At 43.5% G+C, this 144,179-nt stretch overlaps 2 protein-coding genes and 1 pseudogene across 4 annotated transcripts in view; 1 reads left to right on the forward strand and 2 right to left on the reverse strand.

The window, feature by feature from the left end:
• The window catches only part of armc1l (armadillo repeat containing 1, like), a gene marked incomplete at both ends in the record, with an annotated part of 5,983 nt that extends 2,661 nt beyond the window's left edge, over window positions 1-3,322 (forward strand). Inside the window, 4 exons of the mRNA XM_080744677.1 lie at window positions 1-221; window positions 1,177-1,293; window positions 2,395-2,469; window positions 3,125-3,322. The exon at window positions 1-221 is cut by the window's left edge and continues 38 nt beyond it. Of these exons, the coding sequence (XP_080600803.1) occupies window positions 1-221; window positions 1,177-1,293; window positions 2,395-2,469; window positions 3,125-3,322 (611 nt within the window). The remainder of the gene's footprint in view (window positions 222-1,176; window positions 1,294-2,394; window positions 2,470-3,124) is intronic.
• An 8,169-nt stretch (window positions 3,323-11,491) lies between these two features.
• On the reverse strand, window positions 11,492-115,373 carry map7b (microtubule-associated protein 7b). Of its 2 annotated transcripts, none has more exons than XM_080743919.1 (18): window positions 115,303-115,373; window positions 85,515-85,667; window positions 70,371-70,448; window positions 68,867-69,030; window positions 63,266-63,383; window positions 55,036-55,158; window positions 49,860-49,979; window positions 47,099-47,253; window positions 42,907-43,028; window positions 41,798-42,099; window positions 41,080-41,233; window positions 39,191-39,362; window positions 37,873-37,977; window positions 29,572-29,628; window positions 19,360-19,393; window positions 16,373-16,496; window positions 13,261-13,436; window positions 11,492-11,935 (listed from the first exon to the last, which is right to left on the reverse strand). In XM_080743919.1, exons 1-18 carry the CDS (start codon window positions 115,358-115,360, stop codon window positions 11,925-11,927), a joined length of 2,226 nt encoding a protein of 741 aa, XP_080600045.1. In that variant the 5' UTR covers window positions 115,361-115,373; the 3' UTR covers window positions 11,492-11,924. The 2 variants fall into 2 exon arrangements, with proteins under 2 accessions (XP_080600045.1, XP_080600044.1); XM_080743918.1 differs by having other exon boundaries at window positions 42,907-43,031.
• On the reverse strand, window positions 75,096-76,328 carry LOC308300280 (E3 ubiquitin-protein ligase TRIM39-like; annotated as a pseudogene). Its single transcript has one exon. The product of its transcript is annotated as an E3 ubiquitin-protein ligase TRIM39-like (transcript).
• Window positions 115,374-144,179: the final 28,806 nt, after the last annotated feature.

Here is a 144,179-nt window from a genome sequence, read left to right on the forward strand (position 1 = left end):
AGGTGTTGGCTCTGCTGAATGCACCCGCACACCCTGTGCCACCCTGTGCCAACGCGGTGCCACACACACCACTACCACCCTCTGCCACCTCAGTGCCACCCTCTGCCACCGTGCCACGCACCCCAGAGAGGCAGAGGAAGAAGAAGCCTCAGTTCTTCATCAACTCCACCAACAAGAAGGCAAAGTCTGTCACCCTGCACATAGAGGGCCTAGACAGTACTGTGAGTGCACACACGCATGCACGCACGCACGGTCGCACGCACGCACACACACACACACACACACACACACACACACACACACACACACACACACATCCAGGGCCTGGACACTGCACCGTGAGTGTGCACGTGCTTCCAATATCCAATCGATAACTGCAGAGCGACAGTCACTTTAAAAGAACAGAATGGTGCAACTGCTAGTTGTAAAAGTAGCCTAAGGGTCCATTTGGTTCCATGTGTACAGTCTCAGAGGGAATGGTTAAAGGATACCGTTAAGGAATTGGAATCGCAAAAGTCCTAAATGATCCCAACCCTAATTACTAACATTGTTATTTGTTACATAGTATACGATACAGTACAGTTGACAGACTGGTCAGACACAGCAGACAGCAATCATGGATAAAGGAAACGTCGTCTCCATCCTTTGACAACTGATACAGAGCAGTACCTTGCTGACTGTTTGATAGTACAGAGCAGTACCTTGCTGACTGTTTGATACAGAGCAGTACCTTGCTGACTGTTTGGCCCTCCTTTTGGAGAGGACGGACATTTGAACTCCCCTCACAACCAACTTCTGCACGTGTCCTAGGCCAGTGGTTCTCAGCCTTTTCAGGCCACAACCCCCAAAAGAAACATATTTGATATTGAACTGAAGACCCCCAAAATAAGTAATTTGAACTGGGGACCCCCCCTTCCTGACAAGCACTTAGAATGAGACAAATATGGGTAAATTGTCCTTCTACAACACTGCCACCCAGGTGTGGATTTCCTTGACTACCTCCCTTAAAACATGTAGCTCGCTGGCATCCTTCAAAACTGCCCCCCCCCCCTCCTCTTACCTTACCCCCACCCTGAACAAATGTGTTTTATAAACGCGTGTGTTTAACTGTCCTTGTACTGCATTTTTTGTATTGACTATAATTGTACTGTTTCTTCACTTTTGACCTGTGTGCAGGTCCAGAGAGGTGTGTGTGAGGAGGCTCTCCTAAAGGTCAAAGGGGTCATCAGCTTCACCTTCCAGATGACCTCCAAGAGATGTACGGTCCGTATGACCTCTGACCTGCCGACCGAGGTACATGCACACGCACACACTAGAGCATTCACCAAACATTCGAATATGAAAGTCACTATTCGACATGGTTCACAGATGTCGAATATTCGCTTATTTTTCTTTTTTTATTGTTTTCTCTTTAAAAAATATATAGTTTATAAAGGCGAGATAGGAAGTCATAAGAATAAGTTGTCAATGCCCCTGTTGGATGAATTTGTTAATGCTCTATACCAGGGGTTCTCAAACCTTTTAGGCAGTGACCCCCAAAATAAACATATTTGAACTGGGGAACCCCACCCTGACAAGCACTTGGAATTGTAGGTATTACATTTAATGTGACTCGGTTGGGCAGATAAATATTGTGAAAATAGCAGATCTACATGTTGCGAGGCGTTGTGAGCATGTAGATCGGCTATTTTCACAATGTTTCGTCTCTTGCTTACTTAATATTTGACAGTTTGGACAGTCCTGTCGAATATTCGACTATTCGAATACTAGCGCGCGCACACACACACACACACACACACAGACACACACACACACACACACACCACTCTAACCTGTTCACTGAAGTAACAAGGACTCAATAGTCATCAATAGCGTCACAGTTCATTAGATACTGTCATTCTACTGTAAAGGGAAACACACACCGGCCCACGGAGGCGACGTGCCGCATCAAAACATACAGCCCGATTATATTATATATATATTTTTTCTTTTTAAAGCGAACATTTGTAACTCAACTATTCGCTTCTGGGTGGTCCCTGGAACAACATATTTTGAGATTTGGGTCCGTAGCCAAATACATGTAATTTTGGGGGTCCTTGACATGAAAAAGTTTGAGAACCACTGATTTAGAAGGAGCATTTAGAAGACATTTATAGAATCGGGTCAAAATTATTCAAAGATTAAAGATTTTTCAAAAATAGCAGATCTACATGCTCGCAGTGTGAGCTTGTAGATCTGCTATTTTTCAATAGCTAAAGTGTAACATATTGGTTAAAGTGGTTCGAATCTAAAGTGACACAGATTTGCGTTCAGGCCTAAATGGGTTAAGTGAATGGGGAGTCCAAGCCGCTTCTTATCACCTGTTCAGCTTGTTTTTGTTGTTATTTCCCACAGAAGGTGGCGTCGGCCATCGCTGCCACCAAGGTGATGTCAGCACAGCAGGTGGTCCACAACGAAGAGGGACAAGAGGTCAGAGGTCACACACACACACACACACACACACCCACACACACACACACACACACACACTCTATGTAAAGCAGGGGTCTTCAATGTTTTCAGGCCATGGACCCCTTAGTTGAGACTGAGAGAGATGAAGCATGGACCCCCACAACCTGTTCATAGATTCCATATAGTTTCATTGTTTGACAGCACAATCATCAGTGTATTTTGGATTCATGTCAATGTGTGTTTTCAGATATGTAACCACTTGAACCGTCAATACTTAATAAACTTGACCTTTCACTCTGTACTTAGTCTGCTCTTTTTCCCCTCTACACCAAACACCACAAATAGCCGATCTACAAGCTCACTAGATCTTCAATTTTTGGCTAAAGTTCTCAGAATAATATGGACGCTAGGGTTCAAGTGGTTAATATAAAAAAGGAGAAAAATCTATCACACAAAGATTTGGAGGACCCCCTGTAGTAACTCTCAGGACCCGGACCCCCTGTCAAAGACCCCTGATGTAAATGAGTTCACTGTAATGATTCAATCCGTGTCTGCAGTTTCGCAGCTGAGGTCATGCCTTGTGAAGCTTGTAGGAGCTTGTAATTAAGTTAGTTCAGTTTATGTCACTTAAGTTGAGAACCAGCGTTCTAACCGGTCGCGTTGTGTTCTTCAGGTCCTGGTGTCGCTCAACCCTCTGTGTCCAGACGAGGAGATCCAACAGAACGCCTCTCTACCAGACTACCTGCCAGAGGAGGAGGAGAAGGAGCCGGTAGACCAGAGGGCTGTCCAACGCACCGGCGCCAAGGACCAGGGCCAAGGCAGCTGGATCAACACCGCTGCCACGTTTCTGTCCAGAAACTTCTACTGGTGATACCATAGCCATAGATATAAAAAGCTAGATTCCTCATTTGCTGCTGCAGTTCATTTGAGCGTTCTGTACAAAAATAGAGGCAAGGCGGATGTGCAGAAAGGCACGTTGCCACTCAAAGTGTGACTACTGGTCCATCGCCCAGAGCTGGAGGAGGCGTCTACCTTTCTATGTCTATGACCACAGCTCTGTTTGGAAGCTCTCCCTCCGCTGTAGAGCTCAGTGCAAACGGTGGACAATATTGTTGATTATTACCTTTTTTTTCCCCAGTGTTGTAAATATTTTTATACTTAAGTAAAAGTATCAATACAGCAATGTAGAAATACTCTGTTACAAATACCTCAAAACTGTACAGTACTTAAAGGGGCACTCCACCACTTTTCAACCTATCTTATTAGGCCTGGGGCCAATTCTGATATCTTCACAAATTGGTACCACCCAAGGTGACCGTACATTTTTTACATTTTTGACTTCCTACATGTCTCTAGTTTACATTTTGGTATGATAACCCTTTCTGAGACCCAGCTTAATTGATGTTATCAGCCGCTAGAGTCGGTCTCCCATCGACTTTCTATACAGGAGGAAAATACCCAGAAAAGTTTTTTTTTCTGGGTATTTAAGTGGGATGTGAGGGGTCTAACTAGGGGTTTGTCATGATGCTGAATCCATTGCAGGCATTTGTTTTGCACAAAAAACATTCAGTGGGCTAGAAATGGCCTCAGAAAACAATACACGTATGGGTGAGTATTCATGTTAGTCGGAGGCCTTAGGGTTTTTTTTTCTCGTGCTAATCAGTCTAAAAGTGCAAATTTTGCACAGATGTAGCTCATGGCATGCTCTAATGATTTAGCTAGGGCGCCCGAGTCTGCGACATTCGGGGTCGCCACAGCGGCCAAATCAAGTTGGGCTCCCATTGACTTTAGTGATGAAAAGTGATGAGTCATCACTTTTCAGAGTTTTGTGGGTGCTGTGGTGACCCCGAAGGTCGCCGACTCGGGCGCCCTAGCTAAATCATTAGAGCATGCCCTGAGCTACATCTGTGCAAAATTTTGCACTTTTAGACTGATTAGCACGAGAAAAAAAAAACCCTAAGGCCTCCAACTAACATGAATACTCACCCATACGTGTATTGTTTTCTGAGGTCATTTCTAGCCCACGGAATGTTTTTCGTGCAAAAAAAAATGCCTGCAATGGATTCAGCATCATGACAAACCCCTAGTTAGACCCCTCACATCCTACTTAAATACCCAGAAAAAAAAAGTTTTCAGGTTATTTTGTATAGAAAAGAAAGTCGATGGGAGACCGACTCTAGCGGGTGATAACATCAATTAAGCTGGGTCTCAGAAAGGGTTATCATACCAAAATGTAAACTAGAGACATGTAGGAAGTCAAAAATGTAAAAAATGTACGGTCACCTTGGGTGGTACCAATTTGTGAAGATATCAGAATTGGCCCCAGGCCTATAATAGGTCCTCACTAATGTTCATGATAAAATATTTAAAAAAGAAAATCTATTCAGTTTGGGTCTCATAGGAGAGCTGTGGGTGGGTCAAATCCTTCCTACCGGTGACATCATCAAAAATATTATTATTATTTTTTTTGTCAAATGATGATGTCACCGGTAGGAAGGATTTGACAGCTCTCCTATGAGACCCAGACTGAATAGAAAAAAAATGGTGCTATTTTATTATGAACATTAGTGAGGACCTATTATATGAAGACAGGTTGAAAAGTGGTGAACTACTCCTTTAAGTAAAAGTGCTTAGTTACCTTACACCACCGGTCGTCTCACTGTGCTCTCAGATGATTCACATGTCAGCGGTCGAGGAGAAGCGTTTTTTTTTTGTTTTTTTTTTGCAACAAAGCAACCTTTAACGGGAGCAGTGCTGTGCATGCGGGCCGCGGCTTGACTGGCTAGCCTGACAAAAAAGTTCAAGTTTCAACCCACCTGTGAAATGTCCTTGACTGTTAAACTGTAAAATATCTGAAAGCAGGGGGAGGGACTACCTTCACGTTTTGGATACGATGTGAAGAAAAAGGTAAGAATCAACAATATTGGCCACCGCTCGCCGGTGTCGGTCGCTATATGTCGGAGGGAGTGGTTCCCATTGGATCGGACAGTTATGTGTTACTTTTTCAGGAAATAGGGAAACAAAAATGGTGATCTGGCCATTTTTCTATCCATTGTCAGAGTTGTAAATGTACATACTAGAGTCGTTCAGCTGAACAGTCCTTGTAAATGTTTCTTTGTTTTTATGTATGTTTCCCGTGTTTTTTTCCCATTTAGGTCTGAACACAAATCTTGTCACTTTAGATTTGAACCACTTTAACCATTATTTTATGCTTTAACTATTGAAAAATAGCAGATATACAAGCTTGTAGATCTGCTATTTTTGAAAAATCTTGAACACTTTTCTATAAATGTCGTCTAAATCAGTGGTTCTCAAACTTTTTCATGTCAAGGACCCCCGCAATTAACTGTATTTGGGGTACAGATACATATTTTGACCCCCATCTCAAAATATGTTGTTCCAGGGGTCCCCCCCCCCCCCCCCCAGAAGCAAATATTTGAGTTATAAATGTTAGCTTTTAAAAATATATATTCAAAGACTAGCAAAAAAAAAAATCAAGATTTTTTTCCATAAATAGCAGATCTACAAGCGGATATTTTTCAATAGTTAACGCATTCTAGGCCTAAATTGTTGTTATCCATCTTTAAGTGTGTTTGTCTACATTAGAAGTTCTTCTCTAAATAGCAGCACCTCCTTCTGAAATGTCTTCCGTTTTGTCATTTTGTGTCGTTTCTCAGCAAATAAAACAAAGGTAAAAGATGTTTTCAGTCGTCTTTGTGAGAACGGAAACACAGTTTGGAACAGGAATCCAGACACATTTGGAGATGTTTATTTGTGTTTTTGACATACAGTACAGAACAACCTCCTTGTTGTCTGGTTCACAAATCAGTAAAGCAGTTTTTACAAAGCTTTGGACTCAAAGTCTTTAGTAAAATATATATACTTTTATATCATCTGTAGAATATGTTATAACTTATTTACTTTGCATTGAAATAACATCCCAAAATACCCCCCTCCCCCCAAAAAAGGGTAAAACAAGAAAACAACCGAATGAACCTCAACACTTACTTTTCATGATTCAAATTAGATCTACAAGCTGCTACTTTTGATGCATTTGTGTAACGCAGGGGTCTTCAACGTTCTCAGGCCAAGGACCCCTTAGTTGAGAGAGATGAAGCAGGGACCCCCACAACCTGTTCATAGATTACATAATAGTTTAATTGTTTGACAGCAGAATCAGTGTATTTTGGATTCATGTCAATTTGTGTTTTCAGAAATTTAACCACTTGAACTATCAATACTTGACCTTTCACTCTGTACTTAGTCTGCTCTTTTTCCCCTCTACACCAAACCTTGTTGCCGAAAATAGCCGATCTACAAGCTCACAATGCCTCGCAGCGCGAGGCGTTGTAAGCTTGTAAATCGGCTATTCTGCTCTTTTTCCCCTCTACACCAAACCTTGTTGCCGAAACGTTGTGAGCTTGTAAATCGTCTATTTTTGGCAAAAGTTCTCAGAATATGGACCCTAAAGTTCAAGTGGTTAATATAATAAAGGGGAAGAAAGGATCTATCACTCAGACTTTGAATCAAAATATCCCCAACAATATTCTGGGGTGGAACATTTGCCAAAAAAAAAAAAAAAAGCTGATCTACAAGCTCACAATGCAACTCGTGAGTTGTGAGCTAGATAGAGGGTTTACTTTAAATATGGACGTGTGAACTTGAACCTATGGGAGAACATACTGTTAAGTGTTAACTAGACTGAGACTAATAAAGCTTTGAGAACCAAACCAACATCAGCAGCAATGGAGAGTTTACTGTAAATGATTACTGTAAATACCTAAACTGTTTATCGAACTTAAAAAGAGCATTTTCAACCTCATCTTCATATCATTTAACTGGACCTCGATACATCACTGATTAATTGAAGGATTGATTACCTTATTAGTCAGAAATGTAATACAGCAGGAGGTACAGTCAGACTTTAAAATAAACACTTAATTTTCTATATCAGTTACTCACTCCATGAAGCATTGAAATCTCCTTTTGACCGATTATTGGCTTATAAGGGAATGTAAAAAAGAAAAGAAAAATGATTTCAAGACTTCATGGGCTGCGTAATGCACTGGGTCACGGGCACATTTTAAATGCGTCTACATTTTTTGTTTCCTACATTTTGTCAAAAACATTTTCATAAAACATATTTCCCCCGCAAAGATTTTGTCACAAAAAAAAGGATCATGATTTGTTCTAAGTAATTTAAGTAAATGAATAAAAGAAAAATAACTTAATTCAAGAATAATCTAATAAATCCCATAAATTAGAAAACAAACGTTTCAGAAGTAGTGAAAATAGCCGATCTAGTACAAAGCTCACAACGCAGCGCGAAGCAACTCGTGAGCTAAATCTCTCTTTTGGGCCTCGACCCGAAAAGTTTGAGAACCTCTTTTGGAATTGATATAGAACAGTGGTTCTCAACCTGTGGATCGGGACCCCCAGGGGGTCCCCAAATAATTTGTGGGGGTCCCCAGATCATTAACTTAATGTGCAGCATTGTTTTCTCGCTCAACAGTAAACAAACCACCATAAGGTTTTAAGTGTATAGAGGGTATCTGCACATTTCTAAAGTGACAATTTAAGGACTTTTTAATACCTCTAAAATGACAAATTAAACATTGGACAAATTGTCAAATATAGTAGAACTGTGTGTGTTATACAAAATGTAATGCCTCAACTCTAATGCTAGTCAGAGTGGGGGGGGGGGGGGGGTCCCCAGTTAAAACATGATTATTTTGGGGGTCCCCAGTTAAAATATGATTATTTTGGGGGTCGCGGCCTGAACAGGTTGAGAACCTCTGATATAGAAAATAAGTGATTCTTTGGGGGTGAACTCTTCTTTTAAGGCTAAAAGGATAACACAAAAAGAGGTCCCGCGGACTTGTTTACATTGTGGTCCCATATTCAATGCATCATTATATGATGCCCCCATCTCTGTCTCTCTCATGGGAGGGCGGTGGACAGTTCAGAAACCTGCCTATACCAATGACATCATTGGTAGGCAGGTTTGGTCGTTTCAAAGATTTCAATCAGGGACGTGCAGAGAATGTTAGATGAGGCAGGGGCTGGAATTTCAAAAAGGGCATTTTTGTGGAAGCGCAGAAAACAGCCGACCTCCAAGCTCACAACGCGTCGCGCTGTGACGCGTTGTGAGCTTGGAGGTCGGCTATTCTCGGTGTGTGATACCACACTGAACTAAGCATAACCAAGTCAATACTGGAGATGTGGCGTAACGGCACAGAGAGGGTAATTCTTTCAACATAAGACGCTGCATTCAAGTTCAGGAGAGTTTTGACAAGGCAGTTCTACTGAATGCTGCCTTCAGGCATGGCATGGAAAGAGGACATTTGCATTTCTTTCACCATAGTAAAAATGTAATTTATGGTCTGGAAAGGGCAGTTTTTACAGACATATAAAAGGGCAGGGGCTCAAGCCCCATTTGATTTCTATGTGTGCACGTGTCTGATTTCAATCTCTCCTCTCATGCACTGCAAACGGCCTGTATTAAATAATAATATATTAGGATGATTTACAGTAAAACCATTTCCAGTAGAGGGCAGCATTACGCTTTTCACAACACAGCCTGTGTCCAAATAAAATAAAGAAACCAATGACTCAATAAGATCTGCTGAATCAATCAACAGGATTGTTTTACAGTTTTTTACAATCAAATTATGCCGGAAATTAAATGTCATGGCAGCCTGGCCAATATAATAACTTTTTTCTCAATCATTGAAGCATAAAACAGGGCATTCATTGATGAAAACATACTGTGGATACAGGGTATCTGGTGGTTATCAAAGATCAGATCTTTACGTGTTTTTAATCCACCGACAGGAATCAAATGGATGAGAAAACAATCGATTTCATCAAAACAGGAGGATCGGAAAGTTAAGCAAAACAAGAAAAAAATAAAGATAAATCAAATATCTTTTCTTTACAGCAATTATATAAAACTAAACAAGGAAATCAGTGAATTACATAATGCTATTTCTGTCTTTAGCGATAAGAACAGTCACTTTGTTTTCTTTCAAACGTTTAACTTAAAGAGTTCAACCCCCTCCCCCACCTAATACAAACCTCTACAGTTTAAGGTTTCAGATTTTGTGGACGCAGTAAGAATTGTTGGCCTCATGTCAGAGGAGACTTTAGAGCACCCCCTGTAGGCCTGTCAGCGTCACTATAATTATCTCCCCAGCCTGCCAACAACGAAGGCCCCGACTCCATAGGAAGCGCCAGACACGCGCGGCAAAGATGGCGTGAATCAAAACAGCAACATGGGTACGCCAAGACCCGTCCGCGGAAGCTTGTGATTGGCTGAACCGGCGTGACATTTAGTTTTGCCAGGCATCGCGATCATGTGCTGTAGATCGGTGGTTCTCAACCTGTGGGTCGGGACAACCAGGGGGGGGTCCCCAAATTATTTGGTGAGGTCCCCAGAACATTAACTTAATATGAAACATTGTTTTCTCTCTCAACAGTAAACAAACCAACATAAAGTTTAAGTGCATAGAGCACATGCACATTTCTTAAGTGTCAATTTAAGGAGTTTTTAATAAATCTAATTAAATAAATTGTCAAATATTAGAGGCAGAAATTGTGAAAATGGCAAATCTAGATGTGCTATTTTCACAATATAACCGTGTCATACAAAATGTAATGCCTCAACTCTTAGTGCTCGTCAGTTGAAATATTATTTTGGGGGTCACGGCCTGAAAAGGTTGAGAACCACTGCTGCAGATCTGCAGCTGAATTCTGCCGTTGTTCAACCGAGGGAATATAAATTCCTGTGGTCTTCGTGGCGAACAAAGACGCACGTCGCCGACACGTTTTCCTCTCGGTCAGGACCTTTACCGTGGATGACTGAGCATCGATGACGGCACGTGTACAAGTCCACTGACCAGCCGCGCGAAGAAAGTACTTTGATGGGTTAATCTATTTCACTGCAGATTAGGTTATCATTCTAACCCTTAAATTCAACAAATTCTGTCAATGGACCAAAATCTTGTTTTATTTGAAGGCCTTCCTGCCCAGGTATTTGGCATTTGTGCCCTCAAAGAATGGACAACACCAAAGACCAGGTGGCCACGGCCCTAAAATGATGACATTCCAGGCCTGGTTGGAAGAGCCTTTTTTTGTTTGTTTCTCTGAAAGTTTCTTTGGAGGTGTGTTGGAGGCTGTGTTGTTGTGGCTTCAGGCCATCAGGGAACCGGAACGTCCTTCTGTCCAGTCAGCTCTCTCTGTCTGTCTGTCTTGTCTCCAGGGGCGTCACAAGGGGGGGAGGAGTGGGACTGAGTTACTAGGGCCCCCCAAGGTGGAGGGGCCTTAATTATTTAATACTTTAGCTATTGAAAAATAGCAGATATACAAGCTCGCAGCGTGGCACTCTGCTATTTGAAAAAAGTCGTGAAAATGGGTGGAAATCTTGATGAATATATGTATTTTTTTTTAACTCTTTGAGCGCCAGCGCCCTCTAGGGGCCAAAGAATGCCAGCGCATCTCTCATAGGCGAGCGCTTTAGCTTCCAGGACTTCAGCTTCTAGGACCTGACGTGCTCACGTTCATGCACAGCATGGAAATGTCCCGGATGAAGATGCAAACACAATGGCTATTCCCATTTTGTCATCTAAAAGATCATTTTTCGGCGATTTAGCCGTAAATAAACCTCGCGCCGCTTTCCTATAACACAAAAAGGAGCTATAAGCCTTTAAAGATGCTGCCTTTCATTGGATTAGGCGGAGATTGGCGATTACGTTCGCAAATTACGGCCGGCCGGGACGTTGTTAGCTTTCGGCTAGTAGCTACAAAAATCAAGCCAGGCTTCAGAAGGCCTCTTATCATTTTATTCATTTAATTAAATAAAGCCGGACTACTCCGGGATCGGAATACTCGTGTACTCATCGGAAGCGGCGCCGAACATCGGGTGAACATTGGGGAGCTCAAAAATGTATTTTAAACCATTTTTAATGGAATATATCGTCGGACAGAGTAGAACGGCTAGCTGGCTAGCGGCTAGCGAGCCAGGACCACCCACGACTCTACAAGCAGCTCAGGGTAAGTGAATTAATAAAAAAAAGATTGTATTGGATTGAAATAAAGCCGAACTAGTCCGGGATCTGCACCAGATGAGTTAAGAGAACATTTGTAACTCGAATTTTGCAAACCTCGGAAGGATTTGACTTTTTCACGATTCAAAAACAGCAGATATACAAGTGCGCAGCACGGCCACTCAGTGCTGCACTGTGAGCGTGTATATCTGCTATCTTTCAATAGTTAAAGCACAAAATAATGCGTTCCCAGTCAAAATGGGTTAAACCACCTCCGGCTATGAAGAACAGTCATGGGGGGCCCGGCCCGCAGTGAATCCTTGTACCCAGGGCCCAGGATTTGGTGTGACACCCCTGCTGTCTGTCTGTCTATCTGTAGGAGCCATCTCTCCTGGTGTGGTGGTGGTCCCTCAGTTCCTCCGGGGGTCCTCAGACTCCATCTAGACGGTTGGAGGAGAAGCAACAAAACATCAGTTTACAGTTTAGGCATTTAGCAGCCGCTCTTTAATCCAAATCGACTTACACTAAGCAGGTAATAGGGCATTCACCAAATATTGGAATATTCGAATATCAAAGTCACTATTCGACGTTGTTCACGGAAGTCGAATATTTGCTTATTTTTTATTTCTTTATTGTTTTCTCTTTAAAAAATATATAGTTTATAAAGCTTGGCTAGATAGGAAGTCATAAGAATGAGTTGTCAATGCCCCTGGTGGATGAAATTGTTAATGCTCTATACCAGGGGTTCTCAAACCTTTTTAGGCCATGACCCCCAAAATAAACATATTTGAACTGGGGACCCCCACCCTGACAAGCACTTGGAATTGTAGGTATTACATTTAATCTGACTCGGTTCCGCAGATAAATATTGTGAAAATAGCAGATCTACATGCTCACAACGCCTCGCGCTGCGAGGCGTTGTGAGCATGTAGATCGATTTTAATTAAAAACTATAAAATAAAGACGAATATGGGTTTCTAAGTGCCGGTCTGGACCGGAAGTGTTTCCTGTCCAGACAGGAAATAACCGATTTTGGGATTCATGATCCTGTTTCCGATTGCTTACTCTGGCAGCCATCTCATCAACGCCTGAATGGATTTTCATGTTTTTGTTTCAAAGCTGCGAACGGCGTGCCAAGAGAATTCACAGATCGCAAATAAAAGCTGCATTAAAGGAGTAGATCACCCCCAAAATGACTTTTTTTTCCTATTGATTAGCCACGCCATGGAGAGTAGAGTTCAATAATATTTTTTGGGTTTTTGTCACAAGACAACAAATTTATTCGAGTAAATTTACCCCCATTGATTCCGGATGGGGACCCGTTTCGAAACGGGTCCCCATCCGGAACGAATGGGGGTAAATTTATTGTTATCACATCTTTGTCTTAGGAATGCGACAAAAAACTAAAAATATTATTGAACTCTAGTCTCCATGGCGTGACTAATCAATAGAAAAAAAGTCATTTTGGGGGTGATCTACTCCTTTAATGCAGCTTTTATTTGCGATTTGTGAATTCTCTTATGGTGGCTGCTATGTTTATTTTCAAAATGTGAAAGGTGCAGCAGCAGCTCGCCCAATCAGGAGCGACGTGAGGCGGGTCGCTCCAAATGCAGCCATTCGATTGGAAATTAGAAAATAATAATCACTCGTAATGAGACTCTATGAGAGGGACCCCAGGCCGAGAAAAGAAGCACATTTGCGATGACATAGCTCATGCCATGCCAGGCTAGTACTAACTATGGGGGCTACATGAGCACAGGTTTACCTGCTCCTGGGTGGGTGGACCGCTGGGTGGACAGCTCCTCCGGTCCTCCCACAGGTGTGAGGGTGAGGAGGCCGTTCTCCCTGAAAGCCACGGCGGGAGCTCTGTCTCCCTCCGGTGGTGGCGCCGTGTCACTGCAGTCCGACAGCTGGATCACCTCCTCGAAGTCTCCGTTCTCACTGCGAGATGAAAAGTAGTCACGGGTTTTACTTGAGTAAAAGTACCAGTAAGACTCGCTAATTGGGAGATAAGCGACCGCTAGGTTGCATTTATACACAAATTGACCTGTTAAAGCTATACTATGGAAGTTGCTCAACTACTGGTCAGTAGCGGTATTGCTTTTTTCACCCGGGGTCGCCGCAGACCACCGGAGCGGGGCCGCACAACCACCGTGACTGCCTGCAGCTTGCCGATACGCATCCGTAGAGGGGTCTCGCGTTCCTAAGCGACCAGGCATTGGGGAGTAACAGGCTAGACTCCTACACCAGCGCAAACACTGCTGTTGAAGCAAGCTACTTCCTGAAGAGACAGCAAGACGCGCTGTGATTGGCCGGTAGTGTATGATCCGCACTGTGATTGGCATGTAGTGTATGATCTGGAGACAACGTATACAGATGACGTAATTTTGCCGCGAAATGCAGCCCCTGTCAAAGCTCACTGGCTCAGTAAAAAACATATAAAGAAAAGGCTTTCGAGGCTGAAATTAACGGAGTGGGTGGTCTAAAACTTTAGCGATTTAATAGTTGGGACAATTTTAAGATTAGTTTTATTGGAAAAGTTACATGGTATAGCTTTAAACTGCACCATTTTCAATTATACATTATAGACATAAATAACTAAACTGGGCCAACATGAGTTTAGTGATACTATGTAGCGCTTTGCGTGATTTGTGTGCAAAGTCAGTAGGGAATTTTGACCCGATTCTATAAGTGTCTTTTGAATCCGTCTAAGGTTTTTTTGGAAAAACCTATGTTTCTATGTCAGCAATCTGGCCAGCCATCGTCAAAGAAAAGGTCCTTTTCACTCAACTGGAGCTCAGTTAGCTCAGTTAGTCTGTTCTTGAGAGACTACTATGTCAGTGGTTCTCAAACATTTTCATGTGAAGGACCCCCAAAATGATATTTATTTGGCCACGGACCCGCATCTCAAAATATCTAGTTCCAGGGACCACCCAGAAGCAGAATTTGAGTTACAACCGTTCGCTTTGAAAATACATATATTCAAAGATTTGCACACATTTTCATGACTTTTTCAAAAATAGCAGATCTACAAGCTCGCAGCGGTGCCGCGCTGTGAGCTTGTATATCTGCTATTTTTCACTGGTTAAAGCAGTCAATAATTCTAGGCCTAAATGGGTTAAGTGGCATGTACTGTATGCTGGCAAGGACAGGGGCAACGGTGCCAGAGATCTGCTATTAGGGGCAAAAAAGGTACAGGAGATAGGAGTAGGGGCAAAGAAGGGAGCAATCCAGCAAACCTTAGAAGGCAATCGTAGCCTATGAGGAGGGAATTATGGGAAATGGGACAGATGCATGTTGATGACATGAGTTGCGAGATACTGTGTCCCGCTGAGCGTGATTTTTAGGCAACATCTGCAGGAACAGTGTCCATTAATGCAGGGGTCTTCAATAGGGGGTCCGGGACCCCTAGGGGGTCCTCAAGAGTTACTACAGGGGGTCCTCTAAATCTTTGTGTCATAGAAAGCTTTTTTTCTCCTTTTTTATATTAACCACTTGAACCCTAGTTTAAATATTCTGAGAACCTTAGCCAAAATTAGCAAATCTACAAGCTCACGCCTCGCAGCGCAAGGCGTTGTGAGCTTGTAGATCAGCTATTTTCGGCAAAGAGGTTTGGTGTAGAGGGGAAAAAGAGCACACTAAGTACAGAGTGAAAGGTCAAGTTTATTAAGTATTGACTGTTCAAGTGGTTAAATATCTGAAAACAAATTGACATGAATCCAAAATACACTGATGATTGTGCTGTCAAACAATGAAACTATATGGAATCTATGAACAGGTTGTGGGGGTCCCTGCTTCATCTCGCTCTCAACTAAGGGGTCCTTGGCCTGAAAACGTTGAATGTGCAAAAAGAAACCTCTTGGTGGCGCCAGAAGAGGAGCATGTGAGAAAGAGGTTGTGGTTTGCCAGCCAAGGAGTGTGTGTGCAAAGTTTGGCATGGATAGGGGCAACAGTGGCGGAGATATGAGCAGGGCCGTGCTGTGCCAGGGCCCCGTTATCTCATCCACAGACGAGTTAAAGGACAACTTTAGTTTTTTACAACAAGGGGTCATATTTTAGATATAAGAATATAAAAGATGAGTGTTAAAATGATTTCATTTACTTCTTTCTATTGTTTTAAAGATTCTTATTTCAGTGGTTGGGGCATGCGTACAAGTGGCTAAATATGTCATTTTACACAGAATAAGCCCATTCCCAAGATACAACGCAACCTTTCATGGTTGGATGTAACTTAAGTGTTACTGTAAATAGCAATAAAGAAACTGCTGGCTTATTGTGTCTAAAAAGACATATTTAGCCACTTGTACGCATGCCCCCATGCGTACGCATGCCCCACATTTTAGCACGGTAAACGCGATAAAACAATAGAATGAAGCAAATGAAAACATTTTAACACTCACTTTTTCTTTTCTCTAATTATAATCTAAAATATGAACCCTTGTTGTAAAAAAAAACAAAGTTGTCCTTTAACTGTTGCCATGGTTACAAGCTAAATTGATGCCGTGGTAGCGGCTGGTGAGCGAAAACACTACATATCCCATCATGCCACTCGGCTTTATGTCGGAATCTACTTCCACGAACGCAGAGAAGGCCGAGAGCCGCTCTTTTTCACCGCGACACTGGGCCGTGGTTAGGATTTTTGTTTCGCGACTGATAGTAAACAAACTGACGTCCATTTAAAAATCGTGAAATTTCCACAACATGGACACGATCGTGGTTTCCGGGGCTCTTCAAAATAAAGCAGAAGTCAATGGTGGCACACTATAGCCAAATAATTATCAAAACAATGGCATCCCATGTCTTAATCTGTGTTTCTCTCATATCCTAACTGATCGGTCCAGGGTGAACTGGTCAAAGCACTAGTGCTGTTGTCCCACCTCCGGCCAGCAGGGGTCAGTGTAGCGGCGCTGGGGTCTGCACCGGGAACAGGATGTGACGCTTGGTGCCCGTTGGCGTTTCTCTGTTGCCGTGGCGACGACGCGGGCGCAGCGGCGCTCCCTGCTGGTACACGCACGCACGCACGCACGCACGCACGCACGCACGCACGCACGCACGCACGCACGCACGCACGCACGCACGCACGCACGCACGCACGCACGCACGCACGCACGCACGCACGCACGCACGCACGCACGCACGCACGCACGCACGCACGCACGCACGCACGCACGCACGCACGCACGCACGCACGCACGCACGCACACACACACACACACACACACACACACACACACACACACACACACACACACACACACACACACACACACACACACACACACACACACACACACACACACACACACACACACACACACACACACACACACACACACACACACACACACACACACATTACATAAAACTACAAGGAGGTAAACTCGTAGTTTTATTCAGTAGTGTATTCAGGAATGAGATTCAGGGTAGGCGAAATGCGTGTATCAAAACAACATCGCCGCTTCCAGCAGTGGAAGCTTGTGATTGGCTGAGCCAGGGGGGAGCACTCCGTTGTGTTCGCCTAGACCGCGCGGAGGTGCAGAGAGCTCACTCGTGTATAGGTTATAGGTAATATAATAGGCCTACGTGCAATGTTTCATAACAACACAAGAAAACACATTATAAACATTCTATATTTATAAGGTCAAGTATTCTACTTAATAATTGGGACTTACAAGAACCATTATCAGTTAGTTAGTTATAACAGACCTACATTTACAGTAGTTTAGGCATTTTGGTTTGATAAGGTTGTTGGCAGAACAATTTGTCCTTGTTATTTGATTATTTTTTACTTTATTAATTATAATTAAAGACAATTCATAGTGAATTAGTGAATTAGTGAATTAGTGATTATTGCGACCGTCAGGGAGCAGTTTACTATGAAAACCTCCACCGGCCGTCCGTCCGTCCGTCAGTCACACGTCACACCTTTGCCCTGCTCATATCTCCGCATCAGTATGACATCACACCACATGTGTACACAAACCTTTGTGTACGTTGCTGTGGCAACAGTCTATTGTTGCTGGTCTGTTAGTGTACGTTAGCAACCACCTTAGCAACCATGGTTTTACCCTAGCAACCAACTGTTTACCCTAGCAACCAACTGTTTACCATAGCAACCATGTTTTTTTACCCTAGCAACCAACTGTTTACCATAGCAACCAGATACGCAGAGCAGGGATCTCCATATATGGGCATAAACAGGTGACATCACACTGATGTCAGATACTCAGAGCAGGGATTTCTCCATAATATATGGGCATGAAAGGGATTCTGTTAGGGATCTCCATATATGGGCATAAAAGGGATTCTGTTAGGGATCTCCATATATGGGCATACAAGGGATTCTGTTAGGGATCTCCATATATGGGCATAAAAGGGATTCTGTTAGGGATCTCCATATATGGGCATAAAAGGGATTCTGTTAGGGATCTCCATATATGGGCATAAAAGGGATTCTGTTAGGGATCTCCATATATGGGCATAAAAGGGATTCTGTTAGCTGTTAGTGATCTCCATATATGGGCATAAAAGGGATGCTGTTAGGGATCTCCATATATGGGCATAAAAGGGATTCTGTTAGGGATCTCCATATATGGGCATGAAAGGGATTCTGTTAGGGATCTCCATATATGGGCATGAAAGGGATTCTGTTAGGGATCTCCATATATGGGCATAAAAGGGATTGTATCCCAGATGATGCCCTGTTAGGAGATCCACACTAACAGAATCCATATATGGTCCTACCGACAGCTGCTATAAGCCAACCCTGGCGATAAGGTCTGAGTCGAAGAAATGCTTCTTTCCTGGCAATAATTGCCCCTTTATACTGTAGGGCTCGTTTGTGTATTGTATGACATCACGCCACATCATCGGCTGAGGACTGTGTGATGTCATCATATCTCCATATATGGAGACATAAGTTGCTCATGCCCAAATATGGGCTGGTGAGGTCAGACTTAGTGTGATGCGTAGGTTATCTCCATATATGGAGATTCAACTTCAATGAGTACCTGTAACCATGGCAAACTGTCAACTGCCCGTATGTCTTGATAATTGGTAAAACAAACTTTTGGCCTATTTGTGGAGATAAGCGACCAACGGTCGATTATCTCCCGATTAGGGAGTCTTACTGGTAAAAAATAGCTTATGTCATGATTGCTATTATAGCCAGATCAGATTGTGTTTATAATATAGCGCCAGCGCGCCTCCGTCATCTCCACCGAAAACAAGCGCTCCGCCCTTGGATGTTGTTTTGATACCCGCAGGCGAAATGCCATCCCCCCCGAAATCTAGAGTAACTGGCAGGTACAGCCAGGTGAGGGCCCAACCCCCCCCCCCCCCCCCCCCCTGCCCTGTCACCCCATGAAAACAATAGCAAGAGTCTAATTTGCATCCCTATGAGCGAGTTGATTAATTGGCCCCCTACCAGTGACTGGACAAGGAACTGGCTGAGCAATTCTTTCAGGAGCTGGGCTATTGGGGGAAATCTCTTCAGTTTTGTTAGGCCTATTATTTTTTTAGATCAGGCTGTAAAAAGGCGGTGGCCTTTCTGCCTTAACGTTGGCTATGTGCCTGGTTTTATTAAAGGGATAGTTCACCCCCCAAATGTTTTTTTTTTCTCGCATTCCTAAGCCAATAATAAGAGAAATGATTGGCTTAGTCTCCATGCAGTGACTGATCGAGAGAAAAATGTTAGTTTTGGGTGAACTTATTATGAAATGAGAAAAAGTTGGGATGCATCGCAACTTTAAAGAAACATCCATGTTTTCTATGTATTCTATTTCAACCAATGGGCAGTGAGGACATATTTCAACCAATGGGCAGTGAGGACAGATTTCAACCAATGAGCAGCGAGGACACTTACCTGCGTCTTCTCCATTTCTTTGAGGAGACACCTTCTGGAGAGAAAAAACAACAAGGTTTTAGTCAAACATCCACACATGCCAGGGAATTACATTGAGTAAAGTTCGAAATGGGTTGCCCCCAACCTAGTCTCGCAATATATATATATATATATATATATATATATATATATATATATATATATATATATATCTTTTTTTTAGAGAGAACAAATCTCATTGCGATATTTCGGACAGATATTGCGATTGTGATTTTTTTCGCGATATTTTTCAAAGTAGGGTAAGTGATAGTTTTTGGGTTAAAACAAACATTCTTTTTGTTAAAAGGTTGAAGCACTATTTTCTTATAATAAATTATTTTAACCAAAGAAAATCACTTAACCTACCATAAGTCAAGCTTCAGTTTAATATTGTGTAATCTTACAATAAATGCGCCAAATCTCTGTGAGCGTGCGTGCGTGCGTATATGCGTAGATGCAATCCACGTATCTCGAGAACTGTTCGTCCCACCGGCTTCAGATTCGGCACACGCGTTCTCCGCCGTGGCGCGGAGTGCCATGCCCGGACTCGACCCGACACAACGTGCGGTTTTCCCGTACCGGCGAAAAACGTTCGTAATCACCGTATGCGGAGCTGATTGTTGACATCAGGCTGTTTCAGAGGAAACCGGCGCAAGCGCTGACTCATTGTGACATCACTTCATAAAAGACTCTGACATCACGTACGCCACATGAGTCAACAAAAAATGCCATGGTTACATATTGAATGTCATCAGTATGACGTGTTCTGATGTCACAGATCTACAACAGGTAGAATGGAGTTTGCATTAAAGGGTGGGGCATTCATTCCCTATTTACATCATTCCCGAATAGGCCGGTCCCCGACTAGACACTCGGCCACCCGACAGACAGATCCATATATGGGCATACCTAGCTGCTGAAATCTGCGTATTCTTCTTAAAGAAGAAACAAACAAAAAGCGACAGATATTCATATATGGGCATAAAAGGACACATACAGACAGATACAGAGATCTCCATGTATGGGCATAAAAGGGAAACAGACAGATACAGAGATCTCCATATATGGGCATAAAATGGACGCATTTAGAGAAAAAGTAACGCACATCCTCCTGTCTTTGGTGCTGAGCTAAAAACTGACAGTGCAGTAGTACTAGAAACAAACAAAATAGCTCGCACTCACTTTCTCTGTAGCTCCAATTATTTTATTTAGCAAACAGCAAAAAATATACGTTTCGACCCCTGAGGTCTTCTTCAGTATGACAGGAAACAGGAAACCAATGTCTTTAAATACATTTGTGTCACTGATAGTCATTAGCCCCACCTGGTGTGTGGGCGCATAACAGTGACAAGTTAGACATGATTTCAAAATAGAACAAAGATTCACAGCAGTTGTATCATTCCAAATTACTGTACATGATTTTCTAGTAATATTTTTTGTTTTTTTCTTTTTTATAAAAATAAACATTTCCATAATTAAAAACTTTTCAAAGGAGATCAGATCCTGACTTGATTCAACCCTTGTTTATCAAAGCACAAAAATACAAATAGACTCACAGAAATAAACCACCTGTTATTTTCTTTTACAAAAAGGTCTTTTACAAAAAAGGTCTAATGTCAAAGTCCTCGTTTAGACCTATAGGCGCCATTGTTTTCAGATATTCAATCCACCACACTTCTCTCTTAAGAAGGAGATTGTCTATATCCCCTCCCCGTCTTGGAAACTGTACTTTCTCTATTCCTAGATACCTTAGTGATGAGACATTATGGTGTGCTAGTTTAAAATGTGCCGCTACTGGGCTTTTCTCGTCCCCATTCCGAATAGTACTTCTGTGTTCTGCAATGCGGGTCTTTAAGGCCCGTGTAGTTTTTCTAACGTATGCTTTCCCACAGGGACACTTAAGCATATAGATGACATGAGTAGTTGAACAAGTTATTTTACCTCTTATTTTTACCTGTTGACCTGTAGTAGGATGACAGAAGAAGTTACATTTTTCAGTGAAGTGACATTGGGCGCAAGACCCACAACGTCTGTTCCCGTCAGGTAAATCATCTAAAAAGGTTTGTTTTTTCTTGGGAGGCAAGTCAGATTTCACTACCATGTCTCTAATATTCGGTGCCCTTCTATATACAAGACGGGGGGGAATTTGAAACGATTTATCTAGCTTTGGATCTGAACTCAGCAGATGCCAATGTTTTTTTATAATTTTTTTAAAAACCTTTTTAGATGATTTACCTGACGGGAACAGACGTTGTGGGTCTTGCGCCCAATGTCACTTCACTGAAAAATGTAACTTCTTCTGTCATCCTACTACAGGTCAACAGGTAAAAATAAGAGGTAAAATAACTTGTTCAACTACTCATGTCATCTATATGCTTAAGTGTCCCTGTGGGAAAGCATACGTTGGAAAAACTACACGGGCCTTAAAGACCCGCATTGCAGAACACAGAAGTACTATTCGGAATGGGGACGAGAAAAGCCCAGTAGCGGCACATTTTAAACTAGCACACCATAATGTCTCATCACTAAGGTATCTAGGAATAGAGAAAGTACAGTTTCCAAGACGGGGAGGGGATATAGACAATCTCCTTCTTAAGAGAGAAGTGTGGTGGATTGAATATCTGAAAACAATGGCGCCTATAGGTCTAAACGAGGACTTTGACATTAGACCTTTTTTGTAAAAGACCTTTTTGTAAAAGAAAATAACAGGTGGTTTATTTCTGTGAGTCTATTTGTATTTTTGTGCTTTGATAAACAAGGGTTGAATCAAGTCAGGATCTGATCTCCTTTGAAAAGTTTTTAATTATGGAAATGTTTATTTTTATAAAAAAAGAAAAAAAGAAAAAATATTACTAGAAAATCATGTACAGTAATTTGGAATGATACAACTGCTGTGAATCTTTGTTCTATTTTGAAATCATGTCCAACTTGTCACTGTTATGCGCCCACACACCAGGTGGGGCTAATGACTATCAGTGACACAAATGTATTTAAAGACATTGGTTTCCTGTTTCCTGTCATACTGAAGAAGACCTCAGGGGTCGAAACGTATATTTTTTGCTGTTTGCTAAATAAAATAATTGGAGCTACAGAGAAAGTGAGTGCGAGCTATTTTGTTTGTTCCCATAAAATGGACGCAGACAGACAGATACAGATATCTCCATATATGGGCATAAATGGACAAAGGCAAACATATGGTCAAAACAGGTCTTATGACAACTGGTATAAATCTCCATATATGGGCATAAATGGACACAGGCAAACAGATGGTCAAAACGGTATAATGGGATTTGTGTTAATGGGTGGGACATTCATTCCATATTTACATCGTTCCTGAGTAGGCCAGGCCCCGACTAGACGCTCGGCCGCCCGACAGACAGATACAGAGATCTCCATATATGGGATGCAGACCGACAGATAACTCCATATATGGGCATAAATGGACACAGCAAACAGATGGTCAAAACGGGTCCTACAGAGATCTCCATATATGGGCATAAAATGGACACAGACAGACAGATAGCTCCATATATGGGCATAAATGGACACAGGCAAACAGATGGTCAAAACGGATCCTCTGAGTCCTATGGGTTTGCCTTAAAGGGCGGGGCATTAATTCCCTATTTACATCGTTCCCAAGTTGGCCTGGTTAGTTAGGTAAAAAATGACAGTTCCGTGACCACGAGAGCAAAGGTCCGTTCTCAATGGATTTGTCATCTAGGAGGGTTATTAAACAAATTTGGCAGGGGTGTCTTTTTTTAAAATGGCTGGGAAAATGTTTGACAGCTAGGGTAATTTTAAGTGTCATTCACTTACTATAAGCTATACTATAAAGGAACAAATGACTCCCAAAAAATCTGCTTTAAGTGGGATGTGAGGGGTCAAACTAGGGGTTTGTAATTATTCTGAATCCATTGCAAGCATTTGTTTTGCATGAAAAACATTCCTTGGGCAAAAAAAAACGGCCAACAAAACTATGGTTTAGTGATGAGTCATCAATTTTCACAGTCTTTTGGGGTCCGTTTTTAGCCCAAGGAATGGTTTTCATGCAAAACAAATGCTTGCAATGGATTCAGATCAGAATAATTAAAAACCCCTCGTTTGACCCCTCACATCCCACTTAAAACAGTTTTTTTGGGAGTCATTTTTTCCTTTATTGCGACCGTTAGGGAGCAGTTTACTACCAAAACCTCCACCGTCCGTCCGTCCGTCCGTCCGTCCGTCCGTCCGTTGGTCACACGTCACACCTTTGTTTGTGTACGGTGTGATGTCATATATCTTCAGTATGACATCACACCACATGTGTACACAAACCTTTGTGTACGTTGCTGTGGCAACAGTCTGTTGTTGCTGGTCTGTTAGTGTACGTTAGCAACCACCTTAGCAACCATGGTTTTAACATAGCAACCAACTGTTTACCCTAGCAACCAACTGTTTACCATAGCAACCATGTTTTTTTTACCCTAGCAACCAACTGGGCATAAAAGGGATTCTGTTAGGGATCTCCATATATGGGCATAAAAGGGATTCTGTTAGGGATCTCCATATATGGGCATAAAAGGGATTCTGTTAGCTGTTAGTGATCTCCATATATGGGCATAAAAGGGATGCTGTTAGGGATCTCCATATATGGGCATAAAAGGGATTCTGTTAGGGATCTCCATATACTGTATGGGCATGAAAGGGATTATGTTAGGGATCTCCATATATGGGCATAAAAGGGATTGTATCCCAGATGATGCCCTGTTAGGAGATCCACACTAACAGAATCCATATATGGTCCTACCGACAGCTGCTATAAGCCAACCCTGGCGATAAGGTCTGAGTCGAAGAAATGCTTCTTTCCTGGCAAGAATTGCCCTTTTATACTGTAGGGCTCGTTTGTGTATTGTATGACATCACGCCACATCATCGGCTGAGGACTGTGTGATGTAATCATATCTCCATATATGGACAACTGTCGACAACGATGAGACTCTGGCCTCTGGCTGACACTCTTTATACTCATCACGGTGATGTCACCGTGACATCACTCCTCATACTCTATGCTCTGATGACCTTGTCACAGTGATGTCACCATGACTCACCCATGTCCATAAATGGAGTTCCAGGAAAGCCAAGCCCACATATGGAGTCCATGATGTTCCTCAGCTGACTGGAATCTGACATCATCAAAAATTATGTCAGTCCACACGGCTCCACACTGACCAATCCGAGCTCTCCTTTTTAAGAAACGAGAGGTTCAGGCACAATCTTACTGATATGTCCATATATGGAGACCCCTGTATCTGTCAGTAGTTGTTTATATGCCCATATACGGAGATCCCTGATGTCATCAGTAAGTAAGTAAGTAAGTAAGTACATTTTATTTATATAGCACCTTTTACAGAGAGATCTCACAAAGTGCTTTACAGGCATTAAAAGAGAAAACAATAAAAACAAGGCAAAAGGCTATACAGTTAGTTACTAGGAAATACAAAATTAAAATCAAATACCAACAACAAAAGCCTGTTCAAATAGTAGCGTTTTGAGGTTGCTTTGAGGTTACCAACAGAGGCTGCGAATCTTAAGGTTTGTGGAAGAGCATTCCAAAGTTTGGGTGCTACAGCTTGAAAAGCCTTGTCACCTTTGGTTTTTAAGTGAGTCTTTGGAACCTTTAACAGACCCTGCTCAGCGGACCTTAGGACCCTTTCAGGCTCATAGCGTTCAACCAGATCTTTTATATAGCTCGGAGCCTGTCCATGCAGAGCCCTATCCTGTTGATGGACTCTCTGGCCACTCCTAGATCCCACCTAGTCTTCCCTTTAACCTGAACCTCCTAGTAAAACCTTCCTGAGGAGAAGCTTTGTTTTCCTAAGACACAGAGACATGTAGCAGCCGGGGAGCCACTGGGCCAAAATGAGAGAGGACCTGTGATGTCATGACATACTCCAAATTTTTGCTTATCCTATTAATTTGGTCAATAAGGTACACAGAATGAGAGGCCTGCTCTGCCGGAAATCCTGCGAAAAAAAAGTTTCCCATTGACTTCACTATACTGGAAAAAAACACACCAAAAAAAAGTAGCATGTGAGGGGTCAAACTAAGGGTTCTTCATGATTCTGAATCCATTGCAAGCATTTGTTTTGCTTGAAAAACATTCCTTGGGCTAGATTTCAGCCTCTCAAACCTGTGAAAAGTGATGAGTCATCACTTTTCACCGTTATTTGGTCCGGTTTTCTAGCCCAAGGAATGTTTTTCATGCAAAACAAATGCTTGCAATGGATTCAGAATCATCAAGAATCCCTAGTTTGACCCCTCACATGCTACTTAAAGCATATTTCTTTTGGTGTGTTTCTTTCCTTTATATTGAAGTCGATGGAGTGAATATACAAATGGCCATAACTTTTTTTCGCAGGATTTCCGGCAGAGCAGGCCTCTCATTCTGTGGACCTTGATGACCATATTAATAGAAAAAACAAAAATTAAAAGTATGTCATGATATCACAGGTAACATCCTATTCTTTGAGCTTTTGGGCCTGTGGCTCCCCGGCTAGTAGAGAATCTCTCTTTGTTGTCTGGGAGTTTCTTCTTTATGTCTCCATCATTCACTTGTTTTCCATCCTCAGAAAGGATTTGGGTTTTTTTTTTTTTTGGGGGGGGGGGGGGGGGGGGGATTTTCTGTAACAGGATCTTCTCCAGCTGAGCCACAGCTGTCCTCACAGTCCCTTCATATGAAGACTGATGGACAGTGACCTTTGTCCAGTCCTTGGTGGGTGGAGGGGTGTTGATGGATGTGAAGTTCTGGAGGAGGTGGAGGTGGTCTTCAGTGTGTGAGAGCTGCTTCAGCTCAGAGCTTCTCTTCTGTAACTGAAGGATTTCCTTTTGCAGATCTTTGACAAAGCCTTCAGCCTGTTTCTCTGTTGTTTTCTGCTCCTTTCCAATCCCATCAATGAGCTCAGCCTGGCTCCTCTCAATACAGCTGATCATAGCAGTGAAGACCTGCACACTGCCTTTTATCTTTTTGTTTGCATCTTTCCTGCTGAGCTCTACTGAGTGGTTGACCTCCTGAATCTTCACCTGTATCTTCTGGATCATCTGCTGGACTTCAGCCTCTGTCTTTATGAGCTCAGCCTTCATTCCTTCACATTCTTCTTCCAGAGATACAGTGTGATGGGACCTGTGGTCTGACTCGGAGCAGAACCGACAGACACACATGTGGTCAGTCTTACAGAACAGCTCCAGGGGTTGCCCATGTTTGGGACACATAAAGTCCTCCAGGTTCTTCACAGGGTCTATGAGCTTGTGTTGTTTGAACGCACGGACTCTGTGATGAGGCTCCAGGTGAGTCTCACAGTAGGAGATCTGACAGACCAGGCAGGACTTCACAGCCTTCAGCTTGACGAAGGAAGAACAGTAGCCACATGAGACTTCATCTGGCTCAGCAGCTTGCTGCTGTGTCTTCCTGAACTGATCGGCCATCTGAGAGATGAATTTATTAACAGAGCATGTTGGTCTATCATAGAAGGTCTCCTTGCACAGTGGACACCGACACTCATAACAAGTGTCCCAGTAACATGTGATGCAGTTTCTGCAGAAGTTGTGTCCACATGGAGTGGTGATTGGATCAGTGAACACATCTTGACAGATGGCACAACGTAGCTGCTCTTCAGACGCCATTTCTAGGAGATAGAAGTTGGATGTCTTTCTTTAAGCTGTGTTTGTTGGTTGGCTGAGTCGACAACGATGAGACTCTGGCCTCTGGCTGACACTCTTTATACTCATCACGGTGATGTCACCGTGACATCACTCCTCATACTCTATGCTCTGATGACCTTGTCACAGTGATGTCACCATGACTCACCCATGTCCATAAATGGAGTTCCAGGAAAGCCAAGCCCACATATGGAGTCCATGATGTTCCTCAGCTGACTGGAATCTGACATCATCAAAAATTATGTCAGTCCACACGGCTCCACACTGACCAATCAGAGCTCTCCTTTTTTTATGCCCATATACGGATGATGTAATCAGTATATGTCCGGGCATGCTGATATGTCCATATATGGAGATCTCTGTATCTACTAGTCCTTGTCCCCATATGCCCGTATATGGAGTCCCTTTTGTGCCCATATATGGAGCTCTCTGTATCTGTCAGTCTTTGTCCCTATGCCCATATATGGAGTCCTTTTTATGCCCATGTATGGATATGTCTGCATCTGCCAGTCCTTGTCCCCATACGCCTGTATATGGAGTCCCTTTTGTGCCTATATATGGAGCTCTCTGTATCTAGTATCGTGCTCCTATGCCCATTGATGGAGAGTCCTTTATATGCCCTTATATGGAGATTTCTGCATCTGCCAGTCCTTGTCCACATATGCCCGTATATATGTGCCCATATATGGAGCTTTCTGTATCGGACAGTTCTTGTCCCTATTACCCATATATGGAGAGTCCTTTTTATGCCCATATATGGAGATTTCTGCATCTGCCAGTCCTTGTCCCTATGCCCATATATGGAGAGTCCTTTTCATGCCCATATATGGAGATTTCTACATCTGCCAGTCCTTGTCCCTATATGTCTGTATGTGGAGTCCCTTTTATGCCCATATATGGAGATCTCTTTATCTTCCCCTCCTTTGTTCCTATGCCCATATATGGAGAGTCCCTTTTATGCCCATATATGGAGATCTCTTTATCTGCCCACTCCTTTGTCCCTATGCCCATATATGGAGAGTCCTTTTTATGGCCATATGGAGATCGGCCACTCACTTTTGATAGCTCCAACTTTATTAATATTGACGACAGAGCAGCACTAACTTTATTAGTGTGGTAACCAGACTATTTCTCTAGTCAGGAACAAACATAGCGTAAACATAGCCTATCAGGAAGCAGCAACATAGTGTCAACATAGCTAGGGATCGTATCGTTCACCTTTGAATCGATACGATACCTTTTTCGATACCTGGGAATCGATATGATACCCTTTTCGATACCATTTTCGATACTTTTTATTTAAGTTTAACTGCTCTACCGCTGCTGCTGCGAGATCGATCCGATCGCATGTTACCGCGGCAGGTGACGCGATGTTTATGTTTGGGAATGTGCGGTCCGGCACAGCGGCACTGGGTTACTTGGAATGGCACATGAGTTCTGGGAAGACCCCACCCACGCTGCTCACAAGCCCCGACGTCATCGAGTTGAAGCGACGCTGATTTGCAGTACGGATTTTCAACCGTGGAAAGCCTCTTCAATGAGAGAGTCACCAGACCCCTGAATCGCCTAAACATATTTTTAAGGGGGCGTGGCTAGCGATTCAGCATCTGGAACCAGGCTAACCCATTTAGACATGGTACACACTATTACGCAATATTGTATGCTTTAACTATTAAAAAATAGCAGATATAAAAGCTCAAAGCGAGGCACCGAGTGCCGCGCTGTGAGCTTCTAGATCTGCTATTTTTGACCCGATTATATAAATGTCTTCTAAATCCTTTTGAAAAACCTTTCTGTCAGTGGTGCTCAAACCTTTTCATGTCAAATACCCCCAAAATGATATGTATTTGGCCACGGACCTCCATCTCAACACATTTAGTTCCAGGATTTACACATTTTGAACGACTTTTTCGAAAATAGCAGATCTACAAGCTCGCAGCGCTGTGATCTTGTATATCTGCTATTTTTCAATAGTTAAAGAGGCGGTGCCATAGTGTTGTACTTTTTCTGGTTTTCATGTATCTAGGAGGTTGACAGTACTTCATTAGACCCCCTGGTGTGGTTGTTATGAGCGATTATGTATTCTCTTTGTATTTGGGTTTTTAGCTGGAGGTTGCCTCCTGGGTCAAAAGTGACGGTCCAAAAACACAGATACAATTACATCATAGAATCAAATCCTCCCCTAATCACCATTCACCCAACACACGTGGGTGTGGCTAACTTCAGCTGGGTCACCACCCACCATGACAATCACGCATACCAATGAACTGGTGGGTGTGGCCACATAAAAAACATAATTTTAACTCTTTCTGTACACTCTTTGGAAAAATATCTTCCTCCAAGTATAATCATAATAGTAGATAATCATGTTTTATAGGGGGGAAAATCATGGCACCCCATCTTTAAAGCATTCAATAATTCTAAGCCTAAATGGGTTAAATACAATAATCTTGAATCTTGAACATGAGAAGGTCGGGTCAGAGGGTGCCAGGGTTGTACCTGTATCTTGTCTGTTGTGTCCGAGCGTCTCGTCCTCTTCATGATCTCCTCCAGACGCTGGGGAACACAGGACCAGACGGTTAGAAAACAGGACCAGACAGGTAGAATACAGAACCAGACGATTAGAAAACAGGACCAGACAGGTAGAATACAGGACCAGACGGTTAGAAAACAGGACCAGACAGGTAGAATACAGGACCAGACGGTTAGAAAACAACGTTTTTACTGTGATTTCTAGCTCTTTGTCTACCGAGCAATCTTCATTCCTACTCTTACCTTAGCTCTGGCGCAGAGCGTCAGCTGCACTGACGCTCTGACAGACCTGTCTCTAAATGACTAGACCGGGATTTCTCAGCCCCTACGAGCACTCAACTTGAGTCAAAATAAACTAAACTACTTCACTACTCACCAAACCAAAGGTAGTTTTATGTTGTTGAAAGTCTATTCTCCGCAGTGGGAAACCTCTTAGCACCCCACCCACTCTGTAAAATACATTATTTTTGTCATGAAATAAAACGCACCCACCTCGAGCCACCCAGCGGCCACCGCAGACACAACGTAATGTATTTTACAGAGTAGGTGGGGTGCTGAGAGGTTTCCAACTGCGGAGAATAGACTTTCAACAACGCAAAACTACCTTTGGTTTGGTGAATAGTGAAGTAGTTTAGTTGCGACCGTTAGGTCACAGTTTAGTTGCGACCGTCAGGGAGCAGTTTACTATGAAAACCTCCACCGGCCGTCACACGTCACACCTTTGCCCTGCTCATATCTCCGCATCAGTATGACATCACACCACATGTGTACACCAGTAAGACTCCCTAATCGGGAGATAAGCGACCGTTGGTCGCTTATCTCCACAAATATCACAACCTCCACCTCTCACGTCATACGGGCAGCCATAGTTACACCTGGAATGTTGAATCTCCATATATGGAGATAACCTACGCATCACACAAAGTCTGACCTCACCAGCCCATACTTGGGCATGGACGACTTATATCTCCATATACGGAGATGGCCATATATGGAGATACGATGACATCACAGAGTCCACAGCTGATGATGTGGCGTGATGTCATACAATACACAAACAAGCCCTATATAAAGGGGCAATTCTCACCAGGGAAGAGAGCATTCCTCGACTCATTGCCTGCCAATCCACAACCTCCACCTCTCACGTCATACGGGCAGCCATAGTTACACCTGGAATGTTAAATCTCCATATATGGAGATAACCTAAGCATCACACAAAGTCTGACCTCACCAGCCCCTACTTGGGCATGGACGACTTATATCTCCATATACGGAGATGGCCATATATGGAGATACGATGACATCACAGAGTCCACAGCTGATGATGTGGCGTGATGTCATACAATACACAAACAAGCCCGCAGGGCAAAGGTGTGACGTGTGACGTGTGACCGACGGACGGACGGACGGCCGGTGGAGCTTTTGATAGTAAACTGCGACCTGACGGTCACAATCATACTGTCTGATGCAGAACGTGAGAAAATAAGTACCAGGAAAGAAGCATTTCTTCGACTCAGACCTAATCGCCAGGGTTGGCTTACAGCAGCTGTCGGTAGGACCATATATGGATTCTGTTAGTGTGGATCTCCTAACAGGGCATCATCTGGGATACAATCCCTTTTATGCCCATATATGGAGATCCCTAACAGCATCCCTTTTATGCCCATATATGGAGATCACTAACAGCTAACAGAATCCCTTTTATGCCCATATATGGAGATCCCTAACAGAATCCCTTTTATGCCCATATATGGAGATCCCTAACAGAATCCCTTTTATGCCCATATATGGAGATCCCTAACAGAATCCCTTTTATGCCCATATATGGAGATCCCTAACAGAATCCCTTGTATGCCCATATATGGAGATCCCTAACAGAATCCCTTTTATGCCCATATATGGAGATCCCTAACATAATCCTTTTTATGCCCATATATTATGGAGAAATCCCTGCTCTGAGTATCTGACATCAGTGTGATGTCACCTGTTTATGCCCATATATGGAGATCCCTGCTCTGTGTATCTGGTTGCTATGGTAAACAGTTGGTTGCTAGGGTAAGAAAACATGGTTGCTATGGTAAACAGTTGGTTGCTAGGGTAAACAGTTGGTTGCTAGGGTAAGACCATGGTTGCTAAGGTGGTTGCTAACGTACACTAACAGACCAGCAACAACAGACTGTTGCCACAGCAACGTACACAAAGGTTTGTGTAAATGTGGTGTGATGTCATACTGATGCGGAGATATGAGCAGGGCAAAGGTGTGACGTGTGACCAACGGACGGACGGACGGACGGACGGACGGTGGAGGTTTTCATAGTAAACTGCTCCCTGACGGTCGCAACAACAGACTGTTGCCACAGCAACGTACACAAAGGTTTGTTTAAGGCCCTGCAGAAAATGCATGACACGCTGCTGCACCACACTCAGCACCCCTAAAAACCAGTACTTGGGATTTGTTAATGTAAATGTTCACATAGAGTGTAATAGTTGGTAAAACAAACTTTTGGCCTATTTGTGGAGATAAGCGACCAACGGTCGCTTATCTCCCGATTAGGGAGTCTTACTGGTTTATTTGGACCAGAGCTACTCTCACCTGTGGTCATAAATTGTGGGTCCTGACCCAAAGTATAAGGTTGCGGGTACAAGAAGCCGAAATGAGAAGGGTGGCTGGTAGGGATGGAGCTCGAAACAAGGGGTAGCCCGATAACCCGATAACAGATTTATTGAGTACCCGGTATCAATAAGCTTTGGGCTTATCAAGCTTGTTATCGAGCATAGCGGCCCATGATGTCATGGTTAAACAATCAAGACACGAGGCGTTCTTACAGTACTATTTATAATATAAAGGCATTTAACACTTATTGCACACTAATGAATGGTTGTTTTAATGACTTTCAATGATAATACCTGTTATTTTTGTCAATTGTCATCTTCATAGATGGTGGTCAGCCACAAACTCACAGTCAAAAAAACTGGCCAATTAAAAAAAAAAAGATACCAGTTCTGTTCAGAATGTGCCATCTCACATCTTTCCACAAAATATTAGAAAATGCTCAATAGTGGGCTGGACAAAAGCCTGGCTCAATAAGCAGAATCGATAAGGTGCTCATTATCAATAAAGATTAACAAGCTCCATCCCTAGTGGCTGGTAGAGATAGGGTGAGAAGTTCAGTCACCCGAGAGAGACTTGGAGTAGAACCACTGCTATTACACTTGGAAAGGAGTCGGCTTAGGTGGTTGGGGCATCTAGTACGGATGCCCCCAGAGCGCCTTCCTAGGAAGGTCCTCGATGCACGTTCCACAGGAAGGAGACCCCGTGGCAGACCAAAAAACAGAAGGAGGGATTATATCTCCGAACTGGCTTGGGAACGCCTCAGTATGCTCCCTGAGGGAATGGAGGAAGTTGCTCAGGATAGAGTACTCTGGAACTGTTACCCCCGCTACCCGTTTCCGGATAAGCGGTTGAAGACAGATGGATGGATTCTAGCGATGCACGATATTATCGGTAGCATATCGATATCGCCCGATGGTCCATTTGTTGCCCGGGGAACCCAGGATGTGGAATGCACTGCCGCTGCATCTATGGTTAGTTAGCACCATCCCTGCATCTGTTTCTCAACAGGCCTGAAGATTAAGACCCGGCCCTAACTGGTCCCTAACTGGACACACACACACACACAAAAAATAAACCAGTAAGACTCCCTAATCGGGAGATAAGCGACCGTTGGTCGCTTATCTCCACAAATAGGCCAAAAGTTTGTTTTACCAATTATCAAGACATACGGGCAGTTGACAGTTTGCCATGGTTACTCATTGAAGTTGAATCTCCATATATGGAGATAACCTACGCATCACACTAAGTCACCAGCCCATATTTGGGCATGAGCAACTTATGTCTCCATATATGGAGATATGATGACATCACACAGTCCTCAGCCGATGATGTGGCGTGATGTCATACAATACACAAACGAGCCCTACAGTATAAAGGGGCAATTCTTGCCAGGAAAGAAGCATTTCTTCGACTCAGATATTATCGCCAGGGTTGGCTTATAGCAGCTGTCGGTAGGACCATATATGGATTCTGTTAGTGTGGATCTCCTAACAGGGCATCATCTGGGATACACTCCCTTTTATGCCCATATATGGAGATCCCTAACAGAATCCCTTTCATGCCCATATATGGAGATCCCTAACAGAATCCCTTCTATGCCCATATATGGAGATCCCTAACAGCATCCCTTTTATGCCCATATATGGAGATCACTAACAGCTAACAGAATCCCTTTTATGCCCATATATGGAGATCCCTAACAGAATCCCTTTTATGCCCATATATGGAGATCCCTAACAGAATCCCTTTTATGCCCATATATGGAGATCCCTAACAGAATCCCTTTCATGCCCATATATGGAGATCCCTAACAGAATCCCTTTTATGCCCATATATGGAGATCCCTAACAGAATCCCTTGTATGCCCATATATGGAGATCCCTAACAGAATCCCTTTTATGCCCATATATGGAGATCCCTAACATAATCCCTTTCATGCCCATATATGGAGATCCCTAACAGAATCCCTTCTATGCCCATATATGGAGATCCCTAACAGCATCCCTTTTATGCCCATATATGGAGATCACTAACAGCTAACAAAATCCCTGTTATGCCCATATATGGAGATCCCTAACAGAATCCCTTTTATGCCCATATATGGAGATCCCTAACAGAATCCCTTTGATGCCCATATATGGATATCCCTAACAGAATCCCTTTTATGCCCATATATGGAGATCCCTAACAGAATCCCTTTTATGCCCATTAGTGATGCGCGGGTCAGCTTTTTTTCATAACCCGCACGACCCACAGCCCGCACGAAACGTAACCCGCCCGCGCCCGCCCCGCAGAACAATATATAAATCAACGAATCCGCCCGCCCCGCAACCCGCATTTAAAAAAAAGATGGTATATCATCTCCACAATAGCTCATCTTTATATACAGCTCTTCTAAGTACCCAAAGTCGCTTTACAGAAACGTTTACAGTAGCACAATATTGTCATGGGCTAAATAAACAAACGTGTTGTTCAAATTGGGGTTTAGCCTAAAATACATTCATTCAAAGACGTTCATTCTCTCTGGGGCATCGTCGGGGTAAGAATGGCGTTTCAGGTTTTATGTCAATGAGTCAATCATATGTATAGGTACAGCGCCTCGCACTTTAAACAGACAGCAAAAGAAGGACAATATTAAATCCTGTTGGTTATTGATTAATCACCAGATTGGAGAGATGGGAGCGACTGGAGTCTCGAGGTAAGCGTGGTTGGTTCATTCAGTCAAAAAATCCGCCTCACTTGCGAAAGTTGTGTTTCAAATCCTATCCGTTGACTGGCTGGTTATATAACTTAACCGACACAAAGTATTTATAAACGGACTTGTGTGGATGACAGAGACATATATAAGTGAAATCCTGATCAGCGACACGCTGAATTGTTTGTGCATCTTCTCTGCTGTGCTCACGACCTCACGTTGTGTAAAATGTTGGCAAACTGTGGTTCGCGGCCCCAACAGGAGCGGAATTGGGACGGTCCTGGCACCAAGGAGCGGAGGAGAAACCTCGCTCCTCTCTGGCGCATTTTAAAACTCGCTCGCTCGTCGTGCTCGTATTCAAACGTTGTATTCTTATTCTTATAGGCCTACTCTTATTAAGAATAAAGGGCAAATAAGAACAGGTGATTATTCTTATTTACGTTTTGCACATGAGTGGTGATAACCCGCCCGCCCGCCGCCCGCCAATGGAGTCTGAATCACCTCGACCCACCCACCCGCGTGCGGGCGGGTTGGCGGGCGGGTGGGGGCACCGGGTCGACCTGCGCATCACTAATGCCCATATATGGAGATCCCTAACAGAATCCCTTGTATGCCCATATATGGAGATCCCTAACAGAATCCCTTTTATTCCCATATATGGAGATCCCTAACAGAATCCCTTTTATGCTCATATATTATGGAGAAATCCCTGCTCTGAGTATCTGACATCAGTGTGATGTCACCTGTTTATGCCCATATATGGAGATCCCTGCTCTGCGTATCTGGTTGCTATGGTAAACAGTTGGTTGCTAGGGTAAAAAAACATGGTTGCTATGGTAAACAGTTGGTTGCTAGAGTAAAACCATGGTTGCTAAGGTGGTTGCTAACGTACACTAACAGACCAGCAACAACAGACTGTTGCCACAGCAACGTACACAAAGGTTTGTGTACACATGTGGTGTGATGTCATACTGATGCGGAGATATGAGCAGGGCAAAAGTGTGACGTGTGACCGACGGACGGACGGACGGACGGACGGACGGACGGACGGACGGTGGAGGTTTTCATAGTAAACTGCTCCCTGACGGTCGCAATAAATAAACCAGTAAGACTCCCTAATCGGGAGATAAGCGACCAACACAAATAGGCCAAAATTTTGTTTTACCAATTATCAAGACATACGGGCAGTTGACAGTTTGCCATGGTTACTCATTGAAGTTGAATCTCCATATATGGAGATAACCTACGCATCACACTAAGTCTGACCTCACCAGCCCATATTTGGGCATGAGCAACTTATGTCTCCATATATGGAGATATGCAGAAGCGGCGATTACGGTGGGCAGTGTGGGCAAGTGCCCAGAGGCGCCAAGCCACCGGCGTGCGGTGTGCTGAGCGCCTCACAGTAAAATACATTTCTACTAAAAACCCATCAACCCATGTGTCGGCAGTGTGTCATAAGGACCGATTGAAAATGACACGGCAGTTCATTAATATCACCGCAAATCCCTCTCTCTCTCTCTTTCTCAATGTCTCTCTCTCTCTCTCTCTGTCTCTCTCTCTCTCTTTCTCAATGTCTCTCTCTCTCTCTCTCTCTCTCTCTCTCTCTCTCTCCCTCATCACTCTCACATGCACGTTAGTTTGGTTGCACAAAAACACACGGGTTAAGCTACACTTTTTCCTGTTAATAATAACCTATGTGAAATAAGCTGCATTGGGAGATACGCGGCAGACACTTTATTGTGAAGGTAAGACAGGAAATGATAGTTGTTGCTGGGTTGGCCCTAGTTGTCGGTTTGTTATGATGTCGCTAAAGTCTGTGAGCTGCATTGGTTTGGAATACCCCGCGCAGTTTAAGTTATACATGAATGGACAGTCAAAATAAGTTGTATTATCAGAACTGTTTAGCCTACATTAATTTGCGAACGGGGCGCTGGGGGGAGAGAGAAGACAGCAGTCCATTTCAGCGTCATCTTGCAACGTGCACCCACGGGAATCATGGAAGACACGCAGGACAACTAACAACCCATATAAAACAAACTTTATACACTCGATTGACGTTCTTTATGAGGAGATGTTATGGAAACTGTACGAGATCACCACCAAAGCCTTTACAACCTTCCCAAAGTTGCATAGAGATGCATGGACATCGTGACCACTCGACCATAGCAGTGAGTAGTCTATAATTATCGGACTTTCTTTATCCTCCCCATTTAGACACTTACTGTAGCTGTGAAGTATAAAGTGATGGTTATTTCATTTTGAAGTAAATGTGTTATTTCATTTTCAAACAGTATAGTCTCTCTGTGTTGTTATTTAACCTTTCAGAAGCCCATTTGGGGTATGTACAGACGGGGGGGGGGGGGGGGGGGGGGGGGGGGTGGACGGACATGGGGGCGCATCATAGGTACACTGCCCAGAGCGTCAGAGCCTGTTCCCCCGGGCCTGGAGATATGATGACATCACACAGTCCTCAGCCGATGATGTGGCATGATGTCATACAATACACAAACGACGGCTTATAGCAGCTGTCGGTAGGACCATATATGGATTCTGTTAGTGTGGATCTCCTAACAGGGCATCATCTGGGATACAATCCCTTTTATGCCCATATATGGAGATCCCTAACAGAATCCCTTTCATGCCCATATATGGAGATCCCTAACAGAATCCCTTTTATGCCCATATATGGAGATCCCTAACAGCATCCCTTTTATGCCCATATATGGAGATCACTAACAGCTAACAGAATCCCTTTTACGCCCATAGGCCCAAGGCCCTGTCTGGCCTTACTAATTAGCATACATTTTACGCCCTACCCGGTCCGAAAAAGACAATATTAAGTCCATACATGGGCATTCCCAGATGATGCCCTGTTAGGGCAACCACACTAATAAGAATTAGGTGTGTGTGTGCGTGCATGCGTGCATGCGTGCGTGCATGTGTGTGTGTGTGTTACCTTCTTCCTCTCCAGTCGTTCTTGCTCTTCCTTCTGGAAGTGTTTTTCTCTTTCCTGTCTGAGTCTCTCTGCTTCCTGTTTCTGTCTGGCTTCCTCTTCCTCCTTCTGATGTGCGCACGCACACACACACACACACACACACACACACACACACACACACACACACACACACACACACACACACACACACACACACACACACACACACACACACACACACACACACACACACACACACACACACACAGATCATTTATCTGATAATCAAAGATTTTTAATTTATTTTTTAATTTAGGAAGATCTGCCATCCTAATTGGAGCCACTAGAGGGCGACATAGTACACAAATCCTGCAAAATGCACTCCTAATTAGGGATGGAGCTCATTACCTGTTAAAGATGGGGTGCAATGATTTTTCCCCCTCTAAAACATAATTATCAGGCATTATGATTATACTAGGAGGAAGATCTTTTTCAAAAAAGTGTACAGAAAGAGTTATTTATTTATTTTTATTTTTTGTGGCCACACCCACCAGTTCATTGGTATGCGTGGTTATCATGGTGGTTGGTGACCCAGCTGAAGTTAGCCACACCCACAGTGTTGGGTGAATGGTAAAAGGGGAGGGGTTGATTCTATGATGTAATTGTATCTGGGTTTTTGGACCGTGACTTTTGACCCACAAGGTGTCAGCCTCCAGGAAAAAACCCAAATAGAAAGGGAATACAAAATTATCCAGTAGCTATGTCCCTCCCCTAAAAGCATTTGTCCAATGCTAGCTGGCAGCTTGCCAAGGCTGTTGCCAAGGCAAACCTTGGCAAGCAGGAAGTTATTCTAAGCTAGCATTGGACAAAAGCTTTTTGGGAGGGGCATACCTACTGGCCAATTGCTCATAACAACCATACCAGGTACTGTCAACCTCCTACACACATGAAAAACAAATCTATGGCACCGCCTCTTTAAATGGAACCAGTAAGACTCCCTAATCGGGAGATAAGCGACTGTCGGTCGCATCATTTTATCTGCTAAAAGCAACCTCATGGTGGCGCTAGAAGAGGGCCATGTGAGAAATCAGGTGGATGGAGGTTGTGGTTTGGCAGCCAAGGAGTTTGTGTGCAAAGTTTGGCATGGATAGGAGCAACGCTGGCGGAGACAAGAGTGGGGCAAAAGTGTGACGTGGCGTGACGGACAGACGGACAGCCGGTGGAGCTTTTCATAGTAACTTGCGAGACCTGGTGGTCGCAATACCATGCTCTCTCTCTCTCTCCATCTCTCTCTCTCTCCCTCTCTCTCTCTCCCTCTCTCTCTCTCTCTCTCTCTCACCTGTCTCTGTAGTCTCTCGGCCTCCTCTCTCTCTCTGCGCTCTCTCTCCTGCTGTGCGCGCGTCTCCTCCTCCTCGGTGCGTCTCCTCTCCTCCTCTCTCCTCCTCTCTTCCTCCTCCTCCCTGCGGGCTCGCTCCCAGGCCTTACGGCGAGCCAGCTCCTCCCTGGCCAGCCTGGAGGCAATGTGGAAGATTTCAGTGGTGTAAAGTAACTAAGTACATTTAAAGAGATATTTCACTTAAAAAAAAAAAAAAACGTGTTGACATTTTATCTTCTAATCAGGCTTTTGGGAACACCCAGGACAGTGAATTTATTCATTCAGTATTTAGATATTTGATATTCATTTCCCCAATGTTGCTCCCTTCCAGGACCTTCCTATACAAACCCATTTTAACTTCAAACTCCATTTTAACCATGATAGATTCAATTAAAACAACTGTCCTTTTTCTTGTGACACCTAACATCCTCTGAATACGTGAGCAGGCTGTGTTTTTTTCAATAACTTTTTTCATTTATTTTTTGTAGTCTTTTATTGTATTTAATCAATTTAATTTCCCCCAAAAATTCATAGAAACAACTTTTACTTTTACTCTGTGATAAGAGTTCTCAAATTCTTCCCAAACCCGACCAAACCTGACCATACCCGACGTTTTCGGGCCGGTAGGGCCTTAAATATAATGCTTATTAGTCTTATCAGCCCTGTTGTAGATCAGCGACCCCCCACAAGCAAATATTTGAATTTGTTTTTTCCTTTTTTTATAGCAGATCTACAAGCTCACATTGTGGAACCCAGTGTCGCGCTGTGAGCTTGTAGATCAGGGACCCCCCACAAGCAAATATTTGAATTATTATAAAAAAAAATTAATAGCAGATCTACAAGCTCACATCGTGGCACTGAGTGTCGTGCTGTGAGCTTGTAGATCTGCCATTAAAAATAAAAATAAATTGCGGGACCACGTTTTTACAAACTGTCCACATTGACTGACTCGACCAGGGCCGCTGCACCCAGGGCGACGTTTAGGTAAGAAAGAAGTCTTATACAACTCTTAATAATAACGTTGGCATTCAGTCATTTCGGGGCTGCAGGTTTGTACGGGTCCGCTCTGTGCTGCTCGGGTATCGGATCTCATATTCCCAATAATAGGCGGGTCAAGTTGGACCCGTGAAGACCTCTACTCTAATGCAGTGGTTCTCAACCTTTTCAGGCCGCGACCCCTAAAAGAATCATAGAGGCATTACATTTTGTATAGCACGACGGTTCTATTGTGAAAACAGAAACACACGTTGTGAGCATGTAGATCGGCTATTTTCACAATTTCTTCCCCTAATATTTGACAATTTGGCCGATGTTTAATTTGTCATTAAAAAGTCCTTAAAGAGTCACTTTAGAAACATGCAGATACCCTCTATACACTTAAACTTTATGTTTGTTTGTTTACTGTTGAGTGAGAAAACAATGTTGCACATTAAGTTAATCATCTGGGGACCCCCCAAAATAATGTGGGGACCCACAGGTTGAGAAACTCTCCTCTCCTCTAATGGCAATAGAATGGAATCCGTAGGATATGGGGCTGAATAAATTAGAATCTGCGGCTTTTGATTGGCTGAACCGGAGGTTGGGAACGCTCCGCACTTGGGCCACGCGGAGGCGCCAAAAGTCGTGGGGATGAAGATTTACCGTCACTATTCTGCCCCCCAGTGTATGTAACTCGGTAACGGCGCTGAGTCGGCTCATGCGACCTTCGCAACGCTCGACACGGCGACTCGCTCGCTACCGCTTGTCTCACGTGGCTCAAGGTCGCCTGAGACAGCGCGCCTCCGTCGTCATCACCGAAAACAAGCGCTCCTTCAACAAGCGTTTCCTACGGATTCCAAAATAGCATACTGTACCTGGCCTGCTCCTCCTGCACCCTCCTCTCCTCTTCCTCTCGTTCTCTCTGCTCTCGGGCCTGCCGGCGTTTCTCAGCCAGGATGCGCACGGCCTCCTCTGGGTCCATGGTGCCTGCCGACGCCCTCTGCTGGCCCGGAGGACTGCTCACACCGTCTGCAAATGAACATACACTTTTAAAGAGGACTGATCACACTGTCTGCAACTGAACATACAGTTGGGTTATAGATCAGTGGTTCTCAACCTTTTCAGGATGCGACCCCCAAAATAATCATATTTGAACTGTGGACCCCCCCAACATAATCATATTTTAACTGGGGACCCCCCCAACATAATCATATTTTAACTGGGGACCCCCCCAACATAATCATATTTTTAACTGGGGATTCTAGTTGTATAAACATCTTACATGGCTTTTATAGGCATGAAATGTACTCAGATTTGGCTATTTGCTGGGGGTTAATTAATGAATGCAGACAAATATCAATGACCACTATTTTTCACTGCGACGTCACCTGTGATATCACAGCGATGTGTCAGCCTTTTATAACCATATATGGAGATCCCTGCTTTGAGTATCTGACATCACTGTGATGTTCACAGTGATGTGTCAGGGGAACCACAGTGTCAGGCGTTACAGACAGACAGACAGAGATAGGGTCAAGCTGTGACGGTTCACATACTAAACTGCGACCTACGGTCGCAATCAGCGGCACTGACCTCCGGCCGCCGGCGCTCTCTTCTCCTCTGATGACGTCATCTGCTCTCCTCCAATCAGCTGGTTCTGGCCCAGGGGCTGGGGGCGGGGCTGGAGGGGGGGTCCCCCCAGATCCTCCTCTCCCTGCTCTGAGGGGGGGGAGGGGACCCCCCGGACGGGGCAGGGGGGGACCACCCTGACGGGGGAGGGGGTCCCCCGGACGGGACGCATGTTCCCCGCGTCCTCCTCGGGAACCCCCGCCGGAGACCGGAGGGTCTTGGGCGTGGGGGGGCGTCCCGACACCGGCGCCCTCTGCTGGGGAGGCCTGGAGGTGCAGGAGAGGAAGGGGCGCTCACATCACACATGCACTTAAAGCAGGGGTCTTCAACAGGGGGTCCGGGTGTGTGATAGGATAATTCCTTTAAATGAACACTTGAACACTCACATCCCTATTCTGAGGAGAACTTTAGCCAAAAATAGCAGATCTACAAGCTCTCAGCTGGTGTAGAGCTAAAAAAAAAGAGCAGACCATGTACATAGTGAAAGGTCAAGCTGGGTAACGACAATTTAAGTGGCTAAAAGTCTGAAAAACCCACATCAACACAAATCTAACAGACTGATGACAGTGCTGTCAAACAAGTTTATGAATCTATCAATGAGATCGATGAAAATGTGTATGCATCACACATTTATACAATATGTAGAGGGGGTCTATATGTTTCATGTCTCTCTCAGCTAAGGGGTCCTTGGCCTGAAAACAATGAAGACCCCTGACTTAAAGGGATAATTCACTCCCAAAAATGTTTTCCTATGCATTACTCACTCCATGGAGACTTGAATTCATGGATATTTGTTTACGTTGTTGTCGCATTCCTAAGACAATAATTTGAGGAGACTCTTTGTGTCTCCATAGGGAACAAAGCAGGCTCTTTGTGTCTCCATATAGGGAACTGCTATACAGTATATTGTGAGCAATCATTGCTATAGAGTGTTTGTTCAGTAACAGTGTTAAATAGCTCTATATTGTAACAGTAAACATTGCTATAGAGTCTGTTCACAACATTTCTCTGACAACATTTCATGCCAACAGGACATTCATATGAAAGCTATAGGCCAGATGCACTTCTCCTACCTGCCAGGAGAGGGTGCCGTTGCTTTGCTTTTCTTCTTGGGCTTGTTGGGCAGCAGAGACAGACAGGGGGCCAGAGGGAGAGACAGGTTGGTCCACGACTTCCTCACATGATCCCTGTCTCTCTGCTGGGGGGGGGGGGGGGGGGGGGGAAGAGAGAGAGAGAGAGAGAGAGAGAGAGAGAGAGAGAGAGATAGTTAAATGCAAGGCGCCAACCTGCTCACTGGGAGCAATCTGAGGCTTTTTTTTTAATCCACAAAAAATCTTTTTGCGGAAACATTTTGATTTTTGTCCCAAAGCGATTGCAAAAGATTGCTGCTATCTGTTGCAAAAAGCTTCATATCCTGTATTCGTCACTGTCTGGCCAAAACCTCTTAACTCCATGTTTGAGCTTACATCTGAGTGTTGGTTAAAATAATATTGAACCAATGGAAAGTAGTAAAAAGTACTTGGGACAAAACCTCCTAACTCCACACTTTCTGCCAAACCAGCTAACTCCACCCGATTGGCCCTCTCTTTTGTTCATAAATATGTGCTATTGAACACCCTTTACGTCTGTGTGTTGGTTAAAATAATATTGAACCAATGTAAAAAGCCCTTCGGTCAAAACCTCCTAACTCCACTTGAGCTCATTTTCCTGAAAATGGACATTTTGGAGTTAGGTTTCAGCCCGACAGCAGAGATATATAACGTGTTCACAACGACACAATGTGACATAGCTCTGTTTACACAATGCTGTACCCCTCCAACTGTATATATGTTCTGTTTACACAATGTTGTACCCCTCCAACCAGGGCCGGATCTCCCCATAGGCAAGGGGGGGCATTGCCCCCCTAAATGCCCTGTCTGCCCCACCAAACAAGATGGCATGAAAAAATAAAAATATATATATTTCGTTTTTTTTTTCTTTTTTTTTTTTTTTTTTATATTATGCTACAGCTGTCGCACCACCAAAACCAACACCATTTCATTATATATACATTTTAAAAACTCCGATCGCCAATGCCATCTCTCTCCCTCTCTGCACCTCAAAAGAAGTAAAACTAATAATAATGTTCCAGCCAGGCCAGCAGCTCCGCCCCCGATATGCGTTGAATGCGTAGGAGGGAACAGCAGTCAGTCTCGTCTCGACCTTAATATTATAACTCTATGGTCTCGACAGACAAGTACACGCACCACTTCTGGTTGCCAACTAACTTCAGTTTTATCCAGCGCATTAAGGAACTAATCGAGAGAAGGAACAGTTTGTTTTTTAGTTGTGCTTGCAGCTTGTTTCACTTTAACTTCTGTTCTCTTTCTCTGGCTCTTTCGGTCAATATGCGTCGATTTCTGGTTTCTAAACCTCGCGACGCGAGTAGCACTGCTGCTACGGCTCCAGTCAGTCCAGAGGCAGGCTCCGCCTCCGAGCCGTCGTCGACTCGGGGTACAGCTGCTCCTCGACCCGACCCAAACCCTAACCCCCAATTGAGTTCCACAAGCACGGCAACACAAGCTGAAAGCTTCGCCGTACACGACGCAGCAGTGGCCGCTGCTAACAGCACTGGCTTAAGCACAACAGCACCATCACAGCCCGCTAATCTTGTGTTTCCAAAACGTCATTTTGGCAAGACAGCACGCGCATTCAGCCCGGGCTGGTACCGTGGAGGAAGACCATGGCTGGAATATTCAGTGAAGCTAGATGCGTGCTTTTGTTTTCCTTGTCGCAAATTTGGAGGAAATATAATGTCATTGTCTGTCTAGTGTCATGTCTGTCTGTCTGTCTGTCTGTCTGTCTATCTATCTAGTGTCATATCAGTGTATCAATCTATCCATCCAGTATCATATCTATCATCCATCTAGTGTCATCTCAGTGTCTCAATCTATCCAGTATCATATCTATCATCCATCTAGTCTCATATCAGTGTATCAATCTATATCTATCAGTTTATAGTATCATTTGCATTCATCTTTGTCAATCACATCAGTTTATATAGCTATCACACCAGTAACATGTCTGTCTTTTGTCATCACATTATTTATCATTTCTTTAACCTTTTGTTGTTTTTTTTGAGCGGTGGTCACAACGCTCCTATACGTGGCCGTGTGTGTGGGTCTGTCTGTCTCCGTCCGTGTCTGTATGTAGCCTAAACTTCGGCGCGTAACTAGTGCCGCACCATTTACGCCACTCGCGCAATATATACATCAAAATGTGCGGCTCGGCCGGGAATGGTGAGCTATTACCTTTCGTTCCGATCCGCCTTACTATGCCGACGTAATCGGCAAAAAACGACGCTTAATTGTCCCCATTGACTTATAATGGGACAATGCAAGAAATCACTTTCAAGTATTTTTCTCTCGTAAACCATTGGAGCTACAGTTTCAAACCTCGGAGAGGAGATTCATAATGATTTTAAGAATGAATCGAAAAATAATTACATCACTCGGCCTCATGGTGGCGCTATAACGGCCTACTTTACGTTTTGCCCCGTAACTCTTGAACCGTAGATCGGAAAATTAAAATTCTTTTTTCCCTGGATTCCTTGGGTCAAGACGCATCTCCCCATATAGGCCACGCCCATTTGCGCCAGGATCCGCCATCTTGAATTTTCTCCAAAACACACTTTTTGCTCCTTTTCCTACATATTTTCTTCAAATGTCACAAAAATCGGTACACATGATCTATGAGGTGGGTAAACCACCGCTCAGTTCACACGGGTGTGATTTTCTTCTTTTTTTTTTTTTGTGTATTTTATTTCTTAAGTTCTGTGACTTGTACTGTACACAGCATGGTGTGGTGTGTCATTGGTATAAGTGTGCCAAAATGCATAGGTTTTTATGCATTTCTGGCGTTATGACCCCCTAAAAAGGTTGCCCCCCTGGCATTTCCTCTCGCCCCACCTACTACTAGAGCTTACATCCGGCCCTGCAACTGTATATATGTTCTGTTTACACAATGCTGTACCCCTCCAACTGTATATAATTATGTTCTGTTTACACAATGCTGTACCCCTCCAACTGTATATTATGTTCTGTTTACACAATGCTGTACACCCTCCAACTGTATATGTTCTGTTTACACAATGCTGTACCCCTCCAACTGTATACATGTTCTGTTTACACAATGCTGTACCTCCAACTGTATATATGTTCTGTTTACACAATGCTGTGCCTCCAACTGTATATATGTTCTGTTTACACAATGCTGTACACCTCCAACTGTATATTCTGTTTACAAAATGCTGTACCCCTCCAACTATATATATCTTCTGGCTACACAATGCTGTACCTCCAACTGTATATATGTTCTGTTTACACAATGCTGTATATCATACTATATATCATATGTTATACTAGTAGTGTCTTGAAAAGTATTTCAACATTATTTTAAAACTAGAAGTATCAAATTAAGCCGGTGAAAGAAATGATGTTCACTTATGCGTCTAATGCAGGTGGTTTATGTATATGTTGAATGACAATAAAGCTATCTATCTATCTATCTATCTATCTATCTATCTATCTATCTAAAATGTAATTCAAACTGGGGAGAGCCAGACCAATTTGTCCAGGGATATGCTTTTATTCATTTCAGCTGTGTCAGTTTGGCGTGGTTTTCAGGCTAGTGGTTTTATTCATTTCAGCTGTGTCAGTTTGGCGTGGTTTTCAGGCTAGTGGTTATATTCATTTCAGCTGTGTCAGATTGGTGTGGTTTCCAGGCTAGATATTGTGGTGCCAGCGTCCACATGATGACAGACAGTACCAGGAGATCAGTATTAAGTGGATTACTGTCCATAAGCACACGGTGCCACCTGCAATCTGACTAAGGGCTCTATTTTGATTGCCTTAAAGAGGCGGTGCCATAGTTTTGTACTTTTTCTGGTTTTCATGTGTCTAGGAGGTTGACAGTACTTCATTAGACCCCCTGGTGTGGTTGTTATGAGAAATGATGTATTCCCTTTGTATTTGGGGTTTCTTCCTGGAGGCTGACACCTTGTGGGTCAAAAGTGCAGATCCACAAACACAGATAAAATGACATAATATAATCATCCCCTCCCCTTTTACCATTCACCCAACACTGTGGGTGTGGCTAACTTCAGCTAGGTCACCGCATGACAACCAGGCATACTTAATGAACTGGTGGGTGTGGCCACATAAAAACCTCTTTCTGTACACCATATCGCCCAGCCCTGCATCACATGTGGTGGGAGGGTCAACGTACCGGCGTGGCTCCGCTGGTGGTCCTCCGCCGCACCGCGGCGGCCTCTCGGCTCAGGTGGCGGTCCACGCTGCGGCAGTGGGGGAGGGGGGGCGGCGGGGGGGTCTGCTGCTGCTGCAGGGTCTTGAAGGAGAGCGATCCCATTGGATGACAGGACACTGAGCGAGGACACACAGGGAGCGCTACCGTGACCATGGGGGAGGGAGGAGGGTCCCACCAATCAGGAAGAGGGCAGGCGATGTCGGCGGAGGAAATACAGAACGATGAGGAAGGAAAGACGGAAGGAATAAGGAAAGTAATAAGGAAGGAATAAGGGAGGAAATAAGGAAGAAATAAGGAATCGTGACAAAGGAAATTAGAAAGGAATAAGGGAGGAAATAAGGAAGGAATAAGGAATCATGACAAAGGAATAAGGAAGGAATATGGGAGGAAATAAGGAATAATAAAGAAGGAATAAGGAATCGCGACAAAGGAAATGAGAAAGGAATAAGGGAGGAAATAAGGAATAATAAGGAAGGAATAAGGAATCGCGACAAAGGCAATAAGGAAGGCATAAGGGAGGAAATAAGGAATAATAAGGGATGGAATGAGGTGAGAGAGAGGGAAAGGGTTTCGAGGAGCGGCAGAGGACGGAGGGAACGAGCGATGGAGGGAGAGAGAAAAGGAAAGAAGAATCAGAGATTAAAAAGAGATAGAAAGAGAGTTAGAGCGATTGATTAGAGACACGCTACTGGGAGAGAGAATTCAACCATCACTGGAGTACATTGTTGATTTTGTCGACTAAAACTATGACGAAAGGTTTTTGTCGACTGCGTTTTTTTTCACTAACGAAAACTAAATAAAAAATAAGCTGGGATGACTAAAACTAAGACTAAATATATTGTCAATTTTGTCAACAAAATAAAAACTAGACTAAAACATTAGGGAGGGTTTTGTCGACTAAAACTATGACGAAAGGTTTTTGTCGACTGCGTTTTTTTCACTAACGAAAACTAAATAAAAACTAAGCTGGGATGACTAAAACTAAGACTAAATATATTGTCAATTTTGTCAACAAAATAAAAACTAGACTAAAACATTAGGGAGGGGCTAGTGGAGAAGAGAGTAATTGTATGTTTGGTTGCTCCCAGGTGTACTGAAAATAGCCGATGTACAAGCTCACAACGCGTCGCAGTTGTAGATCGGCTATTTTCAGCACGCAACCAAGTGTAAAATCAGTCATTACGATGCCATCAAGGCATGCCAAAGTACATTTTAGTTGACTAGTCGCCTAAAAATGTATGATATTAGTCGACTAAAATTTTACTAAAACTACAACTTTTCAGGAGACTAAATTATGACTAAAATTAAATTATATTTTATTCAAAAGACTATGACTAAAACTAAATCAAAATGTGCTGCCAAAAAAACAACACTGCTGGAGTATATCACACAATATAACTACTTTTACCTGTTGTAGCCCTGCGGCAATACATTGATATCACATCAATATAGGCTATATATTGATGTGATATAGGCTATATATTGATGTGAGACTAGATATCTAGAATTTCAGATGTCGTAATATGGCATAAATGGTCCTTGTTTTAACCACTTAAAGGACAACTCCGCCCTAAATAAATCTAGGCTCATTTTCCTACTTCTATTGATCCCAAATAACTGTCCATGGGGTCTATTAGTCAGAAATGCCCCTGTTGTCCAGTTTCCCCAGCAGAACCCAGCAATTATAATAGAATAGAGTGGAGACCGTAAGCCTATTGCTTTTATGCTATCTGTTGTGGTAAGTGTGTTTTTTCTTTTATCAATATCTTATTATTATTATTATTTTAATCAATATGTTATTAGTTTCCCTTACACACGCATCCATGCCATGTTTGTCCCACATGAGCCATCACACTCTGCTAAACAGATTTTAATGCTTTTTGCCAAGTCCCGGAAAAGACTTGCTGTGATTGGCCATTACAGTCACTTTGATTGGCAGTTGTGCTGAATGCTCCTCCCAAAACATGATTTATGAGACTGTGGCGGCTTGTGTGGTACAACCAAGGCATGAATGTGTTTGTAATGACAACTAGTAACACATTCATGAGAAATAAAATCACTTTTGACCGCAACAAATACTGTAAAGGTGATAGGCTTATAGGATCCATTCTATGCTATGAGAGCTGCTGGGTCCTGCTGGGGAAACTGGACAACAGGAGTATTTCTGCCTAATAGTCCCCATGGACAGTCTTTTGGGATCAACATCAACATTAAGGAGGTTCATGTGTCACACAGATGATACATGAACATCAGTGCTGCTCTCTGAAGTGCAAAGCACGCAATACTGTAGTGTCCAGCTGATGCAGCCTATAGCCTGTATTTATCCATGTGAATGTGATTTTACTGGTTAAATGGGTTCTTAACATTAATAACTCTAGGATAGAACTGTGTACTTTGCAAATGACCCACCCAGGCCGTTACAATAATACACAATATGAAAGGATGAAGATGAAGGGAAAGATATAAAGACATGAACCTCTCCTTCATTCTGACTGTCATACTCAACAGAACTCAAGATGGCGCTAACGCGGAGGCGGCTGGTGAACATGAAGTGGCCTACAGTAATGCAACCATGTGTGGTGCCAGATACAGGCTGGTGAAGGCTGGTTAATTCTTTAAGTCTGGGACCAAATCTGATTAACTGGACTGGGTCCCCAAATACTGTATGCATGCACACACACACACACATACATGCGTGTGTGCGTGCGTGTGTGTGTGTTACCTGCGGCCTCTCCAGACAGGCTGACAGCGGAGCGGCTTCGGGCCAGGTAGGAGTGAGTAGGCTGCTGTAACCTGTTCACCATCGTATTCTCCCAGGGGGTCAGCGGTAGGCGACGCAGACCTGGACACGCGCACACGCACACACACACACACACACACACACACACACACACACACACACACACACACACACACACACACACACACACACACACACACACACACGCACACACACACACGCAGTTAGACACAGGTTCCAGTAATAGAGGATCTTGTGCGACAGCAGCCGTTATTGGGGAACAAATCGGGGTCTCTCCCTTACTTTCCTTGGTTCACAGGTCTTCTTACCGATATGAATACTATAATGAATGAAGGCTCCGTATTGTTCCATTCTGCTCAGGCAGAGTCATGGCGCTAGGGTATTGTGTCATGTTTTTTTTTTCAGATTTTTTATCCCAGGATTTTTGTAACCCATTTTCTCACCCAGTGCCAATTTGGCTGGCCAGGGGGAGGCAGTATAGAGACCAGGATTACACGAGATGACACGAAACGCTCTCCATTCATTCCCTACGGAAGTCACGTGTATTGACGAGGCAAGCTTGCTTTAAGGTTTCCTTAAAGGGGAAGACCACCCATTTTCAATATTGAACTATGTCATTAATATACCTTAAAAGGAGTTGTGTGGGAATAATAAAAAAGTTCCCCCTCTTCTGTGTTGCCTAGAACTGGAGGATTGATTTTGGGGTTTGTATTGTAAAGTACAATGTGTGATGTCATCAAGTTGTAATTTGCAATACAAACCCCAAAATCAATCCTCCAGTTCTAGGCAACACAGAAGAGGGGGAACCTTTTTATTATTTCCACACAACTCCTCTAAGGTATATGAATGACATAGTTCAATATTGAAAATGGGTGGTCTTCCCCTTTAAGGCTGTCCTTAAGCCACAGAGCAAGCTTGCCTCATCAAAACATGTGATAAACATGTCAATGTGTATTTCCATAGGGAATGAATTGGATGCTGCTTTACCCCTCGCCTTCCCCTAGGTAAAGCACAAAGCATGTGCCTTAAATGTGTGCACCCGGCCTAAGAGTGTAACAAATACTGGTTCATTTGCTACACTAAATGGAACAGAGCCTTCATTGATGGTTATCATTGGTCACACCTGCGAAGGAAGTAAGTAACAGGCCCCAATTATTTCTTTCCAACATAGACTTCTTCGGCGTTGCGACAGCCGCAAGGCAGTCTGGGTAAAACAGGGGTTAAATATTCAAAACGCTGTTTGTTATTGTTTTCAGTCGCCGGTTTTCAAAAAACAATAAACAGAAAAAAAAGAAAAAAAAAGAAAAAAAAGAAAACAATAACAAACAGCATGGCGCCGGAAACCCCTGTTTTACCCAGACTGCCTTGCGGCTGTCGCAACGCCGAAGAAGTCTATGGCCGCTCGTGCATAGAGCCTATTTATTTATTAGACGATGAAGTACAGAGGGACGTCCAGCCATGCACCCAGAAACAGCTGCCATGGTATCATGCAGAGAAACCACAGTTTTTAGATCTGTGGTATTATGTTGCCCTCATGCTTCCCAGAATCATGACAGTTTGTAGATCTGTTGTATTCTGTTGCCTCCATGCTTCACATATATATCATGCATGCCTTATAAGGGCTGACATGTTTCACCTCCACCCGTGTACGTAGCCATGCACCTCCGTCTGCTCATAGCACCGCTCCCCAAACCCTGGGTCGCCACCAGGGGTGTAGTCGTCCCGATTTAAAATGAATCAAACACGGAACTGAAAGTTCCTATGTTTGGACGCTAGTTGCGCTGTTCTTGCACCAGAAGCAACATGTTCTCCATAGGATTCCATTCATTTCCCCCGAACGTTTACATTTGATTTTCTTACATTAATAAACACTGTCATAAATACTTTATGGTTCCTGTCGCTAGTTTAAAGCCTCGTTTCAATCACCAAGATATGCGTTTTGTGAAAATATGGTCCAATTTATGTTATATGTTATAGCAGGGTAGGCTGTAGGAGGGGCTTGTGATCACAGGCTTGTGACGATTCTTCTTCGTGTGCTTTATTTTCGGCAAGCTCAAGACAATGTCCCATGAATCCCTGCGGTTGCACGTGACCGTTGACAGCCAATAGCATTCGAGATGGTATCATTTCTACCAATGAACGTTGATTTCTACAATGATGGCGGCACCCATACAACGGACAAAAAAGCTTCATTTGCGCAGCATAGAAACCAGTGGCTTTCCACCGTCCATATTTTTTCTCCTTTTTTCTAGGAATTAAAAGAAAGAAAAACTAAAGTGTGTGTGTGTGTGTGTGTGTGTGTGTGTGTGTGTGTGTGTGTGTGTGTTTTGTGCAAATTAGTATGTTTTCCATAATGAGTAAATTGTGGGCAATTATCACTTTTTCCCACAAAGGATGAAAACCATCATAACAGAGTTCCCACAAAAACAAAGGGATTATCCTCCGTACATACAGAGGATTAGAGAGAGAGGGGCCATGAGGACCTTGATCCTTATGCTGCTACGTGCACTAGTGCACACACCCCTCACACACACACACGCACGCACGCATGCATGCCCGCACACACATGCACGTGACATGTGACCTCTACGCGTCGCTGACAGACACAGAACAGTTGAATGACCAGTCTTCCATAGATGTTTTGAGCTTGTAGATCTGCTGCTTTGAATGCTTTTTGAATTTGAACCCGGCACAGAGTTATGTCTGGATAGGGACAGAATGGTAAGTTGGTAACTCATACACTCTTAAAGTCAAACATTTGACGTCTGTTCAAATCCGTCCCACAAAGTAAAGTGTTTTCCCCATTGGGAGCGAACATGCGTTGTCAGAACAGTTCCCAGCACCATGCGTTGCCTGAACAGTTCCCCAGCCCCATGCCGTTCCCCGTGCGGCGGTGCGGTGCGCGCTTTCTCGGCTACGTACAACCAACGGAGCCGGAGTGGGCGCGCCTGGCGGGGGGTCTGTGGTGGAGGAGGTGGGGGGCGGGCTTTCCCTGCTGGTGGAGGCGGGGCTTGGACTGAGCTCTGCTAATGGCGGGCGAGGAGGCGGTTCTGAACCGCAGCGCTGTCGAAGGAAACACGTCAACATCCAACAACAATACACAACTTATGACATGGCACACACACGCATTATGATTTAGTCTGAAGGCCTGTCCATACTTTTAACTTTTCGGTCAAAAGGTCCTGGTTCGACTACAAAATGACATCACTCGCGACTTCTGAAAAGCATTAGGCCGAATCAGAGTTCGGAAACGTGCTCGTCGGAAAGTCCAACTCACCGAACATTTCGGAGGTACTATATATTATGGACAGGCCTTTAGTCTTAGTCTTTTAAATAACACATTCAGCATTCAATAAAATTAACACTGACGCACACGCACACAGTATGCGATTCCTGTTCAAGTCCTTTACCCAACTAAAATCATTTGATTAGAAAAGTCAAAGTGAAACCCATAGTAGCTTTGAATGAATGATAAGCCACATACAACGTTCAACCGAGGCTGTACGAAAAACCACTGTCAGACTAACATTGTTATGCCAAATACCTACTGTACATAACTATGCATATGACTATGGGTCCACACTTGTTATTCTATATGTTTTAAGTGTAGCAACAGTTAAAACAGTACATTATAGGTAAACAGTGCTCTTATTTGACATTCCACAGACCAGAAGACAGAGCGCTCTGGCCACGTTCAGGTGTTTACACAGATATCTGGTGTTGTGTTTATAGATGTTCAGGTGTTCAGACAGATATCTGGTATTGTGTTTATAGACGTTCAGGTGTTTAGACAGATATCTGGTGTTGTGTTCATAGACGTTCAGGTGTTTACACAGATATCTGGTGTTGTGTTTATAGATGTTCAGGTGTTTACACAGATATCTGGTGTTGTGTTTATAGACGTTCAGGTGTTTAGACAGATATCTGGTGTTGTGTTCATAGACGTTCAGGTGTTTACACAGATATCTGGTGTTGTGTTTATAGATGTTCAGGTGTTTACACAGATATCTGGTGTTGTGTTTATAGACGTTCAGGTGTTTAGACAGATATCTGGTGTTGTGTTTATAGACAGTTGCTTCGTCCCCTCTCAAACGAGAACTTGCCTGGCCGGTAGTGATGCGCGGGTGATGTTTTTTTCATAACCCGCACGACCCACAACCCGCACGGAACGTGGAAAAGATGATATATCATCTCCACAATAGCTCATCTTTATACGGCTCTTCTAAGTACCCAAAGTTGCTTTACAGAAACGTTTACAGTAGCACGATATTGTCATGGGCTAAATAAACAAACGTGTTGTTCAAATTGGGGTTTAGCCTAAAATACATTCATTCAAAGACGTTCATTCTCTCTAAATCGCCGGGCATCGTCGGGGTAAGCATGGCGGTTTTATGTCAATCACATTTATACAGCACGACAGCGCCTTGCACTTTAAACAGACAGCAAAATCCTGTTGGTTATTGATTAATCACCAGATTGGAGAGATGGGACGACTCGAGGTAAGCGTGGTTGGTTCATTCAGTCAAAAAATCCACCTCACTTGCGAAAGTTGTGTTTCAAATTGTATCCGTTGACTGGCTGGTTATATAACTTAACCGACACAAAGTATTTAGCTATAAACGGACTTGTGTGGATGACAGAGACATATAAGTGAAATCCTGATCAGCGACACGCGCTGAATTGTTTGTGCATCTTCTCTGCTGTGCTCACGTTGTGTCAAATGTTGGCAAGATGTGGTTTGCGGCCCCAACAGAAGCGGAATTGGGACGGTCCTCGCACCAAGGAGCGGAGGAGAAACCTCGCTCCTCTCTGGCGCATTTTAAAACTCGCTCGCTCGTGCTCGTATTCAAATGTTGTATTCTTATTCTTATAGGCCTACTCTTATTAAGAATAAAAGGCAAATAAGAACAGGTGATTATTCTTATTTATTTTTTGCACGTGAGAGTGGTGATAACCCGCCCGGGTGGGGGCACCGGGTCGGCCCGCGCAACACTACTGGCCGGGCAACCTGAAATTAGACTCCACCTGCTCCAAAGTTGTATTTACCGGTCAGGGGCAAGCGGGCAACCCTTAGAGTCATGATCGCCTGAACAGCATTGTTTACCTGGGTCTGTGGAGTGATAATAGTGTGGTTTACCTCGGTCAGGGGAGTGCAGCAGGGTAGCAGAAGAGGAGGACAGTCTCTTGGTGATGACCGCCTGGTGGTCGGTGTGTTTGGACGTTAGGTTCATGGTGGACACGGACCTCCGTTCGGCGCCATCTGCAGGCAGACCAGGAGAAAACACCTCAGCACTAGCGCCCCCCCCGTTCCGGAGGCCAAACAATCGACCCTTTGTCGGCCTTCTGGTTGGTCCCTGACTGACCAACCAGCAGCCTTCTGATTGGTCCCTGACTGACCAACCAGCAGGCTTGGCTTTGGTTCCGCCTTATGGATGTTTACGTTGAATTTGCTAAAACATAATTTTTGCACAACCATTGGCGGGACTTGATGAAGGGTCCATTGCCACCCATTTCAAATGCTATCAATCCATTCAAAGGGAATTTGTCATGTGTAATAAGAGCCTTGAATGGTGAGAGTAGCTGGCATACTGTCTACCCGGTAGGTGTTTGTCATTATTCTGTGGGTTGATAATGGCTTTTGCTATTTTATCCCAGCTACTGCTATTGAAAACGAAACTTAAGCTTAGTAGGTGTTTTGTCATCATTCTGTGGCCGAAAATGTCACGTTGTTTTAGCGCTGGTTCAAATCTGGGGAGGGGAGAAAAATTATAATAATGACATTATTTAAATGTACTTTTCTCCGTGGCAAATATATGATAAGGTTATATGAATATGGGCATTGTATGGCTCAACAGTTTAAAGTTTGTTACAGTTGCTATGGCAACCATAACAACGTGATTTTTTTTTTGTTTATGTTTCTTTAAATTAATTCCCCTCCAATCCACAAAATGCAGCTTCTGGGTGATTCCCCCACGGGATAAATAAAGGAATCTATCTATCAATCAATCAATCAATCAATCAATCAATCAAGTTTATACAACACAGCTTTTTTTTTTTTTGTAATCTTTTTCGAACTTGTTAGAGTCTGTTTAGACACTTCTCTTAATACATGAAGGAGCATGGTAGTCTACTGGTTGAGATGCTTGACCTGCAATCCTTCTACTTTTCCGCAGGGCAGAGGTTCAATTCCCAGAAGGGGTTGTGAATGGAACATAATTATTAGAGCACATAGTTTCCACATTCGCTTTTTTTTGCTCAAAGGGGCTTTTCTAAATATATGTTATATAAATATTGGTCCATAATACGGTTTTATATAGGTTTTACACTAAACAACCACTCGGATATTCATGATTATTCTGTCCAAAGAAATCACAATTTACAATATTATCGCGATAATCCTATCCTAACATCCATTATCCTGGGGAGGAACATTAAACATGCTAATTTAATTGTTTTATTGGCTATATAGACTATTCTATATCATCCCTAGCCCATTGGTTCTCAAAGTGGGGTCCGGGGACCCCCAGGGGTCCTTCAGGGAGTTCCAGGGGATCCCCAGCTAAATGATAGTTAGGAACCAAATGGACCCTTATGGGTCTGTAACTCAGAGAGTGTAACTCAGCTAGCCTACACTCTCCGAGTTCAATTAATATTGATTTTACAATAATAAATGGGGTCATAGAGATTAAATGGGGGGTCCGTACCCTAATGGAAAGGCAAACTGGGGGTCCTTGAAATTAAAATGGTTGGGAAAATCGGCTGAAAAATCTTCTCTTGTGTGTGTCTCCGGCATATCTTTTCAAATGAGGGACGACGGGCCAATAAGTGTCAATTTGGGGGTTCTTGACATGAAATGGTTTGAGAACCACTGATGTACTACTGTACAGGTACATAAGATTAAAACCTATTTTGGTTTGGCTTCCTTCAAACAATGCAACAGCACCAGATTTGAACCAGCTTCCACATAGGGTCTCATTGCAGAAGGCCCCCCCTCAAATCCTGACCTAGAGTTTCATTTGCTTTTTTAAGATCGAAGGGGTCAAATCACGATTTCGGGGTATAAAAAAATACCCTATTTCAACTGCGTAAGCTGAATTAAACATTTTCCCAGATAAAAGACACTTATTCTGACACGCTTTTTGACGCTGAATCCAATGAACCCGGTCTTGTCTCTCTACGACACTCCTAACTCTAAAGGTCAAGGAAAAAGGTCGCTTATGGCTCCAAAATGGGCCTTTTGGCCTTAAAATCAATAAAATATTCAAATAAAATCTGGCTGTTTCAGGCAGGACACGCCTTTCATATTTGAAGTATGCCCGATCCAATGGAATGGGTTTCGGGAATCTCCGACAATTTTAACCCTTTCCTATTGCGAAAAAGACACGAAATTTGCACGCCATGAACACGATTACACATTTTTTCGGATAAAGGACACTTATTCCGACTTACTTTTTGACGCCAAGTCCGTTGGTGCTGGTGCCGTTGTTTGAAAATATTTCGGTCCGTTTCTAACACTTCTAGAAGGGCTAGCTCGGGTTCTAGGGGTCGTAGAGACAAAAGGGTAACAGATTCTTGATCTGCTCACCGAGACGGACGCATTGATGTGTGTGTCATTTCTGAGCGACCCCTAGGGGGCTAACCCTAATTCCAACTAGGGGTACGTTTTACTCCGTACACGAATGTGGTAGAGAGATGATAGACACATCAGCGTGTTCGTATCGCAGAGACGAACAAGCCTATATAACTCTCCTCGCACACAAACACTCCTGTGAGTTGATTGGTAACTTTGGTTTGCTGGCCAAAGGGCTCTAAGGGGTATACACTCTATGACCCTTGTGAAATTGGAGATCCCAGGGATAAGAATGTCGTAGAGGGACATATGAGATATCAAAATGTTCGTCTCGGAAAGCACTACAACATATCTCAAAACGAAGTTCTGATATCTTATCGTCTCTGAGTTATTAAGGCTAAAAGGCTAACCCTAGGCTAACTAGGGTTGGCTTTTATTCACGAACCAATGCATTTCATGGGCTCATCTTTTAGTATGTTTTAGAGCGCATTGAGACGCACGCTTTGATATGTGTTTCGTTTCGTTGCGACATTCGCTGTGTGACGCTAGGGTTAGCATTCTTTTAATTACTATAAAATCACAATAGGATATTTGCCTTACTAATTTCAACCTTAGGGCTAAAATTACGTGTAGTTTTGGATAAAAAATATATCGGAACACCTACTGACCTGGAACTGCCTGAAACACACCAGGAAGTGGCTATTTGAGGCACTTCCGGTTGTTATAAAGACATAAGACTGGTACCATTCAACTCTGCGTCCCAAAATTAGTCTAGGGAAGTGGTAAAATTCCAGGGTTACTTCCGGGAACTGCCTGAAACACACCAGGAAGTGGCTATTTGAGGGACTTCCTGTTGTCGTACAGACCTAAGTCTGGTACCATTCAACTCTGCGTCGCAAAATTAGTCTAGGGGAGTGGTAAAATTCCAGGGTTACTTCCGGGAACTGCCTGAAACACACCAGGAAGTGGCTATTTGAGGCACTTCCGGTTGTTGTATAGACATAAGTCTGGTACCATTCGACTCTGCTTCCCAAAATTAGACTAGGGGAGTGGTAAAAATTCCAGGGTTACTTCCGGGAACTGCCTGAAACACACCAGGAAGTGGCTATTTGAGGCACTTCTGGTTGTCGTACAGACGATGGTGCATCGAAATAAAACCTGCATATTCGGACTTCGCACATGTGATTTGGGGGGGGGGGGGGGGGGTAGCCAGAATCCTGGAGCAGAATAATAAAATGGCGTCTCAAAAATGGCAATGCCTTTGCAAGCAAGCTTGTAGATCTGCTGTTTTCACAACATGTAGCCTATCTGTGGAACTGAGTCAATGTAATGCCGGGGACCCCCATAAGAGAAGATTTTTTCAGCCGATTTTCCCAACCATTTTAATTTCAAGGACCCCTAGTTTGCTTTTCCATTAGGCTACGGACCCCCCATTTAATCTCTATGACCCCATTTATTATTGTAAAATCAATATTAATTGAACTCGGAGAGTGTAGGCTAGCTCTCTGAGTTACAGACCCATAAGGGTCCATTTGGTTCCTAACTATCATTTAGCTGGGGATCCCCTGGAACTCCCTGAAGGACCCCTGGGGTTCCCCGGACCCCACTTTGAGAACCAATGGGCTAGGGATGATATAGAATAGTCTATATAGCCAATAAAACAATTAAATTAGCATGTTTAATGTTCCTCCCCAGGATAATGGATGTTAGGATAGGATTATCGCGATAATATTGTAAATTGTGATTTCTTTGGACAGAATAATCATGAATATCCGAGTGGTTGTTTAGTGTAAAACCTATATAAAACCGTATTATGGACCAATATTTATATAACATATATTTAGAAAAGCCCCTTTGAGCAAAAAAAAGCGAATGTGGAAACTATGTGCTCTAATAATTATGTTCCATTCACAACCCCTTCTGGGAATTGAACCTCTGCCCTGCGGAAAAGTAGAAGGATTGCAGGTCAAGCATCTCAACCAGTAGACTACCATGGTCCTTTGTGTATTAAGAGAAGTGTCTAAACAGACTCTAACAAGTTCGAAAAAGATTACAAAAAAAAAAAAAAGCTGTGTTGTATAAACTTGATTGATTGATTGATTGATTGATTGATAGATAGATAGATTCCTTTATTTATCCCGTGGGGGAATCACCCAGAAGCTGCATTTTGTGGATTGGAGGGGAATTAATTTAAAGAAACATAAACAAAAAGAAATCACGTTGTTATGGTTGCCATAGCAACTGTAACAAACTTTAAACTGTTGAGCCATACAATGCCCATATTCATATAACCTTATCATATATTTGCCACGGAGAAAAGTACATTTAAATAATGTCATTATTATAATTTTTCTCCCCTCCCCAGATTTGAACCAGCGCTAAAACAACGTGACATTTTCGGCCACAGAATGATGACAAAACACCTACTGAGCTTAAGTTTCGTTTTCAATAGCAGTAGCTGGGATAAAATAGCAAAAGCCATTATCAACCCACAGAATAATGACAAACACCTACCGGGTAGACAGTATGCCAGCTACTCTCACCATTCAAGGCTCTTATTACACATGACAAATTCCCTTTGAATGGATTGATAGCATTTGAAGCCGGTGCCATTGCCGGACATAGGGTTAGGGGTATATCCACAAGCTCATGTGTTGCGTTTTTTGCAATGAATAGTGGATTTGTAGAATTGAGCTTGTAGATTCGACTGTAATTCAGCGAGGGTATTTAGTGGACAGGGAAGACAGGGGGGGCTATACTAGAGCCTTGGAGGAGTCAGGTGGGGGGTGGGGTTAGTGGGTTAGTTCTTCTCACTGTTGCTAAACGCAGAAACCTAAAACGCAAACGTTAGTACTGAATGGGTCAGCCCCCTGAGCACACTGTCTAAAATTGTTCTAACAATGGTCTCGAAATGAACATTTTCTAGACGTCTAAACTTAGACTAGACATTGATTAGACCAGTGTTTCTCAACCACTGTGCCTGGGGACCTTTGGTGTGCCCCTGAGAAGGGTTAGGGTTAGGGTGCCCCTTGAAACGGCTTGAAAGCCAGTATTGTATTTATCATTTTAAAAATGATTTAAACTAGTGAAAACAGCCAATCTACAAGCACACAACGCCTCACGGTGCAAGGCGTTGTGTGCTTGTAGATCTGCTGTTTTCACTACTGTTGTGCGACAGCCTTGTATGATGAAGCAGGGCTTTACTTTGCGAAAGAACGTACAAATATGAAACTTGAAAATACAAGGTTTCTTCCCGACAGTGACGATATTTACACCCACGTATTATGTTGGTGTGCCCATGCAGAAAAAAGGTTGAGAAACACTGGATTAGACGTCTAATAGACGTCGGTCTACATATAGACTATACATTTTTTTATTAGACGTCTAAAAACGTTGATGTCTAGACCAGTCTTAGACCAACTGTAGACCTGTGCTCAGTGGGAGATGGTATCTAGTGAGGAGTCTACTCTACATGGTGTGGATGGATGGGAGGCCGTAAGGTTCTTCAGTCTACACAACCACAGTTTTGCTATGCAACAGTCCCGATACGTCACTACTCCTGCCGTTCACACAGGCCTGCCGTAGCGTACGTTCAGCGCTATCGCTAACGTGCTAACGAGGTCCTTACACACAGGGAGCATGGCGGATTAACAGATATTTCACATCACATTGTTCATTTTGACATTGTTTTGAAACAAATACATGTGTTGCTTTATCGCAGCGTAACGTTCACGTTCTGTATGGATGCACTCGGGGCACAAAGACAATGCATTTTCAGGTCAGGATACCCGAGAGAGACCTGGAGTAGAACCGCTGCTCCTTCACTTGGAAAGGAGTCAGCTTAGGTGGTTCGGGCATCTAGTACGGATGCCCCCCGAGCGCCTTCCTAGGAAGGTCCTCGATGCACGTCCCACTGGGAGGAGACCCCGTGGCAGACCTAAGACCAGATGGAAGGATTATATCTCCAAACTGGCCTGGGAACGCCTCGGTATACTCCAAGAGGGAGTGGAGGAAGTTGCTCAGGATAAGGAAATCTGGAAGTCTCAGTTGGAACTGTTACCCCTGCGACCCGATTCCGGATAAGCGGTTGAAGATGGATGGATGGATGGATCGATACCCAGTTTATCCAATCAGAAGAGAGGACTCAAACAGTTTACAGGTGAACTTGAAAGAGATGGAACAAATAGATGAGCAGACAACACAGGAAATGGAACACTATCACATTGAAGCTGATCATTTGGAACTCTCTCCTGACTGGCTGAAATTGGCAACCCACCAGTGATCCTTTTCACCAAAAACATTTCATTTTGACCAAAAAGTAGGCTATCACTTACACCAATACCTTTAATCGCATGAAATGAATGCTCCCGGTGAGTAACGGACCTTCAGAGTTAGCGTACAGTCACACTGCTAACGCCAGCGCTCTAAGGCTAGCTGGCTAACTGCTAACGCCAGCGCTCTAAGGCTAGCTGGCTAACTGCTAACGCCAGCGCTGTAAAGCTATCTGGCTAACTCCTAACGTCAACACTCTAAAGCTAGATGGCTAACTGCTAACGCCAGTGCTCTAAAGCTAGTTGGCTAACTGCTAACGCCAGCGTTCTACAGATAGCTGGCTAACTGCTAATGCCAGCGCTCTACAGCTAGCTGGCTAACTGCTAACGCCAGCGTTCTACAGCTAGCTGGCTAACTAACGTATATCATATTCACATTGGGAGGACATCCCGTGTCCGCGGTACGGACTGAAAGTGCCGCGCTCCAGACCCGCTAGGTCCAGGGGATAGAGGAAATCCGACTCGACAAAACCTGGACCGGAGTGGAAGACATGAGGATTGAGGGTGTGAGAGAGAGCAAGTTTTATTGAGAGAATGGGAGAGAAAGAGAAGGAAAGAGAGAGAGAGAGCAAATAGATTTTCAAGAATATCAAAAACAGCTCATTTACAGAGCTTGTAGATCTGCTGTTTTCAATATTTTTCACCAATGTATTTCCCAATAGCAGTACCAGTGTTTAAAAATAGAAAAGGAGCTTCTCGATGATTCAATTAATGTGTGCATGTACCTTGGTGTATCAGGTAGGCTTGCCACGATTCACTCAACTCACGATACTATTCAAATCACGATTTAAAGGTGATACACCATGCATTTAAAAAGTATTTATGTCATATTGTTTATGTCCCAAAAACGTTTTTCAAAAGGTTTGAGGCTAAATTACCACTCCTGAATAGAGAGCCTCTCTCATTTTGAATGGCTCTCAGAGCATTTTCAGCTGCAGTACCACATTTGGCCTGAACTGCGCCACCCCCCCCAAAATCGTTTTGGAAAAAAAAAAAAAAAAAATTTGAAAAAAAGAAATTCATGGTGTATCACCTTTAAGGTTCACGATTTCACGATTTTTTTTAACACAAAATTATTTTCCACAGAAATTACAGAAAAATCTTGGTCTTAAATTATTATTTCTCTTAACCCTCCCTCCCCCCCAAGGCAGCTATTAATCTCATATGTACTACATTTTCATAACATTTATTTAACTACATTGCAAAAGTAGCACACTTTTCATGTAAAAGTACTTGCTTTCTTATTGTTTAGAACCTAGCTAAAAAAAAGGAATACATTTTTTTTTTTTTATAAATCGATTTGAATCGTGAGATAGATTTTTTTCATAAATCCTTGCATGCCTAGTATCAGGGTGTACTATGTGTGTATACTATGTGTGTGTTTATGTGTTAGGTGTATCAGAGTGTGCGTGTGCGTGTACCTTGGTGTGTGTTAGGTGTATCAGAGTGTGTGTATGTGCATGTACCTGTGTGTGTGTTAGGTGTATCAGGGTGTAACACTCCTCCCCAGGACCATCGGTTTGTCTTGTTTCGTCCTCTCTGGCTCTTCTCCATCGTTCTCCTGATCACTGCCTCGTGACGCAGCTGGAACGCGCACACACACACACACACACACACACACACACACACACACACACACACACACACACACACACACACACACACACACACACACACACACACTTATTTATTTATTTATAAATTTATGTGGGAGGGACTAAACAGAATGGAAGATACTGAAGAAAGCCAATAAAACCTACATTTAAGCCTATTTAGAAATGCTCCATAACAATGCGTTCCATCCATTGTTTCCTGTCAGTCTACTTCACAATAGAACCGTGTTATACAAAATGTAATGCCTCAAATCTTAACACTTATGGTGCCATCAATTAAATCTCTTTGAAGTCCTAGTTGCCATGGTTTCCATAGACTTCCGTGTAATTCATAGTGCACGGATTGTGCACGCCCATGCCTAGATCATGCACCACGTGTGTGCACGCTGTTAACAGCTTTCAAACAAAAAAATCCGCTTGGAAATCCGTTCAGACATTTATGCGATAGCAGCCATTATGTTTTCTTCAAATGTAAACAAACATGGCTGCCATGTTTGAAAGATGGGGTTGGTATGGCGGTTAAACATGCAATATCGCGATAAAGCCTAATACATTTTTTGAGGTAAAAAAAACACAATAAAAAAAAAAAAGAAAACTCTGGGTTGGCACAGGGGGGAGTACCAATACAAACTCGGGAAACTCGGGATCGGCAACAGACAGGTTAAGTGCCATGAAAAAGTACAAAACTATGGCAACACCTCTTTAAGGCTTTATCAGAGTCTGAGGTGAAGAGCCATCACCTCAACTTTTAGGTGATCAGCTATCACCTAAAAATGTGATGGCCATCATAGTCACAGACTCACGGTGAAGTCCTATCACCACGCCTCTGTGCCTCTGAAACCAGGGGGCACACCGATTGGTCAAGATCGACCAGCTTGTAGATCCGCTATTTCCACATTTTCCCTCAGTCATTTCTTTGTATATTTAGGTTATGTGTCATATCTGCCATGTGCAACTTCAAAGCCTAAAAGCCAAACCGAAATGTAATTTGTCAACGACAAAAAGACAATTAAATTATTTGAGTGACAATTAATGTAGTCATGTCAAATGTCATAATATTCGTGACAGCCCTAGGTGCACTGTGTATCACTGTACTGTCCATGCGCGTGCGTGTCAGTGTACTGTATGTGTGTTTGTGCACAAAATGAACAACCGTACCGCGATAGAAGCAGGCATTCCAAAGTTCAAACTCCAAACCAAGACAAGGAGAGGCGACAACGTGTAATGTTTACCCAGCATTAATCTGTGTGATCCTAATCACACAGAGGGTCTTACACTTTATCTGGGTCAAGGACCCCCAAGTTAATATGTCGTTTAGGGATGGGACGATATGAAAATGTCATGTTATTGTGACCAAAGAAATCGCGATTTACGATATTATCGGGATAATCAAAATGTCCCAAACATCCATTATCCTGGGGCAGAACATGTGCCAGAAATGAGCAGATCTACAAGCTCACAACGTGTCGCGACGCGTTGTGAGCTTGTAGGTCGGCTATTTTTTGGCAAATACATTTGGTAGAGTGAAAAAAAGGCTATATCAAGTACGAATATTATAAGTACCTTTTACCAATTACAGAGGGTTTAACTCTTTGAGTGCCACCCCTTTCACCACTAGAGGGCGCCCAGTGGCCATAGAAAATCCCATAGAGATATGCTGGTATATGCAGAAGCCCTGCAGCCATGACTTGCCTGAACACTTTCCTTTGTGCATGTACAGGAAGAGGATGAAGTTAGCTTGAAGTTAGCTATTGGCTACCAAGCATTTTAGAAGCCTTATTTTCGTCAACTTAGCCATGATTAAACCTTGCACACCTCATGCATGGGAAAAAAACAGAGAAGAATGAGCTCTAAAAAATCCAATGCAATCCTGGATTGCATTGGAGTGGATTTGTGCAGTTTGTTCACAGCTTTCAAACAAAAAAATCCGATTGGAAATCCGTTCAGGCATTCTTGAGATAATCGCCATTATGTTTTACATGTTATGTAAACAAACATGGCTGCCCTGTATGTTAGATGGGGTTGTATGGGGGTGGAACATGCAAAATCGCGATTGAAATCATGTTCACTAGATTTGATGGGGTCCAAAAAAAAATTTTAAAAAAAAAATGTTTCAATTTTTTTTTTTTTTTTTTTTAATATCCCGAACATGTTCGGGATAGGCACTCTGGTATGCGATAATATATCCCGAACTAATTCGGGATAGGCACTCAATGAGTTAAGTGGTACCGGATATAAAGCTCGAATTGGTGAATTGATCCCAGTGCATGACGGAGGACGATATCATGATAAATTAAATCTCCGTGAAACGATTATTGTGAGAATTTTTTTATCACGATAAACCATAGGGATGCGGTATCGGTATTTGCAGTATCGGCACTCGCCCCGATACCGGCCTATTTTGCTGTACTCGTATACTGGTCCGATATTGCTCACGGCAGCACCAGATACCATGAACAGTGTTTTCACCTTCTCTCACTCAACAACATAATTATTTAAAGCATTTTATTTTGGAGCGGCACACACTATTTAAGCACTTGTACAGAAACCTAACTTACAGTATCGGTATTCGGTATCGGCAAGTACTCAAATTAAGTACTCGTACTTGTACTTGGTCAGCAAAAAAGTGGTATCGGGACATCCTTAATAAACGATAATATCGCGTATCGTCCCATCCCTAATGTAGATGGCTACCGTAACGGACCCCCTCCAGCTGAAAGGATTTAGAGCCAGAGTTCATTGTCAAGGGTTGCCCAAACGGCGACCACAGGAATGTGGACTTCAGCCTAGTGTGAGATGAAGATTTGATGCTGTCGTTTAATGCGTGAATTCCTTCACCAGCTGCCATTATCACCCCAATAAATAACAGGCCTGACACACTTCATAGTATTTAGGGCTATCACAATTAGGACATTTTACATGATGATTAACTGTCACTAAAATAACTGCGTTTAACAATTTCATTGTATTTTTGTCGTTGACAATTACATTTCCGTTTGGCTTGTAGGCTTTGAAGTTGCACATGGCAGATATGGCACATAACCTAAATACACAAAGAAATTAAGACATATTTGACTACTTTACACTTTAAAAAGAACATTGATAGCGGAAATAGCAGATCTACAATGCGGTACATCGCGACGCGTTGTGAGCGTGTAGATTGGCTGTTGTAGATCGGCTATTTCCACATGTTTCACCAAGTAAACAATTTTGGCTATTATCATAAAATAATTGAGATTATGTCAAATAATTGCGATTAGGCGATTATGTAATAATTGTGACAGCCCTAATAGTATTCCCAGCAAGCACGGTCAGGACCTGGACCAATCAGTGACGTCTCCATTGGGGCCAGATCAAGTCAAACCATGACTAGTCAGATCTGGCCCAGAATATTACCTGATTTCAACCAATATAAATCCTGCCCACGAAAACGGACGTCCTGGATTAATCAGAGAGGGTCCGATCGAGGCCAGATAAATATCATAACTAGTCAGATATGTCCCAGAATATAACCTTACATGCTCATATTTCAACTAAAATGACAAACAATAACAATAATCCTATAGCCAATATGACGTCCTGGTAATGACGTCAAGCTAGATTATCCCCATATGGTCTGTGATCTGGCCTGGTTCGTTTTCATGACGTCATCATGATGTCATTTGGCTTGCAGGGTTCTAGCAGGGTTCTAACTTGACTTAAGTCCTGTTTGGCATTCAAAACATGGAAAAAAGCAGATCTACAAGCTCATAGGGCGGCGCCGAATGCTGCGCTATGAGCTTGTAGATCTGTTGAAAAATAATGACATTTTGACATAATGAAAATTTTCTCTATATATATATATAAAGCATAAAATAATGGTTAAAGTGGTTCAAATCTAACGCGACGGGATATTTCACTTAAAAAAAAAAAAAGTTTTTGTTATTTTAGCATCTTATCAGGCTTTTATGAACACCCTGAACAGTTTTTAATGTGCTTGATTCAATATTTAGATATTTGATGTAAATGTTATCAGGCCCTCCTCCTGCAGGACGCCTCCCCATACACACCCATTGTAACTTCATTTTAACCATGATAGATTCATTAAAAACACCCATTATTTTTTTCTGGATACTCATACTACCCTCCTAATACGTGACAAGGCCCTGTATTTTTTATAACTTTTTTCATTTATTTGTATTAATTATTTGGGAAAATAGAAAAAAAAAATCTATTCAATGAAAAAATATTACAAATAAATGAAAAAAGTTATAAAAAAAACACGGTCTGCTCACGTATTAGGAGGGTATTATGAGTCACCAGAAAAAAGCAATTGTGTTTTTAATAAATCTATCATGATTAAAATGGAGTTTGAAGTTACAATGGGTGTGTATGGGGGGCCCCCTTCTGAGGAGGGGACTGATGGCATTTACATCAAATATCTAATTACTGAATGAAGCAAATTAAAAACTGTTCAGGGTGTTCATAAAAGCCTAATTAGACGATAAAATGACCAAACATTTTTTTTTTTTTTTAAGTGAAATACAGTGCCAAACGACTTTTAGATCAACATTCTTACTATGGGCTTCCCTGCCAGACGACTTAAATCGACTTTGACTTAGAAAAAAAAATATATATATATATATATATATATTTTTTTTTGGGACCCCATTAAATCTAGTAAACATGATTTCAATCGCGATGTTGCATGTTCCACCCCCATACAACCCCAGGGCAGCCATCTTTGTTTACATAACATGTAAAACATAATGGCTATTATCTCAAGAATGCCTGAACGGATTTCCAATCTTTTTTTTTTTTTGAAAGCTGTGAACAGCCTGCACAAACATGGTGCATGATCTGTGCATGGGCGTGCATGATCTGTGCATGATCTGTGCACTATAAATTACATGGAAGTCTATGGAGAGGGCTGGCACTATTGCCACTCGAGGGCATTTTTAATTGGCAGTAAGTGAGTTAACCCATTTAGGCCTAGAATTATTGAATGCTTTAACCAGTGAAAAATAGCAGATATACAAGCTCACAGCAAGTTTGTAGATCTGCTATTTTTGAAAAAGTTGTGAAAATGTGCAAATCTTTGAATATAATGTATTTTCAAAGCGAACGTTTGTAACTCAAATTTTGCTTCTGGGGGGTCCCTGGGACTAAATATTTTGAGACGGGGGTCCGTGGCCAAATACATATCATTTTGGGGGTCCTTGACATGAAAAGGTTTGAGAACCACTGACATGGTAGTCTCTCAAGAACAGAATAACTGAGCTCCAGTTAAGTGAAAAGGACCTTTTCTTTGACGATGGCTGGCCAGATTGCTGACATGGAAACATAGGTTTTTCAAAAAAAAACATAGAAGGATTCAAAAGACACTTATAGAATCGGGTCAAAATTCAAGCTCGCAGCGCGGCACTCGGTGCCGCGCTGTGAGCTTGTAGATCTGCTATTTTTCAATAGTTTCACCTTATCCTCCTCTAGTTTCAGTCTCCTCTTCTCGTCCACGGCGGCTCTCCTCTTGTCCTCCTTCATCCTCTGTTCCTCCAGCCTCCTCTTCCTCTCCGAGAGTGTCTTCTCATAGTGCTGCCGTGCACGCTCCTCACGCTCCTGCCACGCTGCCTCCCTGAGCGCTGTGCACGCGCACACACACACACACACACACACACACACACACACACACACACACGCACACGCACACACACGCACACGCACACACACACAATATATATTTACATCACTTGTGGAGACATTACATAAGACTTCATTTTTATGCAAGTCCTGTAGCCTTACCCTAACCTCTATCCCTAAACCTAACCCCTTACCCTAACCCTTTCCCGAACTAATTCGGGAAAGGCACTAAAGTTAAATAAACACCCGAAGGCCTTACCGAAGCACTGGGAAAAAATTTCGAGCAGTCCGTCGGCCGCGATCTGTTTACATCAGCGCGCGAGAGCATCGCGCCGCCGATTTTTGCCATTGAATCCAATGCATCCTCGGATCTTTGAAGCTCTTTTTCTCTGATCTATGCTTTTATGGAAGAGAACAACCTTTATTCACGGCTAAATCGCCGAAAATTGTGCTTCTAACACTAGTGTTAGCCTATAGGTAATGGAAGCTAACTCCATCCGGCTCACGTTCATGTCACGCACGAACGTCATCTTGTGCGTCGCGGCTGCACAGGGCTTGCGCATAATACAGCGGAGCCCTATGGGGCTTGTTCTGGTCACTCAGCAGACTCTGTCGCCATCTGGTGGCATCGCATGTGTAAATGAATGCCCATATATGGAGATCCCCAATGATGTCATCGAAATACATCACTGGCCAGATGGCCAAAACCAGACCCATTGATAGAGAGTGTTACGACACTTACGTCAAATCCCATTGTAAGCGTGGAAAGTATAGTGGAAAGCTAGCTTAGCCTAGCTTACTGGAGCCTGTTCTCATTCTTAGCAAGCCTTTGCTGCTCTTCAGCCCTGTCTGCCTCCATTTTAACCGAGGCATTTTCACTCGCTGGTAAGTAGACTAAATCACGTCTTTTCCACCCTTTTTCACGCATTCACGGGCCTCTCCAAGGTAGACAACATCACCAAAAGGGTGAAAAAGACGTTATTTAGTCTACCAGCGAGTGAAAATGCCTCGGTTATAATGGGGGCGGACGGGGCTGAAGAGCAGCAGAGGCTCGCTAAGAATGAGAACAGGCTCCATGTGACGCCACTTCCGGTCTGCGGCAAGATCAAAGCATGTCACCACTCTGCTTACACTGCTCTGGGCAACACATGGCGTGACCTCGCCCTTTTGGGGCGTCTTACTGGTAGTCTGGAAACCTAAATATTTTGTCATACTTTATTTTCCATTTTCAATACTTTTCAAGACCTGGAAAAGTATGAAATGATATTCGATACTTTCCATACTTGCGTAGGAACCATGTGGATTAAGAGTGTCTGCTAAATGCTTAAACTGTAAATCGTACCGTTCTGCTTGTCTCTCTCATCTCGTCTCTCCCTGGCCAGCCTCTGTCTCTCGTCCATCTTGTTGTACAGCAACGAGTCTGCAGCACAAATGACACAAACAACAAAATACAAACCATTAAAGCAATAGTTCATCAAATTATAGTGCAGAAGATGGATAGATGGTTGTTCTCAACTTGTGGGTCGGGACCCCCGAATTATTTTGGGGGGTCCCCAGATGATTTACTTAACATGCAACATTGTTTTCTCACTCAACAGTAAACAAACCAACATAAAGTTTAGCACAGTCCCTGCCAAAAATAACCCTTTCTATGAAGCTCCCTGCCAGGCCCGATAATCCAGAGAATTTAATAAGCTTTAATTAAAAAACTAAAATAATCGAAAACTGGAACTAAAAAAGCGGAACTAAAAAAGCGGAACTAAACCTCTCTGAACGGTTTCTTCAGGACCCATTTGATCGCTGCACCATTACCATGGCAACCGGAGGCAGCCATCCGTCCGAGCCATGGGATGGTTCCATTCCCTCACTGTTTATACAACACGGGAACTAGTTCTTGAACGGATGGTCGGATTTTCTAACTTTTTAACCCATTTAGGCCTAGGATTATTGAATGCTTTAACCATTGAAAAATAGCAGATATACAAGCTCACAGCACGGCACCGAGTGCCGCACTGCGAGCTTGTAGATCTGCTATTTTTTGAAAAAGTTGTGAAAATGTGTGCAAATCTTTGAATATATGTATTTTTAAAGCGACCGTTTGTAACAAAAAATGTACTTCTGGGGGTGGTCCCTGGAACTAGATATTTTGAGATGGGGGTACGTGGCCAAATAAATATCAGTTTGGGGGTCCTTTACATGAAAAGGTTTGAGAACCACTGACATAGTAGTCTCTCAAGAACAGACTAACTGAGCTGCATTTAAAGTGATAGTTCACCTATTTTTGACATAAAGCTGTGTGAAATACTTGCCATTAAAACAGTGGTTAAACATGTATTAATTGATTACCAGAGTCCCGTGGTCAGAGTTCTGGTCAGTTTTAGCTGAATATTAAGTAGTTCCAATGGGTTGGGGGCCATTTGGCGAGACCCAATCATTGAAAATAGATGAATCCACAAACCTAGCGTCATTTGTATTGTTGGCATATTTCTACCATACAGAGCGATGTTTCGTTCTGATCAGCTGACTGCAAAGCACCTTGTTTTGGGGAAATACGTTGCAGCGGCGTAGTGATACTGGACACAAAAAATAGTACCATGTGACAGAGGGGTCAAAGTTGAACGAACGTTGGTCTATTTGGTAGAAATAGGTCAACAATACAAATGACGCTAGTTTTGTGGATTCATCTATTTTTAATGATTGGGTCTTGAGCCCCTGCCAAATCACCGGAACTACTTTATATTCATCTAAAACTGACCAGAACTCTGACCACGGGACTCTGGTAATGGATTAATACATTCGTAACCACTATTTAAATGGCAAGTATTTCACACAGCTTCATGTCAAAAATAGGTGAACTATCACTTTAAGTGAAAAGGACCTTTTCTTTGACAATGGCTGGCCAGATTGCTGACATAGAAACATAGGGTTTTTCAAAAAACTTTAGAAGGATTCAAAAGACACTTATAGAATCGGGTCAAAATTCAAATTTTCACAATGTTTCTAAAATAGCAGATCTACAAGCTCGCAGCGCGACACTCGGTGCCGCACTGTGAGTATTTATTTGTATATCTGCTATTTTTCAATAGCATAAAATAACGATACACAATATGTGTACCCGTTCTGAATGGGTTAAAAATTCCATTGATTGTAATACTTTACGGTAGTTAAAAACATTAAAAAAGTATTTTTAAAATATATTCATTGAAGCCTAATATGTATAGATTGCTTAAACATATACTGTAGCTTTCAATTAAATAATTAGAATCAATGGAAAGCTGTCCTGTAAAATATTTAAGAATGTCACTTACGCCCTTTTTGCTCCAAGCCCTCGCACTGATATAGCCCACCAATGACAGAAAGTCATCTTCTTTTGTCTTTTAACATTTTTAACGATTTTTGGGACCCATTTGTTTCACCCAGTGTCAATTGTCTAATGTAATCCGGGGCTCTGTTCTCCCTCTGCCAACATGGGGAGAACACGTTATTTCAACCAGTTCCTTTGCCCTCCATCAGGCGCCGCGGCTGGCCAGGGGGAGGCAGTATAGAGACCAGGATTCAAACTACTGAAAAATAGCAGATCTACAAGCTCACAGCGTGAAGCCATTTTCACTGCTTCTTAAACATTTTTTTTCTTTCTCTACTAATTTATGGAAATGATTCAAATTTTTGCAACCAAAACATAATTTCTTTTTTCTTTTTTTATGCATTTATTTTAGACTCAGAAGCCAGTATCTTTCAAATGGACGGCCGCGGTCGGACAATGAATATTTTCAGATTCCACAAGACCAGTGGAAGTCTGTTGAAAGCTCCCGTGCACGGATATAAGCGACTATAAAATATTAAGGGATTTTTCAAAGGTGTGTAAAAAATCAAACCTTGGTTCGAAGTGAAGCGGTGGACAGATAAAACCTCCATTCTGAATGTATTTGGAGAGCCGGTATGACAGTTGGTATAATAGGTTGAAGGCCAAATTATCATGTGAAGCTTGACCAATCCTCAAAGTATCCATTCATCTGACCGGGAGGGACACCGCACACATATTCTGGATGTACAGGACTAAAGCCTATTCATTCTGAACTGAAATGACCATTATGGACATGGGACACACATTACGACACCTATTCATTCTGGACTGATATTTTGCACGTACGGGACAGGAAAACCTGTTCATTCTGGCCTGGAGTGACCATATATGGACATAAGGTAACGGAAATTCTGTTTTTGAAAAAGCCTGTTCATTCTGGACTGAAATGACCATATATGGGCGTGATACACACAAAGCCATTCATTGGAAGCGGTTTCCACCGCTTCAAAAACACAGTTAATGAAAATAAAACATCACCAGTAAGACTCCCTAATCGGGAGATAAGCGACCGTTGGTCGCTTATCTCCACAAATAGGCCAAAAGTTTGTTTTACCAATTATCAAGACATACGGGCAGTTGACAGTTTGCCATGGTTACTCATTGAAGTTGAATCTCCATATATGGAGATAACCTACGCATCACACTAAGTCTGACCTCACCAGCCCATATTTGGGCATGAGCAACTTATGTCTCCATATATGGAGATATGATGACATCACACAGTCCTCAGCCGATGATGTGGCGTGATGTCATACAATACACAAACAAGCCCTACAGTATAAAGGGGCAATTCTTGCCAGGAAAGAAGCATTTCTTCGACTCAGACCTTATCGCCAGGGTTGGCTTATAGCAGCTGTCGGTAGGACCATATATGGATTCTGTTAGTGTGGATCTCCTAACAGGGCATCATCTGGGATACAATCCCTTTTATGCCCATATATGGAGATCCCTAACAGAATCCCTTTCATGCCCATATATGGAGATCCCTAACAGCATCCCTTTTATGCCCATATATGGAGATCACTAACAGCTAACAGAATCCCTTTTATGCCCATATATGGAGATCCCTAACAGAATCCCTTTTATGCCCATATATGGAGATCCCTAACAGAATCCCTTTTATGCCCATATATGGAGATCCCTAACAGAATCCCTTTTATGCCCATATATGGAGATCCCTAACAGCATCCCTTTTATGCCCATATATGGAGATCACTAACAGCTAACAGAATCCCTTTTATGCCCATATATGGAGATCCCTAACAGAATCCCTTTTATGCCCATATATGGAGATCCCTAACAGAATCCCTTTTATGCCCATATATGGAGATCCCTAACAGAATCCCTTTTATGCCCATATATGGAGATCCCTAACAGAATCCCTTTTATGCCCATATATGGAGATCCCTAACAGAATCCCTTGTATGCCCATATATGGAGATCCCTAACAGAATCCCTTTTATGCCCATATATGGAGATCCCTAACAGAATCCCTTTTATGCCCATATATTATGGAGAAATCCCTGCTCTGAGTATCTGACATCAGTGTGATGTCACCTGTTTATGCCCATATATGGATATCCCTGCTCTGCGTATCTGGTTGCTATGGTAAACAGTTGGTTGCTAGGGTAAAAAACATGGTTGCTATGGTAAACAGTTGGTTGCTAGGGTAAACAGTTGGTTGCTAGGGTAAAACCATGGTTGCTAAGGTGGTTGCTAACGTACACTAACAGACCAGCAACAACAGACTGTTGCCACAGCAACATACACAAAGGTTTGTGTACACATGTGGTGTGATGTCATACTGATGCGGAGATATGAGCAGGGCAAAGGTGTGACGTGTGAAGTGTCACCGACGGACGGACGGACGGACGGACGGACGGCCGGTGGAGGTTTTCATAGTAAACTGCTCCCTCACGGTCGCAACAAGGATGCAACTGTGACGTATCATCAGTGATGTAGCCTGGGGTCGACGGGTGTTTCGGGTCTCGCAACATCATACACCCTCGCCCAGGTGACCCAGCCAGGGTTGATCAAGTCCCGACTTACGTCCCAGTAGCTATCCACGATCAGTCCCATTAGGGAAAGACAGGGTCACTCAATGTGCTGCACCGGAACTACTCTGCCGGGATTGGGGGTACTATTCTGGCGCGTGGAAGAACTAGAATCATTTATTTCCGAATAATTTATGCTGGGAGAACATCATGTTTTCCTTCTTTTTGAAGTTGGAGGGGACATGTTCCTTCCGTCCCCACCAAGACCAGCGTCCATGTTGACAGGAGAGATGATCAGAGGAGTAGAGTTTCTACCACCAGCATTAAGACCAGGACAGAAGAATGGATAGAGTTTCTCAGTGAAGGAGCAGCCAGTGAAAGAGTAGAGATGAACTCTGGCCTCCACATCATAAAAGGAGACCAGACCCTCCTAATAATCCACAAACACTCCCACTTTCTGGACCTGCTCTCTTACAGTAAGGAGGACTTCAGGGACTGCCTTAGCCTCGTACTCGTTTCCATTCCACAACCCTATAGTCCAGTAACCTTCATCAGGACACATATAGATGTCTCCCTTCCTGTTGATGGACTCTATGACCACACCTAGTTCCCACCTAGTCTTCCCTTTAACCTGAACCTCATAGTAAAACCTTCCTGAGGAGAAGCTTTGTTTTCCTAAGACACTGACCCATGGAGAGAATCTCTTTGGGTTGTCTGGGACATCCTTCCATATGTCTCCATCACTCACTTGTTTTCCATCCTCAGACAGGATGAGAGTGCGATGAGCTGTATCAGGGTCCAGAGTCACATCCACTGCATATTTCTGGATCCTCCTCAGCTCAACATCACACAGCTTCTTCTTCATCTCTTGACTGAGTGTCTTCTCCAGCTGAGCCACAGCTGTCCTCACAGTCCCCACAAATGAAAACTGATGGACATTGACCTTTGTCCAGTCCTTGAGGGGTGGAGGGGTGTTGATGGATGTGATGGTAAAGTTCTGGAGGAGGTGGAGGTGGTCTTCAGTGTGGGAGAGCTGCTTCAGCTCAGAGCTCCTCTTCTCTAACTGAGTTATTTCCTTTTGCAGATCTTTGATGAAGCCGTCAGCCTGTTTCTCAGTTGTTTTCTGCTTCTCTTCAATCACACCAATGAGCTCAGCCTGGCTCCTCTCAATACAGCTGATCAGAGCAGTGAAGACCTGCACACTTCCTGCTATCACTGTGTCTGCATCTTTCCTACTGAGCTCTACTGAGTGTTTGACCTCCTGAATCTTTACTTGTCTCTCCTGGACCATCTGCTGGATTTCATCCTCTGTCTTTGCTTCGAATTCCACTTTCCACTTGAGATCCCTGAACTGATGAACCAACTCAGAAATCAAAGTATTCACAGATACTTTTGGTCTCTTAGAGAACCTTTCTTTTACACAATGGACACTGACACACATCACTAGTGTCCCAGTAATGTGTGATGCAGCTTCTGCAGAAGTTGTGTCCACATGGAGTGCAGATTGGATCAGTGAACACATCCAGACAGACAGCACAACGTAAAAGCTCTTCTGACAGCAGACCGCTAGCAGACGCCATTTTTACACCGAGGTTAAAAGTGTTCCTCACTCTCTGGAATAAAGGTATCTATCTACTCTGTGTCACCAACTTTTAAGTCAAGCAGACCGGAATCTGACATCATCAAATATGATGTCAGTCCACATGGCTCCATACTGACCAATCAGAGCTCTCCTTTTGAATAAACCATGTCACACCTATGTCACAAACCATGTCCATATATGGAGATCCCTGATGTCATCAGTATATGCCCATTTACAAGCATGCTGATATGCCCATATATGGAGGTATCTGTATCTGTCAGTCCCTGCTTTTTTGCACATAAAAGGAGATCCCTGATGTCCAGAGGAGAAGATTAGGGGGTGGCAGTGGGGGTGGCAGTGGCTCAGGGGTAGAGAAGCCATCATTCCCGAAGGGTTGCAGGTTCGATCCCTGGGTCCCACCCAGAGTGAGTGAGCACCATTGTTTCCTGACACCATGTGACCACACATTGAGGTTAAATGGTAAATGGTGCATTTATAGAGAAACTTTATCCAAGGTTCTTTACATAGATTACATTCTCTCACGCACGCACGCACGCACGCACGCACGCACGCACGCACGCACGCACGCACGCACGCACGCACGCACGCACGCACGCACGCACGCACGCACACACACACACACACACACACACACACACACACACACACACACACACACACACACACACACACACACACACACACACACACACACACACACACACACACACACACACACACACACACACACACACACACACACACACACACACACACACACACACACACACACACACACACACACACACAGAGGGACCAATGTCATACATACACCATGCTGGCCTGGAAGCTCATCACTTTAGGGTCAAGGCCACTTTTGTGTTGTCCATTCTTTTAGGGCACAAAAGGCCAAATGCCAGGGCAGGAAGGCCTCCAAATAAAACAAGATTTTAGTCCAATGAAAGAATGTGTTGAATTAAGAGTTAGGGATGATAACCTAATCTGCAGTGAAATAGATAAATTATGGCATTTAAAATCTGATCCATGCTCAGCCCTGCACCAATCAGACTCACTGGATTGGTTTAAAGATGGGGACTCTGGGGAGTTAAGATTTCAGATTTTCTAAGGGTAATAATAATAATAATAATAATAATAATAAACACTGGTGTCTACATTACAAGAAAGAGACACCGGTGTCTACTGTCTACATATTGACCATTCAGAGACAGAGGAGAAAGTGCTACAGTCAGCTGGGGCATTAACTGTTCTGCTGCTGTAGACGATCCTCACCGTCATTCAAATCGGTGACTACATGACGCCGTTGACGGCGAGGACTGTCAATCTTACTGTATATACAGTAAAGATATTATTACTTACTTAATGTCGCTCCGGTCCCGCCCGCATCGGTAATGTCGGCGATTTGTTTACAACGCACGTTGGGCGTGCACGCGAAGTGAAGCTCCTCCATGTTAAGTCAATGGGCCTCTCCATAAAGAAACTTAATTTAAACAAAATAGCCATTTTGAGACATTTTGCAGCAGATCTAAATGTAAACAAGGCACAAGGCAGGGCACAGCCATATTCCTCTTCTTGTCCCACACTGTCATGTGACTAGATGACGTAATCGTTGCCGTCAAGTGATAATCCAAAAAAGCAAAAACAACCCCCTTCCAGCCCTTCAAAATAATAGCGGCGGCCGACGGAGGAAACGACGCGGCACCAAGGCAACAAGCAACCTTCAGATTAAGAGGCACGGGTGGTGTTAAGGCCACTGTGGCCTCAGATCATGCCATTGGTTTGAGGGGCACAAGGCCAAACTGAGGGGCAACGACGGCCTTGGCCTTCATGAAATTCCTGCCCTGCATGTAGGACTTGACTTACTGTATCTTACAGCAGGGATACTCAAATAGCTGAACCTGTGGTGCTACATTACCAGTAAGACTCCCTAATCGGGAGATAAGCGACCGCCAGGTCGCATACACAAACTTTAGAAGGCAATGGTAGCCAATCAGGAGGGAATATGGGAAATGGGACAGATCCATGTTGATGACATGACTGTAGAGATAATGTGTACCGCTTTGTGTGATTTTAGGGCAACATCTGTAGGAGAAGTGTCCAAAAATGTCAGCCTCGTGGTGGCACTAGAAGAGGGCCATGTGAGAATTGAGGGGTGGAGGTTGTGGTTTGGCAGCCAAGGAGTGTATTCACTTCTTGCCTGTCTATGGGAGAAGTGAAATTGCCGGTTCTCTGCATCAACGTTTCAGCTCTTGCTGAGGTTCATCTTTGCTGCTGCTCTGAATGAGAGCACACATATTTCCCTTCCTGGATAATTATTCATGGAATAGTAATGTAATTAGGCTAATACGCTGATTAACAAAAATACACTAAGACGCAGATCTCCATCTAAAGCCCTTTGCACACAGGATCCCAAAAGGAGTCATAAAAGGAGTGATGAGTTTTTTACCGCATGCAACAAGACGCACAAATCGAACTGGGTTCGATCGAGAAAAAAATGCACGTCCGCAGCCACTCGTCGCACGGCTAATTCGGATCCGGTGTGCATGAGGTCGTAGAGAATCATTGTTTTCTTTTTAAAAAATGAAATTGTCCGTTTTATCCGTGCGGATAAACACGCCTGTGTGCAAAGGGCTTAAGGCAGAACCTTTAGCCCGAAATAAATAAATGGACCGAAAGATAGATAAACAGTGCGTACCTGGCTTGTAGGTGAGAGAGATAGAGAGAGAGAGAGAGAGAGAGAGAGAGAGAGAGAGAGAGAGAGAGAGAGAGAGAGAGCGAGCTAGAGTAACAACCAAAAAGTTGGAACGCCCTACCGAAGGCCTTAAAGGAGTGTGGTTCCCTAGCATCCTTTAAGTGACTACAACGGAGCGCTCCCAACCTCCGGTTCAGCCAATCACAAGCTTCAAAAATGAGTGCGGGCGTGGTTTCCCTTAGCAAGCCTAGAGTTTCTAAACTCGCCCCAGGCGGACCCCTGAATAATTTTGGGGGGTCCCCAGATGATTTACTTAACATGCAACATTGTTTTCTCACTCAACAGTAAACAAACCAACATAAAGTTTAGCACAGTCCCTGCCAAAAATAACCCTTTCTATGAAGCTCCCTGCCAGGCCCGATAATCCAGAGAATTTAATAAGCTTTAATTAAAAAAATTAAATAATCGAAAACTGGAACTGAAAAAGCGGAACTAAACCTCTCGGAACGGTTTCTTCAGGACCCATTTGATCGCTGCACCATTACCATGGCAACCGGCAACCGGAGGCAGCCATCCGTCCGAGCCGCGAGCGAGTATTTCCCGGTGGATCTGAGCACAAGGGGCGGGGTCGATGGACAATCGAGGCGGAGCCGCTCGATTGTCCACGACACTGCAAGCGGCGCGAAGGCCAGCGGACCTTGGTCCTGCTCTTCGCCCCCGAGCGCCGCAGGCGCGAGTGGCCGCGAAGAGCGGGCCAGGGCCGCGCGGCCGGCGGAGCGCCGCGCGAGTTACGAAGCCGTGGTGAATGCAATAGTTATATTTATGCCCAGGCCGTAAGGCCTGGGCAAGCGCACGATAAACGCCCCGTCCAAGCGACTACAATGGAGCGCTCCCTAGCTCCGCTTCAGCCAATCAAAAGCTTCGGTGGGCAGGGTTTCCCAATAACGCCCCCGCCCCTTGTGCACAGATCCACCGGGAAATACTCGGTCGCGTCCGAGCCATGGGATGGTTCCATTCCCTCACTGTTTATACAACACAGGAGCTAGTTCTTGAACGGATGGTCGGATTTTTAAACTTTTTAAAAATGTATTTTGAAGCTGTGGACAACATAAACATGCAGGATTCATTGGAGTCCGATCGTGCACGCGGATATTCTCACGACCACGTTACAATGTAAGAGAAGAAAGGCAGTGAAAGACATAGGGAAATTCTCGTGACTATCGGGACTCGCACGAGTCGCACCTAATCAGTCAAGTATATTGAGGGTATCTGCACATTTATATAGTGACAATTTAAGGACTTTTTAATACCTCTGAAATGACAAATGAAACATTGGCCAAATGGTCAAATATTAGAGGCAGAACCGTGTTACACAAAATGCCTCAACTCTTAGTGCTCGCCAGTTATAATATTATAATATGATTATTTTGGGGGTCACAGTCTGAAAAGGTAGTGAACCACTGATATAGCCCACCAATGACAGAAAGTCATCTTCTTTTGTCTTTTAACATTTTTAACGATTTTTGGGACCCATTTGTTTCACCCAGTGTCAATTGTCTAATGTAATCCTGGGCTCTGTTCTCCCTCTGCCAACATGGGGAGAACACGTTATTCCAACCAGTTCCTTTCCCCTCCATCAGGCGCCGCGGCTGGCCAGGGGGAGGCAGTATAGAGACCAGGATTCAAACTACTGAAAATATCAGATCTAGAAGCTCACAGCATGAAGCCATTTTCAGTGCTTCTTAAAAAAAATGTCTTTCTCTACTAATTTATGGAAATGATTAGATTTTTTTTTGCATTGTATTTATGAAATACTTTACATTATTTTCAATTCTTTGACTACCACGTCGAGTTCCAGTTCTGATTCCGGGCGGCCCGACGACGTCATGAAGTAACTGGAACCAAAACATAATTTCCTTTTTCTTTTTGTTATGCATGTTAGACTCAGAAGCCAGTATCTTTCAAATGGACGGTCGCAGTCGGACAATTAATATTTTCAGATTCCACAAGACCAGTGGAAGTCTGTTGAAAAGCTCCCGTGCACGGATGTAAGCGACTATAAAATATTAAGGGATTTTTCAAAGGTGTGTAAAAAACACAGTTAATAAAGAATTATTTATTTCCGAATCATTTATGCTGGGAGAACATCATGTTTTCCTTCTTTTTTAAGTTGGAGGGGACAAGTTCCCTCCGTCCCCACCAAGACCAGCGTCCATGTTGACAGGAGAGATGATCAAAGGAGCAGAGTTTCTACCACCATCATTAAGCTCAGGACTAAAGATTGGATAGAGTTTCTCAGTGAAGGAGCAGCCAGTGAAAGAGTAGAGATGAACTCTGGCCTCCACATCATAAAAGGAGACCAGACCCTCCTCATAATCCACAAACACTCCCACTTTCTGGACCTCCTCTGTTACAAGGCGGAGGACATCAAGGTCAGTATTAGCCTGGTACTCGTTTCCATTCCTCAACATTATAGTCCAGTAACCTTTGTTGGGGGACACTGTGATTGATCCCTTCCTCTTAATGGACTCTCTGGCCACTCCCAGAGCCCAGCCAGTCTTCTCTTTAACCTGAACCTCATAGTAAAACCTTCCTGAGGAGAAGCTTTGTTTTCCTAAGACACTGACACATGTAGAGAATCTCTCTTTGTTGTTTGGAGAATCCTTCCATATGTCTCCATGACTCACTTGTTTTCCATCCTCAGACAGGATGAGTTTGGGATGAGCTGTATCAGGGTCCAGAGTCACATCTACTGCATATTGCTGGTTGATCCACAGATTAACATCACACAGCTTCTTCATCTCTTGACTGAGTGTATTCTCCAGCTGAGCCACAGCTGTCCTCACAGTCCCCACATATGAAGGCTGATGGACATTGACCTTTGTCCAGTCCTTGGTGGGAGGAGGGGTGTTGATGGATGTGAAGTTCTGGAGGAGGTGGAGGTGGTCTTCAGTGTGTGAGAGCTGCTTCAGCTCCCAGATTCTCTTCTCTAACTGAGTTATTTCATCTTGCAGATCTTTGACGAAGCCTTCAGCCTGTGTCTCTGTAGTTTTATGCTTCTCTTCAATCACACCAATGAGCTCAGCCTGGCTCCCCTCAATACAGCTGATCAGAGCAGTGAAGACCTGCACACTGCCTGCTATCACTGTGTCTGCATCTTTCCTGCTGAACTCTACTGAGTATTTGACATCCTGAATCTTCACTTGTCTATCCTGGACCATCAGCTGGATTTCATCCTCTGTCTTTGCTTCGAATTCCAATTTCCACTTGAGATCCCTGAACTGATGAACCAACTCAGAAATCAAAGTATTCACAGATACTTTTGGTCTCTTAGAGAACGTGTCTTTACACAGTGGACACTGACACACATCACTAGTGTCCCAGTACTGTGTGATGCAGCTTCTGCAGAAGGTGTGTCCACATGGAGTGCTGATTGGATCAGTGAACACATCCAGACAGACAGCACAACGTAAAAGCTCTTCTGACAGCAGACTGCTAGCAGACGCCATTTCTACACCGAGGTTAAAAGTGTTCCTCACTCTCTGGAATAAAGGTATCTATCTACTCTGTGTCACCAACTTTTAAGTCAAGCCGACCGGAATCTGACATCATCAAATATGATGTCAGTCCACATGGCTCCATACTGACCAATCAGAGCTCTCCTTTTGAATAAACCATGTCACACCTATGTCACAAACCATGTCCATATATGGAGATCCCTGTATCTGTCAGTCATTGTTTTTATGCCCATTTATGGAGATCCCTGATGTCATCAGTATGTGTCCATTTACAAGCATGCTGCTATGCCCATATATGGAGATATCTGTATCTGCCAGTCCTTGTCCCTATGCCCATATGTGGAGAGTCCCATTTATGCCCATATAAGGATATATCTGTATCTGTCAGTCCCTGTCCTTTTTTTTTGCCCATAAAAGGAGATCCCTGATGTCCAGAGGAGAAGATTAGGGGGTGGCAGTGGCTCAGGGGTAGAGAAGCCGTCATTCCTGAAGGGTTGCAGGTTCGATCCCTGGGTCCCACCCAGAGTGAGTGAGCAAAACTCTGAACCCCTAGTTGCTCCCGATGAGCAGGTCGGTGCCTTGCATGGTTTCCTCTGCCTTCTGTGTGTGAATGTGTGTGTGAATGGGTGAATGTAATGCACAATCTCTATCAAGCGCCTTGGATATAGGTGCTATATAAATGTAGCCTGACTGCTAAGTCAGTCTCAATCACACACTGCGTCAAATATCTTTGACAGCGTCGTGGGATTTGAGTCTGAGACCGGGGACGGAGATTCTACTTCGCCGGGGGCGGGGTAAAGCCTATTGACGTCACACACATACACACACACATACACACACACACACCCACGCGACGGCGACGTGGCGTGACATTGCAAAAATACGTTATTTCTCATAACATATTATATGTCTGCATGTTTACGTTAGTGCAAAATGGTATTAAAACGTGATAAAACGGCACTATTGCATCGTTTATTAAAATAATACGAGTCAAGTCTGACTCCGCCATGACAGTTTTCACGGACCAATCAGAGTCCACTAGACTCTCACGTGGGCAGAGGACACCAATCAGAGTCCACGAGCGAGTCTCACGTGAGCTCAAGAGCTCTGTTTGGAGGGGGCTGGGACCGGAGCAGCCAAGCCATGTGCCCCAAGCATACAACCCTGATTGGCCCATTCAAACCGCCCGCTCTAAAGGCGCCTTCGAAATAGATTAAAATGGGACCGGTTTCAGTCCACACTACAAACCACCCACCAGCAGGGGGGGGTGATGTGCGGACTGAAGTGTCAGGCTAATATAAATGCACCATTTACCATTTAAGAGTATATGCCCATGTATGGGCATGCCCCCCTTTTTGTGCCCGTATGTGGAGCTGACCATGTTTGTTTCCTGACACCATGTGACCACACATTGAGGTTAAATGGTAAATGGTGCATTTATAGAGAAACTTTATCCAAGGTGATTTACATAGCTTGCATTCGCCCATTCACGCACACATTCATTACATTCACCCATTCACACACACACACACACACACACACACACACACACACACACACATTCTTTACATTCACCCATTCACACACACACATTCATTACAATCACCCATTCATTCACATATTCATTACATTCACCCATTCTCACACACACACACACACACACACACACACACACACACACACACACACACACACACACACACACACACACACACACACACACACACACACACACACACACACACACACACACACACACACACACACACCCCAGTAAGACTCCCTAATCGGGACTCGGGAGATAAGAAAATCTGTAGGAGCAGTGTCCAAAAATGTGTTTAAAAAAATGGTGGCTACTGTATATGGGACAGATTCATGTTGACGGCTCTCTTGGCGCCGCCGAGGTGGACGCGTGGGTACCGGTCCCGGCTCTCCCGGTCGCTCCTAGCCCGAGTTACGGAATTTTATGTGTGCTGCAGTGGCGGGATCCTCCACTAGGGGCATCCATGGTGGAGCACCAGGAGTCGGTGGTCCCCGGGAATGCCCCGTTTGGGTGGTCATTTGGTCATTTTTGCACTTTTTGGCGGCGGCGGAAGGGGAGTGTGTGCAAAGTTACTACATTCACCCATTCACAAGCACATTCATTACAATCACCCATCCACACACACACTCATTACATTTCACCCATTCACACACATTCATTACATTCACCCATTAACACACATTCATTGCATTCACCCATTCACAAACAGATTCTCATTACATTCACCCATTCACTCACCAATTCATTACATTCAGCAATGGTAGGCAATCAGGAGGGAATATGGGAAATGGGACAGATCCATGTTGATGACATGACTGTAGAGATACTGTGTACCGCTTTGGGTGATTTTAGGGCAACATCTGTAGAAGCAGTGTCCAAAAATGTCGGCCTCGTGGTGGCGCTAGAAGAGGGCCATGTGAGAATCGAGGGGTGGAGGTTGTGGTTTGGCAGCCAAGGAGTGTGTTCACTTCTTGCCTGTCTATGGGAGAAGTGAAATTGCCGGTTCTCTGCATCAACGCTTCAGCTCTTGCTGAGGTTCATCTTTGCCGCTGCTCTGAATGAGAGCACACCGATTTCCCTTCCTGGATGATTATTAATGGAATAGTAATGTAATTAGGCTAATACGCTGATTTTAAAAAAATACACTAAGACGCAGATCTCCGTCTAAGGCAGAACCTTTAGACCGAAATAAATAAATGGTCCCGAAAGAGAGAGAGAGAGAGAGAGAGAGAGAGAGAGAGAGAGAGAGAGGGGTAGAGAGAGTAACAGTGTACCTGGTTTGTAGGAGACCCCATGATTGCCGTTGCTGGTGTTGAGGGTGGGGGTGGGGGTGGGGGTGAGGGTGTAGGTCTGTCCAGAGCCAGACGACGCAGGACGGCTGGACGACGACACTCTGCCGTCCCCGCACCGGACCTGGACGTCACCCACTGCAGAGGGAGAGAGACACAGAGACACAGTGAGAGAGAGAGAGACAGAGACACAGTTAGAGAGAGAGAGAGAGAGAGAGAGAGAGAGAGAGAGAGAGAGAGAGAGAGAGAGAGAGAGAGAGAGAGAGAGACCTGGACATCACCCACTGTAGAGGGAGAGACACATAGACACAGTGAGAGAGAGAGACACATAGACACAGTGAGAGAGAGAGACACATAGACACAGTGAGAGAGAGAGAGACACAGACACAGTGAGAGAGAGAGAGACACATAGACACAGTGAGAGAGAGAGACACAGACACAGTGAGAGAGACACATAGACACAGTGAGAGAGAGAGACACATAGACACAGTGAGAGAGAGAGACACATAGACACAGTGAGAGAGAGAGACACATAGACACAGTGAGAGAGAGAGACCTCACCCACTGCTGGGAGAGAGACAGAGTGAGCGACAGTCAGGGGCGACAGTCACTGTGGGCCCCCCATGAATGTTCTTCATAGGGGGAGGGAGGGAAGCATTTCAAATCCTTCTAGGTTTTTTTGAAAAAACCTATGTTTCTATGTCAGTGGTGCTCAAACCTTTTTCAAGTCAAGGACCCCCAAAATGATATGTATTTGGTAACAGACCCCAATCTCAAAATATTTAGTTCCAGGGACCCCCTGGAAGCAACATCTGAGTTACAAATGTTATACATCATTTATATTCAAAGATTTGCACACATTTTCACGACTTTTCAAAAATAGCAGCTTGTACTTCTGCTATTTGTCAATAGCTAAAGTATAAAATAATTAAGCACATATTTAAAACACGCTGCGAGCTTGTAGATCTGCTATTCTTTTGGCTAAAGATTTGGATGACCCCCTGTAGTAACTCTGAGGACCCCCAAGAGGTCCCGGACCCCCTGTTGAAGACCCATGCTCCATACACTTAAACTTTGTGTTGAGAAGCACTCCACTAGAGAGTATGAATGAAGGCATGAGGTCAGGGCTGCATACGGTAATGTTTATGAGCAGGGACGTGCAGAGAATGTTAGAGAGGCAGGGGGTGACATTTCTAAAAGGGCCTTTTGGTGGAAATATAGAAAATAGAATGCTGGAGATGTGGCCTCTGGCATGTATTTCTACACACAGAGAGAGAGGGCAATTATTTTAACATAAGATGCTGCATTCAAGTTCAGGAGAGTTTGGACAAGGCAATTCTCTTTAACCCAAGGTCCACTGTCGCTTTGTCACATTTATATTTTATCAAAAACATAGTTTAAATCATTTGTTTTCCTGTTCTTTTTTCACCTAAACATCACCATTGGATCCTATTGTTTAGTATTACAATGCCATTGGCCATGATATTTGCATATAAATCAAGATAAATCAAGATCTCTGGAGTCCAGAGTCTGGACGAACAACATCTCACTTTTTTCACTGAAGCTATATTTCTCACAAAAACAAGTAAGCCGCCTGTAATAATCGTTTGGGTGATCATTAGAATGTCTAGAACATGTACATAATGTTATTATTGTGAAACAAATTAGAGCATGATTTATGATTTATGGCTATAAAACCTTACACATTTTTTTTTTTTTTGCTGCCTTCAGGTATGGCATGGAAAGAGGGCACAATTTGCATTTATTTCGCCATAGTAACAACTGCATTCATGGTCTGGAGGGGGCACTTTTTACAGACAAAAGGGCAGGTAAAAGAGCAGGGGCTCAAGCCCCCTTTGACGTCTATGTGTGCACGTGCCTGTGTATGAGAGATACTGTATGATATAATGAAGGTAACAGTGAGCCTGTATGAATGCATGGCTTGGTAACAGAGGCGATCCTTTCTCTCTCTCCCAGCCTCAGGCTGGTATTAGCTGCTTATCGTTGTCGTCGGGTGGAAACCTTGTATGTCCAAAAGCGTTCGTTTTGTATTTATCATTCAAAAAATAACTAAACTAGCAGATCTACAAGCACACAACGCCTCGCACCACGAGGCGTTGTGTGCTTGTAGGTCGGCTGTTTTCACTACCTTTGTGCGACGGCCTTGTCTGACGAAGCAGGGCTTTACCTTGTGAGAAAAGGTATACGAGGTGTCTGCCCGACAGTGACGTTATGTAACCGTGCTGCCATTGTAGTGATCAACACACAGGGACTGGGCTGGGTCGCTGCCGGGTTAGGGTTACACACTTCACACTCAAGTCTTGTCCTTCCATGCATTCACGTTTGTTAAAACACATTCAATGCCAAATATATGTATTAATTCTGGTGGGTAGACGCAGATGCCAGCATTGATCCTCATTGATTGCACGCTGGCCACAAAATGCGCTGTGGGCTGCATAACGGAAGTGTCAGAAGTGTTGCGGTTAAAGTTGCTATAAGCAGTTTTCTGCTAACATAAGCAGGAAACATGCAATTGATTATTTTCTTTTTTTTTATTATTATTATTAGATTCAGGCGGCTAAAGATGCTCCCTAAAAAAATCTAGTCTCTGTAGCGCTTCTAGGAGCCGCAGTCTGCCTCCAAAACTATTATTTTATCTGTAAGAAGCTCTGTCACTAGCAGCTCATTGGTACATGAACCAGCCGACCTGGGCTAAAAGGATTGACAGACAGGTCTAACCAATCCGAATCTGAACAGGAGGCGGTCCTGATTGGTCTGCTAATTTGGCAGCCTATCATGTCTATATCAACCAATGACAGAACCTCTCACAGATGAAAAATTATAGTTTTGGAGGCAGATTGTGGTCACAGACAACATTTCTTTATGAAGCACGGTTAGCCGTCTGAAAATAATAAAATAAAAATAAAAAATAAAAATAAGCAATTGCATGTTTCCTGCTTATGTCAGCAAAAAACTGCTTATAGCAACTTTACGGAAGTTACGTCACGCAGTGCAGGTCTGATTACATCCACCAGTGAAACAAACCTAAATAGTTTATAGCTCTTAACTCACTCTTAACAGGTGTAACTTTGTCAGAGTCCATGTTTCTGTTTGCATATTATTGTTTATTTCTGTTGGCGTATAGAACATGCCAAACTTTATGCACATGTACATTTGACGTTGCTCTTTTATTTCTCTCTCTTTTCACGAATCTTTTTTAGATTATTATTTTTTTTTTCAAATAAGTTTTACCTGTACAAAAGACATAACAATAAAGTACAACATTGAACCTCTTACAGTTTATCTGCTAAGTAGAACAAGCACCGGAGCAGGCAGGCACCTTTAACTCCTGCATATGAAACCCTCCAGGTTCCCTTCCGGTCTTAGCCCAGACCGGCCCTCCACAACCGACGCAAACACAACATTATGAAGATCTACAAGCCCACAACGCATCGAGACAGTGGCGCGTTGCGTGCTTGTATGCTGTTAAAACTCCTGGGCCACAGTAGGGCGTTCACCAAATATTCGAATATTCGAATATTCTAATATCAAAGTCACTATTCGAAGTCGAATATTCGCTTATTTATTTTTATTGTTTTCTCTTTAAAAAATATATAGTTTATAAAGCTTGGCTAGATAGGAAGTCATAAGAATGAGTTGCTAGGGCCCAAGGTGGAGGGGCCTTAATTATTTTATACTTTAGCTAATGAAAAATAGCAGCTGCTATTTTTGAAAATCTAGTTTTTAAGCAAACATTTGTAACTAAAAATGTGCTTCTGGGGGGGTCCCTGGAACTAAATATTTTGAGCTGGGGGTCCGCGGCCAAATACGTATCCTTTTGGGGGTCCTTCACATGAAAAGGTTTGAGCACCACTAACGTAGGAACAGTTTTTTTCAAATAAGTTTCATTTTTTTTCAAAAATGGCAGATCTCAAGCATCGCTGCACTCGGTGCCGCGCTGTGAGCTTGTAGATCTGCTATTTTTCAATAGTTAAGGCACAAAATAATGCATAATAATGCGTTCCCAGTTCCCCCTATGGAGAACATTCATGGGGGGCCCGCAGTGAATTTGGTGCCACACCCCTGGCCCCCCCGCCAGCGGTGCGCTGCATATCACAATGTCAACAAGGAGAAGGAGCATGAGACGCCCTGGGAGGTAAACGGCAGCACGCAGGAACACTCAGTGTTCCTTCTGTTTCACTAAGTCAAACAGAGCTCTCAGCCCAGCCGGACCGGCTCATAAACAAACAATAATATCGTCACTGTCGGGCAGAAAAACCTCATATCTCCAATACGTTTCAAATTTGTACATTTTTTCGCAAAGTAAAGCCCTGCTTCATCATACAAGGACGTTGCGCAAAAGTTGTGAAAACAGCCGATCTACAAGCACACAATGCGCGTTGTGTGCTTTGTAGATCGGCTGTTTTCACTAGTTTAAATCGTTTTAAAAATGATAAATACGAAACAAACGGTTTTGGACGTACAAGGTTTCCGCCCGATAACGACAATATGTTTTAATGAGGGCGACCTCTGTCAGGTAATAGCTTCAGGAAAATGATACGAAGGCATTATTCATCACGAGTCGATTTGTGTTCTCGATGCACTGCACACACTTCGGTCTGGGTTTCATTGCATTGAGGTATCTAAAAGATAATGAGAAAGAAGAACTCAAGGAATATCCTTTATACATGATTTTATTTACCACAATGCATGGACAGTATACGGACGCGTTTCGGCCCTTCGGCCTTCCTCAGCGTTGCAGTAAAAAGTCTAAAAGATACCTACACACTACTGCATCATTGCATTGATGTATCTAAAAGATACATACACAGTACACTACTGCAGGGGTTCCCAAACTCTTTTGGCTAAGGGCCCCCCTATGAATATTATTTTCATCCGAGGAACCCCTACAATATATTCATAATTTTCCCTCCCAACACCTTATTGGTGGCACATGCTGACTCCATCTGGTATTTATGCCATATTTTAGAGACTAGAAGCTCGGCCGCCCGAGTCGGTGACCTTGCCAACTCCGGAACGATGTAAATAGGGAATGAATGCCCCACCCTTTAATGCAAACCCCATTATACCTGTTGTCATAGGACCCGTTTTGACCATCTGTTTGCTTGTGTAGATTTATGCCCATATATGGAGATATATGTCTGTCTGCGTCCATTTTATGCTCATATATGGAGATCCCTGTATTTGCCTGACGGGCGGCCGAGCATCTAGTCGAGGACCGGCCGACTCGGGAACGATGTAAATAGGGAATGAATGCCCCATACGACCTGTTTTGACCATCTGTTTGCTTGTGTACATTTATGCCCATATATGGAGATATCTGTCTGTCTGCGTCCATGTTAGGCCCATATATGGAGATCTCTGTATCTGTCTTCTGTGTCCCTTTTATGCCCATATATGGAGATCTCTGCCCTTCGGGCGGCCAAGTGTCTAGTCCGGTGCCGGCCTACTCGGGAACGATGTAAATAGGGAATGGATGCCCCACCCTTTAATGCAAACCCCATTATACCTGTTGTCATAGGACCCGTTTTGACGATCCTTTTTGCCTGTGTCCATGTATGCCCATATATGGAGATATCATGCCCATATATGGAGATATCTGTCTGTCTGCATCCATTTTATGCCCATATATGGAGATCTCTGCCCTTCGGGCAGCCAATCGTCTAGTCGGGGACTGGCCTACTCGGGAACGATGTAAATAGGAATGAATGCCCCGCTCTTTAACGCAAACCCCATTTATCTGTTTGCCTGTGTCCATTTATGCCATATATGGAGATATATTTCTGTCTGCGTCCATTTTATGACTATATATGGATATCTCTGTATCCGTCTGTCTAAGGACCCTGCAATAATACCCATCATACCCGTTGTTCGGTTATTGCCTAGCGGACATCAGCGCATAGGGAGAATCCAAACCTTTTGCGCCGGTTCTGGAAAATCGCATATTGGGTGGGGTCAAGGCCGGGTACTATTTATAATAGAAAGCCATTTAACACTTAAAGCACACTGATGAATGATTGTTTGATGATAGTGGTAGACGCGTCACCATGGGAACCAAAGCGCTCAGTAAAAGGGGTGGGACCCCGTCGCCGTCGGCTGTTTGCTTAACGATTTGGGCCGCAACGGTGATTGCGCCATAGCAGCCGTAGTCCCGCCTCACGTCGCCGTAGTAGAAACAGGCTGCTTAAATTCCCCACTAACATTTAATCAGAGTTCCCGCACATTTTTACCAATTAATTTCCAAAACTTTTCCAAAACTTTTCCAGAATATTTAACCCAATTTCCAGGACTATAGAACAATAATTCAGTTCAATAACAGGTCGCTTACTCCTATGCGCAATGCCCAAAGACAGGTGTATGCCAGTGGTTCTCGACCTTTTCAGGCCGATGCCCCCGAAATAATCATATTTTTAACTGGGGACCCAGCGCCCTGACAAGCACTTGAGTTGAGGAATTTTGTATAACACGGTTCTATTGTGAAAATAGCTGATCTACATGCTCACAACGCTGCTATTTTCACAATTTCTGCATCTAATATTTGACAATTTGGCCCATGTTTAATTTGTCATTTCAGAGGTATTAACAAAATCAATAACCAAAGACAATGCATAGCTATTTTTTTCCAGGACCTTCCAGGACCCTTGATAAATTCCAAAACTTTTCCAGTACTGGAAAAAAATATTTTTCTAATTTCAAAATATTTCCAGGAATTTCATGACCGTGGGAACCCTGTTCAATGTACCTCGATAAATGCCGTCACCCGCGATATCGTGCATGACGATACCTCGATGAAGGTACATTTCCGATGTATCATGCGGCGCATTAGCGCCTATGTGCGCGCGTCTCTGTCAAGATGGCTCCTCACAGCCGAGTGACTCCACCGAGTCACAACACCAAAGCAGCCGGGGTCATCCTCACAACAACGCCAAAAGGTCACACGGGTCAAAGGTCATGCTTTGGCAGGGACGAGGGTGGGGGGAGGAGGGGGGGGGGTTAGGTTGGGAGGGTGGAGCTTTAACGGGGCTTAAGGCTGAGTCTGCAGGTCCGTGACGGTGCAAACGGAGCTTAGAGAGAGAGAAATAAAGAGGAGATTTAGGAGAAGAGAGAGAGAGACGGCGGTGAGTTTAAACTTGGAGCTGATCTTAAAACTTTTTTAACTCAGGGCACCCCTGTAAACAACGTTTTCATCCACGGCATTCCTGAATTACACTGTTCATTTTTTGAATCTTACGTCATATCAAGCAACGTACAGTAAATATGCACATCTTTCCACCGGTAAGCTATGTTGCAGAGAAATTCTGTGGGTACAGACTGAAAATAACTTTATACTTTAAAGGACAACTTTGTTTTTTTACAACAAGGGTTCATATTTTAGATTGTAATTAGAGAAAAGAAAAAGTGAGTTTTAAAATGTTTTCATTTGCTTCATTCTATTGTTTTATCGCGTATACCGTGCTAAAATGTGGGGCATGCGTACACATGGGGCATGCGTACAAGTGTCTAAATATGTCTTTTTAGACACAATAAGCCAGCAGTTTCTTTATTGCTTTTTACAATAACACTTCTAGCCCCCATAAGTCACAACCATGAAAGGTTGCGTTGTATCTTGGGAATGGGTTTATTCTGTGTAAAATGACATATTTAGCCTCTTGTACGCATGCCCCCAACAACTGAAATAAGAATCTCTAAAACAGTAGAAAGAAGTAAATGAAATAACTTTAATACTCATCTTTTATATTCTTTAATTACAATCTAAAATATGAACCCTTGTTGTAAAAAACTAAAGTTGTCCTTTAAACACTTGAAACCCAGTATCCCTATTCTGGGGGGAAATTTCACCAAAAATAGCCGATCTACAAGCTCACAACGCGTCACAATGGAAAAATAACTCTTCAAGTACAGGGCTAAGGGCCCTGCCTTTGTACTGCTGGGGAGAACTTGACTGATAGATAAATAATCAAGATAACATACTGGTCTCGCCTTTCAGACGAGCCCACAATTAGAGAAAATAAAAGATGAGTGTCTTCTCCCCCCCCTGTCAGGTGATAACAAGCGGCTTGGTCTCCTCATGCATATATAGAAGGAAGCATGAGGTCAGTCCGTTGCTCTCCCCAGGTTGGCAGAGGGAGTGCAGAGCCCAGGATTACACTAGATAACTGACACCGGTTGAAAAATGGGTTACAAAAGTCGTGAGATGAACATTTTCAGAAAAATATATGTCCTCACTTGCACAGTAATACAATGTGTGCGTGCGTGCGTGCGTGCGTGCGTGCGTGCGTGCGTGCGTGCGTGTGTGTGCGCGTAAGAGAGCGAGACAGAAGTAGAGTGAGTGTTTAATCCCTCTCATATCACCCTGATTTGAGTGCATGTGTGCGTGTGTGTGTGCGCGTGTGTGCGTGCGCGTGTGTGTAGGTGTGTGTGCGTGTGTGTGTGTGTGTGTCTCCCTCCATCTCTCTCTGTCACCCGGTCAGATTAAACGGTCAGAGCTAGCGATTAGCGTAGCACGCTAGCGGAGGGGCAGTGTTGCCATGTCAGCATATTATAAGCCACTTTGGGCTTGTGTTTGTTTGATTGATTGATTAATTGATTGATTGATTGAATACTTGTATTTTGTATTAACAGAATGACAAGCACAAGGAGGTACATTACAGGATCTGGAAATGAGTCATGCCACAAGAAAGCCGTTGTTTCAATAGAGGGCCCTAGTGTACTAAATTCATAGAAAACATTCAGTGAATGACCGATATACAATTCAGTTCTATACTATGCTACATCATCAGTTTGTGTGTGTGTGTGTGTGTGTGTGTGTGTGTGTGTGTGTGTGTGTGTGTGTGTGTGTGTGTGTGTGTGTGTGTTGGGGGAGGTATTTGTGCAAGTCGTTGAATATTTTTGACCCGATTCTATAAATGTCTTCTCACCCATTCACACACACATTCATTACATTCACCCATTCACACACACACACACACACACACAAACACACACACACACACACACATTCATTACATTCATCCATTCACACACACACATTCATTACACGTGTGCGCGCGTGCGCGCACACACACACACACACACACACACACACACACACACACACACACACACACACACACACACACACACACACACACACACACACACACACACACACACACACACACACACACACACACACACACACACACACACATTACATTCACCCATTCACACACACATTCACACACCGATGGCAGAGGAAACCATGCAATGCACCAACCTGCTCACCGGGAGCAACTAGGGGTTCAGAGTCTTGCTCAAGGACTCTTCCACACTAACTCTGGGGGAGCCCGGGATCAAACTGGGAACCCTCCGTGTTCTAATGACAGTTTCTCTACCCCTAAGCCCACTGCCGCCCCTGTCGCTTCTTCTAAATCAGCTGTTCTCAAACATGCCAAGGACCCCTAGAATTAAATGAATTTGGCCACCGATCCCCATCCCTAAATATTACGTATCATGGACCCCTCAGAAGCAAATATCTGAATATATGTAATGGATGATTTTACACTTGGTTGCATGCTGGATGAAAACAGCCAATCTACAAGCTCTGCGACACATGTGAGCTTGTAGATCTGCTATTTTCAGAGCGCAACACCCGAGCACAACAAAACATAAAAGGACTTGTTGTTTAGTTCTACTGGATCTCTTCTCCACTGTTAGTCCCTCCCTGATATTATGGTCTAGTTTGTATTTGTTGACGACATTGTCAATATATTTAGTCTCGGTTTTAGTGCTGTAGGCATGGATTAGTTTTTATTTAGGGATTTTTTTTTATTTGTCACAGTTTGTCAACACTATGCTCATGATAAAATAGCAACAAAAAAAAAGTCTACTCTGTCTGTGTCTCTTAGGAGGGCTGTTGGCAGGGGCGTCAACTGGGTATGGCATGGGTATGCAGCTGCCATACCCTGGGTAAGTTATTTTTAAATATAAATCCATGAATGTCTCTTTGTCTATCTGTGCTGGTTATTATGTTGTTAAATTACAGTAAAATAACTACAAATGCAAAATTTAACAAAATGGTCTCCACACTTGTATTCTCCCCATCGTGACAAAATGGTATATGCCCAGGTTCCGCAGGTCAGCTTCACAGGTGCTATGCATTATTGTTAATTGTGGCACGTTTATTAACATGCCAAGTTTAGCTGCACTTGAACAACCGTTCCAGGCTGCCATATCCAGCCCAAGAAACCGTAGAAATGGGGGAAAAAATAAAATGTACTTCAAATGTATCATGCCTGTTGCTAAGGTATGGCAACATGACTGGTGTCTAAGCTTCGAATAAAAACAAAAAAGATCTGCCGCAGAAGTCTTCCCCTCAAAGAGAAGCACTATTGCAAAGCTTTGACCTGGCCGCTTGTTTCTCTCTCCCTCTCTCGGGCAGGATCTGGCAACCCTGCGTGGGGGCCTCCACCATGCATGCGGGGGGGGCAGGGCCGGGGGCTGAGAGGATTAGCCCAGCGCTAACGCTAAGCTCCAGGCAGGGCTCTTCCCCATGCCCAGAGGAGAGGCACCGCAGCCTGGGGAAGAATGAAGGGTGATGCGGGTTGTAGGCTAGTCAATCTGAGGTTTGACCCAAAATAAATTGCAATAGTAATGGTTCAAGGTTTTTTATGATCCTTAGGGTCATCCAAAAAACATGGTGAATTCATGGGGTTCAGGTTTGGGTCCCTTCACATACTTTCTTTAAGTAGCATTTGAGGGGTCTAACTAGGGTTTTTTCATGATCCTGAATCCATTGCAAGCATTTGTTGTGCACGAAAAACATCCCTCGGGCTAAAAAGGGACACAACAAAACTGTCCTGATCCCAGAAAAGTGATGACTCATCACTAAACCATAGTTTTGGGAGTCAGTTTTTAGCTAAGGGGGGGGGGGGGGGGGGGGGGGAGTAGTGGGACTGAGTTACCAGGGCAGGCCCAAGGTGGAGGAGGGGGCCTTAATTCATTTATACTTTAGCTATTGAAAAATACAGATCTACAAGCTCACAGTGGAGCACCGACTGCCGCGCTGCAAGCTTGTAGATCTGCTATTTTTGAAAAGTCGTGAAAATGTGTGCAAATCTTTGAATGTATGTATTTTTACATTTTTAACAAATGGGGGGGGGGGGGTCCCTAGAACTAAATATTTTGAGATGGGGTTCTGTGGCCAAATACATATAATTCCGGGGGTCCTTCACATGAAAAAGTTTGCGCACCACTGACATAGCAACATAGGCTTTTCAAAAGACCTTAGAAGGATTTGAAATATTCAAAGACTTGAAGGATTTGAAATATTCAGACTAAAAGAGTGCCACGCTGCAAGCTTGTATATCTGCTATTTTGCAATAGTTAAAGCTAAAATAGTGCTCAATAATGCGTTCCCTGTCTAAATGGGTTAAACCCCCTCCCCCTATCAAGAACATTCGTGGGGGGCCCACAGTGAATTCTTGTACCCAGGACCCAGAATTTGGTGCAACGCCCCTGGGGATGTCACACGCGGCATCCTCACCGTTTAAAAACTTCAACTGCAAAATTGCACCTAGAGCTCAAGCAGCCCATGCATGGTGATGCCAGTGACATCACCACTGGCATCACCAGGAGTGCTGGTCCCTCATTGGTTGTTAACTCATACAGTGCCTATCCCGAACTAGTTCGGGATAATTTGGACCTTATTAACGTCCTGGGTGCCTATCCCGAACTAGTTCGGCTTTTAAAAAAAAATATATACCTATATATATTTATTTTTTTTCGCTCTCGCGGGCCGTGTAAACAGATGACGGCCGGCGGCGATATTTACCATCCACTCCAATGCAATCCAGGATCCTTAGAGCTCATTTTCTCTGTTCCATGCATATCCATGAGGTGTGCAAGGTTTAATCATGGCTAAATCGCCGAAAATAGGGCTTCTAAAATGCTTGGTAGCCAATAGCTAACTTCAAGCTAACTTCATCCTGTTCCTGTACATGCACAAAGGAAAGTGTTCAGGCGCATCATGGCTGCGCACGGCTTGTGCATATACCGGCGTATCTCTATGGTGAATTCTATGGCCATTGGGCGCCCTCTAGTGGTGAAAGCTGGCACTGAAAGCGTTAATGATGACGTTGCCAGAAATGCTGGTCCCTGATTGGGCTACGGGCTTATAAAAAAGAAGGGCAACGACAGACATGCCCAGCCGATCGCTGTACTTAAGCAAGTAGCTAGAACTGCTCTACTCTGTCGAGGTGCCATCTTGCACCTCGTGCACAAGTAGTGCGCCAGCAGAGCGCACCATGAGGTGTTCCTTCAGTGACATCACCACTGGCATCACCAGGATTGCCGGTCCCTCATTGGCTGTTAATGATGACGTTGTCAGAAATGCTGGTCCCTGATTGGGCTACGGGCTTAAACACAGACAACTACCATACCTACCACCTAATGTATTTCTGACCATGCTATCATGTACATCAGGGGTCTTCAACAGGGGGGTCCCTAGGGGGTCCTCAGAGTTAATACAGGGGAGGCCGCCAAATCTTTGAGTGATAGGATCATGTTTTTGGAGCAGTGAAAGCGCTCCCAATAGACAGGTGTGTCTGTGGCTAGCTGGCTATGTCTGTAGCCTGGCAATACCTCTAGTGGCCACACACAATACACATGTTAATGGAGGGGCGCTGTTTAGCAGGCCAGGCACACTCAACACACACACACACACACACACACACACACACACACACACACACACACACACACACACACACACACACACACACACACACACACACACACACACACACACACACACACACACACACACACACACACACACACAGATCTAGAACACATAGAATGTAAAAATATAGATCTAGAACAAAAAAAATCTAAAACCTAGATCTAGAATAGTGACCGACCGATAGACTTTTTTGTGATCCGATACGATACCGATTCTAGAGAGGGGAGCCATCACCGATACCGATACGATACCGATATATACATATATATAAAACAGGCCTTTTAGTCTTTATTAAAGAGCCACAGACCTCCAATCTACTGTGCTCTAACTGGACTGGAGTCTCATTTCTCTCCTACAGTTTACAGTTTAGGCATTTAGCAGACACTTTTAATCCAAAGCGACTTACAATAAGCAAATAAACATCACAATAATAAACAAGATTAAGTGTTAGCTGTTAGTACATCAACAGCAATATAACAAATATGAATGAATATATATCTAGAAAAAAAAACTATATAATCCTTAAAAAAAAAGGTTTCTAAAAAACCTAAAAACAAATGCTAACTAGCTTCATGTATGGTCATTGATTTTTCCAGTAGTGCTAAGGGTTTAGGTGGAGTCTGAAAAGGTGAGTCTTCAGTCCTCGGCGAAAGCTAGCGAGTGAGTCCGTTGTTCTAAGTGCGACAGGGAGTTTATTCCACAACTTGGGGGCCAGGAGGGCAAACTGTCTCGGACGAGTGGATTTTGACCCTGGGGTTTTTAGCGAGGGTTCTGTCAACATCCCTGTGTTGGTTGATCTAAGTGCACGGGTGGGGGTGTAGGGGTTGATCAGGTTTTGGAGGTATGGAGGAGCCATACCTTTGGCTGCTTTGAAGGTCAGCATCAGAGTTTTGTATTCCGTGCGGGCCGCAACCGGAAGCCCTCCTAAAGCCCTTGAATATGTTGGAATATGATTAAGGATTACTGTGATTATCACATTTCACATCGCACAAACCATACTTGTAACTTTCACTAGCCCCTAAAAAAAAGTTATATCGGTTATATCGGTCGCATATCGGTTATATCGGTCATATCGGTCGCATATCGGTTATATCGGTCATATCGGTCGCATATCGGTGCATATGGTCGCATATCGGTGCATTACCGATATGGCCAAAAAGGTCATATCGGTGGCCGATATATATCGGTCGGTCACTAATCTAGAACACAGCGCTTCTTAAACAATTTACTTGTACAGTAAGGTACAGTACAGTATGGTACAGCCCAGTACAGTAAGGTAAAGTACAGTAAGGCATAGTAGAGTAAGGTACAGTAAGGTAGAGTACAGTAAGGTACATTACAGTAAGGCACAGTACAGTAAAGTACAGTACAGTGAGGTACAGTACAGTAAGACACAGTGCAGTAAGGTACAGTACAGTAGAGTAAGACACAGTACAGTAAGGTACAGTACAGTACAGTTAGGTACAGTACAGTACAGTACAGTACAGTACAGTAAGGTACAGTACAATAAGGTCAGTAAGTACTGTACTGACAGAAAGGAACAGATTGAGAAGGGCACTGTTGTGCAGACTAGACACACACACACACACACACACACACACACACACACACACACACACACACACACACACACACACACACACACACACACACACACACACACACACACACACACACACACACACACACACACACACACACACACACACACACACACTATAGCTGCTCAGATTCACTGCTCCACTTCGAACCGAGGTTTGATTTTTTTACATTAACCACTTGAACCCTGGCATCCCTATTCTGAGTGGAACATTAGCCAAAAAATAGCAGATCTACAAGCTTACAACGCATCGTGCTGCAAGCCGTTGTAAGCTTGTAGATCGGCTATTTTTGGCAAAGAGGTTTATAGAGGGAAAAGAAGAGCAGACTAAAGTATTTGACGGTTAAAGTGGTTCAATGTCTGAAAATATACACATTACTCCAACATGATGACAGTGCTGTCAAACAAGTCTAAGCTGTCTAAGAAATCTATTAACATTTTTAATCCGAAACACAATTGTATACAATATGTGGTGGGGGTCCCTGCTTCATCTCTCTCAGATAAGGGGTCCTTGGCCTGAAAACATTAAAGACCCCTGATGTACATAAACTTGACCACCACCACTACCGAATACATTGTCTTGTCTCCTCATTGATTGATCTGAATTCCCCCATGCAACGAGCTGTTAACGTCTGGGATTCGAGTGGTAAGGGACACTGAAGCCAAACACAGGCATTGACACTAAGGCTTGCCCACCTGCCCCTGGCAGGTAAAAAAAACGTCAGGGCAGGTGAAGTTGGCTTTCAGCTTGCCCGACAGGGCAAGTGCTCATTTGAGAGGCGACACAAATGTCTATAAACACAACACAAGATATCTGTCTAAACACCTGAAAGTGGCCAGTGCGCTGTGTCTTCTGGTCTGTGGAATGTAAAATAAGAGCACTATTTACCTATGATGTGCTGTTTTTACATTTAAAAATATAAAATAACAAGTGTGAAACCATAGACATTCAATCATAGATAAAGTATTTGGTATTTGGATTTGGAGGTATTGATGTACAGTATTGACATTTTATCGCACAGCCCCAGAAAGTGAAGAAATAAGTGTTAAATTGAGCTTTAATTAAAATCGTACCTATCATTTTATAATGGACGATTTACTTTTCGGGCAAGTGGGCATTACCATTGGGCGAGTAGAACATGACCTGTACTTGCCCGATGGGCAAGTGCCTCTGAGACCTTAGTGTCAACCCCTGCAAACATCTTATTTCCACTAGTCTAAAGGGGAAACGCTCCCTTTGCCAGGGGAGATACTGTATTGGGCTCCAGGGACTCCCACCGAGTGCTGCACTTTGAGATCTGTTATTTTTTTTTGGGGGGGGGGGGGGGGACTTGTGCAAGTCTTTGAAGATATTGACCCGATTCTATGAATGTCTTATGAATCTTAAAAAAAAGAATAAAACGCAGTGTTTCTATGTCTTAAACCTTTTCATGTCAAGGACCCCCGAAATGATATGTATTTGGCCGTGGACCCCCATCTCTCAAAATGTGTTGTTCCAGGGACGCCCGGAAGCATAGATTTACAAAAGTTTGCTTTGAAAGATGCACACTTTTTGACACATTTTCAAAAACAGCAGATCTACAAGCTCGCAGCGTGGCACTCGGTGCTGTATATATGCTATTTCTCAATAGTTAAAGTATAAAATAATGGTCAGAGTGGTTAATATATTCCAGGTATAAAGGGTTAAATTGCAGGTGCTTTTTCATGGCAGCTTTGAAGGAGGGAGTTGAACTTTTTAAACCAGCCAAAAACATCGCACAAGTTGCCCCCAAATAATCTAATTTGAACTGTAGACCCCCCAAAATAATCATATTTGAACTGGGGACCCCCACATTATTCATAATTGAACAGGAGACCCCCCCAAAATAATCGTATCTGAACTGGGGACCCCCACCCTGACAAACACTTTGAATTGTAGACATTACATTTAGTTTGACTCGGTTGCACAGATAAATATTGAAGAAAATAGCAGATCTTCAAGCTCACAACGCCTTGCATCAGAAGGCGTTGTGAGCTTGTAGATCGTCAAACCGTCTATTCTCACAATGTTTGCCTCTTTCTTATATCATTCGACAATTTGGCCAGTTTTTACAGTTTAGTTTGTTGATTCCTTTTGATGCAGCAATGATCTTTTTTTTTTTCTCCACAAACATTATGGGTCCTATTTCTATCGGCTATAGTAATAAAAGGCAAAGAAGTTTAGTGGTTTGGGATTTAGCTTGGCGAAAATAGGGCCCTGTGTCTTTAATGTAACTTGTTTGGTGAGCTACGGCTTTCTGACGTGCAGCTTTCCGAACTCCAATTAAAAGTAAAGTCGCGCGTGACATCATTTTGTAGTCGAACCGGACCATTTTGTAGTCGAACCGGACAATATAGCTGCTATGCAACTACAATGTAGCAGTTATCCATCTGTTTTTTCCGCGAGAATTTACTGTAGCCATTATCTGTGGGACACTTCCGGTTAACAGCAGACATACAAGCTAGGCCTGTCAAAATTTGCCAAAAATGGCATTCGAATATTCGGTTTAAAATCAACCGTTGATTCGAATAAATTCGAATATTCGAATAAGTAGAGAAATTCGAAGCATTCGCACTTCGGAGCTTTTTTTTTTTTTACATGTTATATTCACACCAATACAGCCATTGTTGCCGTTTTCTTGGGTCGCACGTTTTAACAAAGAAACAAGCCTATGCATATGAATAGACTTGTATTAGGCGACGTTCGCGAGCCCCCAAACCTGAAGCTGTTTATTCTAGACAGTCGCTTCTATCGCTTTACTGGTGGTCGTGCAGGTCCGCGTTGGTCAGGGACGTGCAGAGAATGTTAAGAGAGGCAGGGGCTGACATTTCTAAAAGGGCCTTTTGGTGGACAATTCTCTCTTAAAAGGGCAGGGGCTCAAGCCCCGTTTGATATCTGTGTGCACGTGCCTGGCTTTGGTAAAAGCAAGCGCAGCATCGCATCGTCGAGCGCCACAGCAGCTGTGATGGAAGTTGGAACAGCCACGACATGAAACGAGCAATTATAATCACACCAATGGATTATGTTTTGGTTTGAACCAAATTAGGTAGTCTACAAGAGTAGTGTGACGGAGGGAGTTTTACCGTGAACGTGGCTGCGTGCAGGCAGACTCGTGAGAGAAGAAATCCATGCTTTTTTACATTGTGTTTTCGGTGGAGAAGTCTCGTTGTCTGCCTTCCCGTCACTACCAAATGAGTCGCCCGTTTCAGCTTGACTCGTTATCATTCTGAACCAATTAAAGTTACATTGTGTGATTAAACGTGATCACGTTTAACTCAAGAGGCAAAGCACTGTGTCTGCTAGGCGGAGGACCGACGGTCAGTGTGAAGGGAAAGTTAAGTAGCTAGAGGTTTATTCTTCGCTGTATGTCGGTGTCGCTAAACATGCACCCTTAATCTACAAGCCCACAACGTATTGGATCAGTGACGCATTGTGGACTTATAGATCAGCCCACTTTTGCAGCGGCGAATGGAGACTTCTGCCTCACGAGACCAGCCACCTTTTAACGTTACATGCGCCCAGAATCTCGCGAAAAGTGTGGCAGATTTGTTTTTGTTTTTTTTGTTTTTTTCACTCAATTTGTATTGATTTTTTCACACAAACAAATACACCATGGCATCCATCATCTCTTCACATTAATCATCATCATACTGTTCATATACAGGCTTTACTTTTTTGTCTTATTTTTTCCCTTTTTTTCTCTTTTCCTTTTCACAAGTCCATCTTCATTTTCATTAGAACATTTCCACCATCATGTCCGTCGTTACACCCTTTCTCCTTATACTGGAGAGTTAATCACATTTACATTCATTGACACTATACACATCTTGTTAACCATCCTTTGTTCAAATAATTCCCATAATATTAACCATCAGTTATTCACTTATCTCCCCTCATCTGTTCTACCTGTTTATGTCCAATATAATGTTAACATCCAAATGTCATGCCATACACGCACTCACAAACAAACTACTACACTAACACAAACACACAGGACTTCCACCTAGGGGCGACTACCCCCTACCCTCTCTAACTAAACTGAGGGGTTTGTCCCCATCATGGACAGGGCCCCCTCTCTAGACCTGAAAATATTCCCTACTCTTGGGTCCTTCCAGCGTCTAGCCAACTACACAGAAGAGTAAAAAAAAACAACAAACATATCAAAAACTACACAATCCCCCTAAACTAAACATCCCCTCGTCGGTCCCGTCTGTCATTCAAATATGCTTCTATTGCAACTCTAGATTCCCCTTGTCCTTTCTTTCCCATAGCATGCGGTGCCCGCACTCACTTTTTTATCTGTTCTTGTCTCTTTCTTTCACTTTTTCCACCTTTCCACTTTTCTCTCCCGTCTTCTTCCTCAATACTCGCTGCCATCTCTCTACCTCCTCCTTCCTCCGTCTCTCGTCCATCGCCGCCTCGCCTGTCGTCTCTGCTCCCGTCTCCAGCGACACCTCCACGTCCCCCGCCGCCGGGTCTACGACCCGTGTCTGCGTTGTTGGTGGTGTCGTTGATGGTGGTGGTGGTGGCGGCGGTGGTGGTGTCCTCAGGCGCACAAGCTGGGGGCCACTGTGCCAATTCTTTGACTGTTCTTGCCTCCTGTCTTTCCCCTTTTTCAACATTCCTCTTTTTTCTTCTCCCGTCTTTCTCCTCAACACACGCTGCCATCTCTCCACGTTTTCCTTCCTTCGTCTGTCCTTCTCCATCGCCGTGTCAGCCGTCCTCTCCGTTCCCGTTTCTTGTTGCGCCTCCTCATCCTGCATCTTCTCCGTATCCTGCGTCGTCTCCTCGCCCAGCGCCGCCTCCACGTCCCCCGCCGTCGATTCTGGTGCCCGCGTCCGCGGTGTTGTCCTCTCCCTGTAGCCTCTAGCTCGGATATCCCTCGCTGCTTCTGCCGCGGACGTATACACCTTCGTTCCGTCGTCCCACTGGACTCTTAGCTTTGTATATGGGGATTGAAACGTGATTTTTTCTTGTTTTAACAGCCGTTTAAGTGGCACGTACTCCTTCCTAAGTTTGACCACTTCTGGTGGGTAGTCATGGTCCCATCCGAGCCTCTTCCCGGCCACCTTTATCTCCTTAGCCCACGCCTTTCTGAGAACCAACTCTTTTACATCAAATCTGTGGAAGTTGATAATGATCGAGCGTGGGGGAGCCGCGTCGTCCCGAGGTTTTCGCGTCAGGGCTCGGTGGGCTCGCATGATCTGTAGCTCCGTGTCCTCTGGTAGGTCGAGTTCAGCCCACATCAGTTGCTCTATGAAGTCAACCATGTTTGACCCGTCTTCTGCTGTTTCTGGACAATTGAACAGCCTTATATTGTTTCTCATTTGCCGCGATTGCATGTCCAGCAGCCTTTCTTGTAGTCTCCTCACCCGATCCTCCAGGTATTCTACCGACTCGCTCGCCTCTACTTGCCACTCCTCCGTTGCTAACACTCGGCTTTGGACCTCCGCTATCTCCGCTTTTCGTTCCTCCATCTCTCCGCTCACCTTCTGTTGCTGCGTGTCCATTTCTTCTTTTAGTATCCTTATTTCTTCTTGGTTCTCTCTCCTTATTTCTTCTTTCAGCTTTACAAAGTCTTGTCTCACTTCTTGTCTAAAAGTTTCCATGTTTTGTTTGATGTCAGCGAGTCCTCTGATCACCTCCGCCATTTGCTCGGCTGTCGCCATCTTAGCTTCTTCTTATTTCTCTCAAATACTTGTTTTTAAGCACCACTATGTGTTTTTTACCGGTTCTAGAGTCGCCCTAGCTTCTTCCACACACTTTTTTTTAAAATGTTTTTATCTTACATGTTGTTTTGCATAGTTTATTTTCCGACTCGTGGCAGATTTGTTTTAATTAAACATAAATTAATTCGAAGCTAAATTTTTTACTTTCGAATATTCTTTTATTGTTAACATTCGAAGGAATATTCGAATATAGAATATTCGTTCACAGCTCTAATACAAGCACAGGTCGCGTTGCAGATGCAACCATTGTGAGCCTGTAGATCATTCTCGGCTGTGACGCCGGAAACTACCGCACACCTTCTGCGCAATGCACGACGGGACGTGGGGAAAGTTGTGGATACAGTATACTGTAGCAGTACAGTGTAGCAGCACCATGCTAGCTGCTATGCTCTAGCTAGCAGACACACTATGCAGCATTCCAGTTACCACGGACACAACACATGCTGCCCTGTCCAATGACAGCTCTGCCTAGAGCACACACACACATGCGCACGCACGCACACACACAGTATGTGCACGCGCACACACATACAGTGTTGTGAAGGCGACAGCACCCTTACTCGCCACTATTGCCCTTGTGTTGACCCAGTCTTGCCTAGTCAGCTGGTTTTGTTAAAAAAACACATACATACAGTACACTCACATGCGCGTGCGCACACACACACACACACACACACACACACACACACACACACACACACACACACACACACACACACACACACACACACACACACACACACACACACACACACACACACACACACACACACACACACACACACACACACACAGAGGACGTGTCCATCACCTGTCAACCCAGTCTGACAGGTCAGCACAGAGCTGTCACTCAACGTCGACAATCAACAGATACTACAGTATCTGTGTGTGTGCGTTTGTGCGTTTGTGCGTGTGTGTGTGTGTGTGTGTGTGTGTGTGTGTGTGTGTGTGTGTGTGTGCACGCGGTCGGGTAGGCACAGCAGTCACGACTCAGCATAACTCTTACTGAACCTAAACATCTACATGTCTACACCTAAACCTTTTCATAAATAGTAAGTGCAACTCAACCACACCATAAAGGACCAGGGAAAGGTGATCCACAATGTAAGTTTACACAAATGTACTATAGTTATAAGAGAGCGTGCACGCGCGCGCACACACACACACACACACACACACACACACACACACACACACACACACACACACACACACACACACACACACACACACACACACACACACACACACACACACACACACACACACACACACACACACACACACACACACACACACTAGAAAATGTCCAACGTCATGTCAACTAGAAACACACTAGAAAATGTCCAACGTCATGTCAACTCTGACTCATGACACACTGACACACATAGAAGCGCGCACACACACGCGCACGCACACACCCGCACACGCACACCCTAGCCTCACCGTCCGTACCTCCTCTCCCCTGCCCGGTGCTCGGAGGAGCCTCTCTGCATCGCCTCTTCCTCCTGCGTCCCTCCTCTTCCTCTGTGATGGTGAACAGGGCAGGGATGGCAGAGCGGCTCACGCCCTTCTTCAGCCTGGCACCCTTGCACGACTGCCCTCCTGCCGGGCACCCAGGCGGAGGAGGAGGGCACCGAGGCGTCGGGCAGCACCGCTGCTGTTGGCCCTGCCGGCAGCGGTGGCAGCCGCTGCTGCTCGCACCCCGTCCCGCACTGTCCCGCATGTCGTACGCACGCTATTGTCCTGCTTTAACGCTAGCACCGTCCGTCAGCGCTCCTGGCTGGCTCGCCGGTTCCGTCCTGCCCCATCCCTCCCTGGGATGGGATGGGATGGGGTGGGGGGGTCAACGGAGGACACACAGGAAGGAGGAGGATGGATGGTGGTCCCGAGGAGAGAGAGAGTATAGCGAGGTAAGAGAAGTCACAGTCAGCCCTCCCTCCCTCTTTCTCCTCACTCACGCACACACACGCACGCTCATAAACTCACACGCACACCTGACGCGGCTGCTAATGCTAACTGCTGCTAACGCGTCCCTCTGACTGCACACACTGCTTCAGCCGACAGCAGAGAGAGAGAGAGAGAGAGAGAAAGGGGGAGGGAGAGAGAGAGGGAGAAGAGACGCAAGGGAGCAGTTTTCTGTGCCACCGCATCAACCCAGTCTGAGAGAGAGAGAGAGAGAGAGAGAGAGAGAGAGAGAGAGAGAGAGAGAGAAAGAGAAAGGAAGAGAAACACTTTCATTGATTTCCTTTCAGGACATTATGGATCCAGAATAAGAGACGGCAGCTTGAGAGTGGTCAGAAAGACACGAGGAGGAGTGCTGGACTGATGGAACCATGGCATGTTTACCCCCACCGACACATTTCCAGAAAAGTGCCCGGTGTTGGACACACCTGACACAGTGAATCACTTACAAGGTTTCCACACTGGTAACTGCCTTCATCCAAGGCGCTTTACGTAGATTGTGCTGTGCATTATAGGGATGGGACGATACGCGATATTATCGTTTATCGTGATAAAAAGCACTCACCATAATCGTATCATGGAGATTTAATTTATCGTGATATCGTCCTCCGTCATGCACTGGGATCAATTCACCTTTTATTTGCAGAGCTGCATATCCGGTACCACTTAAACCCTCTATAATTGGTAAAAGCTACTTATAATACGTACTTGTCAGTCTTTTTTTCACTCTCTATGAAATGCCTTTGTCAAAAAATAGCCGATCTACAAGCTCACAACGTGTCATGTTGTGACGCGTTGTGAGCATGTAGATCAGCTATTTTTTGGCAAATGTTCCAACCAAGGAAAATGGATTTTGTTTATGGTGATAATATCGTAAATCGCGATTTCTTTTGTCACAATAATCGTGACTAGTGCATTATCACATTCACTTATTCACACACACATTCATTACATTCATTCACCCATTCACCCACACATTCACACATCGATGGCGGAAGAAACCATGTAAGGCACCAACCTGCTCACCGGGAGCAAGTTAGGGATAGGACGACAATCGTTATTATCGTTTATCGTGATTAAAAAAAGAAAAACACTCACAATAATCGTATTGTGGAGATTTGATTCGGCATGAAATCCACAAGTGACAAACAATACATTTCCCACAATGCATATAGGAGGTTTCCACAGTGACAGACACTACATTTCCCACAATGCATCACATCCACTCTTGCTACAACACAAATTGGCACGGGGGATTAGGAGGCAGATTGACGCACGCACGCACGCACGCACGCACACACGCACACACACACACACACACACACACACACACACAGAACTGCATTACAGGGCACATCTTAAGTGCTGCAGCCACAGTACAACTAGAGTGCTTTTAAAATATGCAGTATGGATCCAACGTCGCTACAACGTCTTTATGACGGTAAGCCTGTGACACGTGGTGCACTTACACTACCACCAGCAAGACTCCCTAATCGGGAGATAAGCGACCGTCAGGTCGCATACACAAACTTTAGAAGGCAATGGTAGGCAATCAGGACGGAATATGGGAAATGGGACAGATCCATATTGATGACATGACTTCAGAGATACTGTGTACCGCTTTGCGTGATTTTAGGAGCAGTGTCCAACGTCCATGTGCTTTGCAAAAAATGGCCTCATGGTGGCGCTAGAGGAGGGCCATGTGAGAAATGAGGTTGGAGGTTGTGGTTTGCCAGCCAAGGAGTGTGTGTGCAAAGTTTGGCATGGATAGGGGCAACGGTGGCGGAGATAAGAGTAGGGGAAAAGTGTGACGTGACAGACAGACAGACTGACAGAATGACAGACAGACAGACAGACTGACAGCCGGTGGAGGCTTTGATAGTAACTGCAACCTGACGGTCGCAATAAAAATATCGAATCAAGCACATGTTTGTCAGTGGAGTAGAGAATCTGACTGCAGAGGTACTGTTCAGGGGATATGAGGATGGACCTTAACATTAATTAGTTAATTATGCCCCCCCGTCCACCCACACACACACACACACACACACACACACACACACACACACACTACAACGGTGCAACCTGAGCTAAATGTGCGCATAGATACACAACATAATGCATACAACACTATGACAGAGATGGAGGCATGCCAACATGGAAATGTGCTGAGCTATGGAGTTTAACCTGACACACACACACACACGCACGCACAGAGGGGGGGGGGGGTCATACATGTAGGGATGGGACGATATGAAAATGTCATATGACGATTATTGTGACAAAAGAAATCGCGATTTACGATATTATCGCGACAATCTGAATCCATTATCCTGCGGCGGAACATTTGCCAAAAAATAGCAGATCTACAAGCTCACAACGCGTCACATCGTGATGCGTTGTGAGCTTGTAGATTGGCTATTTTTTGGCAAAGACATTTGATAGGGAGTGAAAAAAAGACTGTATCAAGTACGTATATTATAAGTACCTTTTACCATAAATGGTACAGGATATGCAGCTCGGCAAAAAAAAGGTGAATTGATCCCAGTGCATGACGGAGGATGATATCACGATAAATGAAATCTCCACAATACGATTATCGTGAGTGTATCGTAATTGTGCCGTTAACTGTGTTATAAAAAGCATACAGTATAGATTCAACACCAGCACTAGAGACAACTCATAACCTTTGGTTCTCAAAAATAGCGAGCTTGTAGATCTGCTATATTTGAAAGTGTTTGAAAAATGTTGAGCACAAATATTCTGTGCTGGGGGTGTCCCTGGCAAAAAAAAAAACAGACACACAAAGACGCATACTCGTACCAGGGACATGCAGAGGATGTGAGCGAGGCAGGGGCTGACATCTCTTAAAGGGCCTTTTGGAGAAAATGTTGACAGTAGCCGACCTCTAAGCTCACAACCTGGAGATCGGTTCTATTTTGAATGCTTGATACCACACTGAACTAACCATTATCAAGTCAGTACTGGAGATTTGGCGTAACGGTATGGATTTCTACACAGAGAGGGCAATTCTTTCAACATAAGATGCTGCATTCAGGAGAGAATGCTGCCTTCAGGTATGGCATGGAAAGGGAAGAGGGCATTAGCATTTCTTTCACCATACTGTAGTACAAACTGCATTCATGGTCTGGAGAGGGCACTTTTTACAGACGGATAAAAGGGCAGGGGCTCAAGCCCCCTTTGATGTCTGTGTGCACGTGCCTGACGCGCGCACACACACACACTCTCCTCTTCTGAACCTCTCTAAGGCACTGAATGCACAATAATTCACAACTCTTAAGTAACTAGTAATGCTTCCTCTTGACTGACCACACACACACACACACACACACACACACACACACACACACACACACACACACACACACACACACACACACACACACACACACACACACACACACACACACACACACACACACACACAGGAATCTGATCTTTGTACCCTCATAGACTAATACTGTAATCCTACACCTTAGACTTTAACCAGCTAGGCTAGGCTACACACCCTTCTCACACATCACCCTATTCACTGAGAGAGAGAGAGAGAGAGAGAGAGAGAGAGAGAGAGAGAGAGAGAGGGAGGGGGGGGGATTAAGGGAAAGTGAAAGCAAGTACTCCTGTTGCAAATTAATTCTATAAAACTATGTTTATGTTCAATGCCTTGCACTGCATGAGAAGAGAGTGGAGACATGGACCCTCACAGTGGAGTCAGTACTGCTGTATGAGACATGGACCCTCACAGACAACCCAGGACACACTGACACCATGGGAGCCAACCTAGGACAAACTGACACCATGGGAGCCAACCCAGGACAAACTGACACTATGGAAGCCAACCCAGGACAAACTGACTCTATGGGAGCCAACCCAGGACAAACTGACACTATGGAAGCCAACCCAGGACAAGCTGACTCTATGGGAGCCAACCCAGGACAAACTGACTCTATGGGAGCCAACCCAGGACAAACTGACTCTATGGGAGCCAACCCAGTGGAGGCCAGTGGAGGGAGCGGAGAAGGGGGGAGACGTGGGAATTTTGGCTGGTTGAAGACCAGTCGTGCCGCAGCATTTTGGATCAGTTGGAGAGGCTTAAGTGCACATGCCGGGAGACTAGACACAAAGAGTCTCCGCAAATTATTGGCTTCCCAGCAAACATTTTTAGGTATATTAGACGTCTAATATACGTCTAAACTTATACTAGTATAAAAAATGGTCTACCAGAGGTATAGATATGCAAGTTTTTTAGACGTCTAAACTTAGACTAGACGTCTAATATACGTCTAATAGAGGTCTAAGTTTATACCTGGGTCAAAAGTAGTGAAAAAATGCAGAGCATCAGAACAGAACTCAAGCACGAGAGGCATCAATTTTTCCACTACTTTTGACGGTCGTTAAGGTCAGTTTTTCACTACTTTTGCCGGCCGTTAAGGTCTAAATATAGATGTTTATTAGACGTCTAGATTTAGACCCAGGTATAAACTTAGACGTCTATTAGACGTATATTAGACGTCTAGTCTAAGTTTAGACGTCTAAAAAACTTGCATATCTATACCTCGGGTAGACCATTTTTTATACGTATAAACTTAGACGTCTAGTATAAGTTGTTTAGTGGGTTAGGAATGCGACAAAAACAAAACAATATCCATGAATTCAAGTCTGCATGGTAATCGATAGGAATGGTTTAAATAACTGTCATGAATGGTAAATGGTGGATTTATATAGCGCCTTTATCCAAGACAATTGACATTGTGCATTACATTCACCCATTCACAGTACACATTCATACAATCACCCATTCACACACCTATGGCAGAGGAAACCACGCAAGGCACCAACCTGCTCATCAGGAGCAGTTAGGGTCTTGGTCAAGGACACTTCCACACCAACTCTGGGATTATTATGTAATAATTATGTCAGGTGCAGTGGCTACAGGTGACATTCAGTGCAAGCTAAGAAGCTGTCATTAAGCTGCTGTGTGTGGCCTGCCCTGCAGCAAAGTAAACCAGTCATGTTTTAAACCCATCAAATATCATTATGTCACACACAGACATGGAATGCTGTTACACTAAACAACCACAATGGCCTTTTCCCCCTAACCCACACACACGCGCGCACACACAATGATAAATGGTGCTTCCCCAAAGTGTGTGGGTGCGTGCGTGCGTGCATTTCCCACACACACCCAATGGCAGAGGTAAACCATGCAAATCACCAACCAGCTTTTTTTTCTTTCTTATTTTTTGGGAGCAACAATTAACAATAGAGGGTATGCACGTGACCTCATCGTCATACCCGGAAGTTATATGCGGGAACGCCTACTGAGTGGCAAAAAAAAATAATGCTTTCTGGCCTTGACAGCCCATACATCCAAACAGAAAAGTCCTATCTGATTGCATTAAACTACGTTAAATGATGTTAAACACACTTTGCCACTCCATTTGCCACTCAATTTGTCAAAGTAATTAGAAACTATAGGATAGCAGGTAGACAATGAACCTACTAGCATCTGTCTAAACCAGGGGTCTTCAAAGTTTTCAGGGCAAGGACCCCTTAGCTGAGAGAGATGAAGCAGGGACCCCCACAACCTTTTTGTAGATTCCATATAGTTTCATTGTTTGACAGCACAATCATCAGTGTATTTTGGATTCATGTTATTGTGTGTTTTCAGATATTTAACCACTTGAACTGTCAATACTTAACTCATTAAAAGCCTCAGACATTAACGGATTATAATATCCAGAGTGCCTCCCACCCCCCCCCATTCACGGCCGTTCTCTTATTTTGTCTTATTTTGAAGGCCACCGGAAGTACTTCCGGTCTGACGTCATCGGATCCTTCGACTGAACCGATCATTGTTTATGTGGAGCCATGCTGGATCGGCTCGTAGCGTTTATACATGTGTTTTATAAGCGAGCATCTGCCTCCATCTTCGCTTCTAAAGTGTAGTTTTGAGATAATGGACATTAAAGATGAGGCGGCCCGTCCACCTCAATGTTATGGGATGACTATTGTGTGCTCGTGGAGCCGTGATGATGACAAATCAGCGCGGATTTCGTCTCCGGAGCGTCGGCCATTGTACTAGGTATTTTTACTCGCCGTTACAGTAATATATTACTTTTCCCGCGACATCGCGTGGATGGCACTATAGATACTCTATTACTTTTCCCGCGACATCGCGGGGTTGGCTTTTAATGAGTTAATAAACTTGACCTTACACTCTGTACTTAATCTGCTCTTTTCCCCCTCTACACCAAAAATAGCTGATCTACAAGCTCAAGAACTTGTAGATCTGCTATTTTTGGCCAAAGTTCTCAGAATATGGACGCTAGGGATCAAGTGGTGAATATAAAAAAGGGTGAAAAAACAAGTTTCTATCACACAAAGATTTGGAGGACCCCCTGTAGTAACTCTGAGGAACCCCTAGGGGTCCTGGACCCACTGTTGAAGACCCCTGGTCTAAACAAACAGAACATGAATAACTAGAAGCAGGGCTCTTCCCAGCAGTGGTCTCCACCAGGTCAGCTATGTTATTGTGGCCTCCTGGTGGCGCTATAATAGGCCAATGTGAAAAGGGTGGCATGTCTTCTTCTGCCTGTAACGGCCACTAATATACAAGTTGTATATTAGTGGTGACAGTGTCTGACTTGTATAATACAAGTCTAAAGACACTGTCACCACTAATATACAAGACACTGTCACCACTAATATACAAGTCTACAGACACTGTCACCACTAATATACAAGTCTAAAGACACTGTCACCACTAAGACACTGTCATCACTAATATACAAGTCTAAAGACACTGTCACCACTAATATACAAGTCTAAAGACACTGTCACCCCTAAGACACTGTCATCACTAATATACAAGTCTAAAGACACTGTCACCACTAATATACAAGTCTAAAGACACTGTCATCACTAATATACAAGTCTAAAGACACTGTCACCCCTAATATACAAGCCTACAGACACTGTCTCCACTAATATACAAGTCTAAAGACACTGTCACCACTAATATACAAGTCTAAAGACACTGTCACCCATATACAGGTCTATAGACACTGTCACCACTAATATACAAGTCTAAAGACACTGTCACCACTAATATACAAGTCTACAGACAGTCACCATCTCACCACTAACACGTCTACAGACACACAAATAACTCCAACAATGTCAGGTGTGTCATTCAGAAATAACCTGCTCCAATCACCCATAAATAAAACTACCGTACAAACAACCAACAAACACTTATAAACGGGTTCCATAAGAGGAGAAATAATTACAACATTTAAATATATAAACGGCGGCTGTTATTGGACAGTTAATCCTGTTCTTGTGACGTGCACAGCTCAGCCTCAGTGAGTTGACAGAACAGACTAGAACATGGAAGAACACAGCGAATAAACACACTTTACGGTGATTGTATGAAGTTGTAAAGTCTAATAAAGACTATAGACAGAGGGGAGATAACCAAATGGACCCTTACATCATGAGTATATCATATGATAATGGTTACAGTCGCGCCAGCCCTTTAATGCACCTGTTGTCACCACTGATACAAGTCTAGAGAGAATCCTCGTGCCTTTCAGCCTGGCGGAGACAATACTCTGAAACTATAAACTATAGCATAGCAGAGTTTATAAAGTCCTAACGTCTGATAGAGAAGCGGTTTTAAAGGTTTTTAATACCTGTTTGTTCAGTTTGTTCTGCTTCAGGAGAAGATGAGTCCTCTGGCCGCTCCGCCATTTCTCTGTGTGTGTGTGTGTGTGTGTGTGTGTGCGGGGTGACGTCACGGGGATTAGCAGCACGAGACACACACGCACACACACACACACATGCTCGCACGCACACACGCACGCACGCGCGCACGCACGCACACACGCACACACACACGCACACGCGCGCACACGCACACGCACACACACGCACATACACACACACGTTGCTCTGTTGTGCTCCTGCACCCCCCAGTGGACAGGTGGGGGATGATGATGATGATAACATGCACACGCACACACGCACACGCACACACATAATCCATGTGGCCAGATAAAATAGATTTATTTGAATATTAAATGGAAAATCAATCAATATAGGCTATAAAAATATGAAGATACAGACTTATGTAGCGCTTTTCGAGGTACCCAAAGTCGCTTTACACAACAAAATAAAAAAAGTAAATAAACAACTTTATTAAGAGAAATTTAAAAGGCTAAAAAGCAGGGGGGAATTGGCAGGGTTAGGGAGATCAAAACGTTTTTTTTTTCGGTTTTTTTTACTTTAACACCCATTCTCAAATATATTATGATTAATACTGTATGCAATTGATTTAATTGGCCTGGCCTGCAACTGGTTTGGGCTATTTTGTACTACTGTTGTACTTCATTTGATAGCCAAACTGTGACTGTAGCCTATCTGCTACAACAATGCATTAGAACCTGATAATGATTTAATGGAAGTTAAAATGTAATAGGCTACTGTGTGTGACGACTAGACTACAAAGAGATGTCACCAGTAGAAATGGACCTATACAGTAGGACAGAACCAAGTTAAAAATCTATATCTCATGTTTAAATGTCTTTCCTCTATCAGTCAGTGAATGCAACCACATGGAACAGAACTGCAGTGTTACACTGACACCTACTGGCAACAAGACCTCATTGACAGTGAGACACATGTTACCTCTGCAACCTGTAGAATGAATGTCAATTCACACAGAATACAAAACCCGGTCTCAATGTATGAATGAATGGACCATTTTTTAAAGTGCTTTGAGTTTGCAACTTGCTTGGAAAAGCGCTATAAAAATGCAATCCGTTATAAGAGTTAACTCATTTCCAGAAAGATCGCCTTGTCCAAAAGCACACCATGGGACCCTACTTAACATTGTGAAATCCACTAAATGGAACCGTCCATGTGCTGTCCATCGCTTAACAATGTTATAATCAATATTGTCAGTTTCTACTCAATTTGAAAAAAAAGAAAAAAAGAAAAAAAAACACTTTTCAATAGGGATGCCCCGATCAGGGTTTTTTTGCTCCCGATCCGATACCGATCAAATATTATTGCTTCCGATTCGATCCCGATCTTTCCCGATCCGATCTTTTGGCAAGGCATTAAGAAGAAAAAAAAATTCTATTCATTCTATCACTTGGTTCTCAACCTTTTCAGGCCGTGACCCCCAAAATAATCATATTTTAACTGGGGACCCCCGACCCTGAAGAGTTGAGGAAGTATATTTTGTATAACACGGTTCTATTGTGAAAATAGCAGATCTACATGCTCACAACGCCTCGCAACGCGAGGAGTTGTGAGCATGTAGATCGGCTATTTTCACAATTTCTGGCTTTAATATTTGACAATTTGGCCAATGTTTAATTTGTCATTTTAGAGGTATTAAAAAGTCCTTAATTTTTCACTTTCGAAATGTGCAGATACCCTCTATACACTTAAACTTTATGTTGATTTGTTTACTGTTGAGAGAGAAAACAATGTTGCACATTAAGTTAATCATCTGGGGACCCCCCCCCAAAATAATTTGAGGACCCCCCTGGGGGTCCCGACCCACAGGTTGAGAACCACTGAGCTAGTTGACAGTGCAGAGAGACATAATTGCCTTCCTTTGATCCATTAGCAAGGGGCCAATTACTACTTATTGGCATCAGCTGCCAGCTGTACACAGAGTCTGACACAATCACCTTCCCTCTGCAGTGCTCTGTCTGTCTCATTTCTCTCCCTTGAATATGATTGAAAATGATTAAGGATTACTGTGAATATGGTAAGCTTACATTTCATATCGCATTCACCTTACCTGTAACTTTCAGTACTCCCAGAAAATATTTTTTTGAAAAAAAAAAAAAAAAAAAAAAAAAAATTCCCGATTTTTTTTTCCCGATCTCCGATCTTATAAAAACGGCCATATCGGCGGCCGATCCGATCACGTGATCGGGATCGGGCAACACTACTTTTCAACCTATCTTTATATAATAGGTCCTCACTAATGTTCATAATTAAATAGCAAAAAAAAAAAAATCTACTCGGTCCATGTCTCCTAGGAGAGCTGTGGGAAGTTCAGAATCCATCATCATTTCCCCCCCCCCCCCCCCCCAAAAAAAATTCAATCAATATTTTGGAAAAAAATATTTAGATTTGTATTATCGCGAGAACAATGGCTTCCACTTAGTAGAAAGCCTGAAGTTTCTATTAGCTTGGATTCCCAATCGATGATGTCACAAGACGATGGGTTTCTGACCTGCCCACAACCCTCCTCTGAGAAAAAAAATAAATAATAATATATATATATATTTTTTTTTTTTCTTTTTTTTTTTAGTGAGGACCAATTATATGAAGATAGGTTGAAAAGTGGTGAAGTCCTCCTTTAAGAAACATAACATTTAAGGCCTCACTACATAACCTTTTTCAATGAATAAATTGGAACATTGTCCAATTATGTATGGTAGAGTATGTTAATACATGATAACCTATAGAATTGGGGTGGTTGTATTTTGCCTCCCTACTCTATTTGATACCTTTAGAAGGTGTCAAATGTCATGTTTATGTTATGTATTTATATGTTTATTTAGATAGATACCTTTATTATCCCAAGGAAATACAATCCCAGGGACGATACAAAAAACAATGTATCAAGTTATAAAAACATGAAACCGTTGTATTGGCTAATTTGCAACACCAGTCCCTGGTTAGACCACACATTTCTAACTAAAAAGTCCATTATAAAAAGTATGTGCATGAAGATCTAATCTAAAAAATCACACCCGTGTGAAGTGGAGCTGTGTGTGTGTGTGTGTGTGTGTGTGTGTGTGTGTGTGTAGATCATGTGTACCGATTTTTGTGACATTTGAAGAAAATATGTAGGAAAAGGAGCAAAAAGTGTGTTTTGGAGAACATTCAAGATGGCGGAAAATCTATCCTGGCGCAAATGGGCGTGGCCTATATGGGAAAAAAGAATTTTAATTTTCCGATCTACGGTTCAAGAGTTACGGGGCAAAACGTAAAGTGGGCCGTTATAGCGCCACCATGAGGCCGAGTGATGTAATTATTTTTCGATTCATTCTTAAAATCATTATGAATCTCCTCTCCGAGGTTTGAAACTGTAGCTCCTATGGTTTACGAGAGAAAAATACTTAAAAGTGATTTCTTGCATTGTCCCATTATAAGTCAATGGGGACAATTAAGCGTCGTTTTTTGCCGATTACGTCGGCATGGTAAGGCGGATCGGAAAGAAAGGTAATAGAACACCATTCCCGGCCGAGCCGCACATTTTGATGTATATATTGCGCGAGTGGCGTAAATGGTGCGGCACTAGTTACGCGCCGAAGTCAGGCTACATACACACACACACACAGACACACAGACCCACACAGCCACGTATAGGGAGCTGCACACAGCTCCAAAAATTATAAAATCAACAACATTCCCAAATTCCAGTCAGAAAGCAGTGACATTAACATTCTAAAATGTGCCTACATAGTGTTTCGGCAGCTTTGGTTTGATTTTAACCAACATTTAACACTTTCATTACATATTTTGAGGTCAGTTTCCGTCTTTATTTCAGTTGGTAGGGCATTCCACAAGTGTAGGCCTATCCCTTTTACTGAATACGTCGATGACTGACCAAAAGAGGTGCTGTGCATTGATCCACTGCTGGGGCAAGATAACTTACACATTTAAAAATCTTTTTGATTAAGGAAATTTTATTCAGTGTCAAAACTAGATACTAAGCATGTTGTATTTTCTAAGAATTATGCAATGTGCCATCTCATTTCTCTTTAAAAATGTTATCCATTATCTTCAGTGCTTGTTTATAAAGTGATGTAATTGGTTGTATTGTTATTGCCCATCATTATTAAGCCCATATATGGGAATGCCCATACAATAGAATCCCTTTTATGCCATCGATATTAAGCCCATATCTAGGAATGATATATGCACATATTTGACCTGATGGTGAAGATTAAATGTATCCCCTGATCAAGCAGCCAGGCTCGATTAGATCAATGGTAAAAATGTCAGGACTTGCTCAGGAAACCAGGTTCAAATCTGTGGTAGAAGAGGAACGTTGCATAGTGCTGCTTTCTTAACATTAAGCCAACAAATAAATAAGCAAACAAATGAATAGAAATGTGTTTATTAGGCGTTATAAACTTCAATATTATGACAACTAAACAGCAATGCATGAAACCATCATTTATCTTGAATTATACAATGAGGAAAACCAGTAAATGTACAAGACACACATGAATCCACAACCATCCATGTTATTCAACCCATTTAGGCCTAGAATAATTGACTGCTTTAACCAGTGAAAAATAGCAGATATACAAGCTCACAGCGCGGCACCGAATCTTTGAATATATATATTTTTGAAGCGAACGTTTGTAACTCAAAATTTGCTTCTGGGGGGTCCCTGGAACTAGATATTTTGAGATGGGGGTCCGTGGCCAAATACATCATTTTGGGTGTCCTTCACATGAAAAAGTTTGAGAACCACTGACACAGTAGTCTCTCAAGAACAGACTAACTGAGCTCCAGTTAAGTTAAAATGACCTTTTCTTTGACGATGGCCAGCCAGATTGCTGACATAGAAACATAGTTTTTTTTCCCCAAAAAACCTTAGAAGGATTCAAAAGACACTTATAGAATCGGGTCAAAATTCAATTTTTCACGATTTTTCAAAAATAGCAGATCTACAAGCTTGCAGCGCGGCACTCGGTGCCGCGCTGTGAGCTTGTATATCTGCTATTTTTCAATAGTTAAAGCATGAAATAATGATACACAATAATGTGTATCCGTTCTGAATGGGTTTTAACTACTTCAGCCAGGGGTGTCCAAAGTCGGCCACATTAGAACACCTTTGGTTGGACCATAACCAAAGTCACATACGCATTCATGCAATCGCAATTACAATATTTTATATAACCATCATCATCAATATTTAATATCAATGGTCTTTTGTCAGGTGTGTAATCTGATAACATCACACATTACATATTACACCCACGTTTTGAAAAGCCTGGTGGATTCCGGCCGTGAAAGGCAAAAAAATAAAAAAATAATAAGGGACACGTGTACAATTAGCATTATTATATCATATAATGTATGATATAATTATCATGATACATACTATTCATCACAGCCTTTGGAACCACACTATATATTATTTCATTTGTATCATATTATTATATCATTATACATAATGCATGTGTAGTGATACGCAGGAGTGGGGATTGAACCCGGGACTCCCACTCGCCAGTCCAACGCACAACCAGTCGTGCCAATAGGGCTGAGCCCGATTAGCAGGGCTGTTGTCGCTGGTTCATGGCTGGGTGCTACACATGCATCTGTGATGGACAGTGTTTCTTCACAACTTCAGACCCCTGCAAGACACTGTCCTCAAACGGACGGAAAGAGGGACACACAGGGACGGATTAACCTCCGCGAGGCTGATGATTTTTTAGAACCTCCCCCCACTCCCTCCCTCCCGACGCGCACTACCCAGCTCGATGTTAAGCTACTATGTGGGTCAAGAAAGCACCTGTAGACAACAGAGGGGCCACACAACTTATACATTAACTTATACAAATTTGGATTTTTAGTAAATTGACGATAACCACGCGGCCCATGCTGTTCCCCCAAGGGCCCCTGAGACCCAAGGGCCCCTGGCCCCGGCGGCCCTACACGTGCAAAGAGGCGCTGTCTAAAAGGGCGTCAATAGAGCATCGCAGTTTAAGCCCCGCCCGCCCTCACTCCGGTGACAACGAGGTTACAAGTTGTACCCTCGTCGTTTTTCCAGCTTTCTAATTAATTGTTGCACCCGAAAAATAGTGTTTATTGTCATGATTCCTCACCAGCCGGGGTGGCTTTGTCAGAGGCTTAAAAGACGTTTAAATAAATGTCTATGGATGAAATGCATGGGGGAAAACGCTTCCGACACCCGAGTGAGGGTGGGCGGGGCTTAAACTGCGATGCTCTATATCGAGGAGAGAACATGGCTGGATTGAATGATTCCTGGAACCGCCGTTCTCACTGGAGTGTGAGCTGTTTGTGGACCCCAACCATGCCAACATGGACCCAGAGGCAGGGGTGTCACACCAAACTCTGGGCCCTGGGTACAAGGATTCACTGTGGGCCCCCCATGAATGTTCTTCATAGGGGGGAGGGGGTTTAACCCATTTAGACTGGGAACGCATTATTAGGCATTCTTTTGTGCTTTAACTATTGAAAAAGAGCAGATATACAAGCTTGTAGATCTATTTTTGAAAAATCATGAACATTTTGTGCAAGTGTTTGAATATTTCTGACCCGATTCTATAAATGTCTTCTTTTTTGAAAAAACCTATGTTTCTATGTCAGTGGTGCTCAAACCTTTTCATGTGAAGGACCCCCAAAATGATATGTATTTGGCCACGGACCCCCCATCTCAAAATATTTAGTTCCAGGGACCCCCCCAGAAGCAGCTTAAAAAAATACATATACAGTATTTTCTGGACTATAAGGCGCACCTGACTATAAGGCGCACTGTCAATGAATGGTCTATTTTCAAACTGTTTTCATATATAAGGCGCACCTGACTATAAGGCGCACATAATAGACGCTTATGCATCCAACAGATGGAGCTGTGCTAAAGGGTATGTCAATGTCAATGAATGATCCATATATAAGGCGCACTGGACTATAAGGCGCACTGTAGTTTTTTGAGAAAATTAAAGGCTTTTAAGTGCGCCTTATAGTCCGGAAAATACGGTATTCAAAGATTTGCACATATTTTCACGACTTTTCAAAAATAGCAGATCTACAAGCTGCTGTGGGCTTGTATTTCTGCTATTTTTCAATAGCTAAAGTATAAAATAATTAAGGCCCCTCCACCTTGGGCCCTGGTAACTCGCCCCCCGTCTGTGACGCCCCTGCCCAGAGGGCCTGGACAACACGTGCCTCAACTCTTCACTTACTTACAGCTCTGAACAGTTAGGGTGTGTTCGGAAATGCACACTGGGTGTGTATTAGTTTTAGTGAGTGCAGTGGGTGGTGACGTTGTAGAGTGCACTCAGTGTGGCTTATTTACCAACAACCAGTTAAGGGGCAGCGGTGTGCTTTTTCACTCTGAACTCTGAAGGAAAACCTTCCGAAAAGCAGCAGTTGCCAACGTAACGTTGCCATTTAATTCATAACATTGGTCCACCTGCTGTTGGTTTACACGTTGATGCGTGTGTAACAATAAAGCCTAAAGGACCAATCAAGCCGCAAATGGTGCACTTTGTTATAATTTCCTTTATGCCATTGTTCACCGCTGAGAAGCGCTCAAGACACGCACCACGCTGTCAAACCCCCAACTTCTGAGTTGAGTCGTTCAGATCGTGCACTCAGCACACCCGGGGCGACGCACACTGGATTTTAGAACAACACCGCACAGAGTGCACCGATAAAAAAAATATATAAATAAATAAAGGACAACATGGCATACCAGTGCGTCAAGTGCGCATTTCCTAACGCACCCTTAATCTTCACTTACGGCCCTACGACCCTGAACAGAGTGAGACGTTTGTGGACCCGAACCATCCCAACATGGTCCTAGAGCAGGGGTCTTCAACGTTTTCAGGCCAAGGACCCCTTAGTTGAGAGAGAGATGAAGCAGGGACCCCCACAACCTGTTCATAGATTCCATATAGGTTCATTGTTTGACTGCCCAATCATCAGTGTATTTTGGATTCAAGTCAATGTGTGTTTTCAGATATCTAACCACTTGAACCGTCAATACTTAGTAAACTTCACCTTTTACTCTGTACTTAGTGTTCTTTTCCCCCTCCACAACAAACCCGATCTACAAGCTCACAACGCCTCGCAGCAGGAGGCTTTGTGAGCTTCTAGATCTGCTATTTTTGGCTTCAGTCTCTGGAGGAATAGAAAACTAGAAATAGAACTAAAAAATTGAAAACTAAAAATAGAAAAGTTCTAAACATGAGGCTGTTTTTTGTCAAAGATATTTAGCGCAGAGCGGAAATAAGAATATTTAGTAGATCCTATATAACTATAAGTATACACTAGTATATTTATTATAGATCCTATATAACCATAAGTATACACTAGTATATTTATTATAGACCCTATATACCCATAAGTATACACTAGTATATTTATTATAGACCCTATATACCCATAAGTATACACTAGTATATTTATTATAGACCCTATATACCCATAAGTATACACTAGTATATTTATTATAGACCCTATATAACTATAAGTATACACTAGTATATTTATTATAGACCCTATATAACCATAACTATAAACTATATATATTTATTATAGACCCTATATAACTATAAGTATACAGTGCATTGGGTTTACTGGTTAATGAAACCTTAGTACTGGTTAGGTTACTAAGTCAGTAACCGCAACTGGGTTGTCGTTCAATACATGGGGCATGGCTACTCTTTGTAAACATTTCATACTGATGTTAATGTTATTCTCTCCTGTTAAACTGTACATTCTTTTATAATTAATACAAGTTAATGCGTGCATGATATCTACCATAAAGGCGTGGTTCTCAACCTTTTCAGGTCGCGACCCCAAAAGAATCATATTTTAACTCGGGACCCTCCCCGCACCTTGACGAGCACTAAGGGTTGAGTCATCACATTTAGTATAACACGATTCTATTGTGAAAATAGCAGATCTACATGCATGTAGATCTGCTATTTTCACACCTTTTCACACTAATATTTCACAATTTGGCCAATATTTAATATTTCATTTTAGAGGTATTAAATGTCCTTAAATTGTCACTTTAGAAATGTACAGATACACTCTATACACTTAAACTTCCTGCTGGTTTGTTTACTGTTGAGTGAAAGACAACGTTGTAAAAAGTTAATCATCTGGGGACCCCCCAAAATAATTTGGTGACCCACCCCCCCCCCCCCCCCCCCCCCCCTCAGATGGAGTACTTTAGTGCATCTATTTAAGTTCTGTCCTAGTTGCGTTCATAGTAATTTTTGTACTGTACTGTATGTACTGTGATATTTTGTCAATAAAAGAAAAAGAAAACCTTTCTGAGTCTAATTATTCAGAAAACCACCGAAAATCCACTCAAGTTAAGAGTTTTCAGGGTGTAAGTGATGTAAAAAAAAAAAAAGAAAAAAAAAATTATGTCATGAAACCCATTTCAAATACAGTAATCAACCACTCAATAACACAGTGGCGCAGTCTGTAGTGCTGTCGCCTCACAGCTAGAGGGCGGAGTAGGGTAGGTACCCTCACCAAAAAAATAAATAGGCCCACAAATAAATAATAATAATAATATATATATATATATATATATATATATATATATATATATATATAGTTGGGAAAACTCAAAATTGTAAGGCAACAAACTTCAGAAAACCTTTAAGTTAGACAATCAAACGTAAACATTTAAGTTTTCCTTATGTTGTTTTAGTTGGTTTATCTTTATCTTAAATTTTCAGTTGCCTCAACACTACATAGGGTTTGCTTTGTTTGTTTGTTTAACTTAAAGTTCTCAGTTGCCCCAACTTAAGTTTTCTGAAGTTTGTTGCCTTAACATTTTTCCCAACTTTTTATTTTTTACAGTGCATAGACATAGAAAGGTAGACGCCTCCTTCGGCTCTGGGGCATAAGCTCGCGGCACTCGGCGACCACGGAGGTTGCTAGGCCAATCAGATGCAGGTGGGGGCGGGTCTTTTCGTACGCAGCCTCCAAGAACAGCTGAACCGTGCAACATCCCGGAAAAGACGCGCTGTGATTGGCCAGTAGTCACGTGATCTCTGACAATCCCAGAATTTCCGGCCTCCAGTTATTGTACGTCGCTCCAATGAACGGCAGCGGTGAATGAGGCATCTAGCTTTTTCTATCTGTGGTAAACACCACTGGACAGCTTCAGTTCCATCCCAGGACAGATGTCCCAACAAATGGCCTGCCACAAACAAGGACGTAAAACGCCTCCACCAAATCCAGTGATTTCCACGACTTGGATTCCTCGTGCATAGAAGGAAGCATGAGGTCAGTCCGTTGCTCTCCCCAGGTCGGCAGAGGGAGAGCAGACACCGGGTGAAAGAAATGTTTAAAAAAAAATAGGAAAGAAATGTTTAAAAAAGAAAATAGGATGAGAATTGTAGTAAAAAAAACAAGAACAAAAAAATCACTCAATAACAGCACTGGCTGAAAGAAGCAGGTGAGGTTAGTGTGCATAGAATGATATTTACATCAACCATGTACAGTACATTAACAGTATTGTAGCCTATATTACATAGTATATTATTCATGTGCATTCACATTATGGTATTCTATTATACAGTAGTTGTGTTCAGGTAGCTCAGTGGTGTGGCTCTCGTCTTTGGACCATAAGGTCATGGGTCCGATCCCGGGCACCGCCAACTCGTGTGTCACCGGCTGATACTGACAATAAGCCACTCCCGACCTACTTGTTGTTAGTTATATCATGGTTAGTATATTATTCATGTACATTCACGTTATAGTACCAGCGTTCTTAAAAGTTATGAAATGCCACAACATATAAAATACTCAGTTTGAGTAATAGTCCTATATTAAGTATTGACATAAATAAAAGCTAGATAGAAAGCTAGACATTTTTAGGTTTTATATAAAGTTTTAGATTAAGAGCGTCTGCTAAATGCCTAAATTGTACATCAAAATGTACCAAAAGAGACCGAAGAGGGCTACGCCGAACTCTCCAAATGAACCAAACACACCTGGAGGAGGAGGAGGAGGTGGTGCCAACGTTGTCTTGTTCTAAGTCTCAGCATTCCTATTAGATATGACCTGTTATGTAATTCAGTGGTTTGCAACCAGTGGTCCGGGGACCTCCCGTGGTCCTTGAGGGGGGTTCCAGTTGGTCCCCCAGCAAAATGATGGAGAGATGGTAACCAAATGGACCTTTATTAGATCTTCAACTAAAGCTAGATCTTTAACCCATCATGTGTGTATATATCAGTGATGTAAATGTTGACCGTTGTGAGTTGTGACCTCGATAGTTATGGTGACCTTTTCAGCCCAGTTGACCCATCACTGTACTGTACATACTATCTGAAATTTCCAGGAAACTATTAGGATAATTTGTAGTGAAAATAGCAGATCTACAAGCTCTCAACACGGCACATGTGAGCTTGTAGATCTACTATTTTCACTATAGTTTTGGTCCCAGGCAAAACCCTTTCTTTTTTGGGGGGGTCTGGAGCTAAGGCTATAGTGCCCTTGTGTGACCATTTATGGCAATTACATTAGCATGAGTAGCACACCTTTGTTTCAAGTCTAAAGTGTTGTTTTGTCTTGATGCATATGTCAAATAAAAAATAAAAATAAATGTACCAAAAGTTAAAATAGCCATTATGCAGAATGTCCCACTTTCAAATGTTTTCCCCAAATAGTTTAGGAAACGGCAACGACGCTCTACTAACCTGTAACAGTAAGACACATTGTGAGCGTGTATGTCGTCTCAGTTTGAATGGCTAAACTATAAAACAGGGCTTAATTGGTTATTGCATGTTTTGTGTGAACAATCTAAATCCCAGTGGTGGAAAAAGTACTAACATTTTTTTGCTTGTAGCTTGTAGATCGGCTATTATCAAATACCCAAGGTATAGAATAGGGCTAAAGTGCATTAATGTATGTTTTATAATATAATCATTAATCTGCAAGTAACTAAAGTTTTCAAATAAATGTAGCGGAGTAAAAGTACAATGTTTGGATCCGAGATTAGAAGAGTGTAGAAGTAAAAGTACTGAAAATTGGAAATACTCAAGTAAAGTACAAATACCTCAAAACTGTACTTAAGCACTTCGGTAAATGTACGTAGTTACTTTACACCACTGCTAAATCCACATATGCCAGTTTACTTTAGAGCCATGAACACATGACTTTCAGTCATGGGGGTAAGTAAGTAAGTAAGCAAGCAAGCCAGCCAGTCCTGCCTGCTTTTGTAACGTGAGGCAGCTTGATGTTCAAGTTCACCCCCTGGACATGACGCCAGTATCAGGGATTTACCCCAATCCAACCCTTGATCCCATTTTTCAGAGTCATTGATGTGACCTGACCGGGGTCACGGACACTCTAACCACAAGGCCACTCAGCCCAACGAAACATACTATTCTTATGTAACCAGTTCATGTTTTTCCCAGTGAGATTTTACGGCAGCAGTAATGTTGCTGAAATGTTTTGCCACCAAGCGGTCGGAGTGAGAAAAAACGGCCACAGGCTGACAAAAAACATGGAACTGGCTGACAAAATTAGCAATTTTAAAAGTATTGTTTCAACACATCGCTTACCCCGTGTTGTGAGATCTGCTATTTTTTGGCAAATGTTCCACCCCAGGATAATGGATGCTGGGGATAGTTTGCTTGTCGCGATGATATCGAAATCGCACTTTCGTTGGTCACAATAATCATGACGTGACATGTTCATATCGTCCCATCCCTGGGCATTAGATGGCGGGCCAGAACACATAATGAAAGCCCCATCCTTTACAAACCCCTTGAAACTTCGACCTCCATTTTAACCACCATTTTAGTTAGACACTTTCATGGTCTGTCTAATGTTAATCATCGCCTCTGCTCGTCTCAGAAGAGGACCTGATGCCCAAGACACCGTCTCAGAAGAGGACCTGATGCCCAAAACGCCGTCTCAGAAGAGGCGCGCTCGGCAGAAGCATGCGTCTATAGCTCAGGAGGAAGCAAAACCCAGGACTCGGCGGTGAGTTGCTTATATGACACAGACACGTTAACGCACTGAATGCCACCCTTTATTAAAAATCTACAAAACTGGTGCCAGCCATTTTGTTTAATTTCAACTTTTTATGGGGGCCAAAATCATATTTTGTACTTAAATTACATATAATCTATGCTTCTATCGAAAGCCACACTACCCCTCTTACAAAGGAAAAAATATATATTTATATATATATATATATATATATATATATATATATATATATATATATATATATATATATATATATCCTATCATTAGATTTGGGCTTCAATAGAACATGTGTAAGATGACCTAGATCATTATGATATTATATACTGTTATTATGACTGTGTGTTTTAGAGTGCAATGGCCTTTGAAAACCACCAAGTGGTGCTCTCCTATCTGATAGTCTTTTAGGATACAAGAAGTACCTTTTTATTTTTTTGATGAGGGGGGCGCTTGATTTCCTCCAGGCCAGCCATATTAGTATACTAGCCCAAAACGCTAATGCGCCTTCGATCCGCTGGATCTCTTAGAAAGAGGAGCTCGCGCCCGTTCGAATGAGTACCCATACATCGTCTGGGAAGCACGGGAAAGTGTATAAATGAACGTTTCTAGTTAACATATAAACCAATGTGAGAAATGTGGCCGGAACCAATGTCCGGACTGTGTTGCCCGTCGGACGGTCCGATCGGTGCTACAGTCAAATCGGTCCGGTCGCGGAGCCAAGCGGCATGAGTTTAGAGCGGATTTTTTAAATTAAAATTAGATTATGAAATATAAAACTTTTTTAATTAAAAAGACGTTTATTGCGTAATTGGCACTACAGATCAAAGACGTGTAGTACATTTTTGGCGTTCAGAAGGCCTGTCCATACCATCTCCGAAACCAAACTTTTGTTCGGTGAGTTCCAACTTTGTCGACTGACTGCCAAGGATTCTTCCAATTGTATTTACCTGAGGATAAGACGCCTGTGGACGACTTCTGGACGTCTTACACTAGGGCTACACAAAAAAAAGACGGCGTCGTGCCGGCGTCGGACAGTGTCAAAATATTAACGCAGAATTAGATTAAGTAGACAGACAGGTAACCATACAGTTCTACAGTTCCTCCTATAGTGCAGCGGTTCTCAACCTGTGGGTCGGGACGCCCAGGGGGGTCCCCAAATTATGTTTGGGGGTCCGCAGATGATTAACATAATATGTAGTTATTTTTCTCACTCAACAGTAAACAAACAAACATAAGGTTTAAGTGTATAGCACATTTATAACGTTTTAATACCTCTGGAAATGACAAATTAAACATTGGCCAAATTGTCAAATATTAGAGGCAGAAATTGTGAAAATAGCCGATCTACATGCTCACAGCGCCTCGCAATGCGAGGTGTTGTGAGCATGTAGATCTGCAATTTTCACAATAGAACCGTGTTATACAAAATGTAATGTCTCAACTCTTAGTGCTCATCAGGGTGGGGGGTCCCCAGTTAAATTATGACTATTTTGGGGGTCGCGGCCTGAAAAGGCTGAGAACCACTGCCATAGTGGACCAGAACAACAAAACAATGCACCGTTTTGTCAAAGATTCTCCCAGGGACACACACATCATCATCCCAACTTGGTGTTGAAAACACTGCTGCTAGCTCGAAAAGACCTCTTTCAGATTGCCGCCAGAAATGCATGATGGCCAGAGGCGCCGGCGCCTGGCGAGTGCTGGACCACGCGAACCGCACTCCTACACCGTCAACCACAGGACGTGGTCCCGCCGCTCACAGGGACAGGACAAGCGTTTCCCGCTCCCCTACCCAGGGACATGCTAGGCCCCTGATTCAGCCCGGGAAAAAGAGTTGGAGAGGCCCTCATTGCTGAAGATTTGCCATTTCAGATCACGTCAAGTGACAAGCCAGTGGGCCAATTACATGGCCCATATTTCGTCGTTGTCGGGTGGAAACTTTGTACGTCCAAAACCGTGTGTTTTGTATTTATCATTTTAAAAAATGATTTAAACTAGTGAAAACAGCCGATCTACAAGCACTACTTTTGTGCGACGGCCTTGTATGATGAAGGTGCGAGGCGTTGTGTGCTTGTAGATCTGCTGTTTTCACTACTTTTGTACGACGGCCTTGTATGATGAAGCAGGGCTTTACTTTGCGAAAAAAATGTAAACTTGGAGATGCAAGGTTTCTGCCCGGCAGTGACGATTTACTTTGTTGGCCGCCCAGCCCCCAAAATGGAACGAAGGCCAACATTTTATTTTTAATTTATTCCTAATGGCCGGCCTGGACCGGCCGGGAATGAACCGGACGTTCGGGAGTTGTCCCACTTTTGTCCCTGCCCCTACCCACAATACATAGGTAGACCTGCTCAATAGCTAGCCATTGTTGCCGCAAGCTGCTGCTGCTGCTACGCATGGCCGTCTTGGAGGGGTTACTGGTTATTTCTGCTGCTTGCTATTGCTCAAATCGTGCCGTGTCTTTAGCTGCTGTCTATGTTGGGATCAAGGCAAGGTTCTATGGCAAAAAACGTTGGGATTGTGGATTCTGGTAAACACTGCTGAGTTCTATTACTGCTTCAACAAGGTTTGTGGTGTCGCTGCTAATTTTGCTGCATTCCCAGCTGAATTCTGCAGTGCTGCAGATCTAACGTGGCAGTTTGTGTTGCTAAGCTAATTTAAATGTGTTTTGTGGGCCATAGCTTCGCTAACGTACAGTGGTTGGTTATGTTTGACAAATTCAAGTTTCATATATGATGATATCGTTCCCTCCGGGCTTAACTTAACCTCGTCATCGATCAGCGGTTATTTCCTCATTTGTTCCACATATTTTATTGGGCGGTTTAGCCCTCAGCCAAGTCAGGCGGTTTGCCAAGTTGGCTCAGAAACCATAGATAGGCCTACATCAGGAACTGTGGCCGTGTTTGTTGATGATGCTGGCCGTCTCTGCTACTGTATGAGCCATTGTTCATTCCAGACAGGAGCCGTCTGCCTGTTGATAGTCTGCTAGCTTATACCTTGTGTAATTAAAGCTGTTAGCTGCTAAAACAGCTTGCTAGCAATGTTCAAAGCTCAAAGCAATGTCTCTGTATGAAAATGTTTACTTTATTAACAGTAATGACTCATTTCAAGCTGATTATTTCATGTGGGTTGCGTGTGTCCGTAGTCAGCATCTACGGACACAATCAATCTACCCTGCATACAGGCTAGCAGGGGGTAACGTCATGAAGCGAAGGGTTGAGCATGGTGGGTAATGTAGTTCTCTAGCATTTCAAACCTCTGTGTTGTGTCGGGGCAAGTAGAAGTCATTCATACAGGCTTTGTTTGCAGCTTGTTTAATTGATTCAGTCTATTGCGGGCGTATATTGCTTCTGCCTCACCTCGGGTTGTTGTGTGTGTGTTTTTATGTAGCCCAAATTCAGTCAGGCACTGTCTGGCCATCATAGCATCTGCTTATGAGTGGCAGTTAATTGTTTCAAGGGAGTTGCGGGTTGCTACATCGTAGCTGCAGCTAACAAATTACAATCTAAATATGAACCCTTGTGTTTAAAAAAAAATGTCCTTTAAGCATGTGGGCTGAATAACTGATTATTTTGTTTTTTCCTTCCGTTTTATATGGAGTATATACAACACCTAAGAAGAAGAAAAATAAGAGCCTCAGGGTGGCTCAAGAGGCTGAGAGTGAAGCTCAGATTGAAGGTGAGGGAGAAACAACGGAAGCTGAGATCACACCAGTTGGATCCGAAGCACCAACAGAAGATACCTCAAGATTGCACGGTGGCGCAGTGGTTAGCGCTTCGCCTCACAGCTAGAAGGTCCTGGGTTCGATTCCCGCCGGGGGACGCTGTGGGTGCTGGGGGCGTGTTCCTCCCTCCGCATCATCAGCGCCCACACCCTAGGTGGGGTTTGGCGATAGGACCTTTCAGTGTGGAGTTGTTCTCCCCGTGTCTCCTAGGGTTGATACCCTCACAAAAACATGCAGTAAGCAAAGCCAGTCCAGAAGAAGAAAGAGAAACAGAAGGCAGCGGATGTCAGTGAGGTCAAAGAGCAGAATGGTGCAGATGAGCCACCAGCTGCTGAAGTGCTCTCTCCTTCCGTGAAGAAAGGCCAGAAGAAGAATAAACGGAAGATCCCAGTGGAGATCGAATTCGAGTCCGGCGAGATGCAGGCAAAGCAAGAAGATGCTGTGATCGCTAAGAAGCCCAAGCTGAAGAAAGTGGTGAAAGAGCAGTCTACTTCACTCATATACTGTGAAATATGTCACCACTGCCTCGGGTGTGAGTATGTCATTCAACCTTGGCAAATTGTATTGCAATGCCTGACTTCTAGGACAGACTTTGCTTGCATTACATGGCATGCAGCTTTTCTTTTTTAAATTAACCTTTTAAAACTTAAACTCAATACTCAAGAAGTGACACTGTCTGAGTGCTGCCGTATTGGCTTGACACTGCAGTTATGGTTGCCGCTCTGAGAAATCGGTCTATATTCAGAGGTCGATATTATGTCCTTAACATGATGATCCACATAGTAGGCAAGCTGTTATTAGACCATGTCTCGACTTGGTTCATATAACTGGTGTACCCCCAGAGCCACTGCCGCCCCTGGATCAAACGCTCTTCTGACGGTCAGCCGTCAGAAGAGCCACACCCATGGCAGAATAAGAGGGTGATACCCAGGGACGTGCTGGGCCCCTGATTCAGCCCGGGAAAAAGAGTTGTAGAGGCCCTCATTGCGAGTAGAGAGATCTCTCTCTATAGCGCTGCTGCTATTCAAAGATTTGCCATTTCAGATCATGACAAGTGACAAGCCAGTGGGCCAATTACATGAGTTAAATTTTGTCGTTGTCGGGTGGAAACCTTCAAAACCGTTTGTTTTGTATTTATCATTTTAAAAGTGATTTAAACTAGTGAAAACAGCCCATCTACAAGCACACAACGCCTCGCGGTGCGAGGCGTTGTGTGCTTGTAGATCTGCTGTTTTCACTACTTTTGTGCGACGGCCTTGTACGATGAAGCAGGGCTTTGCGAAAAAATGTACACATTTGAAACTTGGAGATACAAGGTTTCTGCCCGACAGTGACGATTTACTTTGTTGACCGCCCAGCCCCCAAAATGGAACAAAGGCTGACATTTTTATTTATTTTTTTCGTAATGGCCGGCCTGGACCGGCCAGGAATGAACCGGCCGTTCGGGAGTTGTCCCGCTTTTCCCAGTGGCAAGCACGTCCCTGGTGATTGATTGATTGATTGAAGAATTTATTAGAAGTTTGCAATAGAAAAAAGTACAGTTTCATGACAGTACAAATCACTGGTACAAGGTCAACTAAAAGGAGATCCTAGAAAGCCGAGGCTTATTTCCACAGGAACCACACTTTAAGTATCTCATATAACATTGAAAGACAGACGGATAGAACATAGTACTTTATCTAGGATAATATCAGTTTCAAAAGCATAACATCAAATACAAAGGCAGAAAAAAGAATAATAAAAAAAGGGGGGGGGCATGGGGCTTAGTCTATTTACAAGTCACGGGTAGCAGCTGTCTGAAGGTGACTTTTCATACCAATTTTGAAGGAGGCTAGGGATTTGCTCTCCTTTAGGGCTTGAGGAAGGGCGTTCCACATGTTGATGGTGTAGCAGGAGAATGAGTTAGAGCCTTGTTTAGTGTTAAATCTACGTTGATGATGATTAGTGGAGCTGCCTCTGGTGTTGTGGTCGTGAACATCCTTGACCTTTAAGAAGTAGTTTGTCAGGTACATGGGAATCTTGGAGGTGTAGTGTATCTTGTACACCAGGCCCATTGCAAGATGCTGTACTCTGTCAGCTACTTTGAGCCATCCCACGCTTTCGTGGTGATGATCGGTAAGGTGGGTCAGAGGAGGGAGACCAAGCACAACCCTAATTAGTTTGTTTTGGGCTGTTTGAAGCTTTAACTTTAAGGCGGCTGGGGCGTCGCGATACCAGACAAGGACTCCGTAATCAATGAGGGGCCCGATAAGAGCTCCTCCTAGTGTCTTTCGGGATTTAGTATTGATCAGCGGGGCAACCCCCTGATGGACAGGCACCCCCAGATGGACAGGCACTGACGATGAGCCTCCATCTATCCATATATATGTCTATATCCATCTATCTATACAGTATCTATAACTAAATTATCTCCTATTTGGCGTTCATGCTGTCATTACCGTATGTTAAAACGCAACGTAACGCGCGCACTAGTCAGGGCTCGCTGGAAACCCTGTGGCGCCTTGTCTAAACTGCCTCCGCCAGCAGTATGCACTCTCTGTGGACAAACTGACAGAGATCCTCTCCAGAGGAGGACATGGTGGTTGAACACGTGTCCTGACTTCTGAAGTCTCATGTTGCAACAAGACCGCTGGACATGGTGTTTGTCTAGCCAGTGTCCAGTTGAACTGGTAAATAATGAGTTGTTCAGCAGTTGAAACGGTAAATAATGAGTTGTTCAGCAGTTGAACTGGTAAATAATGAGTTGTTCAGCAGTTGAACTGGTAAATAATGAGTTGTTCAGCAGTTGAACTGGTAAATAATGAGTTGTTCAGCAGTTGGAACTGGTAAATAATGAGTTGTTCAGCAGTTGAACTGGTAAATAATGACTTGTTCACCGGTTGTAAACCAGTAAATCTGCCTCTCATCGACGCCTCTCACCTCCACGCCATGACTGACTCTCTGCATAAAGGTCAAAGAAAGGAGGTTGGGAAACAATTGCTTCTGGACAGGCGGGATTTGGATCCTCTATCTATATCTATCTATCTCTCTATCTCTCTCTATTATCTAATGTGGGGTCGGCGACGATGTGGGCTACCCACCAGACCCGTCTTGAAACACAGACACAAACACAGACCTTGGGAAACAACCGGCTACTCTGGGCGAGAAAACATTATCTCTTAGTCTGCCCCTCATCAGCCCATCTCACCTCCCCACCATGACTGATTCTCTGCATAAGGTCAAAGAAAGAGGTTGGGCTACAATTGCACAGTCTTTGCTTCTGGGCAGGCGGGATTTGGATCCTCTAGCTATATTATCTCTCTATTATCTAATATGGAGTCAGCGACGATGTGGGCTACCCACCAGACATGTCTTGAAACACAGACCAAGGAATCTGACCCTAGGTTTTAACAGCGGGCAATGGGCGAGAAAACATTATCTCCTAGTCTGCCCCTCGCCGGCCCATCTGACCTCCACACCATGACTGACTCTCTGCATAAGGTCAAAAAAAGAGGTTGGGCTACAATTGCACAGTCTTTACTTTTGGGCAAGAGGGATCTGGGCAAATAACTCTCACCATGGAAGGTGAGAAACTCTCACCATGGAAGGTGAGAAACTCTCACCATGGAAGGTGAGAAAAGTCCAGATCTGCAGGTCATCTGGGAGGATGGACTCCCAGGGCTGTCAGAAGTTCCTCTCTGCTTCGTCTCTGAGGCTGAGGCCTGCCAGAGTTCTGAGTCTGAGGCCCTATGGGCCCTAACATCCTGAGTCTGAGGCCCTATGGGCCCTAGCTCTGAAGAAACACTAGATGACTCATACAGGGGAAAAGGCCTTTTAACCAAGCCTGGAACAAAACAATGACCATCATTCTATAGGCCTGAGACTGGCCAGACAGCCTGAAAAAATAAATAAATAAATACATTTAAAGAAGAAAGCGTGTGTCTACTGTTCACAGAGGCGCATGTAACCCACTGGTTATACAACAATAATAATAATAATAATAAGGGTAATAATAATAATAAGTGTATAACGTCATATTATCATTCATTAGGATCAGTTACTAGAACCAGATACCACTAGAACCAGATACCTATGTTTTCATGGATTCATTTGATTTTGTTATTATTATTTGTTTTTTAATGGATATGCTACAACATTTTTGATTGACCTCAGGTATGTCCCCTATTGGGGAGGTTCGAATCCTGGCTCCTCCTCCTATCCACATGTGGAAGTATCCTTGGGCAAGACACTGAACCCCACATTGCCTCCAATGAGTCGGTCGGTAGCTAGCTTTGCCTCCATAGGTGTACATGCATTTGGAGTCACTTTCACCGCTTTACCTCCCAATGTATGAATGCATGGACCATGCATGTTTATTTTTTAATATTATTTGCCAAAGGATTATTGTAGAAACGCCACCAACCCTCCCCTGGTCCGGCTCCACCCCTCACCTGATCTCACTCAATTCACCACACCTGCAGTCACTCACCTCATTACCTGCTCCTATATAAACTGCCCTCACTCTCAGTTCAGCAGCAGCAGAACACCACCTGGCACCCCAAGAGCCTTTCGGTCCTGAACCCTTTATGGTCACTGACAATAAAACACACTTTATAAAACAAGCTTGGAATCCTCTCTTCATACGTCGCTTTCTAACCGAAGCCCCATGGCAGTGTCACCAACCTAACCAGCCCCAAACCCTAGCCAGCTCATTCCTTTCTTTCAATTATATTTTATTTGTCGTCCGTCACAGAGGTGAGGTTGCACTCGTGCTACCTCGCTCTCTCAGGCTCTTGTTCAACAGCACTGAAGGGCGGGTTTTCACCCAGACGTCTGTCAAGCCTCATCGCTGCCGGGACTTCATCAAACTGACCAGGGAGCAACAGCACCAGGAGACGATCTACAAGAGGAACACGTTCAAACAACTCAGAGAACCAGGGCTCAACGTAGCCTGATTTCAGACTCTACGCTGGGGCTTGAGTCTGAAGTTGTATCCATTCTATTTGATTGAAAAGGGGAGGGGATTTAAAATGTGAAATTCCCAATCACAAGAGATCTAGTGGGAGGGGTTGTGTTTGACTTTTGCACACAAAACATTCCCTCCTCCCCCTCCCCTCTATGACATGCACCAAACAGGTCATTGTCTTTGATGTTTCATTGATTAGAGAATCATTAACGAGCTATCGACACTTGTAGTTGCAGCTCTTCTGAAGATCAAAGGAGGCAATTAAGAACGCTGGTGAGCCACCCCTCCCCCTCTGTTTGTTGATTTTCAAAAGTTAGACGCACCCCTCCTCCGTATTGCTTTGATTTCATTCGTCGGTAAGCCAAGATACCGTATCAAGGGACGCGTCATATGACACATCCAGACCAAGAGATGCAGTTCACTCAGAGAGTGGGCAGGTCTATTGGCTGAAGCCAGGCTAGGCTCAACGCAGGGCTCTGCCTGTGGCCCAAGAGCCGCCCTTTGACCCATCCCGTGTCGGGTCTCCAAGGCCGGGATCTGTAAGAACCATGGCAGGGCCCCTCCCCCCAGACCTCTACTGCAAGCTGGGGCGTCAATTGGGTATGGCAGGGGTATGCAGCTGCCATACCCTGGGTCCAGGGGTGAAAATAAAAGTTACTTTTAAATATAAATCCATGAATGTCTCTTTGTCTATCTGTTCTGGTTATGTTGTTAAATGACAGTAAAATAACTACAAATGCAAAATTTAACAAAATGGTCACTTTAACAAGGCATTATAATTATATTATCCACACTTGTATTCTCCCCATCTTGACAGAATGGTATATTCCCAGGTTCCGCAGGTCAGCTGCACAGGTGCAATGCATTATTGTTAATTGTGGCACGTTTACTGACATGCCATGTTTAGCTGCACTTGAACAACTGTTCCAGGCTGCCATATACAGCCCAAGAAACCGTAGAAACATGGGGAAAAATAGAATGTACTTCTTAAAATAAATGTATCGTGCCTGTTGCTAAGGTATGGCAACATGTGTATGTTGCCATACCTTAGCTTTTTTCCTGAACTGACGCCACTGACTGCAAGACAGACCGGACTCTACCTCAGACCACTTACAGCCCTAGACCACCCTGAGGCAGTTATGCTAGGTTTATTTATGTGACACTAATTCAACATTAATTACCGTATTATTGTGAATATATTATGACTCTGATTATAAGACGACCCCTATTTTTCAATTATCATTTTGGGAAAACAAATATGTTGAAGACAAAATATTATAATTATATTATATATATTATAAGTTATTTATAAAGAAACATTTTTCTATTGTAAAATTATTATAGAAGAGCTCATACAGAGATAACATTCTGCTGTATTGTATTGCATTAGTCAAACATTCACAATTCAGACTGTGAAAATCGGCTCCTCATAATGTGTATCAAAATAGACTACAGTCCATTACTCACTGAGGTCTTTTGCCTCACTGGGGAATAAAAAAAAACACTATATTTCCCATCAAGCTTAGCACCCACATCCGTTTCTCTTTGCTCCATTCTCTACACTGTGCACCAGCAAGAGAGCGATAGCCGATCACTGTATGAAGAACTCTCATGTGAAATATAAGAACAAAGAAACACACACACACACTAGAGCTCATTGTGATTCTCTTACGACCCTACGACCCTGAACAGTTCAGACAGCTAACAACGTTAGCTTCGGCTGCTGTTTCAATTAAACTTGGATTAAATTCCACCAACGCACACGCCCCGGTTCACAGACGAGAGCGAGCCCAATTGCAGATCTTCAGGAATATGAGCGACCTAAGACCACGAAGATTTTAAGCTTGTATGAAGTACTCTCATGTGAATTATAAGAACGAAACACACACACACACACACACACACACAGACACACAGACACACACACACACACACACACACACACACACACACACACACACACACACACACACACACACACACACACACACACACACACTTACTTTACGGACCTACGACCCTGAACTTGTTCAACAGCACTGAAGGGCGGGTTTTCACCCAGACGTCCGTAAAACCACATCGATGCCGGGACTTCATCAAACCGACCAGGGAGCAACAGCACCAGGAGACGATCTACAAGAGGAACACGTTCAAACAACTCAGAGAGAATGACCGTCTGAAGAACCAGGGCTCAGCGCAGGGCTCTGCCTGTGGCCCAAGAGCCGCCCTTTGACCCATCCCTTGTCGTGTCTCCAAGGCCGGGATCTGTAAGAACCATGGCAGGGCCCCTCCCCCCAGACCTCTACTGCAAGACAGACCGGACTCGACCTCAGACCACTTACGGCCCTAGACCAGGGGTTCCCAACTTTTTTGTCTCAGGGCACCCAATGAATTTTTTTTTTAATCCGAGGCACCCCCACATTATCATTTTCACTCCCAGCACCTTATATTTATAGCATATCGTCTTTGTCGGGTGGAAACCTTATGTGTCCAAAACCGTCTGTTTTGTATTTATCATCTATAAAATGTACTCAACTAGTGAAAACAGCAGATACTGTCACAGTCAAGATCTCCAGGCCAGACCACCACAGCTCCTACAGATCCCCATTTTTAGAGCATGTGGGCTAAACAGCTTACAACGTTAGCTTCGGCTGCTGTTTCGATTAAACTTGAATTAAACTCCACCAACGCACACGCCCCGGTAAGTTCAATGCATTTACCGTAATAGTGTCGCGGTGTATAATGACAATGGTAAATGTCACTGGAGAGTCAAGCCATCCGACTTTGCCAAACGGGAGGTGAAGTGAAGTGAGCCGAGGTCCAATTTTCGCTGCGCATCATGTAGTGTAATTACCGTAGGAGCTCGCAGGGGGGTGTGACTGATGTAAATGTTTTTATATTCCATATGGATAAAGTTTTCCCCGACCATAATAAAGTACTCGCACACAAGAAATGAGTCCACACCAGCGTAATTCCGTTTTCTGTTAGTTGTAATTGAAAGAATAGTTCAGAGTTCAAATTGTACAGTAGAGCAAGTACAGTACAACCATCGTTGCATCTCTCTCTAATAGACAGTTGACATGGCTTTATATAGTTACTTTAACAGTATGATGTAAGGTGACCGTGGTCACCTCATCGGCTGACCTGACCTTTATCAGTGGTCAGAACACAACAGAATTGTTGATTAAAGATGGTTTGCCAGTTACATACGGTATCAGGCCCTTGTACAGTGTCAAGGCTGTAGGAACAACAACGTTAGAACAACAGGGTTTGTTTTCGAACACAGGGTGGCAAACAGCACAATCAAAGAGTTAAGATATTTGACCGTTATACACAAATTGGTACACACTATATTAATATTATATTAAATAATATTAATCCATCAGTGACGAGAGCAGGGAAAGGTCCTGAAAGATACATAACGTATCTCTCCGGGTGAAGTCTAATCACCGATTATAATACGACCCCCTATTTTGAGGATATGTTTATTAGAATAAAATATCGTGTTATATTCTGTATAATACGGTACATTGGACAAACCAGATGCATTGATTTAAAGTGAATATAGCACGAGACAGGCATGCAAATATGGGCCGAGGAAAGCGCTCTAAAGTGTGGCCCAGTGGTCTCCCGGCACTGGGTGTTTGATGCCGACTTCAGTATCATGAAGGACTTGTCCAGTAAGAGGAAGCAACGGTCTCGGTGACGTCACTTTTAAGCAGCTCCTTTATTGATTAAAAAGTCCCGCCTGTCAACATGGAAGTGTCCTTGGGCAAGACAATGAAACCCCACATTGCCTCCAATGAGTTGGTGGGTGCAAGCCTGCCACCGTTGGTGTGTGAATGTGGGAAGTGAGGACGCTGGCGTCGAATGTTCACCGTTTCACTGCCCAATGTATGAATGAATGAACCATTCAAAATTGTTATTATTAGGACAACGAGAAACACTTCAAGAAACTCTACGTGGGAATGGAGAACAAGATCATGCAACTACAGAGGAAGATGGACAAGCAGCACAAGGAGAACATATCCTTGCTAGAGGGATAGAGGACACGGAGCCAATGAGGCCAATGAGTGAGCAATAATAATATAACATAATGTAATATCAATAATAGTATCTACAATAGGTTGTAATATAATTAGGGATGGGTACCGAAGTTGGGTTCCAAGCTGAACCTGATAAGGAGGGACTCTAGGACAAGGAGGCCAATGAGGCCAATGAGTGAGCAATAATAATATAATAATTAGGGCTGGGATGCGATTACAAATTTTAATCTAATTAATTACAGGCTCTGATTAATTAATCACATTTTAATCGCACATCGATAGTTGACCTGAGAAGCATGTTTTTCAAGTAAAACACATTTTGTTGTACAAGTGAATCAACGACTGAGTTTTTTAAATCTAACTTTTGCATCCAATGGGCCAAGCAAAGCACTCTGATCGGCTACTTCTCCCTTTGCGTTTGTTGTCTCTTCTTGTTTGGTGCATCGCTATGATCGGTATGCCCGAAACTGAAGGTTCTGTCGTGAAAAAACTAAGTGCGATTAATCGCGTTCATTTTCTGTTATTAATTAATCACAATTAATCGGTTAAGGTCCCAGCCCTAATAATAATATCAATTCATAATACTGTGGTATATACAATAGGTTCAATTAGGGATGGGTACCGAAGTTGGGTAAGGAAATGGCAGGTACCGGGTACCCATGAATATAATTAAATTTGGTACCGCATATCAAGCCGTCCTTCTCTGACCCTGATTTTAACACACACTTTCTGACACCCTCTTCCCATACCTTCAATATCCTGATTTTAATGATGCGACTCTGAAGATGTTACCAGGGAAGATCAGTGTCACTCTGGGAAACATCAGTTATAATGTCTATTGTCCAATTCAAAGCCTATGTATGTGTTTATTACATGCTAAGTATGTATTACCTATAAGGCTTCATGATTAAATTAGATACTATAGGGCAGGGGTTCCCAAATCTTCTTGTGCTTCTCCCTAACCCCTTTCGGACACTTGGACAATGGACAAAAAAAAAGGGGGGGTGAAAAAAAAATCAAAATGAAAATAATTATTTTGTTCCATTTGAATGCACCCTTATTGTTTATTGTTTCTATGTACTATGTCCGAAATAAAGCTAAACTGAACTGAAGTGAACCAACCCGTCAGAAGCTCAATGTGATACTCTTGCCATCCAACGACCCTGAACAGATCAAGTTACACTTCAAGAAACTCATCAAAAAGCAAAGGCCGCGCTGCTAAAACACTTTCCCAAACTAATGGTTGGCAAGAAAGCCATTTTGACCGCTCTGGCCAATGATAAGAAGAAAACGCATAAAGTCCTGGAGCAGATGTCCAAGGTATCTATCTATCTATATACACACACACATTAATGTAAAGATTTTTCCCCTTTACTTCTTAAGCTTGTATGAAGTACTCATGTGAAATATAAGCACGAAACACACACACACACACACACACACACACACACACACACACACACACACACACACACACACACACACACACACACACACACACACACACACACACACACACACACACACACACACACACACACACACACACACACACTTTCTAATTCTCTTATGCAGGGCCGGATGTAAGCTCTAGTAGTAGGTGGGGCGAGAGGAAATGCCAGGGGGGCAACCTTTTTAGGGGGTCATAACGCCAGAAATGCATAAAAACCTATGCATTTTGGCACACTTATACCAATGACACACCACACCATGCTGTGTACAGTACAAGTCACAGAACTTAAGAAATAAAATACACAAAAAAGTAAAAAAAAAAAAAAGAAAACAATCACACCCGTGTGAACTGAGCGGTGGTTTACCCACCTCATAGATCATGTGTACCGATTTTTGTGACATTTGAAGAAAATATGTAGGAAAAGGAGCAAAAAGTGTGTTTTGGAGAAAATTCAAGATGGCGGAAAATCTATCCTGGCGCAAATGGGTGTGGCCTATATGGGGAGATGCGTCTTGGCCCAAGGAATCCAGGGAAAAAAGAATTTTAATTTTCCGATCTACGGTTCAAGAGTTACGGGGCAAAACGTAAAGTGGGCCGTTATAGCGCCACCATGAGGCCGAGTGATGTAATTATTTTTCGATTCATTCTTAAAATCATTATGAATCTCCTCTCCGAGGTTTGAAACTGTAGCTCCAATGGTTTACGAGAGAAAAATACTTGAAAGTGATTTCTTGCATTGTCCCATTATAAGTCAATGGGGACAATTAAGCGTCGTTTTTTGCCGATTACGTCGGCATGGTAAGGCGGATCGGAACGAAAGGTAATAGCACACCATTCCCGGCCGAGCCGCACATTTTGATGTATATATTGCGCGAGTGGCGTAAATGGTGCGGCACTAGTCACGCGCCGAAGTTTAGGCTACATACAGACACGGACGGAGACAGACAGACCCACACACACGGCCACGTATAGGAGCGTTGTGACCACCGCTCAAAAAAAACACAAAAAAAACAACAAAAGGTTAAAGAAATGATAAATAATGTGATGACAAAAGACAGACATGTTACTGGTGTGATAGCTATATAAACTGATGTGATTGACAAAGATGAATGCAAATGATACTATAAACTGATAGGATGATAGATATGATACTGGATAGATTGAGACACTGAGATGACACTAGATGGATGATAGATATGATACTGGATGGATAGATTGATACACTGATATGACACTAGATAGATAGATAGATATACAGACAGACAGACAGACAGACAGACAGACAGACATGACACTAGACAGACAATGACATTAAGGAAAACAAAAGCACGCATCTAGCTTCACTGAATATTCCAGCCATGGTCTTCCTCCACGATACCAGCCCGGGCTGAATGCGCGTGCTGTCTTGCCAAAATGACGTTTTGGAAACACAAGATTAGCGGGCTGTGATGGTGCTGTTGTGGTGGTGCTTGTGGAACTCAATTGGGGGTTAGGGTTTGGGTCGAGGAGCAGCAGCTCTACCTCCTGCTCCCTGTGTGCTGTTGTCGGCGGCCGCTGCTGCGTTGCGAACGGCGACGCTTTCAGCTTGTTGCCGTGCTTGTGGAACTCAATTGGGGGTTAGGGTTTGGGTCGGGTCGAGGAGC

The sequence above is a fragment of the Nannobrachium achirus genome (genome assembly GCF_963921795.1).
Source record: "Nannobrachium achirus genome assembly, chromosome: 16".
Lineage (NCBI taxonomy): Eukaryota > Metazoa > Chordata > Actinopteri > Myctophiformes > Myctophidae > Nannobrachium > Nannobrachium achirus.

Coding starts and splice junctions, on each gene's coding strand:
- map7b (XM_080743918.1), bottom strand. CDS start 115,360: ATGGCGGAGCGGCCAGAGGACTCATCTTCTCCTGAAGCAGAACAAACT. Junction 85,668..115,302: donor AGAACAAACTGAACAAACAG/GTATTAAAAACC, acceptor CTCCCTCTGCAG/TGGGTGACGTCCAGGTCCGG. Junction 69,031..70,370: donor TGAGAGAGACAAGCAGAACG/GTACGATTTACA, acceptor GCGCGTGCACAG/CGCTCAGGGAGGCAGCGTGG.